Raw genomic sequence first — 144,179 nt, 5'->3', positions numbered from 1 at the left:
GGGTTTCATTTCTGGTGGAAGCTGCATGAAGCAAAACTGCTTCTCAGAGCCGGCACTCTCAGTTTCTCTCTGAAGCATCTGTTTCATTGGAAATGTAGATTCCCTGCATGAAGGCTCCTGCGTTTCCAGTTTGTTTTCTGAGTGGGAACCGTTGATTTCAGTGAAACATTTGCAAATGGATTTTTTTTCAAAGGGCAGCTTTCTTGTTTAAAGTTGGTGATCGGAGCTACAAGGGTTCTCTTATAGGTACACTTTTTCTATTGGGCCTGAAGTGGGTTCTGAATGTGCTTGCTCAGGAGAGCTTAGAAGTTCAGAAGTGCAAGCAGCCTCCACTTGTGGCAGCAAAGAGGGTTCCCAGTGAGCAATTTGTGGCTGCCCCTGGTTGAACTAGAGTGCTGCACAATAACTTGTAATAACTGGCAGACACAGTTTCACTTTGAGGCCCTTGTGCCATCAGTACATGTGTTTGTTGCATGTGGGTCCCTGCATGTCATTTATCACTCAACTCATCCAAGTTCAGCAGAACACGAAGCTCACACATTGGCAAGGAAGGCTGTGCTTGAAAACTCCTCAGGCCCGCACGGGTGTCTTCAGCTGTGAGTCTGCAGCATTTCCTCCCGGGGCTTCTTTTCCAGTGATGCTGCCGCCCTGCCCTCACCAGCTTCCCTCCCTTTCCCATCTTTCCTCTCTCTGGTCCACTCCTCACATTCCATCCTCCTTTCAATAGGGCCTCATCTAGGGAGCCTGCCCATGTGCCTCCCACTTGATTCAAACTTCTCCAGTGCACTTGTTGTCAAAGCAGGGACTCCGAGGAGAGGGGGGCTCTCCATTCTCCACACTGAAATCTCTCAGCAGGAAGGACTGCTCCATGCTTGGATGGCAGGGCTGTGATCACCTGGGAAGGTGGAAATAGGTGTCTGGTGGTGTTCCTAGCCAGGGTGCTGGTGACTGGAGTGCATTTAATCTATGGTCCTCAAGGAGCCTTATGCTGCAGATTTGTGTACTTCTGCATGTGTATACACACAGTTCTTCATGTGGGGAAAAAAAGCAATGTTCTCAAAGTTTGTTTATTTTATACTCAACTGGTAATTTACAAACCCCAGTGTCCCATCTTAGCCCAGAGCCATTCCATCAACCCAGGGCCAGTGGGTGGTCCAGCGGTCAGTACTATGCACAGCTCTCAGGTGGCTCCAGTGTGTAGCTGAATTTGACAGCCAGTGAACCATAGGATTTGCCCTTGAGGTTAGAACTCACTGACTTCCTCTTATGTCATTTGACTGGTCAGGATGTCTCATTAACTATTCTGTGAAATCTTCAAGTTAGCCATCTCTGGTCATTTCTACCCTCTGAAGGCACCTGGTTCAACAGCTTGTTGTTGGGTGGGGTCGGTCATGGGCAGTCCTGGGTCACAATGAGGGACAGGAAAACCATAATGTGGAATGGTGGTGTAGAGAGTAAGGGTGGGGCCAGAGCCCACACTGTGGTTAGGGTAGGGAAGGGATCTGAAGAGACTACCTTGAAAGCGAGATCTGGCTGCAGTTAACCAGGAATCAGGGCCTGGAATTGGAAGCCATGACAGGGCTTCTGTGTAGAAAGGACACATCCTTCTGGGCTGAGCTGGAGGTCCATCCAGGCAGAGGAAAACACAGCGGATGTAGGAGAGGGGGATGGTTTAGATCACAGAGCAGCTCCGCCATCATATCTTAGAGAGTGAATTTTTTTCTTCCGGTTGTTGGTAAATGCTGATTCATTCACGTGTTACATTCACATCCACCTCGTCCATTGGAAAGGCCGCTCAACCACCACAGGCAGTGATATCTTGGTGGATGTATGCATTCTAAAAGGAGGTGAGGTTGGTGCCAATAGAGTGTATGGGCACTCAGGCATTGGCAAGCTTGCTTTGGAGAGTGAATCCTCTAAATGTTATTGAGCTGCTTTTGAAAGCTCGTGTGGTTTGGCTAGACGTAGAATTCTTCCACACAATTTAGCATGGTGTATATTTTAGAGAGCATGATCACTGAGGGGCAGGCTGCCAGTGTAAAGCCGTGAGCATTAACATCTATCAAGTTTCTCACCTGGAGTTGGCTACCTACAACTGGCGACAGTGTTTTGCTACTGCTGAGCAATACTGAACAAGTCTCTGGGCCAGTAATCCATTGCTGAACTACATCACCAACAAAAAGACACTGAGTGAGGGTGAGAACCAGAAGAGCCCGGGAACCACCTGACAGCAGCCCTGAAGTCCTTAGCTCTGGTATATCATATGCCAACTCAACTGTGTATCAACCTTGTCTTCCTGGGCTCATTAGAACTGTGTGCTTCAACTTTCAGAAGCAAATGCAAAATTATAGAATCTTCTCTGAGGACACATTTCTAAGTCTTGTTTGCAGCACGTCTTCTAAGTCTTATTTGGAGCATGTCTTCACTGGAATGAGTAGGCATTTGGCATTCTGTTGTACTTAAAATTTCATGAGATTCTGCCCCTACTTGGTAGGTTGTGTGAAAGAGACTTGGCCTGAATGCATTTTACATGCCAAAATATGGCTTGTCTTTTCTCCTAAACCTATCAGGGCAGTCATAGCAGCCAAGGAGTACTATAAATTCAGGCATAAAATGGCCAGATAGACTGGGATCATTGTACATCTTTCTAGAACCTTCTTTCATGCTCTGGCTTCCCTGAGGTAAAGTGTGGGGACTCTGTGATCCAGATTTGTTAGCAAGTAGTTTTCTTGGAAGGCGATGCTAGAAAACTCCAGGTAGGAACAGGAAGTGATTAGGAACTGGAAGACAGGGTGTACCAGCCAGTTGTTGTCACTGAGTGACTAAGCACAGTCCTGCTAAGGAGTGCTGGGGGTCCATGTAGATCATGCTACTAATAGAAGCCCTCCTACAGGGTGAGAGAGCTGGAGGTTCTCCACCCACTCCTGCCAGCCATGGCAGGAAGCTGCTGCTGGCCTTCACTGTAGGCAAATGGGCCATGGTGCTGGGGGCTCTAGGTCAGCTGGGGTGTGAAGAAATGGCATAGTGCTGGACAATGTCATCCAGCTTTAAATCCCCAAACTGGGATCTTTAGCAGGGCAAGGTCAGAGACTGTACTCAATGCAGTGTCCACTTCTCAGCATAGTGCCAGGCACACAGCAGACCTTCATCAATGCGCTGGCTGGCCCCAGCCCTGCTCCAGGCCTCTCTCAGCTGGGCTCTCTCTGCTGATCCTGTCTGTTCTAGTATATTCAGCTCTTGCTTCTTCGTATTTCGCTTTCCTGAATTGTGTCCTCTTTCTCCACACTCCTGTGGTCACTCTTTCTCCACACTCCTGTGGTCCCAAATGGCTGTCTGGCGGGGCTGTGGCAGAGAGATCTCATTACTACCAGAGATGGAGTTTTTAAACCAAATAAGACACATGCTCTGCTGCTTAGAATTGTCTTCAGCATAATGTGAGGTAGAAGGTTTGAAATTAGGATTGTCCTCCCAATTTTAAGGCATGTAATCCCTGTGTGCAGACCAGGAAGTGCCCTGGGAAGAAAGGCAGGTATGGGTTTGGAATCAGAGACCAGCATGAGAAGAACACTTTCACTGCTTACTGGACAATGACCTTGGGCATGTTCTGTAACCTCTTGGGGCCTCAGTGTTTGCATATCTGAAATGGAGATAGTTGTATGACTGACTTCAGGAGGTGGGTAGAGAGAATCCTAGAAGTAGATGAAGAAAACACACAGCATCTGTGAAGCACCCCGCCCCCATCTTTAGTCCTTCCATGATTTTCTAAGCATGTGTTGATTGACTGTTGGTTACAGCATGCCTGCAGATCTACCTGAAGTCCCGTCTAATCCACACGGACGGAGAAGCTCACTTTTGCCCAGTTGCCACACTTAGAAGGATACCTTCTAATAGAATTGGATCTAGGAAGCTGGGGTCCCTTTGTAGAACATACAGGATCCACAGCAAAGTTCAAGCCCCTGAGACAGAGGGCTTCTGCTGGTGTCCTCATGTCCTCATGGGCACTGCAATGCCTTTCTCCACCGATGTTCATTGAGAGCCTGGTCCAGGCCAGGCAGGGCTCCCTGCTGAGGATGTGGCAGAGAATGAAGCACCTTCCTGGCTGGCTTGTTGGGGACTCAACAATCGGGGGGCAAGACAGGCCAGTGATGGTGAAGACAAGACAGTTAGTTGACTTTTCTGAAGGTCTTGGAGCCAAGCACTCTTCTAAGCACCTTATCATAAAAGCCTCCTCATCCCTCAATAGTTGCAGGAGGAACAGTGCTTTGGTTGTCCCCATTTTCCATAGGTGACAACTGAGGCACTGAAAGATCAGGTCACTTGGCCAAGGTCATGGAGATAGCACAGGGGGAAGTGTTGGCTGCAAACCCTCCCAGGTGGCTACAGCTTTGGGCTCTTTATCACCCACGGCCTGCAACCTCTTGGTCATGCTGTGGCCCCTGTGACTTGTCTGTCACCAAATAGAGATTCACTGCAGGGCCTTTCCTGAGTCCTCTTCCACCTCAGAGTGCCTGTGTCTCACAGAGAGTTAACCAGTTTCCTGAGCCCCACTGGAGTTCCTGGTTTTGCCAATCTGGGGTGGGGTCTGAGAATGTGTGTTTGTAACAAGGTCCCAGGTGACGCTGAAGGTGATGGGTCTCAACACAGGTGACTTTCCCCCTCCCCTCAGGTCATTTGACAATGCCTGGAGACCTTTTGTGTTATCACAAGTCAGGGGTGCTGGTGCACAACTCAGGTAGAGGCCATGGGTGCTGCTGAATGTCTACACTGCACGGGAAGACCTCTGCAGACTAAGAAGCAGTCTGATGGGCCAAGGGCGCCAAGGTGAGGAACCCAGTGTGGAGTACAAGCACATGAACTTGGGTGTGTGCAGGTATGGCCTTGGGGCTTGTTTCAAACGTGGCTTCTGACAGTGCAAAACTCCAGCACCTCTGAGTGGGAGCATTTCTAACAAGCTCTGAGCAGGGATGCTGGTGCTGCTGACCAAGCGACCATACTTTGAGTAGCCAAAGTGAAGTGGAGTTCTTATGACACCATGAACTTCTCAGAAACGCAAAGTGGATATCTCCTGCATTGGTTCAGAAGGAAAGAAACTCTGAGTTTGAATAATCCTCTTTGGACTCACCTAGTTGCAATTTTGCCCTTAAAGCAGCGCTGAGACAGCGGGGCCAGGTGGGGGAGAAAGCTCCACTCCTCTCCTAGCTGCAGGCAGAGGCCTGCTGAAAATGAGGAGGGTGCAGAGGGGGGTGAGAACTACCTTGCTTCAGTCCCCAAGCATCCAGTCAAGTCTATTGTCACCTGGAATGGTGGCTTCTTTTCCAGGGCCCACGCTAGCCTTGGGGTTTGCATCTGCCTGACTTTCAGTTCTGCGAATGGAAGGTGGGAACTGGCTGCTTGAGACACGGTTGCTCTCTTGGGAGAGGGTATGGGAGAAATGACATGACGCCCAGCCCTCCAGAGCCCGCACCCCTGCCCCTGTGATAAATGGCAGCATTAACAAGTTTTGGTGGAGAGGGTCCCCCAGATTTGTGACTTCCCATATCCGCCAGCAGATGTCACTATGGCTGGCAGAACAGAAGGCCTTTCAAGAGTGAGCTGGGGTGGGGGGGAGCAGAGGGGGAAAAAATGGCATCAAATAGAAGGCAGAAGCCAAAACTACCCTTGGCCTAGCGGGATATGGTCCATACTATCATTTTAGGAATGGGGGACATTCTCCAATAAACTCACTATCTGGTCATGTCATTGAGGTCCTGCTTTTGAGATTTAGGCAGAAATTCTCCAATGAAAACACAAAGTTCCTGGCTTCTCTCAACTGAGAAAGTCTCCAGGTTTTGGCTCCTGGCCTATATGTATCATGAAACATTTTCTTGAAGGAAACAAACACTTTGCACTGAATAAACATATATTTGATGTACCTTACCCAGAGACATCATATTGACGGGTTTTAAAAATTGATTCATTTTACAAATTCAGCAGCGTATTCTGAAATTCCTTTGTATACATATAATTTTACCCATTTTTCACAATTATTTGATAGGTGTCATGGATGTTTTAATTGTTAGAATTTGTGTGTGTGTGTGTGTGTATGTGGTTTGGAAACATGACATAAATTTGGCCTTTTTCATGGGCCATGTTAGTATACACAACTGCTAACACATGCTTAGCAGTTAATTATAAGTCACATTTCCTTCCTTTAATCTTTCCCTGAAGATGTGCCTTTCATGTGTAAAGACAAGTGTTTTCAAAATTGACTCTCTGGACAGATCTTTGGGCTCAGGTGGTCAGTGTTCCAAACTGTGCCAGAAAACACCAAATCTGATTTCACAGGCTGGGCTGTCCTTAGCTCTGGCCTCCAAATTCACTCCCCTTCCTGGCTGTACAACCCATGAGACTTGCCAGAAAGGAAGAGCCATGGAAGACTTTAAGGAGGACAGCCACAGGATCCTCTTTACTCCTAGCCTCTTGAGAAAATAATAAAAACAATAACATCAAGCAAACACATGGTCTAGAACCTTCTTCTGTAAATCATTAGTATTTACCATATTGATATGTGTGCCATGGTCCAACTTTTTTTATTTCATAGAGAGAGAGAGAGAGAGAGAGAGAGAGAGAGAGAGAGAGAGTGTATGTGTGTGTGTGTGTGTGTGTGTGTGTGTGTGTGTGTGTTTGATTCTGAAGAATCAAAGCCAGAGAACAGAGATAATTCTATTAGCTGCATCTGGATAGCACTTGGCCTCCTTTCCTAGCAGGGAAGGATCTGAAGGCAATGGCAGAGCTTGTTAGTGGTGTAGTCAAGTGTCTCTGCAGTATTTTCAATGCTAGAGCATTGGTTCTGAGAATTTTAGTATAGCACCTAATTTTTTTTATCTTTTCAGCAACTTGCAAATGTGGGTGTTTAATGAGGGGTATCCATCAGAGGAGAAAAGCCATTGTTTTGGAGAAGCAGAATGTCTAAAGTCTTGTTAGAATGAGTGGAATGAGGTCACTTAAGACTTCAAGGAGAGACAGCAAAAGCAGGGGTGGGGGTGGATATACAAGAAACCTCAGAGATGTTCCTTCCATCTCAGGAGGTAGCAGGACATTGGAGCAATGCCTGTGCATCCACTGTTCAGTTCCATCTTGGGGGCAGACCCAGCACTGTAAGCTGATGAGGGACAGGACATAGGAAAGCCATCTTTACTGCAGATGACACAACTGAGCATCTGGCTCATCCCAGAGGATGAGGGGAGGCAGATGAAAGCCAGGCTTGGAGGAACCCATGGAGTACTATCAGGTGACCAACAGTAAGTTTAAAACTCTATTGTTCCTTAGAAAACTTGGAATGGAACCACCATTTGGCCCAGCTACTACACTCCTCGGTCTATACACAAAGGACTTAATATCAGCATACTGTAGTACGCAGCCACACCAATGTTTATAGCAACTCAATTCACAATAGCTAAACTGTGGAAGCAACCTAGATGTTATGCTGTGGATACAAAAAAATTGTCCTATATAAACAAAATGGACTAATACTCAGCATTCAAAGAAAATATAATGATAGTATTTGCAGGTAAATGGATGGAGTTGGAGACTATCATGCTAAGTGAAGTAAGCCAATCCCATAAACCCAGAGGCTGAATGTTCTCTCTAAGAACTGGATGCTGATCCCAAATGGGGGGAATGTGAGAAATGGAGAAATTTTGACCAAATGGGAGGGAAGGGAGGGGAGGACATATGGGTCAGGATAGATGGTGGAATGAGATGGACATTATTTCCCCAGGTACATGGATGAGTAACATAGGGTGCAATGCTCCATGGTGTCCAATTAGGTAAATGAAAAGTTTTCTTGCAGTAGTGTACAATGAATCCAAATGCATTCTGCTGACACATATACTGAATTTAAAAAATCAATTTACAAAAAACCCCTAGGGTAAGAGAGCTTCCAGTCCTGGAGCCCAAAGAGTACCAGGGGCCTCTGGGATAAGAGACAGAAGCAAGACAGAACGACACGTGCCTGTGACCTTACTCATGGGGAATGGAATACAGTCACATAATAGAGGTAGAAAAATGGTTGTGAGCGATATTTTCCTAATGACTATTAATGCAGATGGCAATTGGTTGTTGGTGTCCTGACCCACAGCAGTCATTTTACAAAAAATGCCCATCCAGTGCTCTGTCTGGGCCTTGCTCTGGGCCACCACTTTCCCTGCCTGGCCTATGTCACAGAGTCCCCTTGCAAGCAAGGGGAGTGGCAGGCGCCTTTTCAGGGGCCCTGTCCTCCTGGGCAGCAGTGGCATCCCACTGGCTGAGGAGCCATTTCCCATGGGAAAGCCCAGCATCCAGGGCCTTGTCCACTAGGTCCCACGCCTAGAGGGGCAGCCACAGGCCTCACATCTAGGAAATTGGGGAAAGGTGAGGAGGCTGGTTAGTTGCTATCTCACGTTATGTCAGCAGCCTATCTGACAGCCCTGCAGGCTGGGCGCCAAGAGCCCTGCCCTCAGGAAGCAGAGTTGGTCCCAGAAGTGTGGAGGGGCCGTCGCCAGGGAGACGGGGGCGGGGCCTATGCCAGGGCGGGAACTTTGAGCCTGGTCCCCCGGAGCTTGGAGGAGGAGGAGCCCGGAAGTAGCGCACGGAGGCCGGGCTGCGGGTCCAGGGTGGCGGGTCCTGCTCCAGAGGTCCATCACAGGAGAAGGTGAGCTGGCTGGGAGCGGCCCCGGTCTAGACGCCCAAACGAGGGTGGGACCCTGGGACCCTCTGCCGCCGTTTTGGAGCCTCGGTCCCGGGCTGCCTGTCCCCTGGAGCCGCCAGGGCGGTCCCCACAGCGCCCACCGCCCGACCCCGCTGTCGCGGTTCTCACCTGAGGGCTCTCCTCAGCGGAGCTGCTGGTCACAGCTGGTGGATTTTGATTTGCAGGGTCCTGTTCAGGATGCGGTGGCCTCAGCAGTGTGGCCTGGGCCGCGGACCTCAGAGGAGAAGAGGTGGTCCCCTGGAGAGGCGAGGGCGACAGAGGAGCCCAGTGTGACCTGGGGAGCAGGAGGCTGTTTAAAAGACAGACCCGCCCAGGTATTTCAGGTCTCACTCTGTGTCCTTTTGTTTTCCTGTCGCACCTGTGGATTTTGTTTTATGTCCTCGGTTTAAAAACCCTTTCCTGATTCCTTCTGTGTACCTGACCCATCATTTTAAATCATGTTCCAAGGTCACTTTTTGGTGTATGTGTGGTTCTGGAGATTGATCCCAGGGCCCTGAGCCTGTTAGGCAAGGGACCTACCTGGGCTACACCTTCAGAGACCCCTGTAAACGTTTTTCCCCTCGGCCTCGGGTCTAAGTTGCCAAGGCTGACCTCAAAGGTTCCTCTTGCCTCAGCCTCCCTGGTGGCTGGCATGACAGACTTGCACCTGGGACTGTCACACTGTAGCCTGGGATGGGAACTCATCTGCATCTGTCCAGGGCTGAGCATGGTTATGCAGAGCTGTGCTCCAGGCTCCCTGCAGGGCTGTGGAGGCCTCTGCTGCCCAGCAGCCCTGGTGCCATGGCCAGTGCTCCTCCCAGCCCAGGGCAGACAGCTGCCCATTGCTGTAGGCTGACCTTATTTTCTTCTTTTTGTACATGTAACGTTATCTGGAGTATGTTGGATTGTTTTTCAATTATAAAACTAACAGGTCCTCTAGAACCTTCAAACAATTAGTACAATTCTTGAACAGTAAATGAGGAAGCACAGAAATTGGCCTATCATTCTGGGAAGAACAATTTTGGATGAGTATATGATATATTCGTGTATTCAAAACATGAATATATCATCCAACATGAAATTACATTTTATTACTTACAAAATTATAAAATAATGAAGCAATACCTTGGGCTGAGCTAAAATAGATCCTCAGGATCTTAGCATTCTGTAATAAATGTGTATCACTTGAAGTATAGAGTTGATTGTCTCTGGTTAATGAAATGGAAGTAAAGATATCAAAGCCAATGATTATCTGTTTCCAGTTTTCTGTGATTTGGTTCAAGTGGTAAAGTGGTGATATTTATTAATTAATGGATCAAATAGGTTCATAATTGTTTTATTGTACAATTAGGTGCCTTCAAACTTCAGGGTATATGTGCTCATTTGAGAATGGTTCCAGCCATTCTCTCATCCTTTGGGTTATTCCCCTCAGATGTCCTGTGAGACATTTTCTATGTGAGGCTTTAAGAAGAAGAGAATATTCTATAAAGAAAGTCTTGTGATCTGTGCAGTATATTATTGAATAAGGTCATTCAGATATCAGAAATTCTATTGAAAGATATTTGCATCTAAGCCAAATAAAACATATTTCTAGGAGTCCTGGTAAAGACAAGGTTTTATCTGTGTATGTATCACGTTTTTTTGTTAAAATGGTCTGCCAATTTATGAATTTCATTCTATCAGATGTGTAACTAGGTGCCATTTAAATTACCCACTCTTAAATGGTAGACAGTTTGTACATGAACACTGCCTGTCTGCATATTCTTTTTTAAAAACAGGTCTGGGCTCAGGAGCCCAAATACCAATGTTAGCTGGAACATGTTCTTCAGTTTGGCCTATCCGACAGTATCCCCTCAGGTTATCTGTTCAGCTTTTTTACTCCTGCTCCCACACTGGCTTTCATAGAAACCATATGCTATGTATGGATCAGGGACACCAATCCCACACATTGTGTTCTTTGATTATCAAAGTTCTACTTTTCACTTCGCCATGCCTGACATAGGCAATAATATTTACCATCAAATGTGAGATTTTCAAACATCCAATTCTGTGTGCTTCTTTATCAAAGAGCATTAGGCAGGGATATAGCATACATAAATATTGAGCAAAGTCCATCATTTTTAAAATGTCATCCATTGAATTGTTGACACATGTCTGAGATACTTTTTATTTTGCAGGAGGTATTATTTAATAGGGAATTCCAACAGCTACGTAATAGTGAAATGAGGATTTTACATCCATTATATTTTGTTTCTGATGAATTTTATGAGTTAGGATAAGATACTTCCTTGTTCCAATGCAGATGTTGCCTACTTCTGAGAATGGATGTGACACCGCTGTCACCTGCTACTTGGATGTCTGCATGTTGTGCTTGACACTAATATCGTACTTGGTAGGTGGCAGAAAGTCAATACTGAAGTTAAGCTCTTGTGGTCTAACAGCTGAGCTGAAGATTTTTGGTGTGCCACCTTCTGCAATCCATGCTGCTCTGTTCATGTTCCTTACCGACTTTCTGGTGATGAGCATCATGGTCTCCTGGTCTTTGAGAATGGCCAAGCATTGCTCTGTGAATGTGGAAGATGGGCGTGTGGAAGGCTCCAGGAAGGACAGCTCATAGATCATGTACTCTACTCCATGTGCCTGTTTAATGACCTGTTTTTTCTTCTTGGGTTTTAAGGGAGACAGTGCCCTCAAACACGTCTGAACAGCTGGGAATGCAGGCTTCTGCTTCATCTTGAAAGAAGCATTAATGATTCCTTTCCAGAAGACATGAGAAGAGAGAAGTGAGCCTCTGGTATCATGCAGGTTCCTTGCATTGCCCATGGGCTAGAAGAGAGAAGAGTTGCTTCATGAGATTTGATCCCCTTTTTCCTGAAAAGTTCCACACAGAGGTGAGTCCCCAGCATATTTAGAAATCATTTCAGACACCTTTCTGGACGGAATTGAATCAGAGCCCCTGATGATGTGGAAGAGCTAAAGATGAGTTTGCTATGAATTTTCTATTTTATTTCTCAGGGCCTGAGTCAAGCCAGCCATTGTGCTGTCAGTGCATGAGCTGCTGGTCAAATGTGAGGAAGTGGTCTTGCTTTATGAAAACACCACCCTGATTCAGTGAGCCAGAGGCAGCCTACAGTCCCTTTGTTTTCCTGTAAAGGCAGATTGCTGTGGATGGCCTCTGGCCTCATCATGCAGCCCTGCTCAGAGTAGGGGATTGAGGGTCCAGGCAGATCCCTAGTTCCTTTGGACCTTTATTGCCATTGGACTGCCCCAGGGTTCTTGGACTCTACCTGGTCTTCTGGCCAGGGTCAGGGGATGTGAGGTTTGGAATCCTTCTCCTTGGCAGGATCCCAGGCCCCCCAGCCACTTGAGGGCAGGCACAGCCTTCCCTTGTTGTGTTAGAGGGGGAGAATTCTCCCACCCATCCTCATTCATGCTCATCCCTCATTTTGTAGCTTGACACCTGAGGACCTTTATTCATTGACTTAGTGGCTAGTGATAATGGTTGCTAAGACTTTCAAGGTCACATCACTTGCATGGTAGGGCTTGAGCATTGATCTTGTAATTTATTTCATGGGACTTTGTCATGGAAATTGTGACTGATGTTGGTGTATGGGGTGGGGGGAGAAATTGGCTTTTGGAAGTCCTCTCATGAATAGGAGGCTCAGAAATGGACATCACAACTAATGACATCATCGCCTTGAGGATGGATCAAACAGAACATGGAACCCTGGTAACCCAACACACACTTCACTAAGGAAACCATCCCTGCTCACTTCGTTGCAGAGTGAGAAGGATGTTCTCTTGTAGTTTCAAACCATGTCGAGCCTCAGGCCCCCAGGAGTCTCCAGGGTAGATTGTGCAGCCTTTCTTTTGTGGGGGAAGATTGGTAGAGGATTCATGTTAGATGCCAGAGCCTCTGGCAGTGGTCCCAGAGAAACTCAAGTGTGACAGAGTAGCACAGGGCAGGTAGGCCCATCAGGTCCTTTTGTCTGAATGGCCCAGGACTCATTGTGTGTGTTTGTGTGTGTGTGTGTGTGTAAAATGATGGAACTGTCCCATTGTGCTTTTACTTCGCAGTATTGGAATAAGTCCTTTTCCTGTTTGCTACCATTTTTCCCATTTGATCCCATCATTTTTGATCCCAGTGCAAAAATGAGCTAGATCAGAACATGGATGAGCCCTGCAGGGTAGAGACTCTCGAAGCTTATAAGTAGAACCAGATCATGAATCAGCTTGTGCACACTGTTTGTGGCAGGAACTCAAATTTTGGCAGACCTTTGGGTCCATCTACTTGGATTTCATCCCCATCCAGCAAGTGCTGGACCTGGTGTTCCCAAGGTAAGCACCATACCACCAAGCCCAAGTGTGCATCCCCCTCATGCCTGGGTCTTGGGGCTGCCATGTACCTCTCAGAGAAATCTAGGGAGATAGAGGACCACACACATAGGGAAGTGTGAGCACCAAGTGGGATGTGTCCTGGAAGTGTCTGCCCCAATCTTGCAATGGAAGTGAAGTCCCCTTCTCAGGCCAACTAATCCATCCTGTGTCCATCTGCTCCTCACACACTGGGCATTGCTGCTCAATGGTGTGCTCTGAGCTCACTCCCAGGTGGACTCAGTGAGGCCTGGAGGTTATTCTGGTTGATGTTTTCTTCCTGAAGAAAGAAGTTCTGTGCCAGGGGCATCTCATAACTCAGGCCTTGGGCAAAGCACGTTTGTGTTAATGAAACAGGTCAGGTTCCATAGTGGGACAGAGCTTCTTATATGAGATATAGCTGGACAGGGGCTGTAGAGATGGCAGCTCCCACGTCCAGAGAGATATGTGGGAATCATAAGTTTGGGCCCATTCACTGATGAACATGGAGAAAGCACCCACTGTGTGAAGACACGTTTCTAGGCACGTTACATAATTCATTGAAAAATGGGGTACAAATGACTGCCATTGTGTCCCTTTTCATGGGGGTCAGCCTGAAACTGCAGGTGCCATGAATACATATCCTACATGTGACAGCATCCCTGACTCCATGAGGCATAACTGCACATTGTCCTCTTCAGTGAACATGTGGACCCCTGGACCAACTTCAACATGGAAAGGGTTTGGGGTCAAGAGGGTGGGCTCCTGTTTCCAGAATAGGAACCTGCAAAGTGATTTGACTGAGGAAAGACTGCTCTCCCCAATTCTGTTTCCTGCATGCAGTGTAAGGTGTGTGACTTCAACAGTAGGGGAGGGGTAAGGCAGGGAGTTGTAGGTAGAGTCATGGTCCTCTGGGGAAGGCCCTGGGACAATGGATCCCACCACAGTACACCCCCCTGTCCTCCCCCAGGGCCACAGAGATGTGGTCTGTACTCATGGGAAAAGAGAGGTGCATTGCTACTCAGGAGGACTCAGTGAGAGCTCACAGAGAATGAGGTAGCATTGCAGCCCACGCCAGGGGAGGAGGTGTCTCTTGAGCCCTGAGAAGAGTGGGCAGGAGGACAGACACTCCTGGAAGGTGCATTCCAGGTTGGAGAGCATGTAGCCAAGAGGAAGAAGAGTGTCAGGCCTGCCCAGAGGAGGGGAGAGCTGGTCATACCATGGATCTAACACTCCTTCGTTGAAGGTTCTTTGCCTCGCGATCTGTCTTGTCCCTGCCTGTATAGCCACTGTGACTTGTCTGGGGTGGACTGCTGTGGGCAGAGCCAGGGAATGTTCAGGAGTATAGGGTCAGAGGTTTGCTACTGGAGGCCGTGGCGAAGGAGAGGCCAGGGTTTTTCCATCTCTACACCTGCCTCCCCACAGTGCCTCAACTTCGTGGTATTTGGATGGATTTGTACACTGAGGCTTTCCTTCAGCCTCCAGGCTCTCAGATTCTCCAGGTGCTGCTGCCATACATGCACCTACTCCCGGGTGGCTTGAACCTGGAGCACCAAGCACACCACCTCCTGGCCTAGATTTAAGATGGGAAGTCTAGCAAGGCAGAGCCTGAGTACCAGGCAGAGTGGGGTGTGTATCTAAGGGTATGTGAAGAAAGTATTGTCCCACTGGGGGGCAGTCTGTATGGATGGTGTTGAGCTGGGAAAAAGGATTAGGCTTTGTTCACTCAGGTGATGGCTGCTGTGTATAAGAGGTCCTGGGTGGGCTCAGGGGCTGAGGTCTTCCTGGCAGACAGGGGTGCTGTCTATTTGTATAATGCTCAGGGCAAGGCAGTCATGTTGGCATCTTTTCTCTTCTAGCTACAAGCAGAGTTCCAATGAAGGCTCCTAAGCCAACCCCAGTGCTAGAGCCTTCTCCAGGAATGGCTCTGGTGCCCTGGGAAGGAGCAGCAGCAACATGTCATCCAGAGCTGGAGTCCAGGAGATCAGGTGTCTCCACTAGGTACTCCTCAAGGCCCCTGTACAACAAGCGGGTGGGAAGCAGCTGCCTCATTCACATCTTCCTGGAAAACCAAAGGACAACAAAGAGCAGCCTGGTAAGTCTTCTAGCAGGGGAGTCACCTGGGAGCCCACACTGGGGAAGACCAAGTCCACAACAAACACCTTGGACTAGGCCTGTCTTCTTGAATTAGAGCTGCTGTAAGGTCAGTAAGGAGAGCAGAAAATGAGGAAGAGAGAGGCCAGAGCTTGACCTTAGAGGTAGGAGAGCAGCAGCATGCCAGGTCTGGTGGGAGTGGGCCTGCATGTTTTGGGGTGCAGGCCAGAAGTGCAGAAGCAAGTGCTGGGTTCAGAGGAGGTCAGAGAAATAACTAGGGTACAGGCTGTCCTCTATTGGCCTTGGTATTGTTGATGAGTGTGTTGGACCTAGGAGGTTGGAACAGAGGAGGTGGCTGTCATTTTTTTTGTGTGTGGAAGGTGATATGTTTCTGGTTAAGGGAAAGGAGCCTTCTTAGCATGATTATGTTAGGCAGCTGTGGGTCACAGAAAACTGGGGGCCTCATACAAAGCCACTAGTTTCAAAGTTTGTATCTACCTATATGGGGACATAGAGGCTCTCTTGCAGAATTTTTATGGGTGTGGATTATCTGCAGTAGGGCTCCAGGTGTCCAGCTACAGAGGAGCCATGTTCAAACACTGCCCCTGCTGGGTCTGTACCTTCTTATATCCCAGCACGCACTGAGACTCTAGAGGCCAGCAGCTCTCATGGCTATCATTAAAGAGTCACAAGCAAGCTCTGTTTTAGGTTTGTGCCTGATCTGCACACAAATGCAGCCGCATCCCAGACAAAGAGCAGGGATATCGGAGACCACTGGACCATTCCTCCCATCTTGATGGGACTAGAGTATGTCTGTGCAAAGCCTATTCGATCCTTGTTCCCTTCTCCCTGTAGGGCATAGCAGGTTCAAGCAGATTCTTGTACCACGATTGGGCTAGAAGCACATAGGAAGGCCCCACATAGTCACATGAAGTTCTCAGGTAGCAGGGTAACAAGATGGTGCCCTTGTGTTGAGAGCTCAGTTGTCTCTGATTGTTCTTGAGCAAACTCCTTCTCTGATGAGCTTTCTCCAATCCTGCTTGGGCGACCTGCCAGGACAGGGCTCTGACCATCATCCGCAGGGCTTTAGATGAACACTTGCTCCAGTAGGAGGACCCAGAAAACTTTGAGCTTCTGTAGATTGGCTCAAGCACCAAAGTAAGTTGGACAATCAAATGGTGGGGAGCAATGAGTCACAGTGGCTCAGGATAACTTGCAGCTCAAACAGTGTGCCTAGGAACAAAAAACAGGCAGGATGTTTGGGCCTGGTGTACAAAACAAACTGCAACCACGGGGACATAAATGTGCAGGTTCTTAATGTTACACCAGGAGCTGCTGGACCTCCCTAATGTGTGTCCTCCCCTCAACCTGATCAGGCATTGCAAAGTTAATGTCCATGAGGGGCAGATTAGAGAGGCTTCTGTGTGTTCTGTCAAAGTACAGACAACCAGAGGTGTCTATTTTGGCAGCCTATCATGCCTGAGACAAGTACATGAGAAAAGCAGTTCAATGAAGAATCATTCCTTTAGGCACCTGGTTTCCAACAACTTTCCCTTCATTTCAAACTGACTCCATTTAAGAGTAGAGGCCACATCTAGGCAGAAGTGTGTGGTGGAATAGAACTACTCACGGCTTGGTGAGCTGGTTTTGGATAGGAAAATAAGAAGGGAGAGGAAGAATAGGAGAAGGAGAAGAAAATGGAAAATGAGTTGAAGGAAGAGATGATGAATAAGAACATAAAGAAGACTGGAAGAAGAAGAATTAGGAGAAGATGAAGAAGAACTAGAAGAAAAAAAAACAAGAACTGGAAGAAAAAGAAAAAAAGGAAAAACAGACGAACAACAAAAAGTATATCAATGAGCAGATTAAAAATGTGAATCATAATTATAATGAGGAGGAGGAAATGGAGATTGTAGGTAACTTAAAGAAAAAATATTGTCCACAGCCCTGCCGTGGACATCCTCCACCCATGCCCAACACACCTCCGATTCATACCACCTTCCTTTAGTGTACTCATCTATGAATGGATGACCCACTGGCAAGGTTGAAGCACCCACCATCAAGTACTGCCCTGAGAACCCACGTGTGATATTGCTGCTCTGGGGAGAAAACTTACAACACACGAGTCTTTGCAGGCAAATCCAGATACAAAGTCTAGCAGTGTCTCTTTGGCAGGTCCTACTTGAACTGAGAGGTTCTGGGGTGCAAAGGACTTTTTCCTTGAAAGGTGTTCCTGTAGTTTAGATCCGATGCATAGTCTTTCCTCACGGAGGAATCACTGAGGAAGTCTTTATAGAACAGTAGGTGGATCAGAGGGCTCTCAGGTCTGTGTGTCAGGCCTGATATGGCAGAGGCTCTCAGCTGTGGGGATGGCCTGTTGTGTACTCCTTGAGTGTCATCTACCATACCTCTTCCCCTCCCTCTCTAGAGCTGAGGATCCCTGGTGACAGAAATGTATATTATGCCATGAAACAAAAAGTCAACTACAATTTCATACTGAGGCAAAGACTTGCCAGCAAGTGGTTCAAGGTCAAGCTTAAGGAGGTAAACACCCACTTTATTCGCTCTTTACTCTCAGTACCACTGCACATCTTCCAAGGTGAATAGAAGCCTCAGCTCTTAGACGTATGTTCTAAAATGCCACAGAGCAAACTGTCAGGCTGGGATGGCATACAATCACTGGGCTTTGCTGATGTGTAATCCCCTGCAGTTCATGGAGTCTTTCTACAAATACATCTAGGATCCCACCAGCCATGAGCAGCAGCTGCTCAGCAGCCAGAACTTCCCCCAGACCACTGAAAGGAATGAGTGCTGGATGAGAAGGGTCACCAATAGCAGCCCCTCACTGTTTTCACTCCAGCGAGCAGGTGGAAGACAGCTGCTTTGTTCACATCCTCCTAGAGGGACAGAGCAGGAGGGAGACAAAGCACATCTTGGTAACCCAACAGCAGGGCTGCCTCCAGGGTGTCCACACGGTGGAAAGCAGGAGACACAGCAAACTCCAGGGCTGTGGTGGGAAATAAAGAAGAGGGAGGTCCATCTTAAGGGTTGGACTTGAGGAGGGAGAGCATCAGCATGCCCTCCAGTGGTGTATTGTGGGATTTGCAGGCCAGAAGTGCAGATGGAAGTGCTGTGGACAGATGAAGTCAGATATATGTCCAGGGTGCAGGCTGCAGTGCCTACAACTTGATATTCTCAATGAATGAGGTTGGAGCAGAGGAGGTGGCATTGATTTGTCACATGTGTAGAAGGGGATGTGTAGCTGGTGATAGGGAAGGGAATCTCCTTAGCATGACTAGGTGTGGAGTCATGCGAAAGCTTTGGAATGTCAGCCTTTGCATGTCCATGAATAAGGAGCTAAAGGGGTTCTTGGCAGAATTTCTATGGATGTGCAGTAGACACCCTAATGCTGCAGGTATTCAGCTGCAGAAGAGACATGTTCAGTGATTGCCAGTGCTGAGTCAAGTACATCGTTATAACCAGGCCCGCATTGAGCTTCCAGAGGCAAGGGCCTCTCTTGGCTATCATGAAGCAGACAAGTGTATGCTCTTGTATCTGAATCTGTTCTGTGTAGTAGCAGTCAGTAGCAAATTTTCTAGCGTATATGCCTCCTCCACCCACAAAGGCAGCCTGCATCCCAGAGCATACCTGGCATATAGAGCACTGGATATCATTGGAGGGCTTTAGACCACCATTTGCTCAAGAACAAGGATCCAGAAGACTTTGAGCTGCTGAAAATTGTCTCTGGGCATGTGAGTAAGAGGGACAATCAGATAGGAGGGAGAAATGATGCACAGTGGGCTCAGAATAACACACAGCCCTAAGACAGTGGCCCTTGTCCAACAAAACAGTCAGAGTGTCGTGGGCCTGGTGCACAAAACAAACTGTAGTGATGGGCATGTCAAATATGCAGGTTCTCAATGAGGCCCCAGGGGCTATTGGACCTCCTTAAATGTGTCCTCCCCTGGACCTGGTCAGGCATTGCAAAGCTAGTATCAATGAGGGGCGAAGAAGAGAGGCTCAATCAATCAGCAGTTTGGTTATGGCTCACTGATAAGGATGCCTTCAGATGAGGAAAAGGAAAAATGGGCCACAAGTGGAATCAGCCACTGATGTGGACTGAAGCAACACATGTTAAAATCCATGGCCAGTATATGAGAAGTCCTGCCTATTCACAAGAATGTCAGGATTGCAGCTACTGGGAACAGGACTCAGTGAAGAGAAAGTCAAAATTAGGAGTCAGACGTTTTGGGTTGCTTTTGGAACAATTCCAAGTCTTCTGTGCCTGGGCACCCATCTCCCAGTGATATCAGAATAGGCAGGTTATTATTTTTTCTAGGATCAAAGAAGGGCATCTGAAGAGCATAGGCCACAATGCTGATCTATCAACAATGCCATTGCCCTTTCCTTTTCTTGTGAGCCAGACAGTCATAGCCTCCACCATCCCAGCCTGTCCACAAATTGGACTTAATGAAAACTGAAGTATTGTTCATAAAAAGATAACATCAATACAGTAAAAAGACCGTTCATTGGATGTGAAAAATAATGGCAAACCACATATTTTTTTGCACCACCACACCAGGTGTGATGCGTAATTCTTAGCAGTAGGCTGTGTATAAAACAGGATGCTGACCTTAAAAATCCCCAGTGTTTCATAATGGTCATTAAGTATGCCTGCTGTTTTCTTAAGCAAGGCATTATCTTTTGATGTTTTCCATAATATATTATTTAAAGACCCCTCTACAACAAATACAGACTTCTTTTATGAGGGGTATAGCCATAGAGACCCGAGGAAAATTATAATAGTGTATCAGAAGTAACCTATAAAATTACTAAAATTTGAGTATGCACCCTATCTCCCCTCTTTTGCCCTGGGGAAGAGATTTTGTTTCATTTGCCTTTGATGCTCCCAACACTAATTAGTTAAATGTAATCTGTGAATGGTGACAATCTTCACACACACACACACACACACACACACACACCCCTACCTTCCCCACTCAAAGCTTCCTTAATCTCAGGCTACACATAAACAAGTAGCTAAATGACAGGCTCTGGGAGGCCAAGGCCAGGTCTGTGCTGTATCCCGGAATATTGAACAGTACCTGACACCTAGTAGGACCTCTGGCTGGGCACAAATCACGAGTCACCACACAGCTTGTAGATTCAAACAGCAATTCTTTATTCCCGAACTCACACCGGCCGTCTACAAACACGTTCTGGGGGAATCCACGTTCTCTGCCCAAATCCACACTCTGCCCTAATCCACTACTCTGCCCAAATCCCACTCCACATGGGCTTCTGTCTCCCAAAATATACTGTCTAACCCTAAGAACTCAAGAGGAACTCAGCAGCAGGATACGCCCTATTCTAAAGGGGGAACACCCTAATCTCCTATTATGCTAAACCGCCCTGGTCCTTGAGCAAGGTCACCTTTCAGAAGTCCTTCCACTAGACAGCATGGGAGTAAGCTGGCAAGGAGATTGTCATACCTACTTGGCTGATGGCTCCCAGCATCTCCCCCCTTCTGATTAATTAAACAACAAGTAATGTGGCTTAAGGACCGTGCCTGGTAGGTTGTCCAGTTCAACATATGGCTCTTACCTGTCATTGGAAAACTGACCTTTAGGCGTCAGCCTCCTGTCTTAGGTTGATACCACTGCAACTGGATCATACCCGTCACTGACTACCGGTCCAGCATACAGCCATACTTGTGGATAGGTCTATGCACCAGTGGGAGGGTGAGGTTCTTTGCCTCACCTCTGTTGGCCCCCAAATTTGGCCTTGGTGCCAGTGGGGGAGTGAGGTTAATGTGGCGTAAGGACCGTGCCTGGTAGGTTGTCCAATTCAACATATGGTTCTTACCTGTCATCGGAAAACTGACCTTTAGGCAACTGACCTTTAGGCGTCAGCCTCCTGTCTTAGGTTGGATACCACTGCAATTGGATCATACCCGTCACTGACTACCGGTCCAGCATATAGCCATTGGCCCCCAAATTTTAGACCATCACTAGCAGAAGGGAGGAGGATACAGAAATGCCACGACACCAAGCCAATTGACAGTTCCTTTGGAAAAATTGCATCATTGGTGACACCATCAGCAAAGATATGCCAGCATTACCACATGTGGTGCGCTGGCAAGGAAATAAAAATTGCATCACTGGTGACACCATCAGCAAAGATATGCCAGCATTACCACAATTTGCTGCACTAAACGTAGTTACATAGTCTAGGCAAGTTCTGTAAGCAGTTCAAAGTGGAGGAATCTATCAATCTGTCCGTCTCCTCCCAAAGTCCGTTTCCTCCCAAAGTAAGTTGACTCCTTGATTGAGCATACTTGTTGAGTTATATTCATTGGGATGAAGATAGAAATTCTGGCAATGATGCTAAAAAAGACATTATCCTGAAAAGAATTATTAAATATAATGAAAAGGAAAGGTGAAAGTAAACAGATCTGTTAACCTACTTAAAAAACAATCCTTAACAGCTGTTTACCTGATTTAAATTAGTAAACAAGCAGATCTGTTAACCACCTTTAAAAAGAATCCTTAACAGCTGTTTACTTAATTTAAATTAAGCCATTTAAATCACGTGAATAATAAAAAAAATAATTCGGATCCATTTTCTCATGAGCGCTCCTCACATATGAAATATGGACATACGCACACACAGATATACAACACAAAACACAAATGTGCAAACAAACGTACAACACATAAGATAATAATAAAGGCCTTGTAGCTTTACCTAGGTGAAATCTCCATTGCAATGTTTAAAAACTCCACAGTCAAAAAATAAAACTGATCAGAAAAACATTAACCTAGGTTTGTATGAGCTCAAAAAATAAAAATAGAACCTTATGGTGTGGAAAAATGCAATAATAAAATAGATATTGAAAAAAACATCCTGGTTAATCACTGTCACAGATGTAAGAATGGCCAAGCTGGCGTTCTGGATATCAGCTGTTATGGATTTGAGTCAAATCATCTTCTTTTTGATCTGTAGAAATCGTTTTAGTTAGTCTTTCTGGAATCCAAATCGGTTGCTGTTCTCCTGTGGAAAAACAAACAGAACCCCGACTCCAGAAAATCACTGGGTCAGGATCTTTCCATTGTCCCATTAGAATATCTTTCCAAAGTACTTTAGTCTTATGTACATTTTTTGGATACATATGCCTTTCCGGAGCACTAAGTCCTGATGAATCCAAATTTAAAAAGTTTAGAGTAAAAAGGGTTATTTTAAGTTTATCTTTGGGGGATATATACCCCTTTCCAATTTTTAAGATTAACTAGGCTTCGAATCACGCAATCTTTCCTCCGTCATGAAGGCATCTTAACCACCTTCAAATTAACCTTTTAAAGCCTACCAATTATCATCTATACTGTACTTTTAAATGTACTTTTTCACCACCTACAGCTTCACTATTTTAAACGAGGCTTAGATTTTGTTTAAATCGCTTAATATTAGTTTACATGGCTGCCCTTCAACCAAAGGCCTTTTTTACTCCATTAAGAAGCTTTTTCTCAATCTGCCATGTACAAATACCTTTTTCTTTTTCTTCCTTTCTCAAACTTTTAAAGTAAGTCTAGTTTCCTCAAAATCTTTTTAAATGGCATTTTACAACTTTTTACTTTACCACACAGAGATTATCTCATCTAGAAACATTTTTTAACCTTTATATTAAAATATATTTCCACATCTTGAATCTTTTTATATCTCTTTTTTAACCATTAACCCTTTTTATAAATTCACATTCTGAAACAACCCTTATAAAATTTCTGATTTAGACAAATTACTCCACTTTAAGAAGATGAAAGACTTTCATGTTTTTTATGATACTATAATACTGTAATTGAAACCCAACTGAAACTTCTTATACTTATTGTATATAAATTACACCTGATAGAATCTTAACACTTAGTAACCTTGTTTTAGCAAAGACACAGACCAAAGCAGTATTAAACTTTTTTCCATTCACCAATTTATGAAGACACACATAATGTTTAAACATATTACCTTATGGAACTTAATAAGTAAAAAGTACTTGATTTTATATTTAGTGGTAGATATTTTAACACTCTAGTTTTGTAAATTAATCAGATGTCTGTAAAAACCAAGATCTTAGACAAGCATAGTAAACAGAATTAACCATCTCTTTCTTGTTGAAGAAAAATCCTTCTACAGGATACCATGATGGTCCCATTGATATATTTAATAACTTCTTGTTAAAAAGCCATGGGCTGCATTTTTGTATTGTATCAACATACTCCCTAGCTGTTCTTGGTCTTACTGGGGTTCCTCCTTCCTCTAACAATTTCTCTTCCTTGGAGGTGAACAACTTCAAACTTTGAGTCAACCATTTTCCCCAGTTTGCCTGAAAAAGTTCTAGGAACAGGCAACTTGAAATAAAAACAAAATAAATCAAAACAAGAATGCATTGTTTTTTGAAATGCTCACCCATTTTTTCACACTTCCTCAGGGGCAAACAATTTCACTTACCCCCAAGCTTCAGGCGTTCCGCGTACGGGCCACCAAATGCCGCAGTCTCTGGCTGGGCACAAATCACGAGTCACCACACAGCTTGTAGATTCAAACAGCAATTCTTTATTCCCGAACTCACACCGGCCATCTACAAACACGTTCTGGGGGAATCCACGTTCTCTGCCCATATCCACACCCTGCCCTAATCCACTACTCTGCCCAAATCCCACTCCACATGGGCTTCTGTCTCCCAAAATATACTGTCTGACCCTAAGAACTCAAGAGGAACTCAGCAGCAGGATACGCCCTATTCTAAAGGGGGCACACCCTAATCTCCTATTATGCTAAACTGCCCTATTCTAAAGGGGGAACACCCTAATCTCCTATTATGCTAAACCGCCCTGGTCCTTGAGCAAGGTCACCTTTCAGAAGTCCTTCCACTAGACAGCATGGGAGTAAGCTGGCAAGGAGATTGTCATACCTACTTGGCTGATGGCTCCCAGCAGACCTCAACATCTCTCTGTCCAGTGTATATAGGACCAGAAATACCTGACTCCCTGTAGAGCAGTGTGTTCAGTTGAATGCACCATTTAAAAGTGAGATTTCCAATCCATGAAACTACAGAAGGCCTGAGGGCTGATGGCTGGGGAAAACATCCTGTGAGAAAAGGTGAGGGTACAGATGTTTGTAGCTCACAGATGGGATGATTTGTTACTGTCTCTCAAAAGTTCCTGTGTGATACAGTACAAGTTAGGAGAGCCTTAACCTAATTAGTGCATTGAACCCCTGGTGGGGACTAACTGGGTGGTAACTGTAGGCAGTAGGGTGTGGCTGGAGGTGGTGGGTCTCTAGGGATGGCCCCTGGGGTTGCTACTCTGTCCTGGTGATGGGGAGCTCTCACTCTGCTTCCCGGGTGTCCTGTCCTGAGCTGCTTCCTTACTCCACGCCCTTCTGCACTGATTTTTTTATAATAATAATAATATTAAAAATAATAATCATACTTGTTGTTATTTTGTGTGTGCAGTGATGTTCTCAACTGTGAAAAGGTGTTTAAAATTTGACTCAAATACGCCGTCCCCCACAGCAAGGAGAATGGCAGGAGCCTTTTCAGGGGTTCAGTGATTTTCAAAAGGGTGCCACCGGAATTTTTAACCGAAAACCCCAATGTTTCCTGATGCATGTTGTTGTGGGAGATATGCTTCCATTCTCCTGTGACCAGGGATTTGTATTCAGCTTGGCAGAGAATGGGTTGGTCTCCTGTAAGGAATATGAAGTAGCATGTGTTCTGACTGCTCAATGGACAGTTAGATCAGAACCTAGGATACGTGAGTGTGTAAAAGAGTACGTGTAAGAGGTTACGGTTGCATGTTGCCTAATGCAAGTTATTGAGTTGAAGTTGCATTTATTAATTTTAAAATATGGAAGGAAGTGTGGTGTTTGGTCCACTTGAGGATTCACTCAATAGAGTATCAGACTTTGTTCCTTTTTTGTGGCACTGTGCAGATGTGAATGAGAACAAGTTGGTGACATCTTTCAGGTGGAAGCATTGTCCGAGGATGCACTCATCAAGTTGGCCAAGAAGCCATTTTGTGAAACCCCTGTTGACTCAAGGCTTTTGACGATGAATTCATGTATGGAGACTGTCATTCTTCATGGACCTTTGCATTTGGTGAGTCACAGAATGTATCTGAGTAGATAATCATTTACCAACATGTCCACAATAATCTCACATATTATGCATAACAGGTCATGGCTGGGTAAATATTACCATTTCCTTTTTTGCATTTAAGAAAACTAATAATGACATTATATTTTCTTCCTTTTTTGCCTTGAAGTATATCTGTGTCTTGACCAAGCATGATTGTTGATAGGTAGGCTAGCAAGAACTTGAATTCAGGGATTTTATTGTCATGTGTCAATCTATTGTTTTTCATTGATTTCTATTAATATATCCAGGTTGGCATCCATTTCCTTTTTAGCTTTTGACTTTCCCAGCTGTGGGCATCCTGACAGCCCTCAACCCTCTGTAAACACAGACAACTCTATAAGGAACCTGAGGATAAATTTCCCTGTGCGTGTCCCCTTGTGAAACTGCTTAAGCACTACGTGGGTAATGTACACACAGGTGGAATTTCTAGGTCAAAGTGTGCATGTTTCATTCTTTGACTAAGCACTGCCAGGTGGCTCTTCTGTATAGCTCTACCTGTGGCCAGGATTGTATTATCCAGCTTTCTAACTTTTGCATGTTGAGTAGATACATAGTGGGAGCACACTGTTTTTGTTGGTATTTTTCTTGGTATCTATTCTGATGCTTTTCACTGGGGCATTTTCTTCTGTGAAAATGGGCTTCCTCTGGATGCCTCTGCCTGTTCCTTTACTTGACCTTATTTTCTTCTTCTTTTTAAAATTTTTTCGATGTGACTTTTTAATTTTAGTTTTATTAAAAACATTGTCCATTGTTTGCATAGTCTATATCTAAAGCACTAGTCCTTGCTCCAAGGCCCAGCTTGCTCTCAGCTGCCCCAGAGGGGAACAGTCTTTGGAGATAGCCAAGAGACACCCCTGCAGGGGGCACAAGTGCTCTGGCCCTCTGGTGTCTTGCCAGCAGAGCTTCCCATGAACCCAGATGGTTTCAGACACTGAGTCAATGGTCTGGGTGGTCTTTTGTTGACTTCTGATCTCAAGTTGAGCTCCTCTGAGAGGTCATATTGAAGTCCTTGTGTGTAGGTGACCCACCCTTTTAAACCATGTTCTAAGGTCACTCTTTGGTGTATGTGTGGTTCTGGGGATTGAACCCAGGGCCCTGAGCCTGTTAGGCAAGTGACTTACCTGAGCTACACCCACAGAGACCCTTGTAAACTTTTTTCCCTCTGCCATGGGGTCAAGAGCCCAAGACTGACCTCAAAGGTTCCTCTTCCTCAGCCTCCCTGGTGGCTGGCATGACAGGCATGCACCTGGGACTGTCACACTCTAGCCTGTGATGGGAACTCATGTGCATCTGTCCAGGGCTGAGCATGCTTATGCAGAGCTGTGCTCCAGGCTCGCTGCAGGGCTGTGGAGGCTTCTGCTGCCCAGCAGCCCTGGTGCCATGGCCAGTGCTCCTCCCAGCCGAGGGCAGGCAGCTGCCCATTGCTGTAGGCTGACCTTATTTTCTTCTTATGGCACTTGTACGTTCTCTGGAGTATGTCGGATTATTTGTCCATTAGGAGTCTAACAGGTCCTCTAGAACCTTCAAACAATTAGTAAAATTCCTAAACAGTAAGTGAGCATGTGCAGAATTTGGGCTAATGTTTTGGGAAGAACGATGTTGGATGATATTTTTATGGCTTGAATATATCATCCAACATGATGTTACATTTTATTACTTACAGATTAATAAAATAATGAAGCAGTACCATGAGCTGAGCCAAAATATATCCTCAGGATCTTAGGCATTCTGTAATAAATCTGCATCATTTGAAGTATAGAGTTGATCGTCTCTGGGTAATGAAATGGTAGTGAAGGTATCAAAGCCAATGATCATGTGTTTCCAATTTTCTGTGATTTGGTTCAAGTGGTAAAGTGGTGATATTTATTAATAATGGATCAAATAGGTTCATAATTGTTTTAGATTACAATTAGATGCCTTTACACTTTAGGCTATATGGGCAGATTTGAGAATGGTTCCAGCCATTCTCTCATCCTTTGGGTCATTCCTCTCCTATGACATGTGAGACATTTTCTATGTGAGGCTTTAAGAAGAAGAGAATATTCTATAAAGAAAACCTTGTGATCTGTGCAGTGTAAAATTGAATGGGTTCATTCAGAAATCAGAAATTCTACTGAAAGGTATTTGCCTGAGCCAAATAAAACCTATTTCTAGGCGTCCTGGTAAAGACAAGGTTTTATCTTTATATGTCTCATTGTCTGTTTTTTTTTTTGTTGTTGTTGTTGTTAGAATGAAATTCATAAGTTGGCAAACCATTTTATCAGATGTGTAACTAGATGCCATTGAAATTATCCACTTTTAAATGGTAGACATTTTGTACATGAACACTGCCTGTCTGCACCTTTTTTAAAAACAGGTCTGGGCTCAGGAGCCCAAATACCAATGGTTATCTGGAACATGTTCTTCAGTTTGACCTATCCGCCAGTATCCCCTGAGGTCATCTGTTCAATATCTTCGTTACCCCTGCTCCCTCACTAGCTTTCATAGAACCCACATGCTGTCTGTGAGTCAGGGTCACCAATCCCACAACATTGCGTTTGAATATCCAAAGTTCCACATTTCACTTCACCATGCCGGACATAGGCAGTAATATTTATCAGGAAATGTGAAATTTTCAAAGATCCAATTCTATGTGCTCCTTTCTCAAAGAGCATTAGGCAGGGATATAGCATACATAAATATTAAGTAAAGACCATAGTTTTAAAAAGTCATAGATACTTTTTATTTTGGAGGAGGTATTGTTTAATAGGGAATTCCAACAGCTACGTAATAGTGAAATGGTAAGTCTTCCATCCATTTTATTCTTTGTTTCTGATGATTTTTGTAAGAATAAGATACTTCCTTGTTCCAATGCAGATGTTGCCCACTTCTGTGAATGGATGCACAGTGTCACCTGCTACTTGGATGTCTGCATTTTGTGCTTGACACTAATATCATACTTGGTAGGTGGCAGAAAGTCAATACTGAAGTTCAGCTCTTGTGTTCTAGCAGGTGTGCTGAAGATCCTTGGTGTTCCACCTTCTGCAATCCATGTTGCTCTCTTCATGTTCCTTATTGACTTCCTGGTGATGAGCATCATGGTCTCCTGGTCTTTGAGAATGGCCAAGCATTGCTCTGTGAATGTGGAAGATGGGCATGTGGAAGGTTCCAGGGAGGAGGGATCATTGATCATGTACTCTAATCCATATGCCTCTTTAATGACCTGTTTTTCTTGTTGGGTTTTAAGAGAGACAGTGCCCTCAAACACTTCTGTGCAGCTGGGAATGCAGGCTTCTGCTTCACCTTGAAGGAAGCATTAATGATTCCTTTCCAAAAGACATGAGAAGAGAGAAGTGAGCCTCTGGTATCATGCAGGTTCCTTGCATTGCCCATGGGCTAGAAGAGAGAAGAGTTGCTTCCTGAGATTTGATGCCCTTTTTCCTGAAAAGTTCTACACAGAGGTGAGTCCCCAGCATGTTTAGACACTATTTAAGACATCTTTGTTGATGGAACTGAATCACATCCCCTGATGATGTGGAAGAGCTAAAGATGGGTTTGCTATGAATTTTCTGTTTCATTCATCAGGGCCTGAGTCAAGCCAGCCATTGTGCTGTCAGCGCAAGTGTTGCTGGTCAAATGTGAGGAAGTGGTCTTGGTGTATGGAAACACCACCCTGATTCAGTGAGCCAGAGGCAGCCTGTAGTCCCTCAGTTTTCCTTAAAATCAGATTGCTGTGGATGGCCTCTGGCCTCGTCATGCAGCCCTGCTCAGAGTAGGGGATTGAGGGTCCAGGCAGATCCCTAGTTCCTTTGGACCTTTTTTGCCATTGGGCCGCCCCAGGGTCCTTGGACTCTACCTGGTCTTCTGGCCTGGGTCAGGGGATGTGAGGTTTGGAATCCCTCTCCTTGGCAGAATCCCAGGCCCTTAGCCACTTGAGGGCAGGCACAGCCTTCCCTAATTATGTTAGAGGGGGAGACTTCTCCCACCCATCCTCATCCATGCTCATCCCACATTTTGTAGCTTGACACCTGAGGACCTTTATTCATTGACTTGGTGGTTAGTGATGATGGTTGCTAAAACTAAGTGACTCTTTCAAGGTCACATCTCTTGTATGGTAGGGCTAGAGCATGGATCTTCCTAATTGATTTCATGGGACTCTCTCATGGAAACTGTGACTGCCTCCTAAACACACACTCTACATTTGGAGTGTCAAAATTCTTGGCACTGCCTCCTTGGCAAGTGTATCTTGTCTTCTACGTGGGAATTTCACAAATATTTTTATTTGGTTTGTGGAGGTCATGCAGAAGGGATTTCATTTGAAATAGCCCAAACAAGAAATACCAGTTGTCCATTTCCCACATGGATGTGTGTAGTGAACATCCCTTTCTGTGTGCTTGCATGAGTTGCTCCTTTGACTTTGTTGAAGAATGGTTGACTGGGGAGCAAGGTGATGAGAGATGGATATCCATGGTTGTCCAGTATTCTGAAGTGAAGAATGTATTGAGGATGTGAAGGCTTTTCTAGCCAGTTCCTATGGCTCAGTCAGGGATCAGTCAGAGGATTCTGTCTGGTAGACTCTTTGGAACAGATGTCAAAGTGGCCTGGTCTTACCCTGTCCAGGACTGAATGCTGAGCTTGAGTGGGGGCTTCTTGTCATTTCAAGCACTTTTATGAGTCTGTCCTCTGTTCTCTTGTATCCACGTGGTTTCTAACAGGAAAGCAGAACAAAAATTGAAAGTATGGTGATTGATTATTTATACCAATGTTATTTCAATCAACTTTGTATAATACAAAATTAACTTTCTGCTAGTAAGATTTCATATGTGAGGAAATAATGAAAATATTGGGGTTAGGGGATGAGAATATGCGAATCAAACATTTTTGAGCACCAAGACCCGTTTTTTGTTTTTGTCTTTGTTTTTTTAACTTAAATAATAAAGTGCCAGAGGACCACACCTGCCATTCAGCCTCAAGGACCTCCAGGTCCAGCCTCCAGGTGGCCCATTTCACCAGGGTGTGTGGGACCACACTGTCCTGGGATGAGAGAGCAGTACCCACGGATGTCGTCATCTCACAGAGTAGATATTACCAGAGACAGTAGGGAGGTAGTGGCACATGAGGAAGGGAAGAGCTCTCAGGATGGGAAGAGGGGGCCGCTTCGAGACCCATTGGGCATGGCAGGAGGCTGCTGGGTGTGGTGTTGGCCTGGGCCCACTGAGTGGGGCAGATCCGTAATCTATGTCCCTGTACCCTCCTCTGTAGCCTGTGTTGGCAGCAGATCAGGGAACTGGGATCAGAAGTGCTCCCAGTAACACAGGCACCAGTCCCCACAGTGTGTGTCTAGCCGTTTCCCCACCTGGCCTGACTTAGTGCTTGTCTTGCCTCAGGGCTGAGACCCTACAGTCTCTGATGAGGGTGTCTGCGGTCCAGATCCACCCTGCATGGCCAACATGCTCAGACCTTCAGCTGGGTCCTAGGCTGCTGCAACCAAACCCTGTTAACTGGGTGGCCGACAACAGAGGAAGTGTCTTCCGTTGAGCTCCAGAGGCTCAACACAGTAGGTGTTGTGCTGTCCCAGTGCCATAAGCCCTCCCAGGTTTCAAGAGGACTGTCCCCCCAACTCTCCCAGCCCTTGCCCACTCTCCTAGTGCTGTCCATGATCTGTGGTTCCCTTATGGGCATCCCGTCCTAGCTCCAACATCACATAGGCTGTATCCCCAAGTCTCCCTGGTCTCTGGGTCCAGACTCCCCTCTTCTTACAAGAATATAAGATATTAGATTTGGGCCCAGTTGATGCTGTGTTTCATCATGTGAGCTCTTAGCTTCATCACTGTACAAAGACTCTTTTTCCACATAAGTTCACACGACTTTTGGGTGGCTAAGAATTTTTGGGGGACACTTTTCTAATGAGTACACTTTTCTTTCTTCAGATCTCTCCCTACAGAGCCTTCTTCTCATCCTTGTCCTTGTTTCTTTATGGCAAGTTCCCTCCTTATTGCTGAGAGGACCTAGTGACCCCTGGATTCACACATTGTGTTTAATCACCAACACACTGCAGAATTCTCCATGGGACTGCAGTGTTTGCATTGGAACCCACCCCCTGATCTCTAAAAGTGGTCTAGACAATTGGGTTGGCTCCCTCCCTCCTGAACCTCTTTGATGCCCTTTAAAGTAAGTTATTCATTTGGATTCCTTCCACAGTGGGCAAGTCCTTGGATCCCCTGCTAGAAAGTCTTCCAGCCTGAAGGTCAGATGTGTCCAGATGTTGACTTGAAGGATATCAGCTCCTAGAAGCCCTCATCCTGGCTGCAGTGTTTCCTCCCCTCAATGCAAAGCAAGAAAGTGCAGTTCGCCCTGCACTCATTCTTCTGCATCCATGGTCCCCACCAGCTGGAAATCTAAAGTATCAGGAAAGGAGTTGTGTCTCTCTGGACAGATACTTCTCTCCTCCTTGTTTCCTGGATCTTACAGTGTTACAGAGAATGACACTGCCCTTTCATTGTATTAGGTGTCAGAAGTCATCTAGAGATAATGGAAGTGCTACAGGAAGAAGATATACAGCGTTTAGATGCAAATACTCTGGCATTTTTGTAAGAGACTTGAGCATGTGTGGACTAGTGTTTTGGGTGGATTTTGAACAAATCTCCCTCGGATTTCTTGTAACGTTTCTGGTTTCTGGGCTTGGGAGTGTTCAGGACTTGAGTGTGAATCAGCCTCATGGGGATGTGATAGGGGGGCAGTCAGAGCTGTTGTGCAGAACCTCAGTGATGGCTTGTAAGGCCACATGCAACACTGCAAGCAGGAGCCGAGAAGGGAGCCCTCTCCCCATGTGTTCAGCTTAACTCTTGTCTTATCCAAAATCATGACTTGTGAAATGTTGCAGAAATGGACTCATGCCAAGAAGTTGGGATGTTCTGGGGAGCGTGGACTGTCATTCTATTCTGCTCTGCATTATGATGTGTTAGCGGGTGGGAACTTGAAGATATGCTTAGGCCATGGATTCTCCTTCCCTGGGAAAGGGCTTCTTAAAGCAGCCCTTGTCCCTGTTTCACCTGCTTCCCCAGGAGGACACAACAAGAACATTCTTACAAGATGACCCCCGTCTTGGTCTTCCAGCCTCCCAAGTTTGAGAAATAAAAACTGTGCTATGAATTATCCAGTGTCTTGTATTCTGCCATCACAACACAAACTATGCTAAGATGAGTCAATCAGCAGTCTCCCACGTGTTTACATTGTGGTAATTGACACCAAACATTCGTTTTTAATTTAACCATTTTGAAGTACACAGTTGAGTGGCATTAAGCATGTTCATGTTGGTGTATAGGTGTCGCCACCCTGCATCTCCAGAACTCACGTGGACATACTCTTGCCATCAATGCTGAATTCTAGTGCCCTTGAGGCCCAGGAGAAGAACATTATACTTTATCTTTTTATGAACCTGATAACTGAGAATCTGAAGTAAGTGAAATCCTCCAAAATTTGCCTTTCTCTGGACATGATCATTTTCAAGGGATGCAGTTCACCCCCAGTCGTGGGCATAACAAGTCCACTGCCAACTCTGTGGGTGTTTCAGTTGCACTCTCAGTGACAGTGGTGACTGTGTGCACATGAGCTGTCTGTCCAGCTCAGATAACAGGATCTAGGTTCTTTGGTTCCATGCAGTGTATAAGTTGCCTCCTCCTCCAGGTCTCTGCAGGCCAGTGTGCATGAAGTCCCTGGGCCTGGTGGTTTCTTTAGGTGAGTGCAATACGTGTCCACTGTGTTGTGGGTCATGATGGACTATAAATAGAAGCATGCCTGGATACTCCTGGGATCTCAGTGGGCTCAGCCTGTGTGCTGAGAATTGTTGTGACCTCCTAATTAATGGGCCCCCAGAATCCCAGAGGAAAGGACAAGTCCAGAGCCAGTGGATCCTCAGTGTCTCAGAGAACTTTTCGGGCGGGGGGCCGGGATACATTGATGTGATGACTCTGATGCAGAGTCACGTGCTTTGAATCCAGGTAGAGGTGCTCAGGAGCAGCCTGGGCTGGCACATGGGTTCCCCACCTCCACACCTGTGGAACATCTCGGGGCTCTGAGAAGCACAGCAGCCTGACCACGTGAGGGCATCTGCTGTCTCTGCATACAGTGAGCTGGGTTTTCTTCACGTCTCTCAACAATTCCACATAACACCAGCTCTGAACCCAGAGTCCTCGGCACTTTAGTTGAGGCTCCATCAACTCCCACCTCTCTCTACCCGACAGAGCCCTCCTGGCTCCCTCTACACTCATTACATTGAAGATGAATACCTGGAGGGTGGGACTTCCCATCATCCAGAAGTTCCCAAACACATTCCACTGTGTCATTTGTTCCTGGAACCCAAATTGTTGGGGTGGGCCACAAGCACCCTGGCATCCATGTGTGGGAACCATGGTAGTATAATGAAGAAACAGGAAGGAGAGGGGTTGGACTGATCAGTACAGATGGCAGGGCATAGTACAGAGTGGAATGGAGAGTTCCCACCCGGGGTGATTGTTGTGATGTGCAGAAATGCTCTGCTGGTGCTGGGGTGCCCGCATGGTTTCCAGGGTCTTGAAAGACTACAGATGCCCACAGAGTGTTCTTAGATGCACATAGTGGGAGGCCCATTGCCCACTACGTACCTGTGGAAGAAGTGGGAGACCCCCTACTGTGTGGAGGTGCCATCTAGAAGGCAGCCTCAATTCTCTGAAAAACTTGATTGGAAAAAAGAGTATGGACCTGTGCCCAAAGGGCCATATATGCTCCTGGAAGTTGGTGGTGGCCGTAGTTTTCCATCCATTAAGTACTCCCTCACTCACTAATGTCCTTGTGTCCTTGAGAAAGGCTCTCCCTTTCCTGGTTTTCCTGAATAGAAATCCTCTTGCATCTTGAGTGAATAGGGTTATGCACTGTGCAGAGGGTGTTGGTGCACTGAGCATCTTAGAGACTGTCCTTTATGGAGCCTAGTGATCCTCATTGGGGAATGAAGCCAGGGTCCTAACTGTGGTTAGTGTGAGGATACCATGGTTTCAGCAGAGGGACGGTTCAGGAGTGTCGGGTCAGAGGTTTGCTCTGGAGGCCATGGCGAAGGCAAGGCCAGGGTTTTGCTGACTCCACACCTGCCTCCCCACAGTGCCTCACCTTCCTTCTTGGGGACCTGGGTGAACTTCTACACCGAGGCTTCCCATCAGCCTCCAGGCTCGCTGAGTCTGCAGCAGCTGCTGCCATGCATGTGGCTCTTGCTGGTTGGCTTGTATCTGGAGCACCAAGCACACCGCCTCCAGGCCCCAACTGAAGATGGCATATCAAGCCAGGCAGAGCCTGAGAGCCAGGCGGACTGGGGTGAGTACCTAAGGGTATATGAGGAAAGGTCCGACTGTTGTCCCACTGCTGGGTGTCTGTATGCCTGGTGTTGGGCTGGAAATTAGGATAAGCCTCTGTCCACTCAGGAAGTGACCCCAGTCTGCAAAGAGGTCTTGTGTGGGCTAAGGGCCTGAGGTCTTCCTGGCAGCAGGGGTATTGTCTGTCTGTGCCAAGGTCAGGGCAAGGCAGCCATGTTGGCATCTTTTCTTTCTCCTCTAGCTACCAGCTCAGTTCCTGTCACGGCTCCTAAGCCAACCCCAGAGCCAGAGCCTTCTCCCTGGGAAGGGGCAGAGCTGGAGCCCAGGACATCAGGGGTCTCCACTCGGTATTCCTCACAGCCCCAGTACAATAAGCGGGTGAGAGGCAGATGCCTCATTCACGTCTACCTAGAAAATGAACCGACAAAGTATAAGAGCATCCTGGTGAGTCTTCGAGCGGGGAGTCTCCTGGGAGCCCATACTAGGGAAGACCGAGTCCACAGCAAACACCTTGGTCTAGGCCTGTCTTCTTGAATTGGAGCTTCTGGAAGGTCAGGAAGGAGAGCAGAAAATGAGGAAGAGAGAGGTGGGAGAGCAGCAGCATGCCAGGTCTGGGTGGGAGTGGGCCTGTGTGTTTTGGGGTGTGCAGGTCAGAAGTGCAGGAGTGAGTCCTGGGTTCAGAGGAGGTCAGAGAAATATCAAGGATACAGGCCGTCCTCTACTGACCTTGGTATTGAGGAGGAGTATATTGAACCATGGAGGTTGAAGCAGAGGAGTTGGCAGTCATTTTCTTGTGTGTGGGAGGGGATATGTTGCTGGTTGAAGGGAAGGGAGCCATTGTGGGATGATTAGGGTGGGTAGGTGTGGGTCACAGACAACTGAGGACCTTGGAGGGGCCCATTAGTGTCCTAGTTTGCAAGTATGTGAATAGGGATTTAGCGGTTCTCTCTGCAGAATTTTTCTGGGTGTGGAGTATCCATCATGAGACTCTGGTGTCCACCTCCAGGGGAGCCATGTTGAACCACTGCACCTGCTGGGTCTGTACCTCCTGACACCCCAGCAAGCACTCACTCTCTCGAGGCCAGCAACTTCCATGCCTATCATTAAAGAGTCCTAGTGTCTATTGTGCCCTGGCTGTCAGGACCAAAGCACCTAGGGTTTGTGCCTGGTCCACACAAAAATGCAGCTGCATCCGAGACCAGAGCAGGGATATGGAAGTCCACTGGACCATTTCTTCCATCTTGATGGGACTAGAGTGTGTCTGTACAAAGCCTTTTGGTCCTTATTCCCTTGTCCCTATAGGGCATAGCAGGTTGAAGCAAACTCTTGTACCAAGATTGGCCTAGAAGCACATAGGAAGACCCCACATGATCACATGAAGGCCTCAGGTAGCAGGGTAACAAGATGGTGCCCTTGTGTTGAGAGCTCAGTTGTCTCTGATTGTCCTTGAGCACTGTCCTCTGGGTAGCTACTCCCAGAGGTAGCTATCCTCTCTGATGAGCTTTCTCCAACCCTGCTCAGGTGACCTGCCAGGACAGGGCTCCAGTCATCATCTGCAGGGCCTTAGATGCACACTTGCTCCAGCAGGAGGATCCAGAAAACTTTGATCTTCTGCAAATTGTCTCGAACCATCAGAGTAAGTGGAACTATCAGAGGGTAGGGAGCAGTGAGTCACTGTGGGCTCAGGATAACTGGGAGCCAAAACACAGTGTGCATTGGCCCAATGCCCAGGAAGAGTATGGTGGGACTTGTGCGTGAAACAAAGTGTAATGATGGGGTATAAATCTGCAGGTCCTTCATGTTCCCCAGGGACTGTGGACCTGGCTACCATGTGTTCTTCCCTTGGACTAAGAAGGCATTGCAAAGCTATTATCCATGAGGGGCCAAGAAGAGAGGCTTCTTTGCTTGTGTCAAAGAAGACAGACAACCACAGGGTGCCAACTTTGACAGCCTTTCCTGACTGAGACGAGTACATGAGAAAAGCAGTTCAATGAAGAATCGTTTCTGGCTTCCAATCTATTTATTGCAAACTGAGTCCACTTAGGACCAGAGGCCATTTCTAGAGAGAAGTGTGTGGTAGAATAGAACCCTTCACAGCTTCTAAACTCTTCTTGGAGGGAGGGAGGGAGGGAGGGAGGGAGGGAGGGAGGAAGGGAGGGAGGGAGGGAGAGAGAGAGAGAGAGAGAGAGAGAGAGAGAAGAAAAAGGAGGAGGAGGACGAGGAGGAGGAGGAGGAGAAAGAGGAGTAGAAAAATGAAAATAAGTTGAAGTAGGAGACAATGAATAAGAAGGTCAAGATGACTATAAGAAGAAGCATGAGGAGAAGATAAAGAACAAGAACAAGAAGGAGAAACACAAGCGGAACAAGAAGTATAACAATAAATTGATTAAAAATGTGAATGAGAATTATACTCATGAGGAGGAAATGCAGAAGTGGGGAACTCAAGAGATATATATTGCTCTGGATGGCACAGCCCTGCTGTGGACATCCACCACCCATGCTCAACACACCTCCAAACCATACCCCTCAAATTAGTGTAGCCCTGTATGAGTGGATGAATCCACTGGCAAGGTGGAGGCACCCACCATCAAGTGCTTTTCCCCAAACCCACCTGTGATCATTGCTGCAGTGGGGAGAAAACCTTCAACACATGAGTTTTTGGGGGCCTATCCAGATGCAAAGTCTAGCTGTTTCTCTTTGACAGGTTAACGTGAACTGAGAGGTTCTGGGGTGCAAGGCGCTATTTCCTTGAAAGGTGTTCCTGTAGTGGACCTCCTGTGCATAGAGGGTCCTCAGGGAGGAATCAGTGGGGAGTCTTTGGTGGAACAGTAGCTGGATTCGGGGGCTCTCAGGTCTGTGTGTGAGACCTGAGCTGGCAGAGGCTCTCAGTTGTGGGGGATGTTGGGTAGTGTATTCCTTGAGTGTCACCTACCACGCCTCTGCCCCTGCCTCTCCAGAGCTGAGGATCCCTGCTGATGGGAACATATATTACGCCCTGGATGGCAGAGTGGATTGTAACTTTCTTCTTCGGGAAATAGCTGCCAGAAAGTGGTTCAAGGTGAAGCCAAAGGAGGTAAACAGCCACCTTCTTCAGTCTTTACTCCTGGTGCCACTCCACATCCTCCAAGGGGACAAGAACCTCAGGTTCTGGATGGATGTTGTAGAATGCCCATAGAGCCAACTGCCAGGCTGGGTGGGGTGCAGGTGCTGGGCTTTGCTGTTGTTGTCATCCCCCACAGTTCTTGGAGCCTTCTATGGCAGTGGCATCCAGGATCCCAGCAGCTGTGAGCAGCAGCTCTGCAGTGGCTGCAGGACCATTGCTCCAGGCCACCTAAAGCAATGAGTGCTGCATGAGAAAAGTCACCAGTAGCAGCTCTCCCTGCTTCACACCAGCAAGCAGGTGGAAGACAGCCGCTTTGTTCACGTCCTCCTAGAGGGACAGAGCCTGAGGGAGACAAAGCGCATCCTGGTAAGCCCGACAGCAGGGCTGCCTCCTGGGTGTCCACACAGTGGAAGGCAGGAGACACAGCCAACCCCGGGGCTGTGGTGGGAAATGAAGAGAGAGGTCCATCTTAAGGGCTTGACCTGAGGAGGGAGAGCATCAGCATGCCCAGCTCCAGCGGTGAGTGGGCCTGTGTATTGTGGGTTTTGCAGGCCAGAAGTGCAGAGGAAGTGCTGTGGACAGATGAAGTCAGAGATATGTCCAGGGTGCAGGCTGCAGTGCCTAGAACTTGGTATTCTCAATGAGGTTGGAGCAGAGGAGGTGGCAGTGACTTGTCACATGTGTAGGAGGGGATGTGTTGCTGGAGGCAGGGAAGAGAACCTCCTTAGCATGACTAGGTGTTGGAATTTGGGGTCGAGATCCCCTGGGGGGTCATGCCAAAGCTTCGGAATGTCAGCCTTTGCATGTATGTGAATACGGAGCTAAAGGGGTTCTTGGCAGAATTTCTATGGATGTGCAGTAGACACCCTAATGCTGCAGGTGTCCAGCTGCAGAGGAGACATGTTCAGTGACTGCCAGGGCTGAGTCAAGTACCTCATTACAACCAGACCCGCACCGAGCTTCCAGAGGCCAGGGCCTCTCCAGGTTATCATGAAGCACTCAAGTGCACACTCTTGTATCTGAGTCTGTTTTGTGTAGTGGCAGTCAGGACCAAAATTTTCAGTGCATCTGCCTCTTCCACCCAGAAAGGCAGCCTGCATCCGAGAGCACACTTGGCACACAGGTCCCTGGCCCATTGCTCTCAAGTGAGTTGAGAGTGTGTCTGTGCATAGGCAGTTTGTCCTTTGACCTGAGTGGAATGCGGCTCCCCGGAGGGAGGGGAGATGGCAGGTACAGGCCGATATTTGTACCAGGATTGTTCTAGTAGCACATTGCAAGAACCCAGGGGGTATATGGAGGCCACACTCAGGTAGCAGGATAACAAGATTGTGCCCTTGTCTATGTAGCTGAGATTTCTCCTGAATGTTTGACCACAGTCTTGTGGGTAGCTCCTCTAAAAGCCATTCTCTGGTGACATTTGTCCCACCCTGATCCAGGTGACCTGTCAGGAGAGGGTGACAAGCCTCATCTGCAGGGCCTTGTACCAAAATTTGTTGCAGCGTGAAGATGTGGACAACTTTGAGCTGCTGAGAATGATGTCTCTGCATGAGAGTAAGAAGGACAATCAGACAGTGGGGAGAAATGATCCACAGTGGGTTCAGGATAACTCACAGCCAAGAGAAAGTGGGCCTTGGCCCCAAATCGGCAGAGTGTGGTGGGCCTGGTGCAGGAAACCAAGTGCAGTGATGGGTGTGTCCAATGTGGAGGTGCTCAATGAGGCCCCAGGGGGCTGCTGGACCTCCCTAAATGTGTTCTCCCCTGGACTTGGTCTGGCAATGCAAAGCTAATATCGATGAAGGGCAAGGAAGAGAGAGGCTCAATCCATCATCAGTTTGGTTATGGCTCACTGACAATGATGCGTTCAAATGAGGAGGAGAACATGGGTCCTGATTGGATCAGCATTGCTATGGACGGAAGCAGCACAGGTCCCAATCCATGGCCAGGATATGAGAAGTCCTGCCTACTCACAAGAATGTCAGGATGGCAGCAACTGGGAACAGGACCTAGTGAAGAGGAAGTCAAGGCCAGGGGACACATTTAGGGAGGTCCAGCAGCCCCCTGGGGCCTCATTGTTCAGAATTGTTATCCTGAACAATTCCAAGTCCTCTGTGCCTGGGTTCACATGTCCTGAAGGTATCAGAATGGCGAGGTTTTTATTCCTTCCAGCAACAAAGAAGGGCATCTGAAGAACAGAGGCCACAATGCTGAGCTATCCAAAATGCCACTCTTTTCTTTCTTGTGAGCCCGACACTCCTAGCCTCCATCATCCCAGCCTGTCCACAATAGAAGCTACCATCTGTCGGGCATGTGAGTTTTCCCATTTTCACACACCACCTCATTTGGGTTGGCTCTGTCTTACACATGAGGATGACTGAGGTGCAAGGGGGCAGTTTCTGCGAGTCTCAGGGACTTGGGAGGCAGCGCAGGAGGATGGGGATTTCCAAACAGCCTCAGAAACTTAGGGAGACCCTGTATCCAAGTCAAAAGGCCTGGGAATGGTCTCAGTGCTTAAGTGCCTCTGGTTTTATCCCTGGTACGAAAATAAGCCAGTCAATAAGCAATTACCAAACTGAGAGTCTACGAAGGTGATTTCAGAAATAGACACTTTCAACCCAAGCATCAGTTGAGATCAGCTCCAGACCAGGGGAAGTTTGTGTGTAACAGACGTCAAAAGGGAGGACTACCGGGGGCTTGGAACCCACAAGGTGTGATGTCATCTATGCCTTATGGCAGGAGGGTGGCAGTGATGCTGGACCTCTCCTAGATTTTGGAAACCTTGTTTTCACTGGGGAAGGTTTTTGGAGGTGGAATCTATTTTAGCAATCCTGGTCCAGATGAGGTGCTGACTACCACAGGTAGAAGCCTATCCAGAATGCGGTGTCTGTTATTCAGTCTTTCCTGACTGTGACAATGACAAAGAAAGGAAGTCACTTGTCTTTGGTCTTGGTTTCATTCCTGGCCATTGATTGAGAACTGATTTCATCTTGGACTACTGAACAGAGGCTGCATCTGTGCAGAAGAGTGTGATAGATTTGAATTCTTTAGAGGATGCCCCACCATTGCCAGAGAAAGAAGGAGAAGGAGGAGGAGGAGAAAGAGGACACTCCTGAATGGGGAGAGGATCACACGATGAAGAGCAGGAGGAAGAAGAAGAAAAAGAAGGAGGTGAACAGAAGGAAGGGTGGAGGGAGATACACAAGAAGAACAAGAAGGAATCATGTAAGAATAAGAAAAAGACCCAGAAAGAACTACAAGAAGATGCAGGACAGAAAGAAGAGCCAGAAGTAGAACAAGAACCAGAATACAAGCACCAAGCCGACAGCTCATGATGAGAAACAAGGGGGAGGAGAGCGAACCTAGAAAACAGTAGAGTTCTCCAGGGCACCATCCTGCTGAAGTCCTCCCATGTCCATGCCCAACACAACTCTGATGGATACCATCTTCCCTCCACGTATTCATCCTTGAGTGGATTCATCCAGGGCAAGGGGATGAATTCACCCACCATCCAACACTTCCCTGAATGCCCATGTGTGAGCATGGCTGCACTGGGGAGAAAGGCCTAAGCACAGGAGCCTTTGCCAATCCTGATTCAAAGCCTAGCAGTGTCTCTTTGGCAGGTCCAACCTGCACTGAGAAGTTCTGGGGCCCAAGGTGCTGTTTCCATTGTCAGGTGCTCTTTTGGTTTAGAATCCTGTACATCATCTTCTCCAGGGAAGAATCACTGAGGGAGTCTTTGGTGGCACTGTAGCTGGATAGGAGGGCTCTCCATTCCGGTGCAGGTTCGCCCTGGCGGAGACTCTCAGGGGTTGTGGGTGTTTTGTGGTATAATTCTTGAGTGTCCCCTAACAATTCTCTCCACTTCGCTCTGCAGAAATCAAGGTCCCTGACCACTCACTCATGTGTATGTCCATGAATCCGCGAATAAAATATTTCATCGTGAGGAAATGCCCCCAGGTCAAGGGAAAGGAGGTAAATACCTACCTTATTCAAGCTGTACTTGTGCTGCCATTCCACTCCCACCTGAGGAAATAAGAAGCCTCAGCACGTGGACATATGTGCTAGAAGCCCAATGAGCCAACTGACAGGCTGGGGTGGCTTTCTGTTTCTGGGTTTGCTGATGTTCCATCCCCCACTGTTCTCAGAATCAACCTGCAAGTCCAGGCCGCTTTCCCACAAGCAGGTGGGAAACTTAATTCGTGTCCACTTAGAAACACAAAGTCCAAAGGTGGCCAAGAATGTCCTGGTAAGCCTGGGAGCAGGGGTGTCCCCTGGTGCTTACACCTGGGTGGGGAACAGACACTGGTCCAATACCATGGACTACTCATGCCCTCTTGCATTGGAGCTTCTGGATGATCAGGAGGATAGATGGGAATCAAGAAGGGAGAGGTCAGTGAGAAGGGCTGGAGCTAAGATGAGAGCAGCAGCTTGTCCACCGCCATGTCTGAGGGACTCTGTGTGTCGGGTGGCAGCATGTAGTCTAGAAGGGCAGGGGCAGGTATGGGTGACAGATGAGAATAGGCCAGGACCTAGGTGGCAGGTTCCCCTGTATGGGATGCTGGTGTCTATGGAGGAAGACAGCAGTGTGAGGTTCTGCATGTTCCTTGAACAAGGAGCTGAGATCTTTCTGCAGAGTCGATATGGATGTAGAGCAAGCACACTAAATGTCCAGGTAACTTGCAGGACAGGAGCCCTTTCCAATGACCACCCTTGCTGTATGAGGTGCCCTCCTACACCTTAGCCAGCACTGAGCCTCTGGAGGCCAGGAGCTCTCGTGGCTGTCTTTCAGCACTCCTGTGTGTGGTCATGTTCCTGTGTCTGTTTTGGGCCCTGGCAATCCAGACCAAACCCTCTAGGTTTTGTGCTGGGGCCACCCCAAATGCCACCTGCATCCTCAGGCAGACCTGGGATCTTGGAGGCCACTGTCCCATTCCTACCAACTTGTGGGATGAGATTGCATCTGTGTACAGGGAGTGGGGTCCTTTCACCTCGAGTGGAGTGCAGCTCCACAAAGAGCAATGGCAGGTCTACGAAGACCTATGTACAAGGATTGGGCCAGTAGCCTATGTGAAGAGCCCACGCGATGAGCAGGAAGCCAGCCTCAGGTAGTAAGGTCATGGATGTTGCCCTTGTATTTAGAGTGGAGGTGCCTCCAGAATGCGCCTGCCCACTGTCCTTGAGTAGTCACTTCAAGGTCCATTTCCTGAAGGCCTGTCTCCCATGCTGCTCCAGGTGACCTGCCATGATAGGGCTCCTGTCATCATCCGCAGGGCCCTCGAGCTACACTTGCTTGATCAGGAGAAGCCGGAGGAATATGAGCTGGGCCAAATCATCTCTCACCGTCAGAGTAAGTGGGACAATCAGGTGGCAGAGAGCAAGGGTCAGGATGTGGACTCAGGTCAACTCTTAGCACCAAAGAGTAGTCTCTGATCCCCAAGAACACTCCAACAGGGTGTGTTGGGGCTCGTGCACAAAGCCAACTGCTCTTCTGCTGGTGTAAGGTCTTGAGGTTCTATGGTATATCCCAGGGGCTATTGTGGATCCCCACCAGGTGCCCTCCCCTGGACATGAACAGGCATCCAAAGGTGACATCAGTGAGGAGTGAGGAGGAAAGCCTCTTTCCAGGAGCAGTATGGTTCCATGGTCTGGGATAGGAGTGGTTTCAGAAGAACATGGGAATGCATGGGCTAAAGATAGAACTGGCACTTTTGTGGACTGAAGCAGTAATATTGAAAGCCTTCTGTGTGATCAGAAAGCCACTGCCTGCACAGAGCATAGCCAGGATTCTAGCAAGCAGTAACTGGATCAAATTTGGAGAAAAACACAGCCTGGGAGACAGCCTGAATCATCTGTGTTTGGACATATCCATGGTCTTCTGTACCTGATTCCACTTGCCAAGGAGTGATCACAATAGCCAGGTTATGACCCCTAACTAAAGTCAGATGAGGGCTTGCTGAGCACGTCGCCCACAAAGCTCATCTGATAATAATGCCAGCACTTTTTGGTTGATTGGTTAGTTTTTGTGAGCCCAACACCCACAGCAGCCATGATCCCAGCCTATGTACACTGAAGACCACCACCCCTATGAGTTCTGGGATCAATTTTCTCCTATCTTAACCTACTGTTAGGTTAATAGAGTCTATGGAAGAGGAAGTCTGTCTGGGGCCTTGGTAGCCTACGAAATTCATAGCAGAGATCCACACATCCAACCCAGAAGGGATGGAGAACAGGCTCTAGGTTAGAGGAGGGCAGCAGAAAACAGGTGTTCAGAGGAAGGAGAAGCGGGCTGTTGTATTCCCCCACTTGGGGTCATGGCACCACTGGACCATACACCATGTTGGAGGGAAGCATTCCCTTTGCTGGTCTTTGGAACCATTGTTCTCAGTAGGGCAGCATTTGGAATGTGGCCTCCATTCTCAGAGGCTGGTCCACATGGAGGCGGGCTCCACCAACGCAGAAGCATGACTCTAATGTGGTATTTGTGCTGCTCAGCCTGTCCTCATTGTGGCCATACTTGAGGAAAATAACTCAGAGGAGGAATCCTAGGCCTTTTTCTGGGTTTCATAGCTTTCTCTTTGTTGTGCACTGAGGCTGTCCATAAAGCTCTAGTGTGTGGCAGTGGAGAGCTCCTCAGCCCTTGCCAAACAGGGAGAGAGAGAACGAGGCTGGAAGAGAGGGAGAAGAGGGAAAGTCAGAGTAGAGAAGGAGGACCTCTACTTGGAGGATGAGGATTCAGTGGATCCAACAGGGCCAAGGTACTATTGCCCAGGGCGCAACCCTGTTTAGGTCTTCCTCCAACCATACCCAACCTTTCTTCCAGTCCCTCCCACCGCCCAGTAGTGGATTCATCTTGAATGGGAATTTCATGTTGACATCAGAGCACTCACCATGGAATGCTTCCCTCCAAACCCACCTGTGAAGATGGCTGATGTGGGGACCAAATCTTCGGCACCCAAGCCTTTTGTGGGAGATTCCAGATGCCAACCTAGTGGTGTGCTTTTGCAGATCCAGGAGGAACTGGAAGATTCTGCAGTCTAAAACCTTTGGAAGCAACAGACATTAGTTCTGTTGAAGTGCTCTGCATAGTTTTTCCTCAGGGAAGTCTACTGTGGATGTCTTTGTTGGAATTGGAGCTGAGCTGGAGAGCTCTCACGTCTGTGGCTCAGGTCCTTCCTGACCTAGGGTCTCCCATGTTGGGGGTTCTTGTGGTGCATCTGTTGAGTGCCACTTTCCATCCTGATACCCCTCTCCCCAGAGCTGAAGATTCCTCACAACATAAATGTTTTCTATGTCATGAACTCTTGCATTCAATACGACTTTGTGCTGAGGAAGAGGACCATCCAAAAGGAGAAGGATGATTGGATCCAGGCCATCCTTCCCTTTATGATGCAATGGAGGCTCAATCTTTCCACCGGGATCCTTCGAAGAACAATTTGCTGCTGTCTGGCTGGGCAGTGCTGAACATCCCATGATCATTGACATTCACTTCTTTAAGTATTTGCTTCAAACTTTTCAAGTTGCCAATCTATAATTTGACATTAGTTCTTTGTTATTTATTCCCTTTAGTAACACATTCATTACTATATTATTTGTCATTTAAACCAAGTACTGTTTAAAATATAATCTTTTTGTTTTCTGATCTACTTTGATGATTTGAGTATATTGATTGTAGCAGCGATTCCTAGAGGAAACATAAAAACCAAGAGGAAGAAATGTTTCATTTGTTCAGAATAAGTTTTGTTTTTAGGAGTATGGGTCAGTTTTGCAATGGGAGCAATGCAATATTGTATATACTGTGACACAAATACACACAAAGACACACAAGAGCACATAAACTCATTGAGAGACTGTGTGAGTTGGTCTATGCTCAAATTGGGGGAAACTGGGTGAAGGGTGCATGGGATATTTTTGTACCAATTTTGGAACTTCCTATGAATCTATAATTTTTTTCAAAATTAAAAGTTAAAGACAAACAAGCCAACCAAAATCAAAGCCAAACTGGCTACTGACTTTACAGCATTTGAAGGCTTGACCTTAACACAGACCATGAGGTGAGCTGTGCTGCCCATAATGAACTGGCCTTGTCTCATTACTCTGCCACAAAGTTCAGCAGTGCCCAACTGTGCCAGTCTTGATAGGCTCTGGCTCTAGTTTTCCAGTATTTTTACTTTTCTATATATTTGGATATTCTAATCCTGATCTGAAGCGTCAGAGACCATTTGAGCAGATTTCTTACAACATATTCCTCGTTTCTCTGTGGCAGATTTGTGAATCATTTGTTCCCAAACTGCATAAAGTGGAGCCTGAGATGAGGGAAGAAAACATGGCTAGGGCTGGGATATGCATGTGTGATAACCGCATGTTGGAAAGAGAATGAATGCACAGATGCATGTGAGATCCCAGCAAAGTACTTCATCTCCCAAACTCCAGAGCTTTCCTGGAGCGGGTTTCAATTTCTCCACACTTCCTCTGTCTTACCCACCCTGTGGATCCTCCCTACACTTGGCCTGTCCCTGCCATGGGTACCTTGGGAGCCAGGGTCCTCAGCGGTTGCCTGACCTCACTGTTGTGCAGGAGCTTCCACCTCCAACTGACCCACCCGCCTCCGGGGCGCGGGACGCCTGGGGCTGGCCCCGCCCCCGCTCCGCCCCGCCCCGCCCCGCCCCGCGCAGCCCTTGCCCGAGCAGTCCTTGGCTATGCCTGACCAGCCTATGCCTGGCCCTTTTGGACATTCCCTCCAACCAGGTATGGGCTATGGCGTGGTCCTCGGGTCTCGCATCTCCCGTCGCGGTCTGGGAACGTCCTGGCAGGAGGAGGGAAGGCTGCCGTGGAGGGAGGCAGCAGTGGTGCACGCTGTGGACCCCGTGCCTGGGCTAGGCGGTGTATTTTCGGGTGAGCTTGGGGACAGGGCGCGGAGCGAGTGGGAGCCGGCTCCATGGGGCCTGCAGGTGTCCAGGAGGAGGGAGGCAAACAACTTCCCACAGCTCTCCCATCCAGCCTGTGGTCGCTGGGTGCCCCTGCGCCTGTTCCTTGCCTCTCTGGGCGTCTGGGCGCTTGGCTGCAAAATGACAGCCAGCTGCACAGTTTACCAAATGGCTCCTGCATGCTCTGTGAAGGGAAGGGAATTGGTGAGCATCACTTTCCTAGCAGGCAGGCGCGACCCCGGGGTCACATGGTGATGCCCACCAGGGTTCAAGGCTGAGAGGCGCCTGTGAAGCTCTGAAGGGCGATGGTCACTCTCCAGGTGGAGTTGGAGAGCACTGGCCTCAGTCAGTTTAATTTCGGCTGACAGGTTGCCTCAGTGCAGAGACTCAGTACAGAGGTGACTCTGATGTCAGCACATGGTGTCGCCACCCCCCCCCCCCTCCCCTTGCATGCACCTGAGGAAGGCGCCCTGCTGCTCCTCCACATAAGGTTGGCTTCAGGGCCACTGTGTGGCTGCCTTCTGCCTTCTCTGCAATATTTTGTTGTTAGGTCCACAGTCCTGCTTTTCTAATTCTGAAACCCAAAGCCCCCTAAAACCCACAGAGTTCTTTCTTAGTAACTCATTTTGCAGAAAAAAAAAAAAAAAAAAAAACCTGACCAGGGATCTTTGGCAGAATGTCTGGTCTTGATATTCTTCTTTTGTCCCTGTGATGGTCTCCTCCTATCCCCCACTTTTTTTCCTTCCCCCTTCTCCTATTTCAAGGCCCCATTTAAATAGCTGGCTGACTTCATGAGCCCTAAACTGTGTTCCAGGACTCTCTTCATCTGTTCACACATTTTCCCTGTCGTCCCAATCCCTACACGGAGTAGATTTTATTATTACACTCTGTTACCATGGTGGAGGGAGGCACACAAATTGAGCAAGGGACATAAGGTTTTTTTCACCCAAAATGCCTGGCACCAAAGCCTGGCTTTTCCCCTCTTTTTACCTTGTTGTGTATAACCATTTTTCAAGTTGTTTTTTCAGTCACATTGAAATACAACTCACATACCATAAAGTTCATCCATTTGAAGTGCACAATTCACTGGTTTTTAATATTTTCACAAACCTGTGCACTCACCATTGTATACTAGTTAGAACAATTTCATCACTCCAAGAAGGCAGGTTTTTAGTTAATGCCCCCAGCTGCCCAGTGGCCCCCAGCTTCCTAGGTGGCACCCAGGCCCAAGTCACCACTGATCACTTTTCTTCCTCTTACCTTTAGGTCATTAGAGCACTTTGAGTTAAGTTGTGCCTAGAGTGTGAGGTGGGGCTCCAACTTCATTCTCCTGTGGGTTTGAACCCTGTTGTTCCAACACCATTTATTGAACCCATTTTCCCCCATTAAGTGGCCATGGCCCCTTTGCCAAAAGCCAGTTTCCCGTAAGTGCTGTCCAGGCCTGCTCTGGAGGACGACGCTGTGTGAAGGTTGCACAGGGCAGTGTAGTCAGAGCCTGGTGCATGGGGGCTCCAGAGGGCAGAGGGTCAGGGAGGTTTTGTAAGAGCTGCAGTGCTGCAAACCAGGAGGACCTGGAGGAGACACAAAAGTGTATCAGAGTGAGCTCAAGACTAACTGCAGGTCTGGATGGCTGTGGGAGGGTGGGGCAAGGGCAGCAGGAGGCTGGTGTGGAAGGCTGGGGCCACGTGGCAGTCCTGCAGGCTGTGCCCAGAATTCCTAACTGGCAGCAGGGATCCAGGAAAGGACATGTCAGGGCTGTGAAGTAAGGAAGCCACCTAGTGTAGAAAGGTGGTAATTTCCAGGGGAGAGGTGAGAGACCCACTAGGAGACCCTTACCCTATGGCCCAGGGATGCGGAGGCCTAAACAAAGAAGTGGCAGCAGGATGAGGATAGAAGTGTGGCCACCAGGCAGAAGAATTTTTAAGGAGGCTGCCAGGCATGGTGCCTGGTTGGATGGGAGAGTGAAGAGAAGGTGAAGCCTTGGGGCAGCTGCTTGGCTAGTGGCCACCGAGCCTGGAAATCACTCGTCCACATCTGTCATTTCTTTAATTCTGTGGACAGTATAATCTGTGGGTGTTTATTGTTTTATTTATTTTATGGGGTATGGGTAATTGTACCAAGGGGTACTTCACCACAGAGCCACATTCCCAGGCCTTTTATCTTTGAGACCTGAACTTGGGTTCCCCCTGCCTAAGCCTCCTGGGTATCTGGGCTTGTGGGTGTGTGCCACAATAGCTGCTCAGGTTATTATTTCAATGTTTCTCTTCATGTGGGAATGCATCTTTAAAAATGTTGTTTTGCCTGGGGACGTGGGGATGTAGCTCAGTGGAAGAGCACCTGCCCAGCATGCCTGAGCTCTGGGTTCTATCCCCAGCACCAGAAAACAAAACCACTTTTTGCTGAGGGCAGTAATCCTTGCCTGTAATCCCAGCAAGTTGGGAGGCTGAGGCAGGATAATTAGAAGTTGGAGACCAGTCTGGGCAACTTAGGGAGACCCTGTCTCAAAAAAGTAGGGGGGGGATGTGCTCAGTGGCGATGCACCTGGACTCCAGTTTCAAGGCCCTGGGTTCAACCCCAGCACTGGAACAAAAAATATTTATTTATTTACTTACTTACTTTTAATTGACAGGTTGTTTCTGGTGCAGGCAGCTTTCCTGAACACCTTTCCACAGTTTCTGTTTTGGTGCTGAAGACCACCCTCAGCAATGGTGAGATTCATTTGGGATCTACCTTTTCCCATAGATTTAATAAAATTTTAGATTTTAAAATAAATGGACAAGGCATATCCTTGATGATGGTGACGTACAGTCTTGAGTATTTTTCAAAGTTCTTATGAGTGCAGTTGATGTAGCTCAAGGCTTTAAAACATAATGGTCTCCATGTTGAGAGACCATTATTAAGTGGTGTTACTTGCATGATTAAGAAAGAACTTGGGTTGGGGCTGTGCCTTAGTGGTAGAGCATTGGTCCAGTTTGCACAAGGCCTCGAGTTCAATCCCCAGCACTGCAAAAAGTAGAAAGAGTTCAGTCTATCAACGTGGATGCTACAATGGATTGTGCATGTGGTGTGTGTGCACATGCACACGTGTTTCAAACATGAACTTCACTCACATAAGTGTAAGTTAACAGGTATATAAGTTAACCTCATTGTCCCTCCAGAAAGTGTCAGAAAGAGTTGAAATAACAGTAAATCTAAAGAGCCTTTGAAGTTCAACAGTCTTATACTTGAAATTAAAATAGTAAGATGCATGTTAATAAAGAACTTAATTCAATGGGTAGGCGTTAAAAAATCATAGTTGTGAATAATATTTATGAATATGGGAAAATATTCACAGTGTAACAGTCAAATAAAATTGTGCCTATGCAGGACCTATATAAAGGAAACAAAAGCAATAAAATTAAAAAAAATTTCTGATAAACATAAAAATTAAAATAACAAAAATATTACCATTTAAATTGATAAATTGAATAATAATACAATGAATAATAATACAAAATTTGAGTTTTATCTAGTGAATCATAAGTTCCATAGAATTTCTTTTTGTTGTTTTTTTTTAATTTTTATTTTTTATTAGTTGCTCGAGACAATACAATGATCTTGACATATCATACATTTGATTCAAATGGGGTATGAATTCTCATTTTTCCACGTGTACAGATTGCAGGATCACATTAGTTATACAGCCACATATATACATACAGTAATACTAGTGTGTGTTGTATTCTGCTGTCCTCCCTATCCAACCTTCCCTCCCCTCCCCCATATCACCTCTCTCTACCCAATCTACTGTGATACATTTCTCTCTCTCACTCTTTTTTCTTTCCTTCCCCCTCACACCAACATATATGTATTTTGTATAATGATGAGGGTTTCCTTCCATCTTCTGTGCAAGGGAATTGCATGGGAGTTCCATAGAATTTCAATGCCTCTTTTTAATTTAAATTAATGATTAAAACTGTTACCTTGTAGAGTGCAGTGGCACATGCCTGTAATCCCAGAGGGTCGAGAGCTGAGTCAGGAGGATTTTGAGTTCAAAGCCAGCCTCAGCAAAAGTGAGGCTCTAAGCAACTCAGTGAGACCCTGTCTCTAATTAAAATACAAAATAGGGCTAGGGATGTGGCTCAGTGGTTTGAGTGTCCGTGAGTTCAGTCCCCATTACCCTAAAAAAAAAAAAAAAAAAAAAAAAGTGGAACAATCAATATTTCAAATTTGTGACAAAGCCTCTCTGAATATGTATATTGTTTCTTATATGTCAGTTATATCATGGAATTTAAAGTATGTTTACAAGCATTTTATGTTGGCATCTCATTGTGAATTATTTCCCCCCATCAACACTAGGTATTGAACTCAGGGCCTTGTGCATGGTGGGCAAGCACTCTGCCACTGAGCCACATCCCCAGCCCTTCTTACTTTTGATTTTGAGAAGGGTCTTGCTAAGGTACCCAGGCTGGTCTTGACCTTGCCCTCCTCCTGCCTCAGTCTCCCCCGCTGCATCCAGCCCAGTTCATAGCTTTGGAAAGCTGATCCCATTGAAAGGGTCTTTCATATGTAGGTTGTTTCCTATTGGATCATCCACAAGAGTGGACTCAGCCTCCCTTTTCCTTCAACGCCATTTCCTAAGAAATGGACCACCATGAGCCAGAGTCAGCTGCCTTTGAAGCAATTTAGTTGATACTTTCATAGTTCCTGGCCTTTAAAAGAGGCTGAAAAAATTGGAGATTTTCCTGAAGTTCATAATCAGCAGGTATTTCCACAGTATGTATCCTTGTTTCAGCCTCATCCTTAAGGTAGCGAGCCAGTCCAGCCAAGTAACTTCTTATGTTGTATTTCACCATTTCTAAGACACTTTAGTGTCTCTGACCCTGGAATGTGTCTCGCAGTCAGCGCTAAACTATTTCAGAGTTTAATCCACAGTGTTTTCTTTCCTGTGGTACATTGACTACGATGGGGTATATTGAGGTGTATAGTTGCAAATTCTTTTCAAGGTCATCTCAGTTAACTCTCCTAATAACCCTGTGAAGTAGGAGGAGAAAGTCTTATTTCCCTGCTGTTCTTGAGGAAATGCTCCAGAGGGAGGTTTCATTTGGGGAGTTTGCTTCTGTGCCTACAGACTGGAGGTGTGGGCCCCTCACCAAGCCTGTGTGGCTGAGCCAGCAGGTCCTCGTCCTCGACCTCACAGTTTTCTTCAGTTGTCCTATTGGTGAGGCATTTTGTCTTTTAGGTAAGAAATGTTTTCAATATGACAGCCAAAGAGGGAAGGAAGAGATGGGTCCCTGTCCTGGTGGCTGTGGGGGATGGGCAGAGAGCTGCAGGTGAGTGGGGTGACTCTGGACACAGAGGTGGTGGTGTGCAGAGGCCTGGCTGCCCCGCTAGGAGTCCAGGGCCTTGCTGCTAGCCCCACTTTCCTCCTCACTGAGCGTCTAGAGGTCTGGGCTCACAAACCTTGTGGTAAACCACAAAGAAAGAAGAGCTCCAAGGCCTACCTCTGAGGACAGTGGGTATTTTAAAAGGGTTAAGTCACCATTGTATTGTGTATAATAGTGAAAAATTAGAAGAGCAAGTCCAATCTGGCCCAGTTACAAAAACAGGATAGCTGTCCAATGTAATATTCTCTAGCTTGTGAAAAATCACTTACATAATAAGTAATTACTTATATGATAAGTAATTACTGTGTCAGTAATTAATGTGTCAGTAATCTTGATTTTTTAAAGTCATTTTATGTTAAGAAAAATCTAGAAGACTATACACTGTTAAGTGTTTATGTGGGTTAGTAGGTTTGCCAATCATTTAAATTTCCTTCTTTAGACTTTTCTTTAAAGTTTCCCTAGTGAACATCTAGTTTGTGATATATAGTCACATAGAACTGAAAAACCATTAGTTGCTTCATGCTGACACTTTCAAAGCAAAAGTAATACACATATTAGTGCGTTGGTGTAAGAAATCATGGTTAGCAGTTACTGTTGTCTCTTTCCAAAAATATCTTTTCAGAAATTTTGTGTCCAGCTATCACCCTTAACCTTGTAAAAAGCTTCACCAAGACATCATGTTACAGCTGTGAGTTTGCATCTTGCCCTTCTTGCTTGGTTTTGACCTCAGAGGTCTTGGGTTAGCATAAGCAGATTCCCCTCTGTTCTGGTACTGGTTGCTTAGTGTCCCTGTGTATACACAGACCTGATTTTTGTTACCTGCTCCTTATTGCTGAATATTTTTTGTTTGCAAATTTGTGTCATTTATTTAAAAAAACTGAACTTTTTGTACATAGATTGTTGAACTTTTGTAAATATAGCAATAGGGGAAATGTCTTGAAATTGCTTGAAATATCTTGAAATTGCTGCCATACTAGGTTTAAATGTCAAGTATTGCCAGATCACCTCCTCAAAGGTTGCATCAGTTTATGTCCCTCTGTACCATCTGTCCTTGCCCTGAGTATTATCAGACTTTACTGATTGTCATCTTGGTCCCTGAAATGTCTCTCCTAGTTTCACCTGCACTTTCTAAGTTAGGAGAGCGCTTACACCATTTTTGTGTTCATTGGCTGTTGCGCTTTCACTTTGGACATCTGTCAGTTCAGGTGCTTTGCCCATTTTTTAATTGGGTGGTTTTCTTATCCTTGTTGATTGGGATAAGCTTTCTTGTAAGTTAAGGACATGAGCCTTCTTTCTATCAGATATTTTGACTTTGTTCTTAATTTTTTTTTTCACACTAAAGTTTTAAAATCCACAGAAGTTTTAAACCTTATTATAGCAAATTTATCAGTCCTAGATCACTTCTGGTTTGTGTTTTGCTTAGAAAGCCTCCTTTTGAAGGTTATATATTTCCCTCTAGGACTTCCATGGTTTACTTTGTTCTGATTAAACTAGGAACTGGAATTCAAGCCCCTTTCATCCCAGGCCTCAGATGTCTTGCGTATTTTATTTTCCTGTGTATAACTTAAAAACACAGTACGTTTCCCAAATTAAATAATAACTGATGGCAGCAAATAATGGAAGCATTTCTGCAACTTGTGATGAACCTCATTTCTTGGTATTAAGCATTTACAAATTGCAAACTGTTGGTTTTATTTCCCTGGTTAATTAAAATCTAAATTCCACTCAGAAGTGCCATTGATATCATAGTTTTACTCTATAGCAATGTATTTTTTTCCCCATCCATCTGGGCATTTGAATCTCTTTCCACAAGTGTCCAAAACCATTTGTCTTTTGTAAATATAGAGCATACTTAATTTTAAAAATTGAGTATATATATCATTATATTAGAGATTTATAAAAGATGATGTTATGCATCTAAACTTGGGTTTCATAAATACATCCAAATGTAGTGTCTCTAGATTGCCTCAGAACAGATGAGCAGGTCTCTGGCTTTCTTCATGGCTGGTTGTGTATGCAGGTGTTCTGTGGGCAGTTGAAAGGAGAAGTGCGTGACATGTTGTAGGTGCCCAAACTGTGAGCTGGGGAGAGGCACAGGCTGGGCCAGTTTTTTCCCTTTTCATAATTTGGGTTTTTCTTTGATGATTTTGCTGTTGGGAAGGCCACCAAGTGGGTGAATTTTTTCCTTGTTGTCCCTCAGTAGATGATGATGAGCTCTGTGTTAGCCCCCGGGGCACCACAGGGAGACAGTCATGTGTCCCAGAACCCTCTCCTGGTGCTTGTGCTCAGAGCCTGTGTATCTCGTGAGACTCCATTCAGACCCCCACTGTTGGTCAGACTCATGGCCACTCACTAGAATCATGAGATGGCTGTGAGCTTGAGAATACTGACAGGACATTCAAAGACAATAAGGAATAGTCAGTGTGCATGTGATGATGGTACTGTGGCTACCTGTTGAAAGTCTTTATCTTTAGAAGTATATAGAAAGAATTTTTCTTATGTGGAATTTCTTTTATTTATTATTATTTTTATTTGTTCTACTTAGTTGTACATGACAGCAGAATGCATTCCAATTAACTGTACCAAAAATGGAGTGCAACATTTCAATTTTCTGGTTGTGCAGTCATACATGTACCTAGGGTAATGATGTCCATCTGATTTCACCATTTTTCCTAGCCCCCATAAGCCTTCCGCCCTCTCCCCTTTTGCCCAATCCAGAGTTTCTCCACTTTCCCATGCCTGCCCCTCCAATCATAGATCAGCATCATCCGCTAATCAGAGAAAACATTTGGCCTTTAGTTTTTGGGGATTGGTTTACTTTGCTTAGCATAATATTCTCAACTCCATCCATTTACCTCAAATGCCATACTTTTATTCTCTTTTAATGCGGAGTAATATTCCATTGTGTATATTACCACACTTTCTTTATTCATCTACTGATGGGCATCTAGGTTGGTTCCACTGTTTGGCTATTGTGAATTTAGCTATTAAAAACATAGCCACACTGGTGTGGCTGTGTCACTATAGTATGCTGATTTTAAGTCCTTTGGATATAGACTGAGGAGTGGGACAGCTAGGTCAAATGGTGGTTCCATTCCAAGTTTTCTGAGGAATCCCCACACTGCTTTCCAAAGTGGTTACACCAATTTGCAGTCCCACCAGCAATGAATGAGTGTGCCTTTCCCCCCACATCCTCTCCCACACTTACTATTGCTTGTATTCTTGATAACTGCCATTCTGACTGGGATTAGGTGAAATCAGAGTAGTTTTGATTTGCATTTCTCTAATTACTAGAGATGTTGAACCCTTTTCATATATTTATTGATTATTTGTACGTCTTCTGAGAAGTGTCTGTTCAGCTCCTTAGCCTATTTATTGATTTGGTTGTTTGGTTGTTTTTTGGTGTTTTTTGAGATCTTTATATATCCTGGAGATTAGTGCTCTGACGTGTGTGTGGTAAAAACTTGCTCCCATCCTGTAGGCTCTGTCTTCACCTCAGTGATTGCTTCTTTTGCTGAGAAGAAGCTTTTTACTTTGAATCCATCCCATTTATTGATTCTTGATTTTATTTATTGTGCTTTAGGAGTCTTGTTAAGGAAGTTTGGGCCTAATCTGACTTGATGAAGATTTGGGTCTCATTTTTCTTTGGTGCAAGGTCTCTGGTCTAATTTCTAGGTCCTTCAAGAGTACTTGGCAGGTTTTGAATAAGATGATCCACATAATCATTTTATATACCTGTTTAAAATATGAAAATTAAGCTGGGCATAGTGGTACATGCCTGTTATCCCGGTGATTTGTGAGGCCCAGGCAGGAGGATCCTAACTTTGAGGTCAGCCTCAGCAATTTAGCAAGACTCTGCCTCAAAAAAAAAAAAAAAAGACATAGATATATATGCATGTGTATAATATGTATATATTATGTATATATACAGAAAATATTAATTTACACATAAAATATGTTTTATGTACATATAGTTTATGTGTATATATGTAGTTTATGTATGTATATATTTATAATTCATATATACATGTATTTAAAATTTTTAAAAAAGGCTTTGGATAAAAGATCTTTTTGGAACAGCTTTTGTGCTGTTTATTTTATCTAAAATCCTTCACAGCACTTCTAAATTCAGGCTTGGTGGACGGTCAGTCGTTAGGTGTAGAAGCTGTTGGTTCTCCTCAGGTCACTTTTACCTTTCGTATTTCTTCCATGTGCTGTCTTTGTTTTCTCTTGCATTTTGAGACTTCTGCTGTGATTACTATTTATTATCTCTTCTAAAATGCCATCAGTTAGGACAAGTTGTTTTTTAATGTACCACTCAAAAAGACAAAAATGCCACTTGTTAGGTCAGTTGAGGTGGCTCCGGGAACAAGCACCAGGAACAACCAATCAGGTGCCAACAGACAAGAACAGCTAGGAAAGAGGAGACAGCAACTAGGCCAGCAGTCTCCATGGGAAGCACCAGTCAAGTATGGCCTTGGCTCCTCCCCCTCGCAGGACCCCTGTTAGTCCTCCTCATGTTTCTCCTAATAAGACCACATCTGTTAACTTGCGTACAGAAGTTCCTGCAAGACCAGATACACAGATTCACCAACCAGTCGGTCAACCAACTACTTCTTCAAGACCACCAGCCCCTGATGCCCAAGACAGAGTCCTACAGCTCCAGCTCAAGTCCTCCAGCTCCATCTCAAGTCCTCCAGCTCAACCAGACCCCAAGGGCCGCCCCCTCCATCCTTTGAGAAAGTAACTTTTTCGTAACCCCTCAGGGAATTTCCCCTGCTGCTACACTTCCTCAGGTTTGACACCTGTGGCCAGATCATTCGAATCTCTTCCCCAACCTTTGCTCCTATGGGGTTCTTTTTCTGGTGCAATGGTGCTCTAACAAATATCTAAGCCTCGGCATGCCGTTTGCTTTTTGTGTTCCTTTCACCTTGGTCCCTCAATTAACTCTGTACAGTGAGGCTGAATTAACCTGGCTTGTCACCACCTCCCTTTCCAGGACAAGGTGGGCCGTCTTTCTACCAGTAGTGATTGGACTCTCCCTGGCCTCCTCCCTCGCTGCCTCTGGACTGGGGGCAGGAGGACTTGGTTATGCAGTAACCGCTTACTCAGAAGCTTGAACAACTTGGGGAAGTGGTAGAAGCATCGGCTGCCTCTCTCGCTTCCCTACAAAGGCAAATAACATCCATTGCCCAAGTTTCATTACAGAAACATCGAGCCCTCCATCTCCCGACACCAGACCAAGGATGAATCTGTCTATTCCTGAAAGAAGAATGCTGCTACTACATCCATGACACTGGATTGGTCAAAAAGAACGTGGACACCCTCTGTTGATTGGGTGAAAGGCTTAAATAGCAACAATCAAATGACCTCTGGCCAGGCTGGCTAAAGTCAACCCTCATTACGTGGCTGACTCCCATTCTCACTCCTCTGTTAGTAATAGGACTTCTATTAATGCTCGCTCCCTGCCTCCTCAGGTTCGCCTGAAAGCACATGAGTGAAATCACCAGAGTGACCGACAACCAGATGCTCCTACACCCCTACAGTCGCCTCCCACCAAACTGACACCCTTCCTCCCAGAGCCCTAGCCAGCAGGAAGCAGCCAGATGGAATTTGGCGCCCTATATCATCAAAGAGGCCAGGATGCTAGGTCAGTTGAGGTGGCTGAGGGATCAAAGCACCAGGCAACAACCAATCAGGGGGGTCAACAGACAAGCAGTGATAACCACCTGTCAATCAGTGGGGTCTCCTGACTGATCCTGGAAGAACATGGAGCTCAGCAAGATCCTCTGACCAACCCCAGGAGGACAAGGGACCCTAAAAACCTCCCTTTCCTGTCCCAAGCCCTCCCTTCCTGCCCTAAGCCTGATAAATTTACAATCCGTCTGAGCCTGGGTGCGACTTCCCCGGACCCACTCTGTTGGACTACAGCGAATCTCAATAAAGCCTTGTTCGGCAGCTTTCAATCTGCCTCCTCTTGGTCACGGGTGCCTGACCTTACACCACTAATTTATGTGAGATGCCTTTGATTGATTGTAAGACTCCAATTTAAATTATTTTATTTTATTTATGAAACAGCTTATCTTGTGTTTTTGTTTGTTTGTTTGTTTTGGTACCAGGAATTGTACCCAGAGGTGCTTGATCACTAAGCTACATCTCCAGCCCTTTTTATTTTTTGAGACCATGTCTCACCAAGTTTTAGAACCTCTCTAAGTTGTTAAGTTTGGTCTGGAACTTGAGACCCTCCTGCCTCAGCCTCCCAAGCTGCTGGGATTACAGGTGTGCACCATCACACCTGGCAAAACAGCTTACCTTTTGTCCAGTTTTACACACGTAAAGAATTAGGACAGTACAAAGCTGCCATAGTCCTGAAACACAGGATTACACATATCAGGTATTTTCAGGAACTATGAATAAACCATCCACTGGATGTATTTGCCCATTTCCAGGCTTCTGTGTGGCACCTGCTGCATTGACCCCAGGGGCCTCTCGCCCCCGCCAGACCTAGTCTTGTTTCTCCACATCACCTCACCCCGTTCTTATGAAACAAAACTCAGGCACCCTTTCATTTCATTCATACCACTTTCAATGTATCTCTAAAAGACCAGAATCAGAAACCTCTTTGCAGGGCAGGGATGTGGCTCCATGGTGGGATGCTTGCTAGGAAGCCTCAAGTCCCAGGTTCCGTCCCCAGCACTAGGAAAAAAATCATGGTTCCATTATCATTCCTAAAAATTACTGGTGACACAGTGTTATCAAATAGCCAATTTGTTCTTACAAATGTATCCATTTGTCTGATTTTTAAAAAATATTTTACACAATTTATCTGCATCAGGTTGCAGAGAGGTCCGCACACCTGAAGTTTCTCCTGTGTCTTTAAAGGCTTTCTTGGTCTGTCCCTCTCTCTTCCACCCTTGCCATTGTTGTGTCAAAGAAGTCAGGTGTTTTCTCCCATAATGTTTCCAGGGTTGAGCACCTGTGGGGTCCTTGATGTCCTTTTCCCTCCTGGACCTCCTGTGAATTGGTTGTTAGATCTCAGGGCTCCACGAGGTTCAGGCTTGGTGCTTGGCCCAGCAGGCATGTGCTTAGGGAGTTTGGAAGGCGAGGCCTGGCGTATCCCAGTTTGGGGTGGGAAGGTGGGCTGAGGTCATCCCCCTGTGACAGCCACTGTGGTGTAACCACCCAGAATCAGCTGGCACTGCTCTTTCCCCCAAGCTCTCTGGTGGGTACTGCACCCGCACCCCCACCCCACCCCTGTGGTGGTGCCTCGCACTCCTGTAGCCACAGGGACCCTCATAGACCTAACTGCTGTTCTCACTTTGTTTTGCCCAGGAAACCCACCAACAGCTGGCCCACAAGAAGGGTCTCCATGTGGTGGAATTCCGGGAAGAATGTGGCCTGTGCCTATCCTGGTCACCTCTCCCAGGGGGCCTTGAGGAAGGATCCTGAGCCAGAAGAGGAGGTTCCAGACATCAGGCTGGACTGGGAAGAGGTGAAGGCTGCCCAGGGAATGAAGCGTCTGTGTGGTCAGGTCTCAAGAGGGCCGCCACCTGACCTTCCCGCCACTGACCTTCTGCCACCTGGCCTCCCCACGGCAGCACTGTGACTGCTGGGGACTCCCCCCATCACCTTGCCATGTTGCCTGGTTTTGTTTTTGTTTTCTCAGGAAATTCCAACCTTCTTTACTTGCATATAAATAATTCTAGTTTTGATTTATTGATCACGTGATCTGTGCCAGGCAGTGTGACAGGGACATTATGTACTGACCTCAGTTCAAGACTACTTTAAATACTCGATGAAACCAGCAAAAGTAAATGGAGCAGGGAGACAGGAAAAGACCCACCCAGTGGTAATGTGCACAGGGATGTGAAGGGCTGTGGAGGCTGTGCCCGACGCCCACTCAGGCTGGCCCATCCAGGGGAGGTGACCTCCTGCCCTGTCCCCCACGGCAGCACCCACCTCCAGCAGGGCCCAGGCTGCCCTGGTGGCAGGAAGTGCCTCATTGTTCTGACTTGCACATCAAGTGCCAACAGCGGGAACCTCTTGTCACACGCTTGACGCCGCTTGTGTGGTGTCTGGAAAAATGTCTCTTCACCTCTTTTTGCCCATTTGAAAAATTGGGTTATTTGTGTTTTTATCATTGAGTTGTAACAATGCTTTAGTATTTGGACACAGGCCCCTGTAAGGGGAGTGACCCACCATGTTCCTCCTCCATGGAGCGGATCATCATTTCCTGTTTCTTTGAATACTTTCTCTGACCCATCCTCCTCTGATCTACTGCCGACACAGGTAGGCCCTTGTCACAGTCCACCAGTTTATTGTAATGCCAACATTTTTTTTTAACACATGTAGATGTACAATGTATGATAACAACACAGAGACCAGGCAGGAGACATGGAAATACGCTGTCACGTGGTTCTCGCATGGGGTCATTTGAAGGTGCACTGGTTAAGGTAAAGATGTGCACTTAAACCCTATTGTAAAGGAGTCACTAGCGTGACACAGAGCTGTAGCTATTAAGCTAACAAAGAGAATGAGGTGCAATCTTAAAAATAACTCATTAAGCTGGTGCCGTGGCACACACCTGTGATCCTAGCTGCTCAGGAGGCTGTGCAGGAGGTTCGCAAGTTCAAGGCCAGCCTCAGCAACTTAGCAGGACCCTGTCTCAGAAAGGGCTGGGCAAACATACAATGCTCTTGATTTGTTGATTATACATATCCTTTGATTAAAGTCCAAACATAACAAGTCTCTAGAGACATTTTGTATCCAAAAAAAAAGAAACTGTGTTCTTTTGCGAGTTGCTAGATAATGCAGAAATTTGGTACAAAAAAACAAAATGCAAAAAACATGTATGTATAAATAGTGAATAGGATTGCCTGAGGTGTGTAATACGTTTATTTAGTGTGTACCCTTGCAGCCTATTTTACATGTTTGTATGACATGACATACATGCATGTGTGAGTGTGTGTGTGAGAGAGAGAGAGAGAGTGTGTGTGTGTGTGTGTGTGTGTGAGAGAGAGAGAGAGAGAGTGTGTGTTAGTGTGTGTGTGTGTGTGTGTGTGTGTGTGTGGTTTATATACAAAAGAGGCTGAAATGTCTATCCAAGCAAATATGTGGTCAGACCCGAGCCTGTGCAGGGAGTTGGGTGACTGTTAACTCTACACTGATCTGATGGACCACAAGTCACAATGTGTGTCACCCACACTTCAGTCAGCAACAGCAGCCAATCTCCCAACTGTAGCAGCATTTGTTAGTTTCCCTGCACACTCTATGTTCCTGACATCACAGTGCTGCAACTTGGTGGCCCTAGTTAATCATAGTCGTATTTGCAAAACAGCATTATTTTCCTCGACCGCTCTAAGTGCAAGCCATCTGAACACGTGTGCACATCCTGTCAGCGCACTGTGCTGTGTCCTGTTGTGCTTAACTTTGTCCTCCTGGTGTTCCCCCTCAGGGTCTGTCCACTTCTGGCAGCAGGCTGGTCCAGCCTCCAGCTTTGGTCATGGCGTCACCCACCTCTCCTCGCAGTTCTCAAGTATTTCAATGTTCTGCCGTGCAGTGCATGCTCCCTGAGGATCAGTACATCTTGGAGAACTGTCCCAACATCATTCAGGCAGTGTCCCTCTTTGTAATTGGCAGTTTTCCTTGCACTTAGTTAAGATAGTCTGAGCTTCATACAGTGACTACGGCTTTCCTTTCACTAGAGTTGGTCCCGTGTGTCCCTCTTCAACACTTCACTCTTAATCTACGGCGGTCCCCTCTTACCCACGGTTCAGCTCGCCAAGGTTTCAGGTACTTGTGGTCAACTGCAGTCCAAAACTGTTAAGTGGAAAATTCCAGAAATAAAAATTTCCTAAGTTTTAAATTATATTTCATTGTGTGTAATGCTATGAAGTCTCGCACTGTCCCCCTGAGGTATGAATCGTCCCTTTGTCCAGTGTGTCAACACTGTATACACTCCCTGCCTGTTACTCACTCTTGGTAGCCATCTTGGTTATCAGATGGACTGCTGCAGTACCTCAGTGCTGACATTCCCATACCCCTGACTTTACTTAATAGTCCCAAAGCATAAGGGGAGTGATGGTGGGAAGTTTATTGAATTATGTTAAAATTACTCTATTTTACTATTAGTAATCATTGTCATTCCCTTCCTGTGCCTAAAGTCATAAGAATGTAGATATAGGGGAAAACCTAGTGTATATAGGGCTCAGTGCCATCTGCAGCTCAGGCATCCACGGGGGGTCTCAGGATGTATCCCTGGGTGGGGGCACTACTGTATATTTCAATGGACTTCTAGACACCAAAGGGTGGGAACCTGTTTTTTGAACCCCTCTGATAATCTCTGTTAATTGGTACATTTAGGCCCCTGAAGTATAATGTGATGATTGATGCATTTGAATTAGTATCTGCTGTGCTTGGTACCATTCTGTGTAATCGCCCTGGTTCTTTGTGCCTGTTTTTGTCTGTCTCTTCTTTCCTGCCTTTTGATTCCATCTACTCTCATTTCTGAGCACACCTATTACACTTCTTTTTTAAAACCTTTTTTAGTGGTTGCAATGTACACTGACAACTAACCCAGGTCCACTTTCAGAAGACACTGCTGGGTTGAGACGGTGTCAGTACCTCACAGCAGCAAAGCATTCCTGGTGCTCCTGCCACCCCGCGTCACACTGTCATCTCACATGTACGTATACAGTTCTCATAGGGGACACTTGTTAATTTTGTTTTGAACAAACTTATCCAAGAAGAATTAAGTTGTTTTTCTTTTTTATGTAAGTCTCTTTCCGGCCGGGATCATTGTCCTTGTCTTTAAAGGACTTCTTTTAGCATTTCTTGCCAGGCAGCTTCCTGGTGACACAGTCCCTCCATGGTGTGTCTGAGAGTCTCTATGCCTCTTCACTTTGAAGGCTGAGTTTTCAGGACACGGCTGTAGGTTGGGGGGCTTTCACCTCAACACTTCTAAGTGTTTTGCTCTGCGCTCTTCCTTGAATAGTTTCTGAGCAGTTGATATAATGTGTCTCTGTTCCCAGAGGGCGGGCTTCTTCCTCTGGCCCCTTTAAGGTGTGTGTGTTTGGTGGTGGTTCTGTTTTGGTGTTGGCTTGGCTTTCTCTTGGTGCTGCAGTTTGGATTCCCGAGGCCAAGGCCGAGTGGAGTTCTTTTGTTGTTCCTTCTGCTTGAAGTTCTCTGAGTCACTTTGATTTGGTACTAATTTGGGAAGTTCTCCTCTTCTCTTCCTTGGATTCCCATCTTGTCTACATGACACCTCTTATCTTCCCACAGTTTTTAGATGTTGGTTCTTTCTCTCCCTGTCTCCCTCCCCCTCAGCCTCTCTCCCTCTCTCTCTCCTCCTTTCCCTCTCCATCTCCCCCTCTCCCCCTCTCCCCCTCTCCCTCTCCCTTCTCCTCCCCCACTCTTCTTCCTGTCTCCCTTTCCCTCTCCCTATCTCCCTCTCCCTTGTTGCCCCCTCCCTCTCTCCCTCTCTCTCTCTCCCTCTCCCTCTCCATCTCCCTCTCCCTGTCTCCCTCATCTCCCTCTCCCTCTCCCTCTCCCTCTCCCTCTCTATCTCCCTATCTTGCTTTGCTTTCCTGTTTTGGAAGCTCAGACATTCTTTGCTCAGTGGAGTCCAGTATTTTTTTTTTTTTTAAGAATTTTGTCTTTTAATTAGCAAAGTAGCAGTTTACAAAATCAACAAACAAAAGTCAATATTTTTCCTATACACCAATAGTAAACCTGATAAGAAAGAAATCAGGAAAACAATCCCATATACAATAGCCTCAAAAAATACCGAGGAATAAATCTAACCAAAGAGGTGAAAGACCTCTACAATGAAAACTATAGAATGCTGAAGAAAGCAATTGAAAAAGACACAAAAAGGTGGAGACCTCCAATATTCATGGAGAGACAAAATTAATATTGTTAAAATGATCATACTAGTTGGGCGTGGTGGCACATCCCTCTAATCTCAGCAGCTAGGGAGGCTGAGGCAGGAGGATCACAAGTTCAAAGCCAGCCTCAGCAACTGCAAGGCACTAATCAACTCAGTGAGACCCTGTGTCTAAATGGAGTCCAGTATGTTAATGAGCTCATCAAAGCTGTTCATTATTTGTGTCCCAGCATTTTGTGTCTCTGTCTCTTGCTGACTTGTCCCCTCTGCTGGTGCCTATTCTCTGTCTTTTCGTGAGAGCCCTTGGCAGGTTAGTCGTGGTTGTTTTGGGGGATTCCTGGTCTGAGGGTCCCAGAATCTGTCCTGGTGGGAGTCTGGTGTCCATGCTTGCTCCTCTCTCAGGCCTTTGCCTTTTAGTCTGCCTTGTAACTTGAGCACTGGGGAAGGGAGCTCCTGGAAATAGGCCTTGGGGAGGTGTCCAGGAGTGGGAGGCAAGCTTTCTGTGGGCCCTCCAGGGGGTCCCCATCTCCTAAGCCTGCATCCTGGGCTGGGAATGTCCCTAGTGCTTCTCGCTGTTGCCCTCCTAGGTGGAACAGCAGGACGGAGGGTGCTGGAGCTGGGTGCCTGCCTTCCCCCAGGTGACACAGGCTCTGGTGAATCCCTGTTGGTCAGACTCTGATAAAGCAGTTTCTCTAGAGGGCAGCCTTGTTAGGAACAGAATGCTCTGGCACATGTCAGAAAGGTCCAGAAACAGGAGGAACCTGGAGACAGTCTCAGTGGGAACATTGAACTCCTGCAGGTAAAACCCACAAAGGTGGAGGGCCCCTGTGATCTGGCGGTGGTTCTGAGTTCCTTTTTGTTTTGTTTTCTTTTCTTTCTTTTTTTTTTTTTTTTTTTGTGCTGGGGCTTAAACTCAGGACTTTACTCTGCAGAACAAGCTCTGCCCACTGGGTTCCCTCCCTGGAGTTTTCAATACTCAACTTGCCTCCTGAGCCTCCAGAAATCCATCAATCACAGCCTGCCTTTGCCAAGATTAGTACACACATTTTCATAGCTGCTTTGTTTATAGACAAGAACTGGAAACAGTGCAGATGTCTATCAGCAGGTGAGTGGATGCAGACTCCCCAGGCCACCTTAGGACACAGAGTGGGAGTAGGACCATACAGTTGATCTCTCAAAAATAGGAAAGGGTGAGCTATTGGCACTTAACATTGATGATGCTCAAAATAATTATGTTGAAAGAAGCCAGATTAAAAAAAATACAACATGCTGTATGATTCCATTTATTGAAACTTCTAGAAAGTATATAGTAACAAAAAGCAGATCAGGGGTCACCTGGAGATGTGAGGGGGGATGGTGGAGGTGTGAAGGGATTGCAGAGAGGCAGGAGGAAACTTTTGGGGTGATAGACACGTTGTTTATATTGACTGTGGTGCCCTCACAGCTGATGCATAGTATTGGAACTCACCAGAGTGTGCTTGAAGTGTGCAGGTTGCTGCCCTTCATTGAAACTGTTTTTTGAAATTAGCTACAACCACCAGTGGGCAGAGAAGCCCCCAAGTGGTCTCTTCCTTTACTGAAGACTATGATGTAGAAATTGATTGCAGAAGAAATCTCTTTCCTGACCATGAAGTTTTTTGAGCTTAGCAGTGCTTACCTGCTGCGTGGCTAAATCGATCCTGCTTCAAATGCTGGGCGGAATCTTCAGGGGTGTAAGTACCACGTAGGCAACATGATGCCAAAGCGAGGTCTCTCTGCCCCCAGATGCAGGTCCCTTCCTTCATGCATCAATCCTTTGGGGATAGAGGGGAGAAGCCCCGCCTGGGGTTCCAAGGCCTTTGGAAAGAAGGTCGAGGGATCCCGGGAGCAAAGAGGGTTGGGGACGTGCCAAGGAATGAGTAGGAGGTGCGCACTGGGAGGAGAGCGCTCCACGTGGGCCTCCACTGTGCACCCAGTGTCCCACGAGGCTGGTTCAGAGCCAGGGCTGCAGGCCAGAAACATTGTAGGTGCAGGGGTCTCTGCCAAGCCCAGGGAAGGGGATACTGGGGCTGAGCAACTTGCATCAGGGGAATCGGTTGCTCCCACCTGACAGACCCCTTTCCAGGGCAATCTTGGGGCCCTGCTACAGGGACACCCAGTGAGGATGCTCGAGGAAACCTTTCTGTCCAGGAAGGTAGCAGGGCCAGGCGTGCTGGGGTCCTAGGGCGAGCTGGCTGCGGCTTTTTACCTGAAGCCCCCTGTCCCGCCCCTTGATGATCCTCCTGGAGTCGGGCCCCAAGTGACTTCTCCCTTGGTCCTTGGGAGGCACCAAGGAACTGTCTGGGGCCCTGGCCCTGAGGGCGACAGGGCTTTCAGTGTTTGCTGACTTGAGTCGTGGGGAGTTTGTAAGGAGGACTCCAGCCCTCCACCTCTGCCCACAGACGTTCAATGGATGGCTAAAGGCAGAATTAGAAGGGTAGCATCTCTGCTTCAATATATTACCCATCCACCCCCTTTGCCCTGAGTCACCTTGGATTTGTTACTGGGAGCCCAGCCCAGGGACCCTGCCTGGACCCTGCTGGCTACATCAGTGCCCACCAGCAAAAGGAACAGGCAAAAAAAAAAAAAAAAAGAACTTTAATCACTTTGATCAAACTGGGGAGAAGCAGCTAGAAGGCTTGGAGGAAGCCCCTGTCCCACAGAAGTGGTTACAGTTTATAGAAACAAAACCCAAGTGTTCTACATATGTGAATCTCCTTGGCCTGAAGAAGAAGCAAAAACGGGACAAAACACAGAAAATGCCTAGGCAGATGGCCTACTGCCCAGGCCTGAGGAAGGGCGGGACCCATCTTAGCTTTCCTGTCTCCTGAGGTGGGGGTGGGGGTTGCAGCAGAAGGAAGTTGCTCTTAATTCAGAATTGAGACCCCCCCCCCCATGCAGTGTGTTTCATGTCCCAGGAGCAAGGTCTGATCTGATGTGCATCTTGTGAGAGCCCAAGCAGGTGACACAGCTCTCCTGACCAGGCCCCACCTGACCAATCCTGAGATGATGGACTGACCTCACCTGGTCAGGACCACCTGCTTTGGCAGCTGTGCAAAGCCCAAGCCCTTGCCCTCATTCCCCTTTCTATAAAAGCTCCAAGTCATTGTCACCCTAAAGACAGGTGAAGGATGTGGGTCCCCCTGCCTTCCCCGTGTGGCTACACTGATAAAAGTTCCTTTCCTTCTGGGTGTGGTGGTGCATGCCTGTAACCCCAGAGATTCTCTGGAGGCTGAGGCAGGAGGATCACATTTGAGGTCAACCTTGGTGATTAGTGAGACCCTCAGCAACCTAGCAAGACCCTTTCTCAAAACAAGAATAAGAAGGATTGGGATGTGCTCAGTGGTGAGGCACCGGGTTCACTTCCTAGTCCTTTACCTGGAGCTGAAGCTCCCTGCCTCCTTTTTTTTTTTTCCTGATTAAAGCTTCCCCTGTGCATTCAGTCTCATTGGACTTGGAGTTACCTTTGACCCAACTCAGAAGTTCCCATCTCTGGTATCTCCACCACTCTTGGTACTGGGTATTGGACCAGGGGCTCTGCCACTGAGTTACATCCTCAGCCCTTTTAATTCTTTATCTCGAGACAGTGCCTCACTAAGTTGCTGAGCCTGGCCTCAAACCCACAATCCTCCTGCCTCAGGCTCCTGAGTCACTGGATCACAGGTGGGTGCCACTGTGCTTAGCCTGTGGTTGCATTTGGATGCAGTCCAAGCTGCTGCAGGTTTGGGGAATGTTCTGTGGGCATCTATATAACAGTACCTGGACGGCGGTGCTTTCTGAAGGGTGAGCCAGATCCTCTCACTGTTTGCTCTGTGGATGTGTTGCCTGGCCTGCAGTGGGTTAGTCATGGAATATTCAGGAGAGATCTAGGGCACTGGGCAGGGCCCTCCATCCAGCAGGTGACCTGGCAGGAAGAGCCCTTGCAGCAGGGAAGTGGGGTGGCCCTCTGTAGGTGAAGGTACAGAGCTCTCTGATGACTAGTGACCAACACAATGTGAAGCAGAAAAATCCCATGAACTTCATGTTCAAGTACAAAGTTGGCTAGGATGACTGGGTGGCATTGCAATCTCCTGAAGGTCCTTCTTGGATACATACACAAAGAGAGAGTGAGGGACTAAGGGGCAGGAAGGAAACACAACTTTTTCACACACTGAGGTCTGGAGTCCAGCTCCTGCCATGTAGTCAGTGAATGAATGGATAATAGTTGTTTTTACAGGACCATGTGACCTGGGGCTGCTCAGCTTCCTGTGGGCCCTCAGCATCCCCATCTATAAAGCAAGGGCACAGACCAAGGGTGCTGTCAGCTTTCTGTTGCTGTGACAAAGCATCTGAGAGAATCCCCTTAAAAGATACAGGGTTTCTTTTGGCTCATGGTTGCATAGGTGTCAGTCCATGGGACCTTAGCCCTGTTGCTTTGGGCCTGTGGCAGCACAGTAGGACATCCTGGCAGCTAGAGCATGTGACAGAGGAGGCTGTTCACCTCTGGGAAGCGGGGTGGGGGTGGGGGTAGGACTGGGCTGGGTCCCAATATCCCCTCAAGGGCACACCCCTAATGACCTCATTCCCTCCACGAGGCCCCACCTCCTAAAGGTTCCATTATGTCCCAAGGGCCACAGGCCGGTGACTCTTCCAATAGACAAAATCTTGTAGTTTAATATAAGAAAGAGGGTCTTTAGGAAGATGCTGTGGGAAGGATCTAGACCCAAGTCTTTTGCAGTACTTTTCTATGCCTGGGAATAACAGGATAGAGTTTATCATTGGAGGCAAAACCCCTTTGTCCCAGGTGAGTGAATCTTATGGTCATAAGGAGTTCTGTGAGTAGTACCTTTAGCTAGGAATTCAAGGGATTCTGAAAAATTTGCTCATTTTAATTTAAGGATAATGTTGGTTCTTTCAAGCTTTCTGGGAGATTATATATGGTAAAAACAGTGTCATTTTTAAACATGGGGTAATACCTTATGGAGTTCTAATGATTCCTGTAAAATATGTGCCTTGATCACTTGATATGAAAGTTAGGATGCCTCAGGTTGGGGGAAAAAACCAAGCAGCTACTAGTGGTTGTAAGGACTGTGCATGTTTACCGAGGAAATGCTTCAGCTCATTCTGAAAACAGATGTATATTGATGCATATATATTCCAACTCTTTAAGAATGGAAGCTAGGTAAGACCCACCTGAAGGTGTGCAGGGTGGCCCTGGAGGCTTTGACTCCTGGCCATGCCCCACCTTTACAGGATTTCCAGAATTATGCTGACAGGTGATCCATAACCTGAAAATAACCTGTTAAAAAGCTCCCTTTTAAAAGTTCCTTCTCCAATACTAATTTAAGATAGTAACCAATTTGTCTGTATTATGATGAACAACTGCATGGAGAAATTTAGATAATATCCATGTGAAATAATCTGATACCAGAAAGCAGCCATTTTGGGAGCACTAGAGATTATCCAAGTGAAGGTTATAATTTTTAATATTCTTTTTTTCAGAACCAGGGTCTTCACCCTGACAATGTGTAATGCTCTCTTTGAATCACTCTAGATTTGCTCATTGGGGTTCATTTAGGAGCATAACTTTGGCTGAGGCTGCTACTTTGGCATAACTGCTTGCTAGAGCATTTCCTTTCACATCCACAGTACCACTTCTCATTCTATCTTTGCATGGGCCACAGTCCTTATGATAGCTGCCCCTCTAAGAAGGAAGGAAGCTGCATCTACATGTTCCTTAATTTGTTCATTTTTATGGGGTTCTAGCAGAAGTTAGGAAACCCTCCTTATTTTCTAAGCATCCTAAAGTCACATGCTGCTGCCACACATACCTACTCTCAGTGCATATGTTTGCTCTCTAGTATTTGATGAGTTGACAAACTCTGTGTAGCAAATGCAATACATTTTGCCATCTGGTCTGACATCCCCTCAGGTCGGCTACATTCTAAAGAGAACTCAAATTAGTGATCACGTATTCTGCTTGATAACCTCCAGTTTCAGTTCTGAAGGAGGATCCATCAAAAATAATAAGTCAGGATTCTTAATTGGAACTTCTAATAAATCCAAGTGAGCTACAGAGATTCCTTGATTAAGGGAAGACAAGTGTGAGTGTCCCCTTCTGTTAGAAGCTAGAGAATGTCAGGATCCAGAGTGCTAGAGTGGTAAAAAGAAATGTGAGAGGGAGAGAACAACATATGTGCTAAGAGGCTAATTAGCTAGCTGAAAGTGAAAACCTCTTTATTCGTAGATGACATGATTTCATACCCAGAAAATCCTAAGCATCCACTAAAACCTATTAGAATACAAGAGTCCCACAACATTGCTAGAAACAAGATCAATATACAAAAATCATTATTACTTCTGAACATGCACAATGGGCAATCCAAAAATGAAATTGAGAAAACAATTCCATGTATAATGTCATTAAAAAGAACAAACTACTTAGGGATAAAATTAAAAAAGGAAGTGCAACAGTTATATTCTGAAAGCTAAACACATTGGTTGAAAGAAATTAAAGAAGTTATAAAAAAGAAGTGGAAAAACATCCCATGTACATGGTCAGAAGATACACGATTGTCAAAATGACTGATCTATACAAGCACTCTCTATCAGAATCCCAGCTGTATTATTTGTGGAAATTGACAAGTGGATTCTAATATTTACATGGAATTGCTAGATATCTAGAATAGCCAAAATAATTTTTAAAAAGAACACAACAGAAAAACTCACACTTCACAACTTTGAAATCTACTACAAAGCAACAGCAGTTAAGATAGTGTGGTACAGATGTTGTAGATCAATGGAATAGAATCGAGAGCTCGGAAATAAACCTACATGTCTATGGACAGCTAATTTTCAACAAGTGTGACAAGACCATTCAATAGGGAAAAAATAGTCTTTCCTTTCTTCTCCTTATCTTTTTCTTTCTTTTTTCCCTCCCCTTAACCAATGATGATGTAATACTTGGAGGGCCATATGCACAAGAGTAAAGTTGGACCACATCTCACCAATATGAACACAAAATGGATTAAAGACTTAAATGTAAGAATTCTTAGAAGAAAACAGGGAGTCAAATCTTCATAATCTCAGATTTGACAGTGAATTCTCAGACATGACACCAAATGCATAAGCAATGGCAATAAAATAGAAAAACACAATCGAAACTCAAGTCTTTCGTGCTTCAAAGGATACTTATTAAGAAAGGATGTGAAATCCGAGACAAAGTACTTAATCTACAGAATGGAAGAAAATAATTACAAATCATATACCCATAAGGGGCTTGTATCCATAAAATTCAAAGAACCAATAAAACTAGATAATAAGAGACAATCAGATTAAAACAGCAACGCTTGAACCTCCAAAACTATTGGTGAGAAATCAGAATCCTAAGCACTGCTGGTAGGACTGTAAAACATTGCAGCCACTTTGAAAAACAGTCTGGCAGTGTTACCATGTGGCCTAGCAATTCTGCTCTTAGGTACATGTCTAAAAGAAACAAATGCATGTTTACACAAAAGTTGTACATGCATGTTTATGGCAGCATTATTTATAATAGACAAAATGCAGAAGTAACCCAAATGTACATCAACTGACAAATGAATAAGATGTTGTATATCCAGGCAAACAGAATGTTACTCAGTCATAAAATGTAAGGAAGTACAGATACCTGGACAATGTGGATAAACTGCAACAATGCTATTCTAAGTGAAAGAAGCCAGCCACAATGGACCATGTGTGACTGCATTGGTAGGAATTTTCTAGAAGAGGCAAATATATAGAGATAGAAAGTAGACTAGCTTTTGCTTCAGGCTGGGGTAGCAGATGGGGATCAGGGGAGTGGCAGAGGGTATGGGGGTTTCTCTTTGGAGTGATGAAACTGATCTAAAATTGACAGTGATGATGTTGCTCAGATCTGTAATACACTAAAAATGGCTCCAGGGCCATGTGGATGGCTGACCACACAATGACCGATGAGCTCAACAGTAATTTATAAAAGGAAGACACAGAATGTCCCACTGGGCAACATGGGGATGCAGGTGGGTGCAGAGTGGACTAGCAGTGGCTGTGGGAGGCAGTTTTGTAGAAATGAGGATAAGGGGACCCTGGCTCCTGGGGGAGGAAGTGACTGGCTTGTCTGAACACTTCTGCAAGCCGACTTAAACCTCACAATCTTACAAAAATAAAACAAAATAAAATAAAATGGATTAAAGACTTAAATGTAAAGCCCTGAACTACAAAACTTTTAGAAAATAACAGGAGAAAAGCTTTAGACCATGAATTAGGGAGATGGTTCTTAGACACAACACCAAAAGTACAATGCATGAAGGAAATTAATAAACTGGACTATCAAAATAAAAACCTATTGCTTGGTGAATGGCCAGGTGGCCTTGCTAAAACAATTAAAGGGCAAGCTGTGGATTGTGAGAAAATATTCGCAAATTATTTATTTGAAAATGGACTCACCTAGAATAAATAAAGAAATCTTCCAACTGAACAGTAAAAGAAATCATCAGGGCTGGGGCTGTAGCTCAGTGGTTAAGCTCTTGCCTAGCATGTGTGTGGTCCTGAGTTCAATCCCCAGTACTTGGGGGAAAAGAAAGAAAAGAAAAGAAACCAAATAATCCAACTGGAAATGAGCAAACACACGAACAGACATTTCACCAAAAAGGATATGCAGATAGATGGTTAAGAAAAACAAACACACGCATGAAAGGAATTCAGTGTTATTAACTATTAGGGAAATATAAATTAAAGCCATAAGGAGATGTCACTATATACCCACTAGAACAGCTTTTAAAATGGTGATAATACTACATGTTAGTGAGCACGCAGAGAACATCTATCTCTTACATGTTGCTGGTGGGAATATAAAATTCCAAGACCACTTTGAGAAACAGTTTGGCAGTTTTTTTGTTTGTTTGTTTTTTGGTACCAGGGATTGAACCCATGGGTGTTTAACAACTGTGCCACATCCCCAGCCCTTTTTTATATTTTATTTAGAGACAGGATCTCACCGAGTTGCTTAGGGCCTTGCTAAGTTGCTGAGCTGGCTTTCAACTCATAATCGTCCTGCCTCAGACTCCCAAGCCACTGGGATTACAGGTGTGTGTCACGGCACCCAACTGGCAGTTTCTTTAAAAACCGAGCATATACTGACCATACATCTAGGACTATTAGTACTTGGCATTTATTCCAGAGAAATGAAATCTTATGCCCATGCAGAAACAGGTATGGGGTTGGTATACACTTCAGAGAATTGAAAGCAGGGACTCAAAGACATACTCATACACCCATGTTCATGGAAGCATTATTCACAATAGACAAAAAGTAGAAATAACCCAATTGTCCCTTGACAGGTAACTGTATAAACACCACAGGGATGGAGTTATATATATGCAACAGCTGTATATATGACATATATATGGAGTTATATGTGTGTGTACATGCATGTGTGCATGCAAATATTATTGATTGCCGCAGTCTCTGGCTGGGCACAAATCACGAGTCTCCACACAGCTTGTAGATTCAAACAGCAATTCTTTATTCCCGAACTCACACCGGCCTTCTACAAACACGTTCTGGGGAAATCCACGTTCTCTGCCCAAATCCACTCTCTGCCCAAATCCACTACTCCTGGGCTTCTGTCTCCCAAATATACTGTCTGACCCTAAGAACTCAAGAGGAACTCAGCAGCAGGATATGCCCTATTCTAAAGGGGGAACACCCTAATCTCCTATTATGCTAAACCTCCCTATTCTAAAGGGGGAACACCCTAAACACGGATCCGCCCTGGTCCTTGAGCAAGGTCACCTTACATGCAATGTCCTGCAAAATGTCCTATTTCCATGAGTCCTTCCACTAAAGAAACATGGGGGTATGCTGGCAAGGAAATTGTCATACCTACTTGGCTGATGGCTCCCAGCAATTGATCTCTAAAGGACGATTCTGCCAAATGCTACTAAAGTGAAATCAACCAGAAAAAGGAGAAATACTGTTGACTCTACTTGTATGAGGTACTCAGAGTAGGCATACTTCTTGAGACATAAAGGGGAAAGGTAGGGCTGAGAGACAGGAAGGGGGAGTTAGCATTTGGTAGGTACAGTTTCAGTTTTTCAAAATGTAAAGAATGTTTCCCCCAGTGCTAGGGATTGAATCCAGGGGTGATCTACCACTGAGTTGTATCACTAGCTCTTTTTATTGTTTTTATTTCAAGATAGGGTCTCACTAAGTTGCTAAGGCTGGCCTTGAATGTGTGATGCTCCTGCCTTAGCCTCCTATGCAGCTAGGATTACAGGTGTGCACCACCACACCCAGCACAGATGAAATGAATACTATGAACAGAAGGTGATTATGATAGCACAACAATATGAATTTATTTAATGCCACTGTTTTGCACACTTAAAATGGTTAAGATGGTAAAGTTTACATGTATTTGCTACAATTTTTAAAGTTTAAATGTCTAAAATATGTACATGAGTGTTTATGATAGCTTTGGTTGGAATAGCCCCAAACTGGGAACAAGCCAAATATGCTAGAAAGGGCAAATGGTTAGACGAATGGCAGTAATAATAAGTACTTAGTAATAAAAGTGAGAAACTATAAAACAACTTGAATAGACAGCAACAGTCTAAAAGCCAACTCAAAACATCACACACTATGTGACTCCATTTATTAATGTTCTCAAGTTTACAAAATTATAGATATGAAGAATAGATTGGTGGTTGCCATCTTCCACATGGTGGGAGGGTGGATGAGTGTCTCTACAGGTGAAAGGAGGGATCTTTGTGGAGACAGAAGTTTTGTACATTGATTGTGGTGGTGGTTACATAAGTCTACTTATGCTACAATTGCATAGAACTCCACACACACACTTTCACAGATGAGTCCAAGCAAAACTGATTAATCTGAACAAACTCAATGGGTTACATCAATGCCAACTTCCTGGTTTTCACATTATAGTTCAGTAAAATATTACCATTTCAGGAAACTGGGTGAATGGTGCATGGGATCTTTTTGTTCTAATTTTGCAATTTCCTGTGAATGTATAATTATTTCAAATGTATAATCATTTAGGCATAAACAACATGCCAACCAAAATAAAAAACAAACTTGCTATTGACCTTACAGCATTTGAAGGCTTGACCACAACACAGACCAGAAAGTTGCCACGGATCTAACTTGGGCTGTCCATACTGAACTGGCTTTTGTCTCACTTAGCCACAAAGGTCAGCAGTGCACAACAACCGTGCCACTTTTTTTAAAAAAAATATTTATTTTTTAGTTGTAGTTGGACACAATACCTTTGTTTTATTTTTATGTGGTGCTGAGGATCGAACCCAGGGCCTTGCATGTGCTCTACCGCTGAGCCACAACCCCAGTCCAACTATGTCAGTCTTGACAGGCTCTGCTTCTAGTTTGCCACTATTTTTACTTTGCTGTATATCTGAACATTCTAATCCGGATCCGATCGTTAGAGACTATCTGAGCAGGAGTCCCAGTTTCTTACAACACATTCCTGCCATCCTTTGTGGCAGGTTTGTACATCATTTGTGCAAGAACACACTGCATAAAGCGGAGCCTGAGATGAACGGAAAAACCACGGGATATGCATGTGTGACGACCACACGTTGGAATCAGAATAAATGCAGAAATGCCTGTGAAACCCAAGCAAAGTACTTCATCTCCAAACCTCCAGAGCTTTCCTGGAGCGGGTTTCAATTTCTCCACACTTCCTCTGTCTTATCCACCCTGTGGATCCTCCCTACACTTAGACTCTCCCGGCCTTGGGCCTTGGGTACCTTGGAGAGTTCGCTGGGCCAGCCCGACCTCCAGGGCCCTCTCTAGCAGCCACCTCCAACTCGCTGACCCCCGCCCCAGGCTGGCCCCGACCTGTGCACTCACCATTGTATACTAGTTAGAACAATTTCATCACTCCAAGAAGGCAGCTTTTTAGCTATTGCCCCCAGCTGCCCAGTGGCCCCCAGCTACCCAAGTGGCGCCCAGGCCCAAGTCACCACTGATCACTTTTCTTCCTCTTACCTTTAGGTCATTAGTGCACTTTGAGTTAAGTTGTGCCTAGAGTGTGAGGTGGGGCTCCAACTTCATTCTCCTGTGGGTTTGAACCTTGTTGTTCCAACACCATTTATTGAACCCATTTTTTTTCCCCATTGAGTGGTTATGGCCCCTTTGCCAAAAGTCAGTTTCCCATAAGTGCTGTCCAGGCCTGCTCTGGAGGACGACGCTGTGTGAAGGTTGCACAGGGCAGTGTAGTCAGAGCCTGGTGGGTGGGGGCTCCAGAGGGCAGAGGGTCAGGGAGGTTTTTGTAAGAGCTGCAGTGCTGCAAACCAGGAGGACTGGTGGAGACACAAAAGTGTATCAGAGTGAGCTCAAAACTAACTGCAGGTCTGGATGGCTGTGGGAGGGTGGGGCAAGGGCAGCAGGAGGCTGGTGTGGAAGGCTGGGGCCACGTGGCAGTCCTGCAGGCTGTGCCCAGAATTCCTAACTGGCAGCAGGGATCCAGGAAAGGACATGTCAGGGCTGTGAAGTGAGGAAGCCACCTAGTGTAGAAAGGTGGTAATTTCCAGGGGAGAGGTGAGAGACCCACTAGGAGACCCTTACCCTATGGCCCAGGGATGCAGAGCCCTGAACAAAGAAATGGCAGCAGGATTATAGTAGAAGTGTGGCCGCCAGGCAGAAAAATATTTAAGGGGACAGCCAGGCATGGTGCCTAGTAGGATGGGAGGGTGAAGAGAAGGTGAAGCCTTGGGGCAGCTGCTTGGCCAATGGTCACAGAGCCTGGAAATCACTCATCCGCTTCTCTCAGTTCTTTAATTCTGTATGATGGTATAATCTGTGGGTATTTATTGTTTTTGTTTTTTTATTTTGCAGGGTACTTGAGAATTGCACCCGGGATGCGGAGCTACATCCCCAGCCCTTTTATCTTTGAGACCTGAACTTGGGTTCCCCCTGCCTAAGCCTCCTGGGTATCTGGGCTTGTGGGTGTGTTCCACAATAGCTGATCAGGTTATTATTTCAATGTTCCTCTTCATGTGGGAATGCATCTTTAAAAATTTTTTGCCTGGGGGCCTGGGGATGTAGCTCAGTGGAAGAGCACCTGCCCAGCATGCCTGAGCTCTGGGTTCTATCCCCAGCACCAGAAAACAAAACCACTTTTTGTTGAGGACAGTAGTCCTTGCCTATAATCCCAGCAAATTGGGAGGCTGAGGCAGGATAATTAGAAGTTGGAGACCAGTCTGGGCAACTTAGGGAGACCCTGTCTCAAAAAAGTAGGGGAGGATGTGCTCAGTGGCGAAGCACCGGGACTCCAGTTTCAAGGCCCTGGGTTCAACCCCAGCACTGGAACAAAAGAATATTTATTTATTTACTTACTTACTTTTAATTGACATGTTGTTTCTGGTGCAGGCAGCTTTCCTGAACACCTTTCCACGGTTTCTGTTTTGGAGCTCAGCAAAGGTGAGATTCATTTGGGAACTACCTTTTCCCATAGATTTAATAATAGTTTCTGTAGATTTTAAAATGTAAATGAACAAAGCATGTCCTTGATGATGGTAATGTACAGTCTTGAGTATTTTTCAAATTTCTTATGAGTGCAGTTGTTGTAGTTCAAGGCTTTAAAACATAATAGTTTCCATGGTTGAGCAGGTGCTGTGCACTGGGCTTAAACATGTCACCTCATTCAACCCTCACACTGGCTTTCATGAGATTATTCCCATTTAGAGATGATAAGGTGAGTCTCTGAGGGGCCAAGTGACTTGTTCAAGGTCACACAGCCAGGCCAGGCACCGTGGTGCACACTTGTAATCCCAGCGACTCAGGAGGCTGAGGCGGGAGGATCACAAGATCAAGAATAGCCTCAGCCACTTAGCAAGACCCTGTCTTAAAATAAAAAATATAAAGAAGTAAGGATGTTGCTCTATGGTTAAGCCCCTCTGAATTTAATCCCCGGTACCAAAAAAAAAAAAAAAAAAAAAAATCCCACAGCCAGTGATGGCAGGGCTGGTCAAGGAGCTGTCTGGCTGCCATAATGCCCCCTCCTGTGGACACAGACTTCCCTGACATAGTGCAGGGCCTTTCTTCAGCTGCCTTCTGGGAAGTCCAGGCCAACCTTGCTGTGCAGGGAAGCCTGGCCCTTTCACCTGGGCTGTGCTGGTTGGAGCTGTGTCCTTGAGCTTCTGGGACCCCTGAGTGCTGGGCTTCACTGATGGTCTCCTGCCTTTTCCTCTTGGAGACCCACCTGTGAGATGCCTTGGCGATCCTGGGAGAAGTCCAGCTGACAGGGCTTTCTGCATAGTGGCAGATTTCCTATGACCTGTCACACCCACTGTGAAACAACCAGTTTGATTTGTGGCTTGGTTGATTCACTCACTGGTTTATAAACAACTCATTTTCCCCTTAACATGTGCCAGGCACTGCCCTGACCTGAGCTGGTAGGGGCCTGGGAAAGGCTTCTGAAGACCACTGTTGGCTGAGGAGTGACCCAGGGTGGGCTTTGGGAAAGAGACTGATTTGGAGTGACACTTCCCACCTCTGCTACCAGGTGCACGGACACCTGGGTTTCCTCATCTGTAAATAGGGATAGCTGTCTCCACTGCAGGTGCTGTGCTATTCCTTAAAATATTAACTTTCAGGCTGGGGGTGCAGCTCAGAGGTTGAGCCTTGCTTAGGGTGCCCAAGGCCTGCAGTTCAATCCCCAGCACCACACCAGGATTAAAAAATATATATATATATTCAGCTTCCATAAGGTAGTGAAAGACTCAGAACTTTCACTCCTAGTCCTTTCCTGCTCCTTCCCACCATCTAGGGACACTTTCAATTCTTTCACCTTCCTCTGGTTATATTTCTAAATATGTTGTGTCTGCTATTTTCAATCAACATTGTTATGCTAATTGGAGATGTAACAGTCTATTCTTACCCTTACTTTCTTCCAATATAGGTAGAAGCACAGTTTGGACTGCATCTCTGGGCATTGTTTGTTATTAAATTATGTGCACATTCAGAGCTGAGCTAGGTAGTATTCTACTGTTACAGTTTCTTTTTCCTGGAATTAATAATTGCCTGACTTTTAAGAAGTCGATTGCTTTCCTTAGTACCTATCACTTTTTTTTTCTAATCACTGCAACAGATCAGTCAGAAACAGTAATCTAAAATCTCTCACCAACCAGTTCGGTTTCATAGAAGAGACCCAAGTGAGAAGGAAGGAGTTCTTGGTGTGGAAAGTGATGTGTGCTGAGGTAGAACCCTGGGGGCCCTTGTGTCCCCACCTGAGGGGCTTCTGACTTGGGGATGCAAGGTGTTGCTTCCTGAGTCTCAGGTCTCATGGCCTGAAATTAATAAGAACTCAAAGAATCAGAGCAGCGTCGATAAGTGAGATGGTAACCTGTAACTGAGCTTCAGAATGTGACTCAGGGTGACCTTCTGAGATTTCTTCTTTAAAATCTTATGATACAGAGCAGGAGCTGGGGATCAGCGGTAGGGCGCTCACCTAGCACGTGCGAGGCCCTGGGTTCAATCCTCAGCACTGCATAAAATAAATAAATAAAATAAAGGTATCATGTCCACCTATAATTGAAAAATAAATATTTTTAAAAATATTATGATACAATGTTAGCACAGCCAGTTGTAGACTGCCGTTTTTGGTGGGATTGAGGATTGAACTCAGGGCCACCCTATCACTGAGCCCTTTCACTGTCCCTTCTTATTTTTATTTTGAAACAGGGTCTCTCTAAGTTGCTGAGACTGCTTCAAACTTGTGATGCCCCTGCCTCAACCCCTTGAGTCACTAGGATTACAGCCATGCGCCATTGCACCCAGCAAACATGACTGTTTCTAATGTACACAAGGCTCTGGGTTCAATCCCCAGTTCTTCCCTTCCCCCCATAAAAAATAGAGGCTATTTCTAAATCTAAAGTTGATTTCGTTCTATGTTTGACAGCTGGATTCTTTTAGGCTGGATACATTATTAGCTATGAATGATATTTTTGTCTTTCAAAAAAAAAATCTGGGGAAGGGAGGGGGCATGGGGTAATTAATGATAGTGGAATGTGCTGATCATTACTATCCAAAGTACATGTATGAAGACATGAATTGGTGTGAATATACTATGTATATAACCAGAGATATGAAAAATTGTGCTCTGTATATGTAATAAGAATTGTAATGCATTCTGATGACATATAAGTTAAAAAAAACTTACATAAAAAAATAAACTCAGACACATTCTCAGTGTGAAGAAAAATCTGATAGTGATTTTTACTCTTCTTGAAATATATCAGAGGTTATAATGGTGCACAGGGCAAGATGAAATGTTATTATTAATTAAGATATTGTGTTGAAGAGGAAGGGATTCACAAGAAAGGCTAAAATATGTACAGCAGAATGAGATTTGGAATGACAAAGTTCTGAAGTCTCATAGGCCTACATTTCTTAATTTATGAAACAAAAGGGTTGTTATTAAATGCTCTCTGGTAATTAAAGCCTATCCCTTTGTGTTTCATTGTCTGTATGCAGTGGAGATATTGTGACAGCTTCCTACCACCCTTAGATGTGGCTCTCCCCGTCCTTACCTGCCTTCTTTCTCTGGCCCTGTGAGTCATGGTTGGTGCTGCTGATGAAGCGCAGTTACTGTCCTCTGCATGGCTTCACTCAGACTTGAAAACAGCTGTTGTCATTTTTTCTTTCTTTCTTTTTTTTTTTTTTTTTGGCTTTCTATTTATCAAGCCAATGCCCTTAAGGCCACTTTCCCTCCAGGGCTGTTTTAATTCTGTCCCTTCTTTAGTGAAGCACAGAGCTCTAGAATCTGTGCATGCACTGATCCTGCCAGCACTGTCCCACTCCTTCATCACCACCTGTTCCTGTCACCTCTGCCTTCTTCCTCACCTGACACCGCCATCCCTGGGACTGGTCAGATGGCTTCCTCTCAGACAGGGCTGTTCTAAAACCTTTTCTCAAGTAATAGATGCATGTGGTTAAAAAAAATAAAAAAAAATTCCTCAAAATACAAAAATGCAGGTCTTTCACATCCAGCCTTAAATGCCCCAGTTTTCTTCCACAGAGGCAGCCGCTCTTCAGTTTCTTGCATGATCTTCTGGAGTTGTCTACAACATGCCTTCCCTGCGGCCCTGTGTTTTGAACATAAAGGGCAGGGTACCCTCTACACATTGAGTCTTGTTCTTCTGAACATTTCACTTGAAGGTCTTTCCTCATCTGTCCACTGCCCAGCTGCATACAGCAGAGGGCGCCATTCGTCCAGAGCAGCCCAGGAGCTTGGGCTGGATAATACAGGGCAGAAACCCTGGCTGTACAGAGCTTTCTTGAGACTGGGACATCCACTGAGTGAAGCAACTGTAACCTCTCTAATGAGAATGGGCATTTAGCTGGCTATCAGCCAAAAATTTGGTTTAAAAAACAATTGTCCTCAAATATGATTCTCAAAAGATTAGAATTTTTAGTGACTTTAGTGACAGTTATTTGGTGCTGGCAACGCCACAGCCAGGGATGTCTAACTTAGTTTTGTTTCATCTCTCTGTAGGCCCTTTGTCACTGCGTGGAGCCAGAGACAGCAGACACTTCACCAGCTTGAGCCATGCACTGCAGACACAGTGCTGTATCTCTCCTCCCAGCAGCTGGTCAGGCCAGCAGTACAGACCCTCCAGCTTCTTCACTAAATGTACGTAGACTGGCACACACTTCCACCTCCTGCAACAGGAAAGTAGGGGTGCTTTTCTGTCTTGATTTTTCTTCTGTCTTAAACGAATTAACATTTTAGTGATTATTAAACTAAAAATGCATGTTCTTGTTCAAGTAGCACCTAGAATTATCTCACGTGCCACAGCTGTAATTGGAGAGTGCTAGTTTACTTGGAGCCCCTCATTTGGGGCACCTGAGGCTTAAAGTATTGAATTGTGCCCCAGATACCCTGCTGATTTAGAGTCACACCAAGAAGGCATGCACTGTTTTTAGCTGGGCCTTAGCTGAGGAGCTAGGACATCTCATCTTGAAAAGTTCAAGAGACATCACTACTCATGCTTCCTATTTGTGACAGTGTTTGAAAGTGTGATCTGGATGAAATTAGCTTGTCAGGCAATCATTGGAGACTTTTCTGTTTAGGTTAAATTTTGGATAACCAAGGCAATTCATGATCATTCTAGAATGTTCAGCAGATATAGAAAAATCAGAAGGGATTAGCTGGCCAGTGATCTGCTGCTCCAACAATTGACGGCCGCTCTTTGCACACAGCACCATGTCGTGTGCTTCCCCGGGCTGTGTGGTGACCGTGGAATTTTCCACTGTGAAGATGCGGATCATTTTAGTGTGGAAGTCTCGTGGTACCTGGATTAGTGGCGTAGTGACACAGAAACGAGGGTCAGGTCATGGGGCTGGAGTACCACAGGCTTGGTTGTACCTGTGGGTTTAGGTTCAAGGAGAAGAGAGGTGGCTAGAGCTGGGCCTGCTGGTCTCTCCCCCTTGTGCCCACAGCCTCATTTTTTTCTGAGTTGACTTTGACCCTTAGAGGAGTATTTTAGACCCAGAGGCCTTGGGAATTTTATTTCTGATCATCTTTTCCCTGCTCGAAAAAGGCTCTTCTCCAACTCTTCTTGTTCGAGCGTGCCCCTCATCCTTGCACACCTGTACTGTTGACCCACATCTGCCTCTGACTCTCCACCAGCCCTCCTTGTCCTCAGTATGTGAACTTATGAGGTCACTGCTCGTGAGTCCTGCTGAGCTGGGCTGCAGTGGGAGACCTCTGTGGAAGCCAGCGTGCTTTGCTATTTCAGGAGTGTAAGGATGGCCTTAGGCCTGAGCCTAAGCGACTCCATTTTAAAAACTTCAGTTTGAAACCTGCAGTCTCACCTGGCATGCCTAAGGGAGCCCTCCAGTATGGCTTCAGACACAAACAATCACTTCTCCGCATCCTGAAAAACAGAGTGAAGCCTCTGTCAGGCTGTTGTTTCCTGAAAAGAGGGAAAGGTGAGAAAATCCAGGAGGGACCACCAGACCAGATGTTTTAACCCCAGGGTGAATGTTGTCACTGAGAAATCTGGTGGTACCTGATAAGGATTGAAAGGGGGGTCAAAAGCCCCAAAATTTAGTATAAATAATAGAGGAAAGGAACAGGCATTCAGCCAGCCAAAACAAGGATGCACCCAAGCTGGAGAGTCTGATGAGGATCTGGACTGACATCTCATCTCTTGTCATCTTGTGCCTGATCCTTACCGCTCTCCAACTCTACAGCCACATCTTGACCCTGGTGAGAGCCGCAACTTCTCCCTGTGACCCTCTCCTCAGCCAGCTGTCAGCTCCATTCCAGGAGAAGCCTGCCTTGGTTCCTGACCTGATTACCGCGGTCTGAGTGAGTGTGCATCTGCTGGACATAAAGCCTAAGGCTTGAGACTTTTGAACTTAGCATGCAGAGGGAATGTCTGTCATTAGCCTGTCATGATTAAGTGTGTTTGCAGTGTTTAGAATTAACCTAGAATCCTTTGCTGTGAATTGATTATGTCTATTGCAATGTCTAGCATGAAGGATGATTGTCTTCTTGATTAAGAACCTATAGAGTGAAATTTTATTGAGTGATTCTAGTGAATAAAGCATTGAAAAGGCAGAAGTGCAGGGACATTCTTTATTTCTCCTCCTCGACTGCATATGTTGCAACTTTGCCCCTCGCGACAACGAGGAAATGGCTTTTGAAATTCTAGATCTCCAAGACACAAAAAATCATGGGTTTTCAAAACTTACTAAAGAGGATGTAACCTTCTACTTGTTGGAACTGTCCCTTGTTGTAGAGTCCTCACTTAAATTCCATGGGTCCCATTTAGTAAGTTGTGTTACTTGCATGATTAAGAAAGAACTTGGGTTGGGGCTGTGGCTTAGTGATAGAGTATTGGTCCAGCTTGCACAAGGCCTTGCATTCAATCCACAGCACTGCAAAAGTAGAAAGAGTTCAGTCTATCAACGTGGATGCTACAATGGATTGTGCATGCGGCGTGTGTGCACATGCACACGTGTTTCAAACATGAACTTCACACACATAAGTGTCAGTTAACGGGTATATAAGTTAACCTCATTTTTCCTCCAGAAAGAGTTGAAATAATAGTAAATCTAAATAGCCTTTGAAGTTAATCAATAGTAAAATAGTAAAATGCATGTTAATAAAGAACTTAATTCAACGGGTAGGTGTTAAAAAATCATAGTTATGAATAATATTTATGAATGTGGGAAAATATTCACAGTGTAACAGTCAAATAAAATTGTGCCTATGCAGGACCTATATAAAGAAAACAAAAGCAATACAATAAAAAAATTTCTGATAAACATAAAAATTAAAATAACAAAAATATTACTACTTAAATTGATAAATTGAATAATAATACAATGAATAATAATACAAAATTTCAGTTTTATCTAGTGAATCATAAGTTCCATAAAATTTCTTTCTTTTCTTTTAATTTTAATTTTGTGTTAGTTGCTCAAGGCAATACAATGATCTTGACATATCATACATTTGATTCAAGTGGGGTATGAATTCTCATTTTTCCACGTGTACAGATTGCAGGATCACATTGGTTATACAGCCACATATATACATACAGTAATACTAGTGTCTGTTGTATTCTGCTGCCCTCCCTATCCCCCCTCCCCTCCCCTCCCACATATCACCTCTCTCCACCCAATCTACTGTGACACATTTCTCTCTCTCACTCTTTTTTCTTTCCTTCCCCCTCACACCAACATATATGTATTTTGTATAATAATGAGGGTCTCCTTCCATCTTCTGTGCAGGGGAATTGCACAGGAGTTCCATAGAATTTCAATGCCTCTTTTTAATTTAAATTAATGATTAAAACTGTTACCTGGTGGGGTGCAGTGGCACATTCCTGTAATCCCAGGGGGTCAGGAGCTGAGTCAGGAGGATTTTGAGTTCAAAGCCAGTCTCAGCAAAAGTGAGCCTCTAAGTAACTCAGTGAGACCCTGTCTGTAAATAAAATAAAAATAGGGCTGGGGATTTGGCTCAGTGGTTGAGTGTCCATGAGTTCAGTTCCCATTACCTAAAAAAAATTAAAGTGGAACAATCAATATATCAAATTTGTGACAAAGCCTCTCTGAATATGTATATTGTTTCTTAAATATCAGTTATATCATGAAATTTAAAGTATATTTACAAGCATTTTATGTTGGCATCCCATTGTGTATTATTCCCCCCCCCGCCAACACAAGGTGTTGAACTCAGGACCTTGTACATGCTGGGCAAGCACTCTGCCACTGAGCCACATCCCCAGCCCTTCTTACATTTTATTTTGAGAAGAGTTTTGCTAAGGTACCCAGGCTGGCCTTGACCTTGTCCTCCTCCTGCCTCAGCCTCCCCCACTGCATCCAGCCCAGTTCATAGCTTTGGAAAGTTGATCCCATTGAAAGGGTCTTTCATATGTAGGTTGTTTCCTATTGGATCATCCACAAGAGTGGACTCAGCCTCCCTTTTCCTTCAATGCCATTTCCTAAGAAAGGGGCCACCATGAGCCAGAGTCAGCTGCCTTTGAAGCAATTTAATTGATACTTTCATAGTTCCTGGCCTTTAAAAGAGGCTGAAAAAATTGGAGATTTTCTTGAAGTTCATAATCAGCAGGTATTTCCAAAGTATGTATCCTCGTTTCAGCCTCATCCTTAAGGTAGCGAGCCAGTCCAGCCAAGTAACTTCTTATGTTGTATTTCACCATTTCTAAGACACTTTCGTGTCTCTGACCCTGGAATGTGTCTCGCAGTCAGCGCTAAACTATTTCAGAGTTTAATCCACAGTGTTTTCTTTCCTGTGGTACATTGACTACGATGGGGTATATTGAGGTGTATAGTTGCAAATTCTTTTCAAGGTCATCTCAGTTAACTCTCCTAATAACCCTGTGAAGTAGGAGGAGAAAGTCTTATTTCCCTGCTGTTCTTGAGGAAATGCTCCGGAGGGAGGTTTCATTTGGGGAGTTTGCTTCTGTGCCTACAGACTGAGGTGTGGGCCCCTCACCAAGCCTGTGTGGCTGAGCCAGCAGGTCCTCATCCTCGACCTCAGAGTTTTCTTCAGCTGTCCTATTGGTGAGGCATTTTGTCTTTTATGTAAGAAATGTATTCAATATGACAGCCAAAGAGGGAAGGAAGAGATGGGTCCATGTCCTGGTGGCTGTAGGGGATGGGCAGGGAGCTGCAGGTGAGTGGGGTGACTCTGGACACAGAGGTGGTGGTGTGCAGGGGACTGGCTGCCCTGCTGGGAGCCCAGGGCCTTGCTGCTAGCCCCACTTTCCTCCTCACTGAGCGTTTAGAGGTCTGGGCTCACAAACCTTGTGGTAAACCACAAAGAAAGAAGAGCTCCAAGGCCTACCTCTGAGGACAGTGGGTATTTTAAAAGGGTTAAGTCACCATTGTATTGTGTATAATAGTGAAAAATTAGAAGAGCAAGTCCAGTCTGGCCCAGTTTCAAAAACAGGATAGCTGTCCAATGTAATATTCTATAGCTTGTAAAAAATCACTTGCATAGTAAGTAATTGCTTATATGATAAGTAATTACTTTAAAAATGTGTCAGTAATCTTGATTTTTTAAAGTCATTTGTATGTTAAGAAAAATCGAGAAGACTATACACTGTTAAGTGTTTATGTGAGTTAGCAGGTTTGCCAATCATTTAAATTTTCTTCTTTAGACTTTTCTTTAAAGTTTCCCTAGTGAACATCTAGTTTGTGAAATATATTCACATAGAACTGAAAAACCATTAGTTGCTTTATACTGACACTTTCAAAGCAAAAGGAATACACATGGTAGTGCATTGGTGTAAGAAACCATGGTTAGCAGTTACTGTTGTCTCTTTCCAAAAATATCTTTTCAGAAATTTTGTGTCCAGCTATCACCCTTAACCTTGTAAAAAGCTTCACCAAGACGTCATGCTATAGTCGTGAGTTTGCACCTTGCCCTTCTTGCTTGGTTTTGCCCTCAGTGATCCTGGGTTAGCATAAGCAGATTCCCCTCTGTTCTGGTACTGGTTGCCTAGTGTCCCTGTGTATGCACAGACCTGATTTTTGTTACCTGCTCCCTATTGCTGAATATTTTTTGTTTCCAAATTTATGTCATTTATTTTAACAATCTGAACTTTTTGTACATACATTGTTGAACTTTTGCAAGTATAGCAATAGGGGAAATGTCTTGAAATTGCTTGAAATATCTTGAAATTGCTGCCGCACTAGATGTAAATGTCAAGTATTGCCAGATGGCCTGCCTCAAAGGTTGTAGCAGTTTATGTCCCTCTGTGCCACCCCATCCTTGCCCTGAGTATTATCAGACTTTACTGATTGTCATCTGGTCCCTGAAACATCTCTCCTAGTTTACACCTGCACTTTCTAAGTTAGGAGAGTGCGGACACCATTTTCATGCTCGTTGGCCGTTGTACTTTCACTTTGGACATCTGTCAGTTCAGGTGCTTTGCTCATTTTTTAATTGGGTGGTTTCTTTTCCTTGTTGATTGGGATAAGTTTCTAAGAAACTTATTGGGATAAGCTCTTGTACATGAGCCTTCTGTCTAGCAGATATTTTGACTTTGTTCTTAATTTTTTTTTTCACACTAAAGTTTTAAAATCCACAGAAGTTTTAAACCTTAATATAGCAAATTTATCAGTCCTAGATCACTTCTGGTTTGTGTTTTGCTTAGAAATCCTCCTTTTGAAGATTATATATTTCCCCTCTAGGACTTCCATGGTTTACTTTGTTCTGTTTAAACTAGGAACTGGAATTCAAGCCCCTTTCATCCCAGGCCTCAGATGTCTTGCGTACTTTATTTTCCTGTGTATAACTTAAAAACACAGTACTTTTCCCAAATTAAGTAATAACTGATGGCAGCAAATAGTGGAAGCATTTCTGCAACTTGTGATGAACCTCATTTCTTGGGATTAAGCATTGGAAATTGCAAACTGTTGGTTTTATTTTCCTGGTTAATTAAAATCTAAATTCCACTCAGAAGTTCCATTGATATCATGGTTTTACTCTATAGCAATGTATTTTTCCCCATCCCTCTGGACATTTGAATCTCTTTCCACAAGTGTCCAAAGCCATTTGCCTTTTGTAAATTTAGAGCATACTTAATGTTAAAAATTGAGTATATTTCTTTATATTAGAGATGGTACTGTGGCTACCTGTTGTAAATCTTTATCTTTTATATTATGCATCTAAACTTGGGTTTCATAAATACATCCAAATGTAGTGTCTCTAGATTGCCTCAGAACAGATGAGCAGGTCTCTGGCTTTCTTCATGGCTGGTTGTGTATGCAGGTGTTCTGTGGGCAGTTGAAAGGAGAAGTGCGTGACATGTTGTAGGAGCCCAAAGTGGGAGCTGGGGAGAGGCACAGGCTGGGCCAGTTTTTTCCCTTTTCATAGTTTGGATTTTTCTTTGATGGTTTTGCTGTTGGGAAGGCCACCAAGTGGGTGAATTTTTTTCCTTGTTGTCCCTCAGTAGATGATGATGAGCTCTGTGTTCGCCACAGGGCACCACAGGGAGACAGTCACGTGTCCCAGAACCTTCTCCTGGTCCTTGGGCTCAGAGCCTGTGTATCTCGTGAGACTCCATTCAGACCCCCACTGTTGGTCAGACTCATAGCTACTCACTAGAATCATGAGATGGCTGTGAGCAACACTAAGGAACAGTCAGTGTGCATGTGATGATGGTACTTTGGCTACCTGTTGTAAGTCTTTATCTTGTAGAAGTATATAGAAAAAACTTTGCATAAGTGGAATTTCTTTTCTTTTTTCTTTTATTATTATTATTTTTATTTGTTCTACTTAGTTGTACATTTCAATTCACCGTACAAAAAATGGAGTGCAACATTTCAATTTTCTGGTTGTACACGTTGTAGAGATGCCCTATTTGTGCAGTCATACATGAACCTAGGGTAATGATGTCCATCTGATTTTGCTATCTTTCCTAGTCCCCATAAACCTTCCCCACTCTCCCCTTTTGCCGAATCCAACGTTTCTCCACTTTCTCATGCCTGCTCCTCCAATCATAGATCAGCATCCGCTAATCAGAGAAAACATTCGGCCTTTAGTTTTTGGGGATTGGTTTACTTTGCTTAGCATAATATTCTCAACTACATCCATTTACATGCAAATGCCATACTTTTATTCTTTTTTAATGCTGAGTAATATTCCATTGTGTATATTACCACAGTTTTTTTATTCATCAATTGATGGGCATCTAGGTTGATTCCACTGTTTAGCTATTGTGAATATAGCTGCTAAAAACATAGCCACACTGGTGTGGCTGTGTCACTGTAGTATTCTGATTTTAAGTCCTTTGTGTATAGACTGAGGAGTGGGTCAGCTAGGTCTAATCGTGGTTCCCTTCCAAGTTTTCTGAGGAATCCCCACACTGCTTTCCAAAGTGGTTACACCAATTTGCAGTCCCACCAGCAATGAATGAGTGTGCCTTTCCCCCCACATCCTTTCCAACACTTATTATTGCTTGTATTCTTGGTAACTGCCATTCTGACAGGGGTGAGATGAAATCAGAGTAGTTTTGATTTGTATTTCTCTAATTACTAAAGATGTTGAACCCTTTTCATATATTTATTGATTATTTGTGTGTCTTCTGAGAAGTGTCTGTCCAGCTCCTTAGCCTATTTATTGATTGGGTTGTTTGGTTGTTTTTTGGTCTTTTTTGAGGTCTTTATATATCCTGGAGATTAGTGCTCTGTCGTGTGTGTGGTAAAAACTTGCTCCCATCCTGTAGGCTCTGTCTTCACTCAGTGATTGCTTCTTTTGCTGAGAAGAAGCTTTTTACTTTGAATCCATCCCATTTATTGATTCTTATTTTATTTCTTGTGCTTTAGGAGTCTTGTTAAGAAAGTTGGGGCCTAATCCGACTTGATGAAGATTTGGGTCTCCTTTTTCTTCTATTAGATGCAAGGTCTCTGGTCTAATTTCTAGGTCCTTCAAGAGTACTTGGCTGGTTTTTAATAATGATGATCCACATAATCATTTTATATACCTATTTAAAATATGAAAATTAAGCTGGGTATAGTGGCACATGCCTGTAATCCCAGTGACTTGGGAGGCCCAGGCAGGAGGATCCTAACCTTGAGGTCAGCCTCAGCAATTAAGCAAGACCTTATTTAAAAAATAATAATAAAAGATATAGATATATATGTGTGTGTGTATAATATGTATATATTATGCATATATACAGAAAATATTAATTTACACATAAAATATATTTTATGTGCATATAGTTTATGTGTATATATGTAATTTATATATGAATGTACTTATAATTCATATATACATGTATATAAAAATTTTTTTAAAGGCTTTGGATAAAGAACTTTTGGAACAGCTTTTGTGCTGTTGGTTTTATCTAACATCCTTCATAGCACTTCTAAATTCATTCTTGGTGGACGGTCAGTCGTTAGGTGTAGAAGCTGTTGGTTCTCCTCAGGTCGCTTTTACCTTTCATGTTTCTTCCATGTGCTGTCTTTGTTTTCTCTTGCATTTTGAGACTTCTGCTGTGATTACTATTTATTATCTCTTCTAAAATGCCATCAGTTAGGACAAGTTGTTTTTTAATGTACCACTCAAAAAGACAAAAATGCCACTTGTTAGGTCAGTTGAGGTGGCTCCGGGAACAAGCACCAGGAATAACCAATCAGGTGCCAACAGACAAGAACAGCTAGGAAAGAGGAGACAGCAACTAGGCCAACAGTCTCCATGGGAAGCACCAGTCAAGTGTGGCCTTGGCTCCTCCCCCTCACAGGACCCCTGTTAGTCCTCCTCATGTTTCTCCTAATAAGACCACGTCTGTTAACTTGCCTACAGAAGTTCCTGCAAGACCAGATACACAGATTCACCAACCAGCCGGTCAATCAACTACTTCTTCAAGACCACCAGCCCCTGATGCCCAAGACAGAGTCCTACAGCTCATGACCAACTCCTCCAGCTCCAGCTCAAGTCCTCCAGCTCAACCAGACCCCAAGGGCCCCCCCCTCCATCCTTTGAGAAAGTACCTTTTTCGTAACCCCTCAGGGAATTTCCCCTGCTGCTACACTTCCTCAGGTTTGACACCTGTGGCCAGATCATTCGAATCTCTTCCCCATCCTTTGCTCCTATGGGGTTCTTTTTCTGGTGCAATGCTGCTCTAACAAAAATCTAAGCCTCGGCATGCCGTTTGCTTTTTGTGTTCCTTCCACCTTGGTCCCTCAATTAACTCTGTACAGTGAGGCTGAATTAACCTGGCTTGTCACCACCTCCCTTTCCAGGACAAGGTGGGCCGTCTTTCTACCAGTAGTGATTGGACTCTCCCTGGCCTCCTCCCTCGCTGCCTCTGCACTGGGGGCAGGAGGACTTGGTTATGCAGTAACCGCTTACTCAGAAGCTTGAACAACTTGGGGAAGTGGTAGAAGCATCGGCTGCCTCTCTCGCTTCCCTACAAAGGCAAATAACATCCATTGCCCAAGTTTCATTACAGAAACATCGAGCCCTCCATCTCCCAACACCAGACCAAGGATGAATCTGTCTATTCCTGAAAGAAGAATGCTGCTACTACATCCATGACACTGGATTGGTCAAAAAGAACGTCGACACCCTCTGTTGATTGGGTGAAAGGCTTAAATAGCAACAATCAAACGACCCCTGGCCAGGCTGGCTAAACTCAACCCTCATTATGTGGCTGACTCCCATTCTCACTCCTCTGTTAGTAATAGGACTTCTATTAATGGTTGCTCCCTGCCTCCTCAGGTTTGCCCAAAAGCATGTGAGTGAAATCACCAGAGTGACCTACAACCAGATGCTCCTACATCCCTACAGTCACCTCCCCACCAAACTGACACCCTTCCTCCCAGAGCCCCTAGCCAGCAGGTAGTAGCCAGATGGAATTTGGTGCCCTATATCATCAAAGAGGCAAGGATGTTAGGTCATTTGAAGTGGCTGAGGGATCAAAACACCAGGCAACAACCAATCAGGGGTCAATAGACAAGCAGTGATAACCACCTGTCAATCAGTGGGGTCTCCTGACTGATCCTGGAAGAACATGGAGCTCAGCAAGATCCTCTGACCAACCCCAGGAGGACAAGGAACCCTAAAAACCTCCCTTTCCTGTCTCAAGCCCTCCCTTCCTGCCCTAAGCCTGATAAAATTACAATCCGTCTGAGCCTGGGTGCGACTTCCCCGGACCCACTCTGTTGGACTAGAGGTTCTCACCCAGGAGCGAATCTTAATAAAACTTTGTTCAGCAGCTTTTAATCTGACTCCTTTTGGTCATCAGTGCCTGACCTTATACCACTAATTTAGGTAAGTTGCCTTTGATTGATTATAAGACTCCAATTTAAATTATTTTATTATATAGTGAATAGGATTGCCTGAGGCATGTAGTGCTTGTTTATTTAGTGTGTGCCCTTGCAGCCTATTTTACATGTTTATATGACATGACATACATGTATGTGTGAGTGTGCATGTGAGTGTGTGTGTGTGTGTGTGTGTGTGTGTGTGTGTGTGTGAGAGAGAGAGAGAGAGAGAGAGAGAGAGAGAGAGAGAGAGAGAGTCTTTTATATACAAAAGAGGCTGAAATGTCTATCCAGGCAGAATATGTGATCAGACCCGAGCCTGTGCAGGGAGTTGGTGACCATTAACTACCATTAACTACACTGATCTGATGGGCCACAAGTCCCAATGTGTGTCACCCACACTTCAGTCAGCAACAGCAGCCAATCTCCCTACTGTAGCAGCATTAGTTAGTTTCCCTGCATACTCTGTGTTCCTGGCATCATAGTGCTGTAACTTGGTGGCCCTCTTTAAGCAAAGTCATATTTGCAAAACAGCATTGTTGGGGACCACAAATCAAGTCAAGATGGCGCCTGGCAGTTTGCCAGGAGGAGTGGCTTGTGAGGCAACTCCACCGAGCCATTAAGATGATGGGGATTCCTTATTGGCTGACTGCTGTATCTAGATGATGCTAATTGAGTCAAGCTGTGTGTAATCAGGTATATATACCTCTGCTATTCCGAAATAAGGCGGCTCCTGCTACGTTGGGTGCCCGCTCAGTTCCCGCTGAGTTTCCCCACAATAAAGCAGTTCCCGCTTCAACCTTCAAGTTACTTGTCACCTCCCAGTTATTTTGCCCAGCTGGACTGTGGCAAGCATCATTTGTCTTTAAAGCTTTTAAAGAAATGATTTCCTTGGGGGGGAAAAAAAGGCTTGGGACCCAGCTCAGTGGTGGATTGCTTGCATTGATGTGGGAGGCTATGAGTTCCATCCCCAGCACCACAGAACAAACTCAAAAAACCCTCAATCCAAGAGAAGGCAGGAAAAGAGGAAAAGGGGAACAAGGAACCGGCGGCCCCAAAGAAAGGAAGGCACAGCCTGGGAAGTTCAAACCAGCCGTTCCTCCACAGCACTAAGTGCAAGCCGTCTGAACACATCTTCACATCCTGTCAGCGCACTGTGCTGTGTCCTGTTGTGCTTGACTTTGTCCTCCTGGTGTTCCCCCTCAGGGTCTGTCCACTTCTGGCAGCAGGCTGGTCCAGTCTCCAGCTTTGGTCATGTCGTCACCCACCTCTCCTCGCAGTTCTCAAGTATTTCAATGTTCTGCGGTGCAGTGCATGCTCCCTGAGGATGGTACATCCTGGAGAACTGGCCCATCATCATTCAGGTGGTGTCCCTCTTTGTAATTGGCGGTTTTCCTTGCACTTAGTTAATACAGTCTGAGCTTCATACAGTGACTACAGCTGACTTTCCTTTCACTAGAGTTGGCCCCGTGTTTCCCTCTTCAACACTTCACTCTTAATCTACGGCGGTCCCCTCTTACCCACGGTTCAGCTCGCCAAGGTTTCAGGTACTTGTGGTCAACTGCAGTCCAAAACTGTTAAGTGGAAAATTCCAGAAATAAAAATTTCCTAAGTTTTAAATTATATTTCATTGTGTGTAATGCTATGAAGTCTCGCACTGTCCCCCTGGGGTATGAATCGTCCCTTTGTCCAGTGTGTCAACACTGTATATACTCCCTGCCTGTTACTCATTTTTGGTAGCCATCCTGGTTATCAGATGGACTGTTGCAGTATCAGTGCTGACACTCACATACCCCTGGCAAGTTTATTGAAGTATATTAAAATTATTCTATTTTACTATTAATTACCATTGTCAATCTCCTCCTGTGCCTAATTTATAAATTAAACAGTCATAAGAATGTAGATATAGGGGAAAACCCAGTATATATAGGGTTCAGTGCCAGGCATCCACAGGGGGTCTCGGGATGTATCCCTGGTTGGGGGCACTACTGTATATTTCAAGTGGACTTCTAGACACCAAAGGGTTGGAACCTGTTTTTTGAACCCTTCTGATAACCTGTTAATTGGTACATTTAGGCCCCTGACGTATAATGTGATTATTGATCCATTTGAATTAGTATCTGCTGTGCTTGGTACCGTTCTGTGTAATCTCCCTGGTTCTTTGTGCCTGTTTTTGTCTGTCTCTTCTTTCCTGCCTTTTGATACCATCTACTCTCATTTCTCAGCACACCTGTTACACTTCTTTTTAAAAACCTTTCTTTAGTGGTTGCAATGTACACTGACAACTAACCCAGGTCCACCTTCAGATGACACTGCTGGGTCGAGACTGGTGTCATTACCTCACAGCAACAAAGCATTCCTGGTGCTCCTGCCACCCCACGTCACACTGTCATCTCACATGTACGTATACAGTTCTCATAGGGGACACTTGTTAATTTTGTTTTGAACAAACTTATCCAAGAAGAATTAAGTTGGTTTTCTTTTTTATGTAAGTCTCTTTCCGGCCAGGATCATCGTCCTTGTCTTTAAAGGACTTCTTTTAGCATTTCTTGCCAGGCAGCTTCCTGGTGACACAGTCCCTCCGTGGTGTGTCTGAGAGTCTCTATTTCTCTTCACTTTGAAGGCTGAGTTTTCAGGACAGGGCTGTAGATTGGGGGGCTTTCACCTCAACACTTCTAAGTGTTTTGCTCTGCGCTCTTCCTTGAATAGTTTCTGAGCAGTTCAATATATTGTGTCTCTGTTCCCAGAGGGTGGGCTTCTTCCTCTGGCCCCTTTAAGGTGTGTGTCTGTGTGTTTGATGGTGGTTCTGTTTTGGTGTTAGCTTAGCTTTGTCTTGGTGCTGCAGTTTGAATTCCCTGAGGCCAGGTGGGGTTCCTTTGTTGTTCCTTCTGCTTGGAGTTCTCTGAGCCACTTTGATTTGGTATTAATTTGGGAGGTTCTCCTCTTCTCTTCCTTGGATTCCCATCTTGTCTACATGACACCTCCTATCATCCCACAGTTCTTAGATGTTGGTTCTTTCTCTCTCTGTCTCCCTCCCCTTCTGCCTCTCTCCCTCTCCCTTGTCTTCCTTTCCCTCCCCCTCTCCCTCCTCTCCCTCTCCCTCCTACTCCCCCTCTCCCTGTCTCCCTGTCTCCCTCTCCCTGTCTCCCTCTCCCTCTCCCTCTCTTGCTTTACTTTCCTGTTTTGGAAGATTGTTGACATAGCCTTAAGCTCAGACATTCTTTGCTCAGTGGAGTCCAGTATGTTAATGAGCTCATCAAAGCTGTTCATCATTTGTGTCCCAGCATTTTGTGTCTCCATCTCTTGCTGACTTGTCCCATCTGCTCATGACTGTTCTCTGTCTTTCCATGTGGTTGTTTGGGGGATTCCTGGTCTGAGGGTCCCAGCATCTCTCCTGGTGGGAGTCTGGTGTCCGTGCTTGCTTGTCTCTGCTCAGCCTTTGCCTTTTAGTCTGCCTTATAACTTGAGCACTGGGGAAGGGAGCTCCTGGAAATAGGCCTTGGGGGGTGTCCAGGAGTGGGAGGCAAGATTTCTGTGGCCCCTCCAGTGGGTCAGCATCTCATGAGCCTGCATCCCTGGGCTGGGAATGTCCCCAGTGCTTCTCGCTGTTGCCCTCTTAAGTGGAACAGCAGAACGGAGGGTGCTGGAGCTGGGTGTCTGCCTTCCCCTAGGTGACACAGGCTCTGGTGAATCCCAGTTGTTCAGACTCTGATAAAGCAGCTTCTCTAGAGGGCAGCCTTGTTAGGAACAGAATGCTCTGGCGTATGTCATAGAGTTCGATTACCCCTTCTCCTGCCAGAAACATGAGGAACCTGAACCTGACAGTCTCAGTGGAAACATTGAACTCCTGCAGGTAAAACCCACAAAGGTGGAGGGCCCCTGAGATTTGGTGGTGGCTCTGAGTTCTTCTTTTTCTTTTTTCTTTCTTTCTTTTCTTTTTTTTTTTTTGTGTGTGTGTGTGTGCTGGGGGTTAAACTGAGGACTTCACTCTGCAGAACAAACTCTGCCCACTGGGTTCCCTCCCTGGAGTTTTCAATACTCAACTTGCCTCCTGAGCCTCCAGAAATCCATCAATCACAGCCTGCCTTTGCCAAGACTAGTATACACATTCTCATAGCAGCTTTGTTTATAGACAAGAACTGGAAACAGTGCAGATGTCTATCAGCAGGTAAGTGGATGCAGACTCCCCAGGCCACCTTAGGACACAGAGTGGGGGTATGGCCATACAGTTGATCACTCAAAAATAGGAAAGGCTGAGCTATTGGCATTTAACATTGATGATGCTCAAAATAATTATGTTGAAAGAAGCCAGATTAAAAAAAATACAACATGCTGTTCGATTCCATTTATTGAAACTTCTAGAAAGTATATAGTAACAAAAAGCAGATCAGGGGTCACCTGGAGATGTGAGGGGGGATGGTGGAGGTGTGAAGGGATTGCAGAGAGGCAGGAGGAAACTTTTGGGGTGATAGACACATTGGTTATATTGATTGTGGTGCCCTCACAGCTGATGCATAGTATTGGAACTCACCATGGTGTGCTTGATATGTGCAGGTTGCTGCCCTTCATTGAAGGAATCTCTATCATCTTAATGGCTCGCTGGCATTACTTCACAATCCACTCCTTCTGGCAAAGTGCCAGGTGCCATCTTGACTTGTTTATGGACCCTAACATCTCCCCCTTTTGTTTAATTTAAATAACAAGTATGTGGCTTAGGGACCATGCCTATCTTAGGTTGTCCAATACTACATATGGTTCTTACCCATCATTGGATGAGCTGACCTCAAGGCCTCAGCCTCCTGTCTTAGGTTGGTACCATTGCAATTGGATCTTACCCTTCATTGACTACCGGCCCAACACACTCAGCCACACTTGTGGATAACGACCATAGTGGTTTTTACAGCATAAATCATAAATAATCTGCTACAAGCAGAAAGGGAGGATACAAAATGTCAGGACACCAAGCCAATTGATGGCTCCAAGTAAGAAGCTCTTAGAAAAATTGTACCACAGATGACACCATCAGCAAAGATACCCCGGTACACCAAAATTCGTTGCATCAACAGATAGTTCACAATGCATATAAGTAACACATAGTCCAGGTAAATCACAGTCCAGGTAATTTCTGCAGGCAGCTAGCTTGATCCAAAGTCTCGTCCGGTTCTCTGCAACACTGGAAATTCTTCCACCCTCATCCTCACTGGCACTTGGAGGAAGGCAGGAACTCTGGCAATGATGCTAAAGAAAATCCTGTAGTATTCCAGCAGGCACTAAGAAAACAACCTTTTGAACAATTTAGTACATTATCTCAAGGCTTTTCACATTTGAAATAGGCCTTAATGGCACTCATTACTCATTAGCCTCCAGGTGTGGGAGAACCATTATTGCAGATGTAAGGATCTTTTGGTCTGTAAAAATCACTTTAGCTAGTCTCTCTGGAATCCAAATCAGCTGCTGTTCTCCCTGTGGAAACACACTGGGTCAGGACCTTTAATGATCCTCTGTGTCCTGGGGCAGCCCCAGATGGGGAGTGTCCCGGACTCCTGGGGAGAGTCCCAAGGAGTGTCCTGGACTCAAACTGCCACCGGGCACAGGGAGCAAGAGCCTGCGAGACCATGCCTCCAGGTCAGATCTGAGTTTGGGCTCATGGCAGTGGCATCCCCCTCCCCCGGCAGGGGGCGGGGAAGGGGCCGGTTTTTGTTGCTGCTTGGAAAGTCCTTGCTGTGCTGTGACCAGCTCATGCATGCAGCAGCCACCCCCCCATTCATGCACCCTCAGGTAATGAAAAGTATTTAATAGTAGCCTTTTGCTGCAATTCTTTTCCTGATAATCCTTCCTCCTCTGAACTTTCATTTTCTTTCTGACTAGAGTTCCCGGGCTTCCACCAACACATGCCCTAACTGTGGGCACTGGGGTGCCTCCTTTCCTTAGCAATTTACTTCTCACCCCTTCCATATTTTTGTCACAAAGACAATACACACACCAAGACAAAACAAGACACAAACATACTGTATCAATCTTTTCCATTTTCTTGAATTGGCCATTTTTCCTCTTGCCCTATCTAGGGATGAGCAGATTTGCTCCCATCCTATCTATGGACAGGCAGCTTTTCCTCGTAACTTACCCCCAAGTGTCCCGGGGCTCCCTGGATGGGCCACCATCTGCCGCAGTCTGGCTGCAGCAAAATAACTTGGGGGGGGGGTGACGAGCAACTTGTGTAGATTGATACAGCAGGAGTGGGAGCCGTTTATTGTGGGACAGGAAGGGTATATATACATAACTGAATACACAGATTAACTTAACTAACAAACTAGATTCAGCAGTCAACCAATAAGGAATCCTTATCATAATGATTACACACAGCTTAACTTAATTGACATATCTAGACACAGCAGTCAGTCATTAAGAAATCTCTCTCACCTTAATGGCTTGCTGGCATTACTTTGCCACTCCTTCTGGCAAAGTGCCAGGCGCCATCTTGACTTGTTTACGGACCCTAACAGAGGATCACTTGAGGTCAACCTTGGTGATTTAGTGAGACCCTCAGCAACCTAGCAAGACCCTCTCTCAAAACAAGAAATAAGAATCAGTGGTAAGGCACCCGGGTTCACTTCCTAGTCCTTTACCTGGAGCTGAAGCTCCCTGCCTCCTTTTCTTTTCCAGGTTAAAGCTTCCCCTGTGCATTCAGTCTCATTGGACTTGGAGTTACCATTGACCCAACTCAGAAGTTCCCATCTCTGGTATCTCCATCCCCTCTTGGTACTGGGGATTGGACCAGGGGCTCTGCCACTGAGCTATATCCTCAGTCCTTTTAATTCTTTATCTTGAGACAGTGCCTCACTAAGTTGCTAAACCTGGTTCAAACCCACAATCCTCCTGCCTAAGCCTCCCAAGTCACTGGGTCATAGGTGGGTGCCACTGTGCTCAGCCTGTGGTTGCATTTGGATGCAGTCTAAGCTGCTGCAGGTTTGGGGAATGTTCTGTGGGCATCTATATAACAGTACCTGGACAGGGGTGCTTTCTGAAGGGTGAACCAGAACCTCTCGCTGTTTGCTCTGTGAATGTGCTGCCTGACCTGCAGTGGGTTAGTCACAGAACATTCAGGAGAGATCTAGGGCACTGGGCAGGGCAATCCATCCAGCAGGTGACCTGGCAGGAAGAGCCCTTGCAGCAGGAAAGTGGGGTGGCCCTCTGTAGGTGAAGGCACAGAGCTCTCTGATGACTAGTGACCAACTCAATGTAAAGCAGAAAAATCCCATGAACTTCATGTTCAAGTACAAAGTTGGCTAGGATGACTGGGTGGCATTGCAATCTCCTGAAGGTCCTTCTTGGATACATACACAAAGAGAGAGTGAGGGAATAAGGGACAGGAAGGAAACACAATTTTTTCAAACACTGAGATCTGGAGTCCAGCTCCTGCCATGTAGTCAGTGAATGAATGGATAATAGTTGTTTTTACAGGACCATGTGACCTGGGGCTGCTCGGCTTCCTGTGGGCCCTAAGCATCCGCATCTATAAAGCAAGGGCACAGACCAAGGGTGCTGTCAGCTTTCTGTTGCTATGACAAAGCATCTGAGAGAATCCCCTTAAAAGGAAACAGGGTTTCTTTTGGCTCATGGCTGCACAGGTGTCAGTCCATGGGATCATAGCCCTGTTGCTTTGGGCCTGTGGCAGCACAGTAGGACAACCTGGCAGCTAGAGCATGTGACAGAGGAGGCTGTTCACCTCTGGGAAGCGGGTTGGGGGTAAGGGGTGGTGGTAGGACTGGGCTGGGTCCCAATATCCCCTCAAGGGCACACCCCTAATGACCTCATTCCTTCCACGAGGCCCCACTTCCTAAAGGTTCCATTATGTCCTAAGGGCCACAGGCTGGTGACCAAGCCTTTAGCACATGGGCAATGGGGACATTTGACATCCAAACCACAATGCCAAGTGATCATTAACTGGGGGCTAACCCCTGGTCACCGGGCCAACCCTTTCCCACAGCCCAGGCCTGGGGAGATTGACTGCCATCTGCAGGACACGCATGGCAGGCAGCTGCCTCAGCCAACATGGAGTCCTTAACAGAGGCTTTTTTTTGGGGGGGTACCAGTGTTTGATCTCAGGGGTGCTTGACCACTGAGTACATCCCCAGCCCAATTTTGTATCTTATTAAGAGTCAGGGTCTCACTGAGTTTCTTAGTGCCTTGCTATTGCTGAGGCTAGTTTTGAACTTTTGATCCTCCTGCCTCAGCCTCCTGAGGTGCAGGGATTACAGGAGTGCACCACGGCGTTGGCCAAGAGGCTCATTTTTGACAGTGGGGTTTCCTTGGAGAGAAAGCTGTCCCCTGCCCTGGAGGACATCCCTGATTTGCCCACACAGCAAGGTTGTGTCACTTTTTCTTATCTCTGGAGAGCAACTCAATTCATACCTAGTAATCATAGCCCCACAGGTTCTCTGATTAAGAATAGTGCAGAGCTTGGGGGCAGTGGTGTATGCCTGTAATCCCAGCAACTCTGGAGGCTGAGACTGGAGGATGGCATGTTTGAAGCCAACCTTAGCAATTTAGTGAGGTTCTGAGCAACTCAGTGAGACTCTGTCTCTAATGAAGTATTTTAAAAAGGGCTGGGGATGTGGCCCAGTGGTAAAGCGCCCCTTGGTTCAACCCCTGGTACCAAAAAAATAAAAGAGAGAGAGAGAGAGAGAGAGAGAGAGAGAGAGAGAGAGAGAGAATAGTGCAAAAATAAGGGAAAACTCAGGCTAAGATCTTAACCCTGGGCTGGGAATGTGGCTCAAGCGGTAGCGTGCTCACCTGGCATGCATGAGGCCTGGGTTCGATCCTCAGCACCAAATACAAACAAAGATGTTGTGTCAGCCATTAACTAAAAAATAAATATCAAAAAAATTCTCTCTCTCTCTCTCTCTCTCTCTCTCTCCTTAAAAAAAAAAAATCTTAACCCTGCAAACGCAGCTGGTAGAGAAAGGTGCTTACTCTAAGACTATGGGGATTCACCCCACCAAGTCTCAGCTAGCACATGCTCTCAAAACGTGTCACCCTAAGGGCTGGTGAGCTCCGTGGTAGAGCACTTGCCTAGCATGTGCAAGGCCCTAGGCTCAATGCCCAGTGCAGCAACAAAAAGAATTTCAAAACCCCATGTCATCCTCAGGTCCAGGGAGAGCAGTCAGAGCAGCCGTCTGCCCCTGAGACTGGGCCTGGGAGGACTCACTTGGGAAGATGCCAGGGGGCTCATCAAGGGTCCGGGGATTTGCCACCGGTGCGGCCGAGGTCACTCCTTGATGGCAAACTGAAACCTGTGAGCCATGTTTTCTGTGACTCTCAGGAATCCCTTCCACACCTCTGTCCTTAAAACAGGGAAGAGTAATAATGTCACTCAGCCCCTCTGTACTGCTGGGACCACAGTGGTCTTTAGAGGAGATCTCATGGCTGCCCTGGGTCACCCCTGCTTCACATCCCCTTGGTGACCAGTGGTCTCTTCCCACCTGAATGCTGTCCAGACCCGACTCCTGGGGGGCAAACCTTCCCCTCCACCCTCCACCGGTGCTCACCAGCTGCCCTGGGGTGCAGGAGGCTGTGACCCAGGCTTGGGTAGGGCCTCCCCCCTAGTCAGAGCCATCCTGACAGCCCCAGGCTGCAGCCCCAGCCTGGAAGTGGTGCCTGGAACAGAGCAGGAGGTTGCTCCCCATGGCCCCTCTGGTCCCTCCCTTCCTCCTGTTGAAGGAGCATGTGAGGAGTGGCTTGTCCTTAAACCTGTGCAGAAGCTTCCAAAGAAACAGCTTCAAAGCCCTGGAGCAGGGGAGTGGGTTGAAAGGTTTGGAGATGGAGCCATCTGAGAACAAATGGCAGAACTTCAGAGCATGAACAAGAGAGCAGGACTTCCAAGCCTCTGTCGATGGAGTTTCTAGCAAAACAGGATGGTGGTTGCAGGAGCCAGATGCAAGCCAGGCTCAGATGACCCCGTGGAGTACCATCAGGTGACCAATGGCCAGTTCAAAACTGTATCGTAAAAGAGCTTCCAGTCCTGAAGCGCAAAGTATCCCAGGGGCCTCCAGGCTAAGTGACAGAAGCAGGCACACAATGACACATGGCCTGTGACCTCACTCGTGGAGAATGTAATACAGTTTCACCATAGAAGTAGAAAAAATGATTGTGACCAATATTTTAATAATGATGATTCGTGTGGATGGCCATTCATGCTGGGTGTGATAATTGACAACTGTCATTTTACAAATAATGTTGATCAAACGCTCCCTCTGGGCCATGATCTGGGCCAACCACTCTACCTGCCTTGCCTAACTGATCTTCACAGTGTCCCCAAGAAGCCAACACAACAAACCAGAAAACCCAATGTCCCTGCTAGCAAGTGCAGGACCTAAGGCATGAACCCAGACACAGAGACCAACCAAATCAAATATACATGAAATATTTACTGGAATATTGGTAGAAATCTAGGAGAAGAGGCTGTGGCCTAGAAATGGGGAGGGTTGGATGGTAAAGGAAGGAGACCCTCATTGTTATACAAAATTACATATAAGAGGAAGTGAGGGAAAAGGGGAAAAAAACAAGAGAGAGAAATGAATTACAGTAGATGGGGTAGAGAAGATGGGAGGAGAGGGAGGGGAGGGGAGGGGGGATAGTAGAGGATAGGAAGGGCAGCAGAATACAACAGACGCTAGTACGGCAGTATGTAAAAAAGTGGATGTGGAACCGATGTGAATCTGCAATATGTATATGGGGTAAAAATGGGAGTTCATAATATGCTTGAATCAAATGTATGAAATATGATATGTCAAGAGGTTTGTAATGTTTTGAAAAACTAATAATAAAAAATAAAAATTTAAAAATTTAAAAAAAAAGAAATATTTGCAGAAAAAGAAAAACCCATTTGAAAATTCTTATAGAATATCAAGGGAATCCAAATAGCCAACCCAGTTATGAGAAAAAGAAACAATTAGAAGGACTCAAACTCCCTGATTTCAAAACATACTACAGAGCTACCACAATCAAAACAGTGTGGTGTTGACAGAAAGCCAAACAGAGATCAATCGGAAAGAATGGAATGCCCAGAAGTAAGCCCTTGTGTATTTGGTCAAATGACTCTTGATAAGGGACACAAGTCCATTCAGTGAGGAAAAGAACAGTCTTTTCAGCAAATCATTTTGGGGAAAACTGGACATACACATGCAAAAGAATGAAGTTGAACTCTTACCTAATACAACATTTACAAAATAAAACATAGGGCAGTAGATTCAGGACACTGGAGTTGACAATGATTTTTTTTTTTTGATAAGATGCCAAAAGCACAGGCAACTAAAAAAAAAAATAGAAATATTGGACTTCATGAAAACTGAAGTTTTGTTCATAAAAAGATGACATCAATACAGTAAAAAGACAGTCCATTGGATGTGAAAAATAATGGCCAACCACATATTTTTTGCACCACCACACCAGGTGTGAAGCGTAATTCTTAGCAGTAGGCTGTGTATAAAACAGGATGCTGACCTTAAAAATCTCCACTGTTTTGTAATGGTCATTAAGTATGCCTGCTGTTTTCTTAAGCAAGGCATTGTCTTTTGATGTTTTCTGTAATATATTATTTAAAAACCCCTCTACAACAAACACAGACTTCTTTTATGAGGGGTAGAACCAAAGAGACCCATAGAAAATTCCCTCATAACAGTGTATTGGAAGTAATCTATAAAATTACTAAAATTTGAGAATGTACCCTATTCTCCTCTCTTTTGCCCTGGGGGAGAGATTTTATTTTATTTGCCTTTGATGCTCCCAACACTATTTAGTTAAATGTAATCTGTGAATGGTGACAATCTTCACACAAACACTCACACACCCCTACCTTCCCCACTCCAAGCTTCCTTAATCTCAGGCTACACATAAAGTAGTAGCTAAATGACAGACTCTGGGAGGCCAAGGCCAGGTCTGTGCTGTATCCCAGAATGTTGAACAGTACCTGACACCTAGTAGGACCTCAACATCTCTCTGTCCAGTGTATATAGGACCAGAAATACCTGACTCCCTGTAGAGCAGGCGTTCAGTTGGATGCAACATATAAAAGTGAGATTTCCAACCCGTGAAACTGCAGAAGGCCTGAGGGCTGACAGCTTGGGGAAAAGTCCTGTGAGAAAGGGTGAGGGACAAAGGTTTGCAGCTTCACAGATGGGATGGTTTGTTGGTGTCCCTCAGAAGTTCCTGTGTGAGACAGTGCAAGTGAGGAGAGCCTCAACCTAATTAGTGCATTGAACCCGTGGTGGGGACTAACTGGGTGGTAACTGTAGGCAGTAGGGTGTGGCTGGAGGAGGTGGGTCTCTAGGGACTGCCCCTGGGGTTGCTACTCTGTCCTGGTGAGGGGAGCTCTCTCTCTGCTTCCCAGGTGTCCAGTCCTGAGCTGCATTCCTACTCCAAGCCTTTCTGCAGTGATTTTTTAAAATAATAATAATATTAATAATAATAATTATAATTGTTGTTATTTTGTGTGTGTGTGCAGTGATGTTCTCAACTGTGAAGAGGTGTTTAAAAATTGACTCAAATACACCGCCCCCCCACAGCAAGGAGAATGGCAGGCGCCTTTTCAGGGGTTAAGTGATTTTTCAAAAGGGTGTCCCTGGTTTTTTATTGAAAACCCCAATGTTTCCTGATGCATGTTGTTGTGGGAAATAGGCTTCCATTCTCCTGTGACCAGGGATTTGTATTCATCTTGGCAGAGAATAGGTTGGTCTCCTGTAAGGAATGTGAAGTAGCACGTGTTCTGACTGCTCAATGGACAGTTAGATCAGAACCTAGGACATGTGAGCACATTGAGAGCACAGGTCAGGCATGAAACACAAAGGGTGCCAGAAAGACATCTCTTGAATCTAGCATCACCCACTTGCAGGAGGAAAGAGGACCAGCTGAGAAGATCAGTTCTCCAAAGTCTCATTGACATCCATTTGTCACACTCGTTTACAACATACACTTGAAGTGCAGGTGCCCACATGAGTGAACTGTTTTGGATCAATGGCACAGAGTCTTCAATGTGAAAGCATGCCTGTCACCTGTAAGAAGCAGTTTTGCTTTCTTCTAGCTCACACAGAAAAAAACACCATGTGCCCACTTACAACAAAGTTAGTCCTGCAAGTTGAAACTGCTTGCAGCAAATGGCTTCCATTCCCCACTTGCAGCCAGCAGTGGTTGACAGATGGCACACAGGCTTCAATGTGAAACCGTGAATGCCAATCATTACAAGTGCTTCTGACACTCTAGTTCAACCAGGGACAGCCCCAAGTGCTCAACGAGAACACACTTTGTTCCTGCAAGTGGAAGCAGCTTGCACGAACTGCTTCAGTTAGAAAACTCCAAGCTCTTCTCAGCAAGCACATTCAGAACACAGTCCTGGCCCAATAGAAAAAGGGTCCTAGCAAGAGGATCCTGTACCTATGATCACCTTCATAAGGTAGCTTCCCAACTTCTGTGTGGAAGTGAGTTTCTCCTTGCCCCTTACACTGTTGTGGAACTACTAGGAGCTCAGCTTTGTGCAGGATCATCTGACCTGAACTTTTTGCAAGACCTGTATAGCCCTCACACATGCTCAGATGCTACAGGATTTTGTAGACCAGTCCAGGCAATAGGCATCCATTCATTGTCAACAGTCTAAAGATTCCTAGATGCATGGCATTCATTATCATCAAATGCAGAATTTTGATCAAAAACCATATATATATATATATATATATATATATATATATATATATATATATATATATATATATATATATTTATTTATTTATTTTCAATCTGAATCAAGAAAATTGGAAATATCACCAAATCCAAAGAGTGGATCCCCATTGTGATGCTACCAGTGGAAAATTCTACAGCTGACCTCATGGGATGGTTCACAGTCAAAACACAGGTACGTGAAAAATATTACATGACATGACCTTGGGGTTATGTGGACAGTGGCATGTGAAGTACACATGCATGTCTTCTTCAGACATGGGATTCATTTGCAAGATACCTTATGCAATTAGAATACTCCAAAATGGGAGAAATCAGAACCACGTCTCCAAAGTATTTCAGCAGAGACCAACTCCATCTGTCTATCTCTCAGTGAGTACGTGTGCTTGTGTGAGTGTGTGTGAACTCTAGTGTGTGTGTGTGTGTGTGTGTGTGTGTGTGTGTGCTCTAGTGTGTGTTTGTGTGTCTTTGTTTGTGTTTGTACCATGATACTTCATTGCCCCCATTGGAAAACTGACTCAGATAATGCCATCTGCCAAACTCCTAAAAACCAAAATTCTTGCTGATAGAATGAAACATTCCTTCCTGCTGGTTTGGATGTGTCCTTTAGGAATCACTGCTGCATTTAGTATACACAAATCATCAGAGTAGATCAGGTAACAAAACAAATATGTTTTAAAATAATAACATATTAATGGAAACAAATACAGGATAGAGTAACAACAGTGTTACTAAACAAGGTCAAGGACAATGGCAAACTATAGGTTCAAACTTTCCAAGCAAATAGTAATCAATGTAAATATTCCTGGGCTGCCTCAGCCCCGCCCAGGCACACAGCAGCAGAATGGTTTTGCAAGCATCCTCAGGAGGGCTGGAGCCTTCTTTACAGGACGAGAGGGAGGTTGAGGCTGGATCCACTCATCATTGTTTTGGGAGAGGCTCCTTTTCCTCAGCACGAAGTTGGATTCTGTGTGAGGGTTCTTTGCATAAAATACGTTGGCCTGCGCTGGAATTCTCAGCTCTGGGGAGAGAGGGGTGTACAAAAAGAAGGTGGCACTCAGGAGGTGCTCCCTAGGATACCCCAACATCTGAGAGCCTGTGCCAGAAACAACCTGAGCCACACACCTGAGAGCTCTCCAATTCAGCACCAATACCAACAAAGACAGCCTCCACAGTCCTCCCTGAGGAAAAACTAGGCAGAGCACTTCAACAGACCTAATGTCTGTTCCTACCAAAGGTTTTGGACTCCAGAACATCCCAGGTCCTCTTGCATCTGCCAAAGCACTCCACTAGATTTACATCTGAAATCTCCCACAAAAGGCTCCTGTGCCGAAGATTCAGACCCCACAGGAGCCATCTTCATAGGTGGGTTTGGAGGGAAGCATTGGATGGTGAGTGCTCTGATGTCATCATGAAATTCCCATTCAAGATGAATACACTACTGGGAGGTGGGAGGGACTGGAAGAAAGGTTGGGTATGGTTGGAGGAAGACCTAAACAGGGTTGCGCCCTGGGCAATAGTACCTTGTTCCTGTTGGCTCCACTGTATCCTCATCCTCCAAGTAGAGGTCCTCCTCTCCTCTCTGTCTTTCCCTCTTCTACCTCTCTCCCAGCCTCGTTCTCTCTCTCCCTGTTTGGCAAGGACTGAGGAGCTCTCCACTGCCACACACTAAAGCGTTATGGACAGCCTCAGTGCACAACCAAAGAGAAAGCTATGAAACCCGGAGAAAAGGCCTAGGATTCCTCTTCTGAGTTATTTTCCTCAAGTATGGCCACAGTGAGGACAGGCTGACCAGCACAGATACCACATTAGAGCCATGCTTCTGCATTGGTGGAGCCCGCCTCCATGTGGACCAGACTCCAAGAATGGAGGCCACATTCCAAATGCTGCCCTACTGAGAACAATGGTTCCAAAGACCAGCAAAGGGAATGCTTCCCTCCAACATGGTATATGGTCCAGTGGTGCCATGACCCCAAGTGGGGGAATACAACAGCCCGCTTCTCCTTCCTCTGAACACGTGTTTCCTGTCGCCCTCCTCTAACCTAGAGCCTATCCTCCATCCCTTCTGGGTTGGATGTGGGGATCTCTGCTATGAATTTCTAAGGCTACAAAGGCCCCATACAGACTTCCTCTTCCATAGACTCTACTAACATAACAGTACATTCAGATAGGAGACAATTGATCCTAGAACTAATAGGGATGGTGGTCTTCAGCATACGTAGGCTGGGATAATGGCTGCTGTGGTGTTTGGCTAACAAAAACCAACCAACCAACCAACAAAAAAGCACTGGCATTATTATCAGATGAGCTCTGTGTCTGACGTGCTCAGCAAGCCCTCATCTGGCTTTAGTTAGGGGTCATAACCTGGCTATTGTGATCACTCCTTGGCAAGTGGGCTCAGATGCAGAAGACCATGGAATTTATGCAAAAATAGATGATTCAGGCTGTCTCCCAGGCTGTGTTTTCTTCCCAATTTCATCCTGTTACTGCTTGCTAGAATCCTGGCAATGCTCTGCCCAGGCAGTGGTTTTCTGATCACACAGAAGGCTTTCAATATTGCTGATTCAGTCCACAAAATGCCAGTTCCATCTTTAGCCCATGCATTCCCATGTTCCTCTGAAACCACTCCTATCCCAGACCATGAAGCATACTGCTCCTGGAAAGAGGTTTTCCTCCTCACTCCTCAATGATGTCAACTTTGGATGCCTGTTCATGTCCAGGAGAGGGCACCTGGTGGGGAGCCACTGGGGTATATCATTGGACCTCGAGACCTTCCACCAGCAGAAGTGCAGTTGGCTTTGTGCACGAACCCAACATACCTGTTGGAGTGTTCTTGGGGGTCAGAGACTACTCTTTGGTGCTAAGAGTTGACCTGAGTCCACATCCTGACCCTTGCTCTCTGCCACCTGATTGTCCCACTTACTCTGACGGTGAGAGATGATTTGGCCCAGCTCATATTCCTCCGGGTTCTCCTGATCAAGCAAGTGTAGCTCGAGGGCCCTGCGGATGATGACAGGAGCCCTATCGTGGCAGGTCACCTGGAGCAGCATGGGAGACAGGCCTTCAGGAAATGGGCCTTGAAGTGACTACTCAAGGACAGTGGGCAGGGGCATTCTGGAGGCACCTCCACTCTAAATACAAGGGCAACATCCATGACCCTACTACCTGAGGCTGACCTCCTGCTCATCGCGTGGGCTCTTCCCATAGGCTACTAGCCCAATCCTTGTACATAGGACTTCCTGGGCCTGCCATTGCTCTTTGTGGAGCTGACTCCTCTCAAAGTGAGAGGACCCCACTACCTGCATACAGATGCAATCTCATCCCAAAAGTTTGGAGGAATGGGACAATAGCCACCAAGATCCCAGGTCTGCCCGAGGATGCAGGCGGCATTGGGAATGGCCTAGGCACAAAACCTAGAGGCTTTGGTCTGGATTGCCAGGGCCAAAAACAGACCCAGGAACATGACCACACACAGGAGTGCTGAAAGATAGCCACGAGAGCTCGTGGCCTCCAGAGGCTCAGTGCTGGCTGGGGTGTAGGAGGGCACCTCATCCGGCAAGGGTGGTCATTGGGTTACCTGGACATTTGGTGTGCTTGCTCCACAACCATATCGACTCTGCAGAGAGACCCTCTCAGCTCCTTGTTCAAGGAACACGCAGAACCTCACACTGCTGTCCTCCTCCATAGAGGTCAGCATCCCATAGGGGAACCTGCAACCTAGGTCCTGTCCTATTCTCATCTGTCACCCATACCTGCCTCTGCTCTTCTGGACTGCATGCTGCCATCTGACACACAGACTCCCTCAGACATGGTGGTGGACAAGCTGCTGCTCTCCCTCATCTCAGCTCTAACCCTTCACACTGACCTCTCCCTTCTTGATTCCCATCTATCCTCCTGATCATCCAGAAGCTCCAATTTCAAGAGGGCATGAGTAGTTCATGGTATTGGACCAGTGTCTGTTCCCCACCCAGGTGTAAGCACCAGGGGACACCCCTGCTCCCAGGCTTACCAGGACAGTCTTGGCCAGCTTTGGACTTTGTGTTTCCAGGTGGACACGAATGAAGCAGGTGTCTCCCACCTTCTCGTGGGAAAGCGGCATGGAGGACTTGCAGGTTGATTCTGAGAACTGTGGGAGATGGAACATCAGCAAACCCAGAAACAGAAAGCCACCCCAGCCTGTCAGTTGGCTCATTGGGCTTCTAGCACATATGTCCACGTGCTGAGGCTTCTTATTTCCTCAGGTGGGAGTGGAATGGCAGCACAAGTACAGCTTGAATAAGGTAGGTATTTACCTCCTTTCCCTTGACCTGGGGGCGTTTCCTCACGATGAAATATTTTATTCGTGGATTCATGGACATACACATGAGTGAGTGGTCAGGGACCTTGATTTCTGCAGAGCAAAGTGGAGAGAATTGTTAGGTGGCACTCAAGAATTATACCACAAAACACCCACAACCCCTGAGAGTCTCCGCCAGGGCGAACCTGCACCGGAATGGAGAGCCCTCCTATCCAGCTACAGTGCCACCAAAGACTCCCTCAGTGATTCTTCCCTGGAGAAGATGATGTACAGGATTCTAAACCAAAAGAGCACCTGACAATGGAAACAGCACCTTGGGCCCCAGAACTTCTCAGTGCAGGTTGGATCTGCCAAAGAGACACTGCTAGGCTTTGAATCAAGATTGGCAAAGGCTCCTGTGCTTAGGCCTTTCTCCCCAGTGCAGCCATGCTCACACATGGGCATTCAGGAAAGCATTGGATGATGGGTGAATTCATCCACTTGCCCTTGATGAATCCACTCATGGATGAATACGCGGAGAGATGGTATCCATCAGAGGTGTGTTGGGCATGGACATGGGAGGACTTCAGCAGGATGGTGCCCTGGAGAACTCTACTGTTTTCTAGGTTCGCTCTCCTCCCCCTTGTTTCTCATCATGAGCTGTCTGCTTGGTACTTTTATTCTGGTTCTTGTTCTACTTCTGGCTCTTCTTTCTGTCCTGCATCATCTTGTAGTTCTTTCTGGGTCTTTTTCTTGTTCTTACATGATTCCTTCTTGTTCTTCTTCTTGTGTATCTCCCTCCACCCTTCCTTCTGTTCACCTCCTTCTTTTTCTTCTTCTTCCTCCTGCTCTTCATCGTGTGATCCTCTCCCCACTCAGGAGTGTCCTCTTTCTCCTCCTCCTCCTTCTCCTTCTTTCTCTGGCAATGGTGGGGCGTCCTCTGAAGAGTTCAAATCTATCACACTCTTCTGCCCAGATGCAGCCTCTGTTCAGAACCCCAAGATGAAATCAGTTCTCAATCAATGGCCAGGAGTGAAACCAAGACCAAAGACAAGTGACTTCCTTTCTTTGTCATTGTCACAGTCAGGAAGACTGAATAACAGACACCGCATTCTGGACAGGCTTCTACCTGTGGTAGTCAGCACCTCATCTGGACCAGGATTGCTACAATAGATTCCACCTCCATAAAGCTTCCCCAATGAAAACAAGGTTTCCAAAATCCAGGTGAGGGTCAGCATCACTGCCACCCTCCTGCCATAAGGCATAGATGCCATCACACCTAGTGGGTTCCAGGCCCCCGGTAGTCCTCCATTTTGATGTCTGTTACACACAAACCTCCCCTGGTCTGGAGCCTGCTCTCAACTGATGCTTGGGTTGAAAGTGTCTGTTTCTGAAATCACCTTCATAGATTCTCAGTTTGGTAATTCCTTATTGACTGGCTTATTTTCGTACCAGGGATAAAACCAGAGGCACTTAAGCACTGAGACCATTCCCAGGCCTTTTGACTTGGGTAAAGGGTCTCCCTAAGTTTCTGAGGCTGTTTGGAAATCCCCATCCTCCTGCGCTGCCTCCCAAGTCCCTGAGATGCGCAGACACTGCCCCTTGCCCAGCTCCTTGCACCACAGTCTTCCTCACGTGTAAGACAGAGCCAACCCAAATGAGGCGGTGTGTGAAAATGGGAAAACTCACTTACGTGCCCGAAAGATGGTGGGTTCTATTGTGGACAGGCTGGGATGGTGGAGGCTAGGAGTGTTGGGCTACAAGAAAGGAAAGAGCACTGGCATTTTGGATAGCTCAGCATTGTGGCCTCTGTTCTTCAGATGCCCTTCTTTATTGCTGGAAGGAATAATAACCTGGCCATTCTGATACCTTCAGGAGATGGGCACCCAGGCACAGAGGACTTGGAATTGTTCCAAAAAGAACCCAAACAGGCTGTCCCCTGGCCTTGACTTCCTCTTCACTAGGTCCTGTTCCCAGTTGCTGCAATCCTGACATTCTTGTGAGTAGGCAGGACTTCTCATATCCTGGCCATGGATTGGGACCTGTGCTGCTTCTGTCCATAGCAATGCTGATCCAATCAGGACCCATGTTCTCCTCCTCTTCATTTGAAGGCATCATTATCAGTGAGCCATAAACCAAACTGATGATCGATTGAGCCTCTCTCTGCCTTGCCCCTCATCGATATTAGCTTTGCATTGCCAGATCAGGTCCAGGGGAGAACACATTTAGGGAGGTTCAGCAGCCCCCTGGGGCCTCACTGAGCACCTCCACCTTGGACACGCCCATCACTGCAGTTGGTTTCCTGCACCAGGCCCACCACACTTTGGTATTTTGGGGCCAAGGCCCACTTTCTCTTGGCTGTGAGTTATCCTGAGCCCACTGTGGATCATTTCTCCCCACTGTCTGATTGTCCAACTTACTCTCATTCTCAGACATCATTGTCAGCAGCTCAAAGTTGTCTACATCCTCATGCTGCAACAAATTTTGGTCCAAGGCCTTGCGGATGAGGCTCATCACCGTCTCCTGACAGGTCACCTGGATCAGGGTGGGACAAATGTCATCAGAGAATGGGTTTTAGAGGAGTTACCCAGAAGACTGTGGTCAAACATTCAGGAGAAATCTCAGCTACATAGACAAGGGCACAATCTTGTTATCCTGCTACCTGAGTGTGGCCTCCATATACCCCCTGGGTTCTTGCAATGTGCTACTAGAACAATCCTGGTACAAATATCGGTCTGTACCTGCCATCTCCCCTTCCCCTGGGGAGTCACATTCCACTCAGGTCAAAGGACCAAACTGCCTATGCACAGACACACTCTCAACTCACTGAGATGAGAGCAATGGGCCAGGGATCTGCGCACCAAGTGTGCTCTGGGATGCAGGCTGCCTTTCTGGGTGGAAGAGGCAGATGCACTGAAAATTTTGGACCTGACTGCCACTACACAAAACAGACTCAGATACAAGAGTGTACACTTGAGTGCTTCATGATAGCCTGGAGAGGCCCTGGCCTCTGGAAGCTCGGTGCGGGTCTGGTTGTAATGATGTACTTGACTCAGCACTGGCAGGCACTGGACATATCTCCTCTGCAGCTGGACACATGCAGCATTAGCGTGTCTACTGCACATCCACAGAAATTCTGCCAAGAACCCATTTAGCTCCGTATTCACATACATGCAAAGGCTGACATTCCGAAGCTTTGCATGACCCCCCAGGTGATCCCAACCCCAAATTCCCACACCTAGTCATGCTAAGGAGGTTCTCTTCCCTGCCTCCAGGAACACATCCCCTCCTCCACATGTGACAAGTCACTGCCACCTCCTCTGCTCCAACCTCACTCATTGAGAATACCAAGTTCTAGACACTGCAGCCTACACTCTGGACATTTCTCTGACTTCATCTGCCCACAGCACTTCCGTCTGCACTTCTGGCCTGCAAAACCCACAATACACAGGCCCACTCACTGCTGGAGCTGGGCATGCTGATGCTCTCCCTCCTCAGGTCAAGCCCTTAAGATGGACCTCTCTCTCCTTTATTTCCCACCACAGCCCCGGGGTTGGCTGTGTCTCCTTCCTTCCACTGTGTGGACACCCAGGAGGCAGCCCTGCTGTCGGGCTTACCAGGATGTGCTTTGTCTCCCTCAGGCTCTGTCCCTCTAGGAGGACGTGAACAAAGCGGCTGTCTTCCACCTGCTCGCTGGAGTGAAGCAGTGAGGAGCTGCTACTGGTGACTTTTTTCATGCAGCACTCATTGCTTTGGGTGGCCTGGGGCAATGATCCTGCAGCCACTGCAGAGCTGCTGCTCACAGCTGCTGGGATCCCGGATGCCACTGCCACAGAAGGCTCCAAGAACTGTGGGGGATGACAACATCAGCAAAGCCCAGCAATTGCACCCCACCCAGCCTGGCAGTTGGCTCTATGGGCATTCTATAACATCCATCCAGAACCTGAGGTTCTTGTCCCCTTGGAGGATGTGGAGTGGCACCAGGAGTAAAGACTGAAGAAGGTGGCTGTTTACCTCCTTTGGCTTGACCTTGAACGACTTGCTGGCAGCTGTTTCCTGAAGCAGAAAGTTGTAATCCACGCTGGCATCCAGGGCATAATATACCTTCCCATCAGCAGGGATCCTCAGCTCTGGAGAGGCAGGGGCAGAGGCGTGGTAGGTGACACTCAAGGAATACACTACCCAACATCCCCCACAACTGAGAACCTCTGCTAGCTCAGGTCTCACACACAGACCTGAGAGCCCCCGAATCCAGCTACTGTTCCACCAAAGACTCCCCACTGATTCCTCCCTGAGGACCCTCTATGCACAGGAGGTCCACTACAGGATCACCTTTCAAGGAAATAGCCCCTTGCACCCCAGAACCTCTCAGTTCACGTTGGACCCACCAAAGAGAAACAGCTAGACTTTGTATCTGGATTGGCCCCCAAAGACTCATGTGTTAATGATTTTCTACCCACTGCAGCAATGATCACAGGTGGGTTTGGGGAAAAGCACTTGATGGTGGGTGCCTCCACCTTGCCAGTGGATTCATCCACTCATACAGGGCTACACTAATTTGAGGGGTATGGTTTGGAGGTGTGTTGAGCGTGGGTGGAGGATGTCCACAGCAGGGCTGTGCCATCTCTTGAGTTCCCCATTTCTGCATTTCCTCCTCATGAGTATAATTCTCATTCACATTTTTAATCAATTTATTGTTATACTTCTTGTTCTTGTTCTTCTTCATCTTCTCCTCATGCTTCTTCTTATAGTCATCTTGACCTTCTTATTCATTGTCTCCTCCTTCAACTTATTTTCATTTTTCTCCTCCTCCTTCTCCTCCTCCTCGTCCTCCTCCTCCTCATCCTTCTTCTTCTCTCTCTCTCTCTCTCTCTCTCTCTCTCTCTCTCTCTCTCTCTCTCTGTCTCTTCTCTCTCTCTCTCTCCCCCCCGCCCCCTAAGAAGAGTTTACAAGCCGTGAAGTGTTCTATTCTACCACACACTTCTCTCTAGAAATGGCCTCTGGTCCTAAGTGGACTCAGTTTGCAATGAATAGAAAGATTGGAAGCCAGAAATGATTCTTCATTGAACTGCTTTTCTCATGTACTCATCTAGGTCAGGAAAGGCTGCCAAAGTAGGCACCCTGTGGTTGTCTGTCTTCTTTGACACAAGACAAAGAAGCCTCTCTTCTTGGCCCCTCGTGGATAATAGCTTTGCAATGCCTCCTCAGGCCAAGGAAAGAACACATGATAGGCAGGTCCACAGCCCCTGGGGATCATGAAGGACCTGCAGATTTATGCCCCATCATTACACTTTGTTTTATGCACAAGTCCCACCATACTCTTCCTGGGCATTTGGTGGACGCACACTGTGTTTTGGCTCCCAGTTTTCTTGAGCCCACTGTGACTCACTGCTCCCTACCCTCTGATGGTTCCACTTACTCTGATGGTTCGAGACAATTTGCAGAAGCTCAAAGTTTTCTGGATCCTCCTGCTGGAGCAAGTGTGCATCTAAGGCCCTGCGGATGATGACTGGAGTCGTGTCCTGGCAGGTCACCTGAGCAGGGTTGGAGAAAGTTCATCAGAGAGGGAATTTGGGAGTAGCTACCCAGAGGACAGTGCTCAAGGACAATCAGAGACAACTGAGCTCTCAACACAAGGGCACCATCTTGTTACCCTGCTACCTGAGGCCTTCATGTGATCATGTGGGGTCTTCCTATGTGCTTCTAGGCCAATCTTGGTACAAGAGTTTGCTTCAACCTGCTATGCCCTATAGGGACAAGGGAATAAGGACCAAAAGGCTTTGTACAGACACACTTTAGTCCCATCAAGATGGGAGGAATGGTTCAGTGGACTTCCATATTCTTGCTCTGGTCTGGGATGTAGCTGCATTTTTTGTGTGGACCAGGCACAAACCCTAGGTGCTTTGGTCCTGACAGCCAGGGCACAACACACACTAGGACTCTTTAATGACAGGCATGGAAGTTGCTGGCCTCAAGAGTGTCAGTGCTTGCTGGGGTGTCAGGAGGTTCGGACCCAGCAGGTGCAGTGGTTCAACATGGCTCCCCTGGAGGTGGACACCAGAGTCTCGTAATGGATACTCCACGCCCAGGAAAATTCTGCAGAGAGAGTCGCTAAATCTCTATTCTCATACATGCAAACTAGGACACTAATGGGCCCCTACCCACCCTAATCATCCCACAATGGCTCCCTTCCCTTCAACCAGCAACATGTCCCCTCCCACACACAAGAAAATGACTGCCAACTCCTCTGCTTCAACCTCCATTGTTCAATATACTCCTCCTCAATACCAAGATCAGTAGAGGATGGCCTGTACTCTCGATATTTCTCTGACCTCCTCTGAACCCAGGACTCACTCCTGCACTTCTGACCTGCACACCCCAAAACACAAAGGCCCACTCCCACCCAGACCTGGCATGCTGCTACTCTCCCGCCTCTTTCTTCCTCACTTCCTGCTCTCCTTCCTGACCTTCCAGAAGCTCCAGTTCAAGAAGACAGGCCTAGTCCAAGGTGTTTGCTGTGGACTTGGTCTTCCCCAGTGTGGGCTCCCAAGAGACTCCCCTGCTCGAAGACTCACCAGGATGCTCTTATACTTTGTCGGTTCATTTTCTAGGTAGACGTGAATGAGGCATCTGCCTCTCACCCGCTTATTGTACTGGGGCTGTGAGGAATACCGAGTGGAGACCCCTGATGTCCTGGGCTCCAGCTCTGCCCCTTCCCAGGGAGAAGGCTCTGGCTCTGGGGTTGGCTTAGGAGCCGTGACAGGAACTGAGCTGGTAGCTAGAGGAGAAAAGATGCCAACATGGCTGCCTTGCCCTGACCTTGGCACAGACAGACAATACCCCTGCTGCCAGGAAGACCTCAGGCCCTTAGCCCACACAAGACCTCTTTGCAGACTGGGGTCACTTCCTGAGTGGACAGAGGCTTATCCTAATTTCCAGCCCAACACCAGGCATACAGACACCCCGCAGTGGGACAACAGTCGGACCTTTCCTCATATACCCTTAGGTACTCACCCCAGTCCGCCTGGCTCTCTGGCTCTGCCTGGCTTGATATGCCATCTTCAGTTGGGGCCTGGAGGCGGTGTGCTTGGTGCTCCAGATACAAGCCAACCAGCAAGAGCCACATGCATGGCAGCAGCAGCTGCAGACTCAGCGAGCCTGGAGGCTGATGGGAAGCCTCCGTGTAGAAGTTCACCCAGGTCCCCAAGAAGGAAGGTGAGGCACTGTGGGGAGGCAGGTGTGGAGTCAGCAAAACCCTGGCCTTGCCTTTGCCACGGCCTCCAGAGCAAACCTCTGACCCGACACTCCTGAACCGTCCCTGGTTCTGAACACACCAGTCCACCTCAGACAAGACACAGTGGCTGTACGGGCAGGGACAGGACAGGTCGCTACAGACAAAGAACCTTCAACGAAGGAGCGTTAGATCCATGGTATGACCAGCTCTCCCCTCCTCTGGGCAGGCCTGACACTCTTCTTCCTCTTGGCTACTTGCTCTCCAACCTGGAATGCACCTTCCAGGAGTGTCTGTCCTCCTGCCCACTCTTCTCAGGGCTCAAGAGACACCTCCTCCCCTGGCGTGGGCTGCAATGCTACCTCATTCTCTGTAAGCTCTCACTGAGTCCCCCTGAGTAGCAGTGGACCTCTCTTTTCCCATGAGTGCAGGCCACATCTCTGTGGCCCTGGGGGAGGACAGGGAGGTGTAGTGTGTGGGGATCCATTGTCCCAGGGGCTTCCCCAGAGCACCATGACTCCACCTACAACTCCCTGCCTTACCCCTCCTACTGTTGAAGCCCCACACCTTACACTGCAGGCAGAAAACAGAATTGGGGAAAACAGTCTTTCCTCAGCCTTCCCAAGTCAAATCACCTTGCAGGTCCCTATTCCGGAAACAAGGAGCCCACCCTCTTGACCCCAAGCCCATTCCATGTTGAAGTTGGTCCAGGGTTCCACCATATTCACTGAAGAGGACAACGTGCACTTATGCCTCATGGAGTCAGGGATGCAGTCTCATGTAGGATATGTATTCATGGCACCTATGGTTTTAGGCTGACCCCCATGAAAAGGGACACAATGGAAGTCATTTGCACCCCATTTTTCACTGAATTGTGAAACGTGACTGGAAACATGTCTTCACACAGTGGGTGCTTTCTACATGTTCATCAGGGAATGAGCCCAAACTGCTGATTCCCACATATCTCTGGGTGTGGGAGCTGCCATGTCCAAAGCCCCTGTCCAGCTATGTCCCAACTAGGACGCTTTATCCCACTATGTATACTAACATGTCTTTATTAACCAAAAAGTGCTTTTCCCAAGGCCCGAGTTTTGAGACGCCTCTGGCACAGATCTACTTTCTTCACGAAGCCAACATCACACCAGAAAGACCACCTGGCCTCACTGAGTCCACCTGGGAATGAGCTCAGCGAACACCATTGAGCTGTGGTGCCTAGTGTGTGGGGACTGCTCCAGGGACCTCTGTGGATCAGCTGGAGTCAGGATGGTTTCTCTGCCTGAGAGGGGGAGTTCATTCCCCTTGCAAGCCTGTGGCAGGCACCTCCAGGACTCGTCCCATTCGGGACGGACATTCCACTATGAGTGTGGTCCTCTATCTCATTAGGGATCACAAACCTTTGGGTCCCTGAGAGGTACATGGCAGCCCCAAGACCCAGGCATGAGGGGGCTACACACTTGGGCTTGGTGGTCTGGTGCTTACCTTGGGAACAAGAGATCCAGCACCTGCTGGGTGGGGATGAAATCCCAGGAGATGAACCCCATGTTGCTGCTGAAATGTAGATTCCTCCCACAAATGACAGGCAGGAGCTCATTCCTAAGCTGGTCCTGCCTGTAAGGTTCAAGGCTCTGTACCCTGAAGGGCTCCTCCGTGTTCTGATCATTTTCACCCTGGGTTGGGACCAAGAATGGTGGGTTCAAAATGGAAATGGTGACAAACAGAAAAATGACTTGTGCGAATACACTAGAGTCAAAGCACAATGGGACAGTTCCCATCAGTACAAACACACACACACACACACACACACACACACACACACACACAAACACAGTCAGAATAGGAGTCCTGGGCCATTCATCAGGGATCAGATAGAGGGCCTGCTGGGCTCACCTGCCCTGTGCTACTCACTGTTTCTCTTGAGCTCCTCTGCGACAATTGCCAGAGGCTCTGGCGTCTAAGTTGAAGCCTCACCCACTGTAGCCACAAAAGGGCTAGTTGGCCCCCCTGAGATTCCTGGGAGCCTGAGGCTCGGCATTGTTTGCAACCACAGGAGAACATCCTTCTCACTCCAGTGGCTCCAACCAAATGAACTTGGATGGCTTGGTCAGTGAGGTGGGTGCCTGGATACCAGGGTTCCATGTTCTGTTTGATCCATTGTCAAGGCAATGATGTCATTTCCTGTGTCCATACCTGACCCTCTTTTCACATAAGACAACTTTCAAAAGCCCTATGGGCTGCTGATTTCTCCTCCATGCCTACCCATAAAAGGTGCCCAGGTGTTCACCAACAACTACCCAAATACCCCCACCAGCATCTGCCCTGCTTGGTGCCACTAGAGTTCCAGCTTGGAGCCTTCAAAAGTGCATTCACAACCAGTCCTTCCCTCTCAGCAGCTTTTGGACCCTGGTCCCATCATTGTGCAACTCATGGTGTGCCCAGTCTTTTCTGGAAAGTAGGGTAGCATCTAATCTCTAGGGTTTATTGTGTCTATTGGCCCATAACACCCTCTATTCTCTCTGAAACCAGAGATGGGACTCACAGGTGGCTAAAGCACAAATGTAGAGATGGGACAATCACAAGAAGGAGAGAGACAGAGAATGCACCCAACTCAATCAGGCCTCTGTCCCACACTGGGACGTGGCCAATGTCCGTCCCTTCGTGGCTGCAGTTCCCACTCTACACCATGACAAGTTGGAGGTGACTGAGATGCAGAGGCTGCTCCCCTCTGCCATACAACTTCCCAAGGCTTCTCCTAAGATTTCAAAAGGGCCAAGTGCGTCTAGTGTTGGGGTCTCACAGAGACTCCGAGGTACCACAGCATCCTGCTGCCCAGAACCAGTTCACCCCTCACCTCAAGGGGTTCAGCCTCTGGATTCATGGGAATTGAAGTGGCTACAGGTGATGGGATATCATCTCCAAGACTGAGTTATGCCAAGTCCATGACCCCTGCCTGCATCCCTGTCTCCAGCACCACTCCCCTCTCTCTCTTTCCTCCTCAGACCAAACAAATCCATTTAGCAAGTGTGTCCTGGGATAAAGACATGACAGTCACCCATCCTCTCATTACAAAAACACTGAGGCTCAGCCAACACGGATCCCACCAGGAACACAGGCATAAACTCAGACTCTGATCCTCCCAGCCGAGCCTCAGTGGAGCCTGGACTCCCAGCCTCCTGAGAAGAGGAAACAGAGGTGCCCAGCTGAGCCACCTTGGATGCAGCCACACACAAACTGAACTTATCAATGCCTCTTGCTCTCAGTTGTGAGTAAGAGGGGAGGTAGTGTTTCACAACCCCGGACATCAAGTGCAGTCTCTAGGCTTTGGGCTGTGCCCTGGCCTCTCTCTATCTGCCCAGGCCCTCCAACTCACACTGGCCTTTTACCCAACTTCCTCCTAGGGCCAAACTCAATCCTGCCTCTCAATTTCTGCTGCCTTCCCCAACACACTGCTCCCAAAAATGAGCAGGGCTGGCTCTCTGAGATCATGCTGGTGCCAGCACAATGCCACCCCACTGACATAATTCTGAGTCCCAACCTAGGCACTCCAGCTGTCTTTGCCACACCTGGCCTGTTTGGGCTCTGGCTCTTGCTCTTTTCATTCATGTGCATGTGTTTTGAGGTTTTGTGTTTCTCCCACTGCAGAACTGCAGCTGTAGCAGGGTAGAGCTCATGAGGGTGACATTCTGACCCACTTCCAATCCCATCAGGACTGTTAACTGGGGTGACTGCTGGAACACAGTGATGAGTGAACACATGGGAGGTGGTTGGACCCACCTTGCCTCTGAGTGGCTTCCTTTCAGGACAGGAGTGCTAGGGATGGGAGTCCCTGGCGTGGGATGCTTTGGACAAGGCGTGACCATGGGCTCTCTTTCCTGGCAAAAATGGCTCCACTCAGCAGGGAGAGCACTGTCATTCCTGGTGGCTAACAACAGCCCTGGACCCCAGAAAGGAACCCACACTCAATATTTACGTCTGAGTGTGCGTGTCCTCGAGGAAATGCACCTGATCCCAGGTGCAAAGTGGTAAGTCCTCTAACTCCAGGGGCCAAGAAGGGACATCTGAGTTTCCCTTGTCCTTCTTTCCCTCTGCTGAAACCATGGTGTCCTCACACTAACCACAGTTAGGACCCTGGCTTCATTCCCCAATGAGGATCATTAGGCTCCATAAAGGACAGTCTCTAAGATGCTCAGTGGACCAACCCCCTCTGCACAGTGCATAACCCTATTGACTCAAGATGCAAGAGGATTTCTATTCAGGAAAACCAGGAAAGGGAGAGCCTTTCTCAAGGACACAAGGACATTAGTGGGTGAGGGAGTACTTAATGGATGGAAAACTACGGCCACCACCAACTTCCAGGAGCATATATGGCCCTTTAGGCACAGGTCCATACCCTTTTTTCCAATCAAGTTTTTCAGAGAATTGAGGCTGCCTTCTAGATGGCACCTCCACACAGTAGGGGGTCTCCCACTTCTTCCACAGGTACGTAGTGGGCAATGGGCCTCCCACTATGTGCATCTAAGAAAACTCTGTGGGCATCTGTAGCCTTTCAAGACCCTGGAAACCATGCGGGCACCCCAGCACCAGCAGAGCATTTCTGCACATCACAACAATCACCCCAGGAGAGAACTCTCCATTCCACTCTGTACTATGCCCTGCCATCTGTACTGATCAGTCCAACCCCTCTCCTTCCTGTTTCTTCATTATACTACCATGGTTCCCACACATGGATGCCAGGGTGCTTGTGGCCCACTCCAACCATTTGGGTTCCAGGAACAAATGACACAGTGGAATGTGTTTGGGAACTTCTGGATGACGGGAAGTCCCACCCTCCAGGTTTTCATCTTCAACGCAATGAGTGCAGAGGGAGCCAGGAGGGCTCTGTCAGGTAGAGAGAGGTGGGAGCTAACTGAGCCTCAACTAAGTGCCCAGGACTCTTGGTTCAGAGCTGATGTTATGTGGAATTGTTGAGAGACGTGAAGAAAACCCAGCTCACTGTATGCAGAGACAGCAGATGCCCTCACATGGTCAGGCTGCTGTGCTTCTCAGAGCCCCAAGATGTTACACAGGTGTGGAGGTGGGGAACCCAAGTGCCAGCCCAGGCTGCTCCTGAGCACCTCTACCTAGATTCGAAGTACGTGACTCTGCATCAGAGTCATCACATCAATGCATCCTGGCCCCCCACCCCAAAAGTTCTCTCAGAGACACTGAGGTTCCACTGGCTCTGGACTTGCCCTTCTCTGGGGTTCTGGGGGCCCATTAATTAGGAGGTCACAACAATTCTCAGCACACAGGCTGAGCCCACTGAGATCCCAGGAGTATCCAGGCATTGCTTCTATTAATAGTCCATCATGACCCAGGACACAGTGGACACGTATTGCACTCACCTAAAGAAACCACCAGGCCCAGGGCCTTTGTGCCACTGGCCTGCAGAGACCTGGAGGAGGAGGCAATCTATAGGCTGCGTGGAACCAAAGACCCTAGATCCTGGGATCTGAGCTGGACAGACAGCTCATGTGCACACAGTCAACATTGTCACTGAGAGTGCAATTGAAACACCTGCAGAGTTGACAATGGACCTGATATGCCCAAGAGTAGGGGTGAATTGCATCCCTTGAAAATGATCCTGTCCAGAGAAAGGCAAATTTTGGAGGATTTCACTTATCTCAGATTCTCAATTATCAGGTTCATAAAAACATAAAGTACAATGTTCTTTTCCTGGGCCTGGGAGGGCAGTAGAATTCAGCATTGATGGTAAGAGTATGTCCACGAGAGTTCTGGAGATGCATGGTGGTGACGCCTATACACTAACATGAACATGCTTAATGCCACTCAACTGTGTACTCCAAAATGGTTTAATTACAAAACGGATGTTTGGTGTCAATTACCACAATGTAAACACGTGGGAGACTGCTGATTGACTCATCTTAGCATAGTTTGTATTGTGATGGCAGAATACAAGACACTGGGTAATTCACAGCACAGATTTTATTTCTCAAACTTGGGAGGCTGGAAGACTAAGACCGGGGGCCAACTTGTAAGAACGTTCTTGTTGTGTCCTCCTGGGGAAGCAGGTGAAACAGGGACAAGGGCTGCTTTGAGAACCCCCATCCCAGGGAAGGAGAATCCATGGCCTAAGCACATCTTCAAGTTCCCACCCACTAACACATCATAATGCAGAGACAGAATAGAATGACAGTCCATGCTCCCCAGAACATCCCAACTTCTTGGCATGAGTCCATTTCTGCAACATTTCACAAGTCATAATTTTGGATAAGACAAGAGTTAAGCTGAACACATGGGGAGAGGGCTCCCTTCTCATCTGCTGCTTGCAGTGTTGCATGTGGCCTTACATCACGGAGGTTCTGCACAACAGCTCCGACTGCCCTCCTACCACATCCCCATGGGGCTGACTCACACTCAAGTTCTGAACACTCCCAAGTCCAGAAACCAGAAATGTTACAAGAAATCCTAAAGTCCGCCCAAAACACCAGTCTACACAAGCTCAAGTCTCTTACAAAAATGCCAGAGTATTTGCATCTAAACGCTGCATATCTTCTTCCTGTAGCACTTCCATTATCTCTAGATGACTTCTGACACCTAATACAATGAAAGGGCAGTGTCATTCTCTGTAACACTGTAAGATCCAGGAAACAAGGAGGAGAGAAGTATCTGTCCAGAGAGACACAACTCCTTTCCTGATACTTTGGATTTCCAGATGGTGGGGACCATGGATACAAAAGAATGGGTGCAGGTCAACTGCACTTTCTTGCTTTGCATTGAGGGGAGGAAACACTGCAGCCAGGATGAGGGCTTCTAGGAGCTGATATCCTTCAATTCAACATCTGGATACATCTGACTTTCAGGCTGGAAGACTTTCTAGCAGGGGATCCAAGGATTTGCCTACTGTGGAAGAAATCCAAAAGAATAACTTACTTTAAAGGGCATCAAAGAGGTTTAGGAGGGAGGGAGCCAATCCAATTGTCTAGACCACTTTTAGAGGTCACGGGGTGGGTTCCAATGCAAAACACCACAGTCCCATGGAGAATTCTGCAGTGTGTTGGTGATTAAACACAATGTGTGAATCCAGGGGTCACTAGGTCCTCTCAGCCATAAGGAGGGAACTTGCCATAAAGGAACTAGGACAAGGATGAGAAGAAGGCTCAGTGGGGAGAGATCTGAAGGAAGGAAAGTGTACTCATTAGAAAAGTGTCCCCCGAAAATTCTTAGGCAGCCAAAAGTCGTGTGAATTTATGTGGAAAAAGAGTCTTTGTACAGTGATGAAGCTAAGAGCTCACATGATGGAACACAGCATCAACGAGGCCCAAATCTAATATCTTATATTCTTGTAGGAAGAGGGGAGTCTAGACCTAGAGACCAGGGAGACTTGGGGATAGAGCCTATGTGAGGTTGGAGCCAGGATGGGATGCCCATACGGGAACCACAGATCATGGACAGCAGTAGAAGAGTGGGCAAGGGTTGGGAGAGTTGGGGGGACAGTCCCCTTGAAACCTGGGAGGGGTTATGGCACTGGGACAGCCCAACACCTACTGTGTTGAGCCTCTGGAGCTCAACGGAAGACATTTCCTCTGTTGTTGGCCACCCAGTTAACAGGGTTTGGTTCCAGCAGCCTAGGACCCAGCTGAAGGTCTGAGCATGTTGGCCGTGCAGGGTGGATCTGGACCGCAGACACCCTCATCAGAGACTGTAGGGTCTCAGCCCTGAGGCAAGACAAGCACTAAGTCAGGCCAGGTGGGGAAACGGCTAGGCACACACTGTGGGGGCTGGTGCTTGTGTTACTGGGAGCACTTCTGATCCCAGTTCCCTGATCTGCTGCCAACACAGGCTACAGAGGAGGGTACAGGGAAACAGACCACTGATCTGCCCCACTCAGTGGGCCCAGGCCAACACCACACCCAGCAGCCTCCTGCCATGCCCAATGAGTCTCGACGCGGCCCCCTCTTCCCATCCTGAGAGCTCTTCCCTTCCTCATGTGCCACTACCTCCCTACTGTTTCTGGTAATATCTACTCTGTGAGATGACGACATCCGTGGGTACTGCTCTCTCATCCCAGGACAGTGTGGTCCCACACACCCTGGTGAAATGGGCCACCTGGAGGCTGGACCTGGAGGTCCTTGAGGCTGAATGGCAGGTGTGGTCCTCTGGCACTTTATTATTTAAGTTAAAAAAACAAAGACAAAAACAAAAAACAGGTCTTGGTGCTCAAAAATGTTTGATTTGCATATTCTCATCCCCTAACCCCAATATTTTCATTATTTCCTCACATATGAAATCTTACTAGCAGAAAGTTAATTTCGTATTATACAAAGTTGATTGAAATAACATTGGTATAAATAATCAATCACCATACTTTCAATTTTTGTTCTGCTTTCCTGTTAGAAACCACGTGGATACAAGAGAACAGAGGATAGACTCATGGAAGTGCTTGAAATGACAGGAAGCTCCCATTCAAGCTCAGCATTCAGTCCTGGACAGGGTAAGACCAGGCCACTTTGACATCTGTTCCAAAGAGTCTACCAGACAGAATCCTCTGACTGATCCCTGACTGAGCCATAAGAACTGGCTAGAAAAGCCTTCACATCCTCAATACATTCTTCACTTCAGAATACTGGACAACCATGGATATCCATCTCTCGTTACCTTGCTCCCCAGCCAACCATTCTTCAACAAATTCAAAGGAGCAACTCATGCAAGCCCACAGAAAGGGATGTTCACTACACACATCCATGTGGGAAAAAGACAACTGGTATTTCTTGTTTGGGCTATTTCAAATGAAATCCCTTCTGCATGACCTCCACAAACCCAACGAAAATATTTGTGAAATTCCCACGTAGAAGACAAGATACACTTGCCAAGGAGGCAGTGCCAAGAATTTTGACACTCCAAATGTAGAGTGTGTGTTTAGGAGGCAGTCACAGTTTCCATGAGAGAGTCCCATGAAATCAATTAGGAAGATCCATGCTCTAGCCCTACCATACAAGAGATGTGACCTTGAAAGAGTCACTTGGTCTTAGCAACCATCATCACTAACCACTAAGTCAATGAATAAAGGTCCTCAGGTGTCAAGCTACAAAATGTGGGATGAGCATGGATGAGGATGGGTGGGAGAAGTCTCCCCCTCAAACACAATTGGGGAAGGCTGTGCCTGCCCTCAAGTGGCTGGGGGCCGGGGATCCTCCACAGAGGGGGATTCCAAACCTCACTTCCCCTGACCCAGCCCAGAAGACCAGGTAGAGTCCAAGGACCCTGGGAAGGCCCAATGGTAATAAAGGTCCAAAGGAACTAGGGATCTGCCTAGACCCTCAATCCCCTACTCTGAGCAGGGCTGCATGACGAGGCCAGAGGCCATCCACAGCAATCTGCTTTTAAGGAAAACTAAGGGACTACAGGCTGCCTCTGGCTCCCTGAATCAGGGTGGTGTTTTCATACAGCAAGACCACTTCCTCACATTTGACCAGCAGCTCATGCACTGACAGCACAATGGCTGGCCTGACTCAGGCCCTGATGAATGAAACAGAAAATTCATAGCAAACCCATCTTTAGCTCTTCCACATCATCAGGGGGTGTGATTCATTTCCATCAACAAGGATGTCTGAAATGGTGTCTGAACATGCTGGGGACTCACCTCTGTGTGGAACTCTTCAGGAAAAAGGGCATCAAATCTCATGAAGCAACTTTTCTCTCTTCTAGCCCATAGACAATGCAAGGAAACTGCATGATACCAGAGGCTCACTTCTCTCTTCTCATATCTTCTGGTAATGAATCATTAATGCTTCCTTCAAGGTGAAGCAGAAGCCTGCATTCCCAGCTGCACAGAAGTATTTGAGGGCACTGTCTCCCTTAAAACCCAAGAAGAAAAACAGGTCATTAAAGAGGCATATGGATTAGAGTGCATGATCAATGATCCCTTCTCCCTGGAGCCTTCCACACGCCCATCTTCCACGTTCACAGAGCAATGCTTGGCCATTCTCAAAGACCAGGAGACCATGATGCTCATCACCAGGAAGTCAATAAGGAACACGAACAGAGCAGCATGTATTGCAGAAGGTGGCACACCAAGGATCTTCAGCACACCTGCTAGAACACAAGAGCTTAACTTCCGTATTGACTTTCTGCCACCTACCAAATACGATATTAGTGTCAAGCACAACATGCAGACATCCAAGCAGCAGGTGACACCGTGCATCCATTCACAGAAGTGGGCAACATCTGCATTGGAACAAGGAAGTATCTTATTCTTACTCATAAAAATCATCAGAAACAAAGAATAAAATGGATGGAAGACTTACCATTTCACTATTACATAGCTGTTGGAATTCCCTATTAAATAATACCTCCTCCAAAATAAAAGGTATCTATGACTTTTAAAAACTATGGTCTTTACTTAATATTTATGTATGCTATATCCCTGCCTAAGGCTTTTTGAGAAAGGAGCACATAGAATTGGATCTTTGAAAATTTCACATTTCCTGATAAATATTACTGCCTGTGTCAGGCATGGCGAAGTGAAACGTGGGACTTTGGATACTCAAACGCAATGTTGTGGGATTGGTGACCCTGACTCATAGACAGCATGTGGGTTCTATGAAAGCTAGTGAGGGAGCAGGGGTAACGAGGATGATTAACAGATGACCTCAGGGGATACTGGCGGATAGGCCAAACTGAAGAACATGTTCCAGCTAACATTGGTAGTTGGGCTCCTGAGCCCAGACCTGTTTTTAAAAAAGGTGCAGACAGGCAGTGTTCATGCACAAAATGTCTCATTTAAAAGTGGGTAATTTCAATGGCATCTAGTTACACATCTGATAAAATGGTTTGCCAACTTATGAATTTCATTCTAACAACAACAAAAAAACCTACAGACAATGAGACATACAAAGATAAAACCTTGTCTTCACCAGGACGCCTAGAAATAGGTTTTATTTGGCTCAGGCAAATACCTTTCAATAGAATTTCTGGTTTCTAAATGAACCTATTCAATTTTATACTGCACAGATCACAAGGTTTTCTTTATAGAATATTCTGTTCTTCTTAAAGCCTCACATAGAAAATATCTCAAAGGAAATATGAGGGGAATGACCCAAAGTGATGCAGATTTATTACAGAATGCCTAAGATACTGAGGATATATTTTGGCTCAGCCCATGGTATTGCTTCAATATTTTATTATTTTGTAAGTAATAAAATGTAACTTCATGTTGGATGATGTATTAAAGCCATGAAAATATCATCCAACATCATTCTTCCCAAAACATTAGCCCAATTTCTGTGCATGCTCACTTACTCTTTAGGAATTTTACTAATTATTTGAACGTTCTAGAGGACCTGTTAGACTCCTAATGGACAAACCATCCAACATACTCCAGAGAATGTAGGAGTGCCATAAGAAGAAAATAAGGTCAGCCTACAGCAATGGGCAGCTGCCTGCCCTAGGCTGGGAGGAGCACTGGCCATGGCACCAGGGCTGCTGGGCAGCAGAAGCCTCCACAGCCCTGCAGGGAGCCTGGAGCACAGCTCTGCATGACCATGCTCAGCCCTGGACAGATGCACATGAGTTCCCATCACAGGCTAGAGTGTGACAGTCCCAGGTGCATGCCTGTCATGCCAGCCACCAGGGAGGCTGAGGAATAGGAACCTTTGAGGTCAGCTTTGGCAATTAGTCCTTGTGGCCAAGGGGGAAAAAAATTACAAGGGACTCTGAGGGTGTAGCTCAGGTAGGTCACTTGACTAACAGGCTCAAGGACCTGGGTTCAATCCCCAGAACCACACATACACCAAAAAGTGACCTTGGAACATGGTTTAAAATGATGGGTCAGGTACACAGAAGGAAACAGGAAAGGGTTTTTAAAGCGAGGACTTAAAACAAAATCCACAGGTGCGACAGGAAAACAAAAGGACACAGAGTCAGTGAGACCTGAAGTACCTGGGCGGGTCTGTCTTTTAAACCGCCTCCTGCTTCCCAGGTCACACTGGGCTCCTCAGTCGCCCTCCCACTCTCCAGGGGCCTGGGGGTCAGGCCACCTCTTCTCCTCTGAGGTCCGCGGCGCAGGCCACACTGCTGAGGCCACCGCATCCTGAACAGGACCCTGCAAATCAAAATCCACCAGCTGTGACCAGTAGCTCCGCCGACGAAAGCCCTCAGGTGAGAACCGGGACAGCGGGGTCGGGGGTGGGCGCTGTGGGGACCGCCCCGGCGGCTCCAGGGGACAGGCAGCCCGGGACCGAGGCTCCAGGGCGGAGGCAGAGTCCTCCCGGGGCCCCACCCTCGTGTAGGCACCGAGACTGGGGCGGCTCCGGGCCAGCTCACCTTCTCCGCTCCTGGATCCCGGGAGCCAGACCCGCCACACCCGGAACTGCAGCCACGCCTCCAGGGCGCTACTTCCGGGCTCCTCCCACACGGAGCTGCGCGACCGCGGCTCCAAGTTTGCGCCCTGGCATAGGCCCCGCCCCCGTCTCCCTGGCGACGGCCCCACTTCGCTTCCGCATCAACCTCTGCGTGCTGAGGGCGGGGCCCTTGGCGCCGCGCCAGCCGTGCTGTCACCTCAGCTGGTGAGCTAGGGTGGGACAGCAACTAACTAGCGTCCTCACCTGTCTCCAACTTCCTAGGGGTGAGGCCTGCGGCTGCCCCTCGTGGCCGTGGGACCGAGTGGACGGGCCCTGGATGCTGGGCTTTCCCGTGCGAAATGGGCCTCAGCCAGGGGGATGGGACTGCTGCCCAAGAGGACAGGGCTCCTGAAAAGGCGCCTGCCACTCCCCCTGCTTTGAGGGACCGCCTCCAAGGGCCTCCTGGACTGACAGCTGCTGGCGAGGGCTTTCCTGGGCATATGTTGTGAGTCTGCCCCAGCCACAGGTCTGGAAGTGGGACCTTCCTTCAAGCAGGCACGACACTCAGGGTAGCACTGCCCTCTGGTGGCCGTGTGCAGTCAGCGATGTGGTAGAAAACAGACTCTCCAGGGTGTTGAGACTAAGCACCTAGGAGAAACCACACCAAAAGAAGTCAAGGACCCTCGCTTCCCAGGCTGCCCAGGAGATGGGCCTTGGGGTCCCCAGGGCGGCTGTGCCCTGATGTGCTTCCTCCTAGAAGCTTTCCTGCTTAACTGCTGAAGCGTTTGCTGTCACCCTGACCTCCATTACTGTTTCCATACATTCCCATTAACTAAGGTAACCTGGAAGGAGAACTCGGTTCCCTGTTGTTTGGAATGGCTAAAAGGATGCAAAGAGGCAGCACACAGTATGGATCAAATAGATGGTAGCTGATTGTATTAAGTAAAGGAAGTGTCAAGTAAGTGAAAGAATTGTCACTGCAGATATGATGGTGCCCTCCCTAATATTGTGTTTTATTTCTCTTCTTCAGTGTTTGGCACCCCTAGTGTTTGGCTGTGGTTGGTTTGGGGATAATACATGCTCTAAGGTGTACAGTCACTGAGATTCAAGACTTGGGTTAATGTTTTGATTTAGATATAATGCCCCCACCCTTGGAATATGATTGAAGAAACACAGTAGCTCTGATTGCAGTGGCAGACATTTGCCACTATGGTAGAATGCAGTCTGAGGACAAAATTGCTAAGAGAAATAAGGTAGGCCCAAGCCACCACAGAGGCATGAAGGTAGAGTCCTGGTCCATCTATGATCAGTGAGTCAATAAATTCCTTTTGGTAAGTAGCCAGTTAGCATTGGGATTTGCTGTTATTGTTTCCATGTACAAAATGTTTTGGGAAGAGGGTTTTCCAAGTTGGAAAACAATGATCTCTCAATAGTGAGGTAGTTTGAAAAACTGTTCATAAGGCTTGCTATTATGTGGTGCATCCAATAAGTCGCTTATCTATGGGACTAGAAAAATAATCTCAAACAATTATTTAGAAAACTAACTCCTAAGAGATATCAAAATTTTATCATATGTTTATGACAGTAAATAGTATTAAAGAAGAGTGGATAAGTGGTTCGGCACCAATATTCAATGGTCTTAAAGGAAAAGAGGAATTTCTCCTGTCGTATGTCCACAAATACATTGCCTTTTATGTAACAGGACATATTATTTGTATACATGGACACTTAATTGAATCAATTAATTACTGTAGAAAAAGATAATAGGGGGCTGGGCTTGTGGCTCAGCAGTAGAGTGCTCACTCAGCACATTCGAGGCCCTGGGTTTGATCCTCAGCACCACATAAAAATTAAATAAAGATATGTGTCCATCTACAACTAAAATATATATAGAGAGAGATAGATAGATAGATAGATAATAGGAATAGAACTCAAGAGCACTAATCAACATTTTCCAGGTTTTGAGAAAGGTTAGAACTGAAACTTCAGGGATATTTTTCTATGTGTTAATACATAGGATATTCTGTCATTTCTTCCCCTTCACTGTGGGTTTTGTGTATTGCATTAGTCATGTCTCTTCAGGCTCCTTTATTTGGAAATTTCCACAGCCTTCCTAGGTCTTTTATAAAATTAACATTTTTGAAAGCTATAGTCCTCCTCACCTTTGTTTTTCAGTTGACCTACCATGAGATGAACTTTCCTTTTGTCTTACAGTTCTTTGGATTTCAATGTACATTGAGAAAGTTGTTATTGCCTAAACTCCTCCACCCTATGCCATGGTAGCCACACTCCTGTCCCCTGCCTAATCCCTGGCAAACATGATTTATTCTTCATTATGATAGTTTTGAACAGACATTTTACAAAGGAAAACAGCATGTAAACTTTTGAGCTGGGGTTCTTTCACTCAGAATAATGCCTTTCGATTCATCCAAGATGTTACATTTATCAGTAATTTGTTCTTTTTTTATTGCTGCCTACTAGTCATTGTATGAATGCATCACAATTTGTTTATCCGTTCAATGTCATGTTCCTCACAATTAAAACACTAGGGTCACTCCAGGGGAACTGGGCTGCACGAAATAACCACACAAGAGACAGAGAAACCTTTTTCTTTGGGGTCCTGTGACGGCTCCTCAGACCTTAGTCCACTGAAAGAGAGAGAGAGAACGTGAGCATGTGCTGAACCCTTTTATTAAGGAGAAACCATTCAAATGAGGCAAGAGGTCAGGTTTCAGGAGGTTGAGTCTAGCTTCATGATGTCTGTTGTCAGAGATTGACTGACATCTAGGAAGGCCACACCCAAAGGCCGAGCAAGAGAAAGGGACACACAAAGAATCATTTCCATGGAACATTCTGTCCCAAACAGGGCAAAGGGTTAATATTACAAAGGAATAGGTGAATGTAGCTCAATCCATGGGGCTACATGCCTATGTCTGAAGACACGCCCTCAAACTTCCTGGACCTGAGCAATGTTCAGATCGCTACAAGATGTAGTGACCAGTCAAAGTCTTTCCGCTCCAGGATGGAAGGTGTGAATCATTCAGAGTAGCTCCCCACAATTCAACAGTTTAGGGACTTTTGAATTCGTTTCAGTTTGGGGTGATTATGAAGACAGCCATCTAAACATTCATGTACAGGCTTTTGTGTGAGCCTAAGTTCTTATTTCTCTAGGATAAATAGCTAGGAGTGAGATTTGCTGGGTTCTGTGATGGGTATGTGTTTGATTTTATTAAGAAACTGCCAAACTGTTCTTCCTGATCATTACCCAGGATGCAGCTGAGAGGAGATGATCTCTTTTTGGGGACAGCTGCATTTAGTAACCAACTGCTTGAGCAAGATGCACAGACCAAAGATAAGGGAAATCACCAATAGCCTATCTGAGTTGATTTTTGAACAACTCATCAGAATTGAGAACATCACTGCAGAAGAGTGTGGAGTAGGGAAGCAGCTCAGGACAGGACACCCGGGAAGCAGAGAGAGAGCTCCCCTCACCAGGACAGAATAAGAAACCCCAATGGCAGTCCCCAGAGACCCACCTCCTCCAACCACACCCTACTGCCTACATTACCACCCAGTTGGTCCCCACCAGGGGTTCAATGCACTAATTAGGTTAAGGCTCTCCTAACTTGCACTGTCTCACACAGGAACTTCTGAGGGACACCAACAAACCATCACATCTGTGAAGCTGCAAACCTTTGTCCCTCACCCTTTCTTATAGTAGGTTTTCCCCGAGCTGTCAGCCTTCAGGCCTTTTGTAGTTTCATGGATTGGAAATCTCACTTTTTAAAATAAGTATTTCTTCTTTCAGTTGTAGTTGGACACAATAGCTTTATTTTATTTATTTATTTTTATCTGGTGCTGAGGATGGAACCCAGAGCCTCCTACGTGCTAGGCAAGTGCTCTACCACTGAGCCCCAGCCCCAGCCCCAGGAAATCTCACTTTTAAATGGTGCATCTTACTGAACACAGTGCTCTACAGGGAAGTCAGACAGGTATTTCTGGTCCTATATACACTGCACAGAGAGATGTTGAGGTCCTACTAGGTATCAGGTACTGTTCAATATTCTGGGATACAGCACAGACCTTGGCCTCCGCCTCCCAGAGTCTGTCATCTAGCTTGCTTGTTTCTGTGTAGCCTGAGATTAAATAAGTTTGAACAGGGAAGGTAGGGGCGTGTGTGTGTGTATGTGTGTGTGTGTGTGAAGAGTGTCACCATTCATGGATTAAAGTTATCTGATTAATGTTGGGTGCATCAAAGTTAAGTGAAACAAAATCTCATGCCCTGGCAAAATAGGGGAGTTAGGGTACATACTCAAGTTTTAGTAATTTTATAGGGTACTTCCTATATACTGTTATGGGGTGATTTTTTTTCTGAGTCTCTAAGGTTCTACCTCTCATAAAAGAAGGTAACTGTAATTAAGCTTCACATCTGGTATGCTGGTGCATGCCTTTAAAGCCTTGGGAGGCTGAGGCAGGAGGATCAAGAATTCAAAGACCAGCATTAGCAATTTAGCAAGACCCTAAGCAACTTAGTGAGATCATGTCTCTAAATAAAATATAAAAAGGGCTGGGGATGTGATTCAGTGGTTAAGTTCCCCTGAGTTCCATCCCTGATACCAAAAAAAAAAAAAAAAAAAAAAAAAAAAAAAAAAAGAATTAAGCTTCACATTTTTGATGGAATTGGCTGTTATGGAAATGCTGTTACCCTGACTACTTCTATGTTTATGAATTAAAAAATTCTTTGTCCCAGAGTCTGATCTCTTCTACTAGTATCCATGAGATTATGGCAAGCTTGCTTAACTTGTAAATACGATAAAAATCTCAAATCCTCAATTCTTGACAGATGTCACTCAAATCTCTTCTGCCTTACATTTTCTCTGTCCCTCATGCAACACCCAGTATCACTCCGACTTTGGCTCTCTCTTCACAGGAACAGCCTGATAACATGTTGCTATACCTGTGTTGCTGTACTTCTTTCTTCCTATCCTGGGGCTTCTTCAAAATTCCCATGCAGCAAGAATCTAGTCAGTTTTCATGCATGCACAGCTGGTGTTGCAGAGGAGACCAGCAGGTGGCGCCAGAGCATGGCAGACATGGATGTTTCTGTCCCAGATTCTTAGGTTCTTGCTTAAGATGATTCCAGGCAACACTGGAGACTTAGTAAAAGAAAAAAGTTTTTTAGCAGGGATGGAACAAGAGAAAATGGGCACATCCTCAATGGAAAGAGTGGGTCCTCTTAGGAAAAGGAGGTACACTCTCCCTGCATTCCAGCTTTATATAATTTCTTAGGGAAATTTCCAGTGAATCCCACAAAGGTCCACCTCTTGACTTTTGACAGCTGGATTGCATCAGAGTTCCTAGTCCCCACTGAACATGGTTTGGGGAGTCAATGAATGAGAAATGAAAAGGCTACAAAGAGGCAGAAACTTTCTGTATCAAAATAGAAGACAGTCCTAGGCTCAACAGCATAATTTTTAAGTCTTAATAGCTGAAAGGCCAGGGGATGTGGAAGATACTGTCCAGTTTTTGAGTTTCCCAAAATGGGCCTACAGAATGGTAAAAGAATGAGTTTCCAGCATGGTGACTGAGTCAACTTTGTTGTTGTTGGGTGTTTTTTTGCTGTTGTTTTCATCTTTGGATTTGTTTGTTTGGTTTCCCATATTTTAATTGGTGGACTATAATTTTATATATATATATATATATATATATATATATATATATATATATATATATATATATTATTCATATATATTTATATTGTTATAAATGTATAAGTATATATGTATGTAGTAGTGGTGTTCATTGTTACATATTCATATATGCACATTATATAACAATGTAATTTGGTCAATTTTGTTCCCCAGTATTTCCCTTTTCCCTCCCCTGTTCCTCCCCCTGGTCCCTGTCTCCCTTTCTTTTTCATGAGATTCCCCTGCCCCTGTATGTTTCCTTTCCTTTTTTCTCTCTAGCTTCTATATATGAGAAATATATGACAGAAAACATATGACTGTTTACTTTCTGAGTCTGGTTTACTTTGCTTAACAATGCTTTCAAGTTCTATTCATTTTCCTGCAAATGACATCTTTTCATTCTTCTTTATGGCTGAATAAAACTCCATTGTGTATATATACCACATTTTCTTTATCTGCTTATCATTGATAGCTACATAGGCAGATTCCATAATTTGGCTAGTATGAACTGTGCTGCTGTAAACATGGCATGCATGTAATAACACAGTATGCTGACTTTAATTCTTTAGAATAAATACCAATGGTCACGTAGTGGTTTCATTCCTAGTCTTTTGAGTAACTTCCATACTGATTTCCATAGCAGTTATACTAATTAACAATTACACCAACAGTGTAAAAATGTTTCTTTCTCTGCACATCCTCTCCAGCATTTATTATTGTTTGTAATTGTGATTACTACCACTCTAAATAAATGAAGATGAAATCTCAGTGTAGTCTTGGTTTGCAAACTGCAAATCAATTGTAATTGCTCATGTTGAACATTTTTTATATATATTTGTTGGCCATTTGTATTTATTCTTTTGAGAGGTTTCTGTATAACTCATTTGCCCATTTACTGATTTGTTTATTTAGATTTTTGATGGTAAATTTTTGAGTTCTTTAAGTATCTGGATAATAATCTTCTGTCATGTATTTAATGATTTGCATATGATAAACCTTCCTTACATCCCTGGAATAAAATCAGTTTGGTCATGATGGTCAGTCTTCTTAATATGTCACTGAATATGGCTTGCTACTATTTTATTAAGAATTTTCACATTTAATTTCATCAAGGATATTGACCTATAGTTTTCTTTCCTTTATGTGTCCTGGTAGAATTTAACAGAAAATCCATCTGGACCTGGGCTTTTCTTTGTTAGGCTTTTATTAGTACTTCCAGCTCATTGCTAGTTATTAGTCTGGTTAGGTTTTCTATGTCCTCTTGATTCACTTTTGGCAGGTCACATATGTCTACAAATGTGTTTACTTCTTGGCTTTCCAACTCATTGGAGTATAAAATAGTCCCTAATGATCCTCTGGATTCCTGTGATATCTGTCATGATTTCATCTTTTTCATCTCTACTTTTATAACTGTGATATTTCTCTCTCTCTCTGTCTTTCTGTTAATATGGCTAAGGGTTTTTATCTATCTTGCTTATCTGTTAAAAGAACCAACTATTTCATTGATTTTTTACAATTTATTAAATATTCTATTTCATTGATTTTGGACTCTGATTTACTTCTACTGTTTTTTTAAATTGGTTTGTTATTGTTTTTCTGAGGCCTTGATCTTCAGATTTTTTAATGTAGTCACTCATAGATATCAACTTTCCTCTTAGAAGTACCTTGATTGTGTCCTAGAGGGTCTGGAATGTGTATCAGAACTGTTTTATACTACAATTTCTAAAAAAAATCCATTCATTATTCAAAGTGTATTGTTCAATCTTCTGTGTTTTTATAGTTTCTGTATTTGGGGGGGGGTGTTGATTTCTAATTTCATCCCACTATGATCTGATGGGATGCAAGAAATTATATCAATTCTCTTGTGTTTACTAGAGTTACTTTGTAACCTGTTTTTGTAGAAGTTTCCATGAGCATCTGAGAAGAAAGTGAATTCAGCTATTGTTGGATGAAATATTCTGTAGATGCCTGTTAAGTCCATTTCATTTAATTTTTTAGGTCTGAAGGGTCTTTCCTGATTTTCTTTTTGAATGACCTATTTATTAAAGCAGGGGGTGTTGAAATCACCCAGTATTGTAGGAGGTCTAAGCCTTCTTTAAGTTGAGTAGTGTCTGCTTTATGTGTTTAAGTGCATCAACATTTGAAGCATAAATATTTACTGTTGTTATATCTTCTTGTTGGTTTGTTCCCTTTATCAGTATGAAGTGTATGAAGTGACTTTTTTTGTCTGTTCTAATTAATTTTGGCTTGAAGTTCTCTTTTTTGGATATGAGAATCTGTATTCCTGCTTGTTTGTGGTCTCCCTGAGTAGCTAGTTCTGCTTGTTTGGGGCTCCATTTGATTGGTATATCAATTTTCATTTTTTACTTTTAGCCTTTAGATGTCTTTACCTGTAAGGTGATTTTCTTGCAAACAAAATAGAGTTGGCTCTTATTTTTTAATCTATTTTGGCAGCCTATGTCTTTTAATTGGAGAGTTGAGGACATTAATATTCAGTATTATTAAAAAGAGGTGTTTATTAATTTATGCCATTTTTTATTTATTCATAAAATTTAATTTGGTCCTGTATCTCATTTGTTTAGCAACTCTCAATGAGATTTGTCCATTTATGAGCTCTGGAGTTTGGTTTTGATTTCTTTTGCATATTTTGATTTCTTTTGCATATTATTTCTTCAAGTAATTTTTGTAGTGCCAACTTAGCATTCATGAATTCTTTAAGTTTCTGCTTATCTTGGAAGTTTTTATTTCCTCTTCAAATCTGAAGGATAGCTTTGCTGAACATAGCAATATTGGTCAACAGCTATTTTCTTTCAGGGCTTGAAACACTCATTCTAAGCCCTCCTGAATTTTAGGGTTTGAGATGAATTATCACAAGTGATTCTGATTGGCCTGCCAGTTGAGGTAACTTTGGAAGGACAAACCACAGAGCTGAGGTTAGGTAAGAAACAAACTGGAGTTGAGAATTGAGAAAGGGAAGGATGGATACTATTGATACTAGTGAAGTCTTCTAAGAAGATCTTGGTTTTGATGGGGAAAAAAAACAAAACTTTTTTTGTGTGTGGTGCTAGGAATAGAAACCATGGGAACTCTACTACTGAACTATATACCCACACATTTATATTTTTATTTTGTACAGGGTTTCACCTAGTTGCCCATGCTGGCTGGGACCTTGCAATCCTCAGACTCCTCTGAGTTACTGGGATTAGAAGTGTGTGTCACTACATCTGATTAAAAAGTTAACATGTAATATTTCCTAGGCACTGTGCTATGAGCTCTAAGTTATTTATTTTATTTAGTTTAATTGCTAGAAAAAATTTTTGGCAGGTAAAATTTTTCTATTCCTTTCACAGAATGAGACACTTAAATTTAGAGAGGTAATAGAGCTTGTTTAAAGTCACAGATCTTGGGGCTGGGGTTGTGGCTCAGAGGTAGAACACTCGCCTAGCATGGGTGAGGCACTAGGTTTGATCCCCAGCACCACATAAAAATAAAATAAAGATATTGTGTCCACCTATAACTAAAAAATAATTATTTAAAAAAAGTCACAAATCTTAAAAACTGAAGAACTAGAGTTAAAACTCAGTATACTCCAGAAGCTGCTATTGTTGTTGTTGTTATTATTATTATTATTATTATTATTATTATTATTATTATAAATGGTGTGTATTTATTTTAACTTTTTGGAAAGGCCTCTCAACTTCTAGTAAGTGGGCAATTAAGTACATGTTTTCTACAGGGCCAGGAAGGTGTGATCTATCCTGATGGTTTATAGGTTCATGACTGATGATTCAATAACAAAAGACAGGTTAACAAAAGAAAGACATAATACATTTACTTAAAGTCTTATATTACACAGAAATCTTCAGATAAAAATCCAAAAGACCCATTTTTATCCTTAGGATCAGTGAGCACGGACAGCTGTGTTGGAATGTGATTGGATAAAAGGGTGGGATCCAATGGTAGCAGACTAAATGGGGAAACCCAGCAAGGCCTGTGGTTAGGTCAGTTTGGGGATGCAGCAGAGACTCCCCGGGTGGGGAAAGAGGTGGGCCTTCTTGACGCTTCTCTTTTCTGTTATGAATAGTTTCCATAGAGTCTCTCATTTGGGGTGTTAGGGCTCAGAAAATGAATCTCCAAAATATCCTGCTTTAGTATGCTGAGTACTTTGAACAGCAGGAAATCAAAAAGACCTCAGAAGCAGGATCTATCTGACCTTCTCCTACCCTCCCATCCCTGCCTCTCTTCCTTTCTTTCTCAAAAGTTAGTCATACAGCCTGGAAATATTACTGTAACCTAAAAAACTTAGGTCACGGGTGTCGTCCTGGGAGGGGATTCAGGTAGTTCTTGTGGTACCCTAATTTAGTTCTCGAGAGAGTTATTACAAAGGAGCAAGCCCAGTACCTCCTGCTTCCTCTGCCTCAACGCCTCAGTGTGTGGGGTTGGTTTGTTTTGTGGGACTGGGGATGGAACCCAGGGCCTTGCCTGCATTAGGCAGGTGCTGTACCCAAGAGCTACACCCCAGCCTTCCTCACTGTGATTGCTCCCTTTTACATGTGCTCCCACCACTGTGTTGCTGTCCACCACAAGGACTTAACTACAGTCTAGCTCTTAAGTGTCCCCCAAAGTCATGTGTTAATGGTTTGTTCCATGTCCTATGGTGCTACTAGGAGGTGGTAGAACCTTTAAGAAGTAGGGACTAGTGCTTGACCTTCAAGTCACTGGGCATGTGCCCTCAGAGGGGATTGTGGGACCCGAGTCTCTTCCTCAGCCTCTCTTTTTGGCTTTCTGACTGTGAGGAGAGCACGTTCTGATCTTGGACTGAAACTTCTAAATGAACCAAAATAAAGCTTCTCTCCTTACAAGTTGACTATTTCAGGTATTCGTTATATGACTAACATAAGCTGACTGTATAAGCCTTCACCAGAGCCAAACCAATGCCAGCAGCCATTAATTTGACCCTGCAGCAATGTGAACTAAATAAACCTGTTTTCCTTATAATGTATCCAGCCTCAGATATTTTGTTATGGCAATGAGAAATGGACTAATAATGAAGCTATTGTTTGCAATTCATGAATTGGGCAGCCTTCATTTTATAAGATAGATTAAGCACTCCTACCAGGCAATGGTAGAACAGTGGGTTTTATAAACTGTGGGTTTAGAAAACCAAATAGTAGAGGGAAAAAAAGGTGATCAGTTAGTATCAGATTATTTCAGGTTACCTTTGTTGTTGTTGTTGTTGTTAATGGTTAAAGCATAGAGTCTTTCTTGTTAGATTGACTTGGGTAAACTGGAATTTCCTGCTTTTTGGAAAATCTGGTCTGTTTGAGATCTTTTTCCTTTAAGTTGCAGAGGTATAATGTGGCATTTAACATGAGTGGATTTATATTGGTTGGGTTTGGTCTGGTGCTACCTCCCAGTAGCACCATAGGACACGGAACAAACCCTTAACACAGGACTTTTGGGGACACTTAAGAGCTAGACTGTAGTTAAGTCCTTGTGGTGGACAGCAACACAGTGGTGGGAGCACATGTAAAAGGGAGCAATCACAGTGAGGCAGGCTAGGGTGTAGCTCTGGGGTACAGAAAGCGGGTGGGGGTGCTAAAAGGGAAAAAGAAATACCAGCAAACAGCAACAGGGATGGCTACTATCCTGAAAACTATGGGGGCGTCAGGGCTCACTGGTATTTGGAGGCCTCTCTGTAGTCCCAAGAGGGAGGGGCATAGTGGTATCCCCTGGGAACAGTGGAGGAAGCAGGCCTGGCTGGGAGGGTCAGGGACTTGAGCAGAAGCAGCACTCTACCTTTGTTCCAAGCTGTGACCATTTGCCTCTGTGTAGATGCTGAGAACTGGTCCCTGGAGCACCTTGGAGCACAGATCACCTTGGGGCGTCCTCTTTGGCAGCCACCTTCAGCAGGAAAGGGCACAGGCTGGTCTCGGCAGTAGTCCAGACTGGAAGGCAGAGGAATGCTGGAGAGCCTTGAGAGTATCAGGTAGGCTGGCCAGCGGGGATCAACTGCTCCTCGCCTGTGCCCCATCTGGGAACACTCCGAAGCCCCTCAACTTCTACTCACAGGACCTTTTCTAAGCCTTTGTGTCACTTCTTCCTTTTCAACACCACATGCTCAGGGACTCTCATTACTTTTCCAATCCCACTTGATATGGAAAAGGCTTTAAATACACTTTAATGAGGCATAATAGCAATCATATGCATACAGTAGGGGGTTATTGATTTTCTTGTGTAAAATATTAACGTGTCTTTCAGGGCTCTTTATGGATGTTTAGAACATAGCATATGGTATCTACCAATGTACCCACCACAGAAAGATCTATTTTTCTTTCTGGGAAAATGTCAAGTATTTACCACTAGCATTAGTCATTTGTTTTCTTTCTTTACTGCATCTCCAGACACTAAATAATAATAGATAAAGGCTGTCCATGTAAATGCATCAACTATTTCCATTTTTTAGAATTCTGTCTGGTCTTCATGTCCACAGAGACGTATCCTTACATCAGCAATCACACCCACCTGGTTTTGGTGGTGTAATTACAGTACTGCACTCAATTGTTCTTTTCAATTTTGCCTCTGATGAAATAAAAATATGAAAGTGTTTGACATATAATTTCTCAAATGTTTCTCTGTTGATTGTAGGAATATGCATTATTGATAGATATGTGCAAGGTCAGAATAAGCAATGTTCTCTCTGGTTTCACAGGGAGCATCACCATCAGGAGGCATCCAGGAGTGGAGGCCACATAAGACACCAAGCTTCTTCCCATAACATCAATCAATACATGCACTTACTCTGTAGGCACATAAACCAGTTGAGTAGTGCTTCCAAAAGTATGTGGCCCATACAACACTAGGTGTCAAAACCCTAGTCACACAGGTGGACCACATTACATCTAGAGAGATAACAAATGCTCCTCCTCAACTTATGATGGAGTTATATCCATGTACCTCCATCACTAAGTATGAAATATCCCAAGTCCAAAATACATTCAGTCCACTGGCCTACTGAGCTTCCTAGCTTAGCAACGCAGCACACTGTAGAGTGTTAGTTGCTTCACCTCATGACTGAGGGGCTGACTATCAGCTGTGGCTTGCTGCTGCTGCTGCCCAGCAAAACAAGAGAGGATCATACCACACATCACCAGTCCAGGAAAAGACCCAAATCCAAAAATTATCTATGGTTTTTACTGGAGGCAGTAAAAATTTCACAAGTTAGATCATCAAAAACTGGGGACCATCTGTCCAGACCAAAGGAGCATGGAATGAGCAGAGGGTAATGGAGAGTGATGTCTAGGTCTAGTCCTTAAGTTTTTCATCTGAAACCACCCATTTTTTCTCTCCTTTCCCTGATTACTCAGAATCCACATATCCCAGAGGGATTGGCTATAAGAGAGGGGAGGCCCATTCGTCTCTCACAGACTCTGATGAGAATATCCAATAAATTGTGATTGTGTCAGGTGGTTGAGATTTTTCTAAGACATCCATCCTTTCTCGTCAATCAAGCATAACTAGTTGAAAAACTATCAAGTCCTTATTGGAATAGTTTCAAGGTGAAATACTTTGTGCAGCTTTAGTTTAAACATGTTTATTTATTACAGAACTTTTCAGAGAACTTATCATAATATCTATTTGTGAATCTTCTAAAGCAATGTGGAAGACTCAAATTTGACCTAAGGCCTTTGTTCTTTCATGGAAAGAAAATTCCAAGGAATGCAGTAGAGGGAAATGTTTTATCAAAGGCTTGAAGAATGCTCAAACTCTTCTGAAAGTTCAAATAGGAAAAGGTGTCAGCACTTTGCTCCATAGTATATCATTGGTATTTCTGAGACAGTGCTCAAGGACACTGCCATTATAGCTGTCTTGAAGGAGAAAAAGTGTAGTTACAGCAATAAACTGTTCTTGAATGCAATAAGTAGGAAGCCATTAGCCTGAGATTGTCTCCATACTTGAGTTCCTACTTAATGGACCCCAACCTAACTTGACCTGGATACCTTACTTGTTTCTTTCTTTCTTTCTTTTTTTGCAACAAATAACGATTTTAGCCAATCACAAATACCCAAGATTCAGCCAATGGAGGCAGCTAACTGATCACATTATTCCCCTCAAGTAGCAAATGCCCAGGCATTAGCCAATCAGGTGATGTCCTACTCAGTCTGCTCTGCACTCAGCCTATGGAAGCTCACTGCTCACACTGCCAGGCAGAGCGTTCTAGCCTCTCTTGTTCTGAGTGCTTCCTGGCTCACGAATCATTCTTGGCTCAAATAAATTCTGATAAATCTACTTTGTCTAAAGTTGTTCTTTTAACACATGTGTGTTAGTATTTTCAAAGCTTTCAAGGGCCTCACCTGGACCAGACCAAGGAAAGGGTCAGGCCACTGGCTAACTGGGTCATAAGCTCTATGTGGCACTAAAACATTGGAAGCACAAGCAGTCATAGAATGAAATAGAAAAACTGGACTTTGTCAGCATTTGAAATGTTTATGATTCAAAGGACACTGTCAAAAAAGTGAAAAGACAAACCAGGCATGGGAGGAAATATTTGCTAATTGTACCTCTGATAAGGGACTAGTATCCAGAATATAAAGAGTACTTTTACAACTCAGAAATATGACCCCAAATCTTCATCCTGCAAAGATATACATGTGACAATAAGAACCGGAAA

General features: G+C 45.8%; 1 protein-coding gene and 1 long non-coding RNA gene across 2 annotated transcripts; both read right to left on the bottom strand.

The window, feature by feature from the left end:
- Positions 1-48,072: 48,072 nt before the first annotated feature.
- Positions 48,073-117,402, bottom strand: LOC143380317 (uncharacterized). Its single transcript, XM_077105165.1, has 10 exons — positions 117,264-117,402; positions 116,825-117,027; positions 115,669-115,783; positions 114,264-114,379; positions 113,867-114,097; positions 112,670-112,784; positions 110,266-110,363; positions 109,983-110,099; positions 108,897-109,011; positions 48,073-48,182 (listed from the first exon to the last, which is right to left on the bottom strand). Exons 1-10 carry the CDS (start codon positions 117,373-117,375, stop codon positions 48,073-48,075), a joined length of 1,332 nt encoding a protein of 443 aa, XP_076961280.1. The 5' UTR covers positions 117,376-117,402.
- An 18-nt stretch (positions 117,403-117,420) lies between these two features.
- LOC143637880 (uncharacterized) lies at positions 117,421-129,860 on the bottom strand. The gene is made up of 5 exons (XR_013154513.1): positions 129,802-129,860; positions 129,418-129,580; positions 127,121-127,334; positions 118,960-119,147; positions 117,421-117,472 (listed from the first exon to the last, which is right to left on the bottom strand). It is a non-coding gene; the product is annotated as an uncharacterized LOC143637880 (long non-coding RNA).
- Positions 129,861-144,179: the final 14,319 nt, after the last annotated feature.

The sequence above is a fragment of the Callospermophilus lateralis genome, chromosome 14 (genome assembly GCF_048772815.1).
Source record: "Callospermophilus lateralis isolate mCalLat2 chromosome 14, mCalLat2.hap1, whole genome shotgun sequence".
In the NCBI taxonomy this organism is placed as follows: Eukaryota; Metazoa; Chordata; class Mammalia; order Rodentia; family Sciuridae; genus Callospermophilus; species Callospermophilus lateralis.
Note: the sequence above shows the minus strand (reverse complement) of the source record. Positions and strands in the feature narration are given on the sequence as shown.

Excerpts from the sequence above, each read along its gene's own strand:
- LOC143380317 (XM_077105165.1), bottom strand. The coding sequence starts at position 117,375 with ATGTGGCTCTTGCTGGTTGGCTTGTATCTGGAGCACCAAGCACACCGC. Across the intron at positions 114,380-115,668 it reads AATTGTCTCGAACCATCAGA|AGCTGAGGATCCCTGCTGAT; the intron begins GTAAGTGGAACC and ends CTGCCTCTCCAG. Across the intron at positions 109,012-109,982 it reads AGCTGGCCAAGACTGTCCTG|GTGACCTGCCACGATAGGGC; the intron begins GTAAGCCTGGGA and ends ATGCTGCTCCAG.